Here is a 144,179-nt window from a genome sequence, read left to right as displayed (position 1 = left end):
AGCAACATGAAGAAGTCTCACATGAGGGGGGAGAGAGCCGTGGAAGGGAGTGATGAAGTGGAAAGTAGGGCAAAGCTCCAGTACTCTACCTTCAAGCTGAACTCCTCAGGAGCGACGTCCCTCGTAAAGCGCGGCCGACGAGACACGCGGACGGGATCCACAGCTCGGTCGACTCGCACGCAAACACACACCTGCTCCGGCTGCGTCCCAGCCCCTGTGCTGTCCGGTGCCCCTGCTGAGTCCTGGCTGGCTGTGAGTGGTTGTCCTAACCCCCACACAGCCCTGTGCAGACAGCTCTATGTTATAGATGCACTGACAAGTGAAAGGAGAGAGGCGTGGTTTACCATGAGATAAATAAAGGAGGGAGGGAAGAAGCAGGAGAGAGGCTCCCTCGATCTACAATTCAATTTCAACTAACTCCCCCTTTTGCCGCGTCCCTCTTTTTCTCCTATCCCTATCCCCCTCTCTCTCTCTTGCTCTCTCTAGCGTCATTTTCTCTTTCCCCAATTCTCATTTTTACACGGTGGAACTTCTCTTACATCGCTCTCCAAACATGATCTTTCTCTCTGTTTCAACCGCTCTTCTTTCTCTACGTTCTCCACCCCTACCGTTCCACTCATCCCTTTATTCCCCCTTTCTCCTTGTCACTTTTCCCCTCTTTTTCTCCCCATGTCTTTCTCTCTCATTCATGGAGCTGTGGTGTGTGTCATCTGGCCATCTGTGGGAGACTCCGAGGCTCACCTATTCACAGCCTCATAAAGGCTGGACTGGGGAAAGGAACTTGATAAAGGAAGGGGAGGGAACCAGGGATCAATCTTAACGCTTGAGGGAGGGAAGGGAGAGGCAGAGCTTGGCATGCACACTGTATTTATCAGGCTGGCACCACTGGGGCTCACTGGCTGGCATTGGCATGCCAGTTTACAGTCCTACAGAAACGGCTGCCTGGTATGTGCATTATTGCATGTGTGTGTCTATTTGTGTGTATGTGTGTGTGAGAGAGAGAGAGAGAGAGAGAGAGAGAGAGAGAGAGAGAGAGAACAACTAACAAAGATAAAAACACATCAACAATGATGCAAGATACAAACCTTTTCACTGATACAAAGATGTTCCTCCTTTTCCAAGCTAAAATAATTTCATAATTATACTTAATCATTATAATCCTAACTCAGGGGATTGGGGACAGGTGACATTTCCCCATAGACACACAACCTTATATATCTCCATAACATAGCTCTGCATGTATTTTGTGCCGGCAGATTGGCAGCAGGTATTTCTAATGTCCCAGTGTCACTTCCCATCTCCTGTGAGGGGAGAGGGGAAGGAGGTGTGGGTGGGTGGAGGGGTAGATAGGTAGAGGGGAGGAAGGAGAGTGGAGACATCCATCACTGTCCCCAGATCTGCGTCGTGATTGATGCATCTGTTTATCCTTCTCTGCAGGTTGTTTAGATGCAGTCGCGGCACAGGAGATTAGGAATGGAACCCCCATCCCTGGCCCCTTCCCCCCACCTCATCTCACCCAATCAATTATCCTTGTATCTGGTTTTACATTTATATATTTCTCGTGGGAATTGAAGTTCCTTACTGTGTTTTCAGTTTGAAGGACTGCAATGCATCATCTAATGCATCTGTCTGGCTAACACAAAAAATGCCTGTTTCTGCTCCACAGATAAAATAATGCTGTCTTGAAAACATCAAATCATATGTGTTTTTCTTCTCCAAATCTAACATAACAGCGTTATGATCACCGCAGTACCTACATCTTACCTTATCTCTTGTTACATCTTATCTTACCTCAGTAATATGAGTATATTTAAGACCATTTCTGACTTGACACCATGCCAGTCAGTGAAGTCAGTGAGCAGGATTGGAACATGACCCCTGAGACCAGCATGTTTTTCCTGAGCGGAGCCGACATGCCAACACATGAGCCTATGACTCCACTTTGGGAGATGGTTTATTCATACTTTCCTCACACACTTCAGCTGTGGCATCGCACTGACGTCTGACTCCATAATACATGCTACATGACTTCCTGCTAACAGTTGGGTGTACTGGTCTTTGTCATCGTTGAGATTCTTTAAGCCTCTGTCAGTTTTGTGACTTTACAAGAAATAAACAAATAAATGCACACAGCATCAAATTGGAAAATTAGAAAATAAATCAAGTCTTATCAACAGCTAACAAATGAGAACAATGGTCCAGAGAGAGCCGAGGCAGCAGAAACTGGTTTATTCTTTCATTTTGTGCTTGACCGGGCATCAAGCAGAGAGCCATGTAAGCCCTTTGGGTGATGTTGTTGGGCTAGCCAGTAAATAAGAATGAATGATCTTTACTGTGATATTCAGGAAAGACGTCAATGACCTGTCCTGCTGGGGCTTTGAACTAGGCTGAGAGCCACAGTTACAAATGAATTTGTTCTTTCTGCACAGTGTGCGCCTGGCTGATAAACATGCCCCTGCCAGCTTGGTGAGGAAGGAGGACTGAACCCCCCCCCCCCCCCCTCTCTCTCTCTCTCTCTCTCTGTGTCTCTAATTGCAAGCCCTTCTTCCTCTGATCCCTCTATTTATTTGGTTTGAGTCTGAGAGCCCAGCCCTCCCAGTCCTCCCAGCCCTCCGTTCCCCACCCTCACTCCACCCTCACTCCATCCTCACTCCACCCTCACTCCACCCTCACTCCACCCTCACTCCACCCTCACTCCACCCTCACTCCATCTTCACCTTACCCTCACTCCACCCTCACTCCACCCTCACTCCACCCTCACTCCATCTTCACTCCACCCTCACTCCACCCTCACTCCACCCTCACTCCACCCTCACTCCATCTTCACTCCACCCTCACTCCACCCTCACTCCACCCTCACTCCACCCACGGTCTCTCTCTTGCAGACAGGTCTCTGGTTGGATGTGGTTCTATCCATCAGTGACTGTGGCGTAGAGGCTCCCTTTGATCACCATGACTACCTCAGGGAGAGGAGAGAGTGAGTGAGCCATTACAAAGACATTTAGACGTGGTAGTGGGGAGGTGTCAGGGATGTGTGTGTGTGTGGTGGGGGGGGGGGGGGTACCGTGCATGTGTAAACTCAAGGACAGAGCACAGAGTATGATCCTGTATGTGCGCTACTCCTTGTCAAATGTTAGGAACTCTCTGTGGATTTCAGGAAGGACTTCAGGAAAGGAGAGGACTTCAGGAAAACTAAAACCCATAAAACTACTGTCCACACCATGTATTAATGACTTATTGGTTGTCCAAAGAGGACATCAAAATTCAAGGCAGTGATTTTCATAAACCTTGGTGAGTCATTACATGCCCACTGATGAGGCATGCGCATCATCTTGTCAAGTCTAATGTATTCTTCTCTTATTTATTTGTTCCTCACATCAGGAGACCCTATTATGACCATCAATAGTTAATAAGGCCTTTATGAACAACCATTTGTTTCCAGCAATTGGCTTAGTGCCTTGAGGTATTGCTATTATTCATTCATGAGCATCCAAACTCTCTGTAAATGATGTTAGATGTGCCTGAGGAACGACAGGGGTGGACTGACAACAACACAGACAGAGAACCGAGAGGAACCAGGTTCTCACCCCCGGCCATCCTGCCCCCGTATCTGGGCTCACTTACCAGCAGAGGGCGTTTGACTCTGGACCGTCTGGGCCTGGGACAGACCATGACTTTAGCACTTCAGCAGTGTTTATTGGGTTAGGGTTATGGATGAGAGAGAGGGACAGATAGAACGTGATTAGGACGTTTGTACAAAGTGCTGAAAAATGTGGAAATGCCAACACTTTCTTCTACAATTCCTCCTCTTCCCAGTACAGGTTGTTGGTAAAGCTACAGTAGTTAGCATATAACGATGCAAATCTGTAACTAGGTTCATCCACAGACTCTGGCTCCTGTCAGGCCACCAACGCCAGGCAGCGCAGCAGTGGGAGCAGCGTACTGTGGGACCCCCAGATCAAAGTGGGCCCCCCTGCAGAGTCCTGATCTGCACAGTACAGCAGTCCTCTATGGAGGGAGTCATGCTCAGATCTCTGGCTAATTAACTAAACCCCCTTTGACGCCATTTGATTTGCATATATAATAACTTTGTAATGTCTGGTACATATTCTAAGCAAGCAGTGCCTGCAGGTTTGTCTAACAAGGACCCCCATTGTTTTCAGCACTAGTACACGTGTAATCACTCTTTACCAGTGGGTGCACTGCACATATGTTGAATCTGAATGTAAAAATGCTCTGGTAAAGTTAGCCCTGTCATCTGCACAAACTGACCCAGACAGAAATACACATATCACATGCACGCACACACTCACACACACACAGACCGGACCAGTTCATCCTGGCAGATTTATAGTACCTTCCACTATACTAAGATCGTCTTAGTCCATCTTATGGACAGAGTAAGGAAAACTTCAGAATGTCAACTATGTGAAAAAGACGGCCTGAATTATGTATCGCAAGGCCTTTTAAAGGCTATGTATATTTGCAGACAGTCATGTTTGCTGTCCTCAATAATTAATGAGTTGTTTGTACCAAAAGCGGACCTCTATTTTTCTGCCGCTGTAGGCAAACCAAAATGGTAGCACGCAAGTAGGAGTAGGTGGGGCGTTAGGTAGGAGTAGGTGGGGCGTTAGGTAGGAGTAGGTGGGGCGTTAGGTAGGAGTAGGTGGGGCGTTAGGTAGGAGTAGGTGGGGCGTTAGGTAGGACTAGGTGGGGCGTTAGGTAGGAGTAGGTGGGGCGTTAGGTAGGAGTAGGTGGGGCGTTAGGTAGGAGTAGGTGGGGCGTTAGGTAGGACTAGGTGGGGCGTTAGGTAGGAGTAGGTGGGGCGTTAGGTAGGAGTAGGTGGGGCGTTAGGTAGGAGTAGGTGGGGCATTAGGTAGGACTAGGTGGGGCGTTAGATAGGAGTAGGTGGGGCGTTAGGTAGGACTAGGTGGGGCGTTAGGTAGGAGTATGTGGGGCGTTAGGTAGGCTCTTGAGACAACCAAGGATAGGGGCTGACATCAGAATGTGCCACACATCTACAAGCCTCATGCTGAGGTGAGTGTGTGAGTGTGTTTGGTTGTGCGTGTGTGTGTGTGTGTGTGTGTGTGTGTGTGTGTGTGTGTGAGCGTGAACATGTCAGTGTTTGGAGGAATGCTGGTGGGGCACTTATAGTGATCTCCAAAGTGTTCTTACAGTAGCCTGACTCACACCTACGTAAACAAGAAAGTTATCCACTCAGACATATGATATACACAGAACATTAATGTCAAACATAATGAAAGGCAAGTTAACAGAACCCAAACTAAAGAAGAGAGAGACAGGTACAGAAGATACAACATTTGATTTTCCTTTCCCCTGAGGACGTAAATGATGGATTGTCTAAAAACATCTTCGGTGCCTCATATTAAAAAGCCTAAATGTGCCTGTGAAGCCAAAGCAGAGGAGGCCCGCCCTGCTGAGTAGGCTGTTAGGATAACTGCTTTTCACTGGACTGGAGGATGACACCTCTCGCTTTGATTAGCTGTTTCCGCTCAAACAGCAGAAATACCTCATCTCTGCATGCCTTCCCACTGCTACAGCTGACTAATCTTCATATCTGGCCCGTCACCAAATAGATGGGATTCTGTCAAATCGCATTTTGTTTCATGGCTAGTTGTATAAGCATGTTAGATGATAACATGGTCCCTCCAATTTGATTGTGGAATTAACTTCTCAAAATGCAACAAACTATTTTTGTTCCACATCTATCCTAACTGGAAATGACGTGCTAGACACTGTGAGAGAGGAGGTAATTGTTTTTGAGATGATATTCCCTAGTGTCGCTTACCAGTAGCAATTTTTTATGAAGACATGCAATAAGAATAAATCCATTTTACCAGGAAGATAACAAAAGATACCAGACTCCCCCCAAAAATCATGCAACACGGAGACATTTTAGTTGGGTCTCAAAAGACAAAACATCAAGATGAAACATTGTCCTGGCTGAGAGGACATTACTGTTTAGAAGATAGCTTTGAGCATTGAGGGCTTTCTCACATGAGTCTGTCTGCCCACCCTTACATGGTGGACCTACAGAGCCCTCTGCCCATCATCGCTAAGGACAATGTCAGCTGCGGCTCTACCTGGAGATGCAGAGCAAACCTTTCCTGTGGAGGAGGACAGGATAAGAGGGCAGAAGAGGGTAATTGAGGGGATGCCAAAGAAAGAGGGGAGAGGGGAATGGAGGAGGAGGAAGAGAGTGACGAGGAGGCTGCTTTGGGTGAACATCCATTAACCAAGCATTCAGCGTGAGCTGTGGCATTTACTGAAACATCCAAATGCCATCGCAATCAATCGGTGTTCTGAATGCCAACCATATCCACACACACACACACACACACATACACAGACCCATACAAACACTTTTAATTAAATGCGATGGCGAATATATAAACCAGCACTCCACCAAGCTTCAAATTAAAGCTCTTGACTGTGACTGTGATGACAGACTATGCATTGTCTGTAGTATTTTAAAAAGGGCCTACTTTTTCCAACCAGGCAGGTACATTTTGCATCACAGAACATTGTTCTGGAATAATTTACAGAAGAAGTGCGCAGGCCTGTCATTTCCTTTCCATTTCATCCTGGTTTTGATACTCTCTTATTCTGTGTTTCATTTACCCACAAAGGGTATCTTTTATGTCTCTGAGTACATTATGTTGGATAGCTTAATCTCTAAGGGATAGCAAAAAAAACAATTGCCTACGACAACTAAAAGAAACACTTCCAACTGCAATGAACCACACTGAATGAAAGGGGAGATTGAGAGAAGAGGAGCAGGGGAGGAGCAGGGGGGGAGCAGGGGAGGAGCAGGGGAGGAGCAGGGGAGGAGCAGGGGGGGAGCAGGGGAGGAGCAGGGGAGGAGCAGGGGAGGAGCAGGGGGGGAGCAGGGGAGGAGCAGGGGAGGAGCAGGGGAGGAGCAGGGGGGGAGCAGGGGAGGAGCAGGGGAGGAGCAGGGGAGGAGCAGGGGGGGAGCAGGGGAGGAGCAGGGGAGGAGCAGAGGAGGAGCAGGGGAGGAGCAGGGGAGTCCTTGTGTCTGTGTGAGCAGCAGCAGAGGCAGAGTGCTGCTGAGGGAGACACAGACAGGTGATGCTGAGCGAGACACAGACAGGTGCTGCTGAGGGAGACACAGACAGGTGCTGCTGAGGGAGACACAGACAGGTGCTGCTGAGGGAGACACAGACAGGTGATGCTGAGCGAGACACAGACATGTGCTGCTGAAGGAGACACAGACAGGTGCTGCTGAGGGAGACACAGACAGGTGCTGCTGAGGGAGACACAGACAGGTGCTGCTGATGGAGACACAGACAGGTGCTGCTGAGCGAGACACAGACATGTGCTGCTGAGGGAGACACAGACATGTGCTGCTGAGGGAGACACAGACAGGTGCTGCTGAGGGAGACACAGACATGTGCTGCTGAGGGAGACACAGACAGGTGCTGCTGAGGGAGACACAGACAGGTGCTGCTGGATGACTTGAACATCCATGTCTGTCCTGGGCAAGTCAAGATAAGCTGTGGAAGTCAAGTGTGTGTGTGTGTGCGCGTGTGTGTGTGTGTATGTGTGTGTGTGTGTGTGTGTGTGTGTGCGTGTGTGTGAGTGTGTGTGTGTGAGTGAAAGGGGGTTGCACATACATTTCCAAACATCGACCTTTCTGTTTCTGTGTTGTTTTGGTCATTTTTGTTGGCTGTTGAATTAGCAGTACATATTGCATACACAAGAGGGCGTCAGTACATCAGGTTTAAAGAGATGCAAACCTGAAGCCCAGCCCAGCCAACAAGCTCAGCTGGGCTGACACGTTGCTGGTACACACAAACATCATCCGTGATGGACTGACACTGCTCCACTTCAAGGATCTGATGTGCCCACACACCCCAGCAAGTGTGGACCTAACAGCATGAGGTGACTTGGAGTGCCATAAAAAGTGCAAAATAAATACACCAAACACAAGCGACCTCCAACCCTGAGGGGCCTGTAAAAGTGAACACTCTCCCAAAATGACATTTACCTAATCAAGGATCCGTGCAGGAGAGGAGTACTGTAATAACCTGCGGATCACTTGACTCAGAGAAAATATGAAGGCCCTTTGTTTGTTTTTCATTATTTCTCGATGGCCCAGAGCTTCTAGAAGGAGACGTTCCCATGACCTTCCAGAGGAACAGTAACCTCCCGCTGCTACCAGCACTGCACAGGGTGCTGTGTCACTGAAATTATTTTTAACCTTATTGGTTTGTTTTCCTTGTGTGTGTTTGTGTGTGCGTGGACAGAGACACGGAGAGACCAAGAGATAGACAGAAAGGTTGTTATGCACGTGATAAAACAGCCCTATAAACAACACTAAAGGCATACTGAGGAGGGTTATTAACCTGACACAGCAGAGTTTTTAACAACAGGGGTTAAACTGTTGTAAAGTATTTTACACACTGAATGTGACAGACTGGTTGGACAGATGGATTGGTATGCTGGTAGGTTGTAACACTGACTTCTGTCGTTCTGTCATCTAGTTAGTATACTTGCTAAGATCCTAACATCACGCTGCCTTTGTCAGCTTGATCTGTTATCGTTCCTTCAATAATCCTCTTACTGATGCAGGCCCTGTCCCAGGACAACTGCTGCAGCGTCCTTGTGTCAAATCTATCTCCAAGGTTGAAATGTATTTTCTAGAATGTGCCGCTTGCTGATATGAGCTGATATCACTGTACTCAGAAAGGGAATTCACTGGAAAGCTTGGCAGAAAAAAAGAAATAACCACACGAACCATGACATTCCTATTTGTTTGCATCTTGCTCCCTCAGGTGGGTCCACCCAGTGTAACTGCTGGGGCTCTCCCAGGCCTCTGTTGACGGTGGTGCTGCCTCACTGGCTCACACGTGTCCCACAGTATTCTGCCAGCTGCCTGCCAACCAGTCTGCCAACCAACCCAGTCTGCCAACCAACCCAGTCTGCCAACCAACCCAGTCTGCCAACCAACCAGTCTGCCAGCAGTTCAGTCATTGTCCAGTGCAAAGTTACCATTTCAGGCACACAAAAAAAACATAAAACATGCACACACACACCCCCCACACATGAACACACTGATATATTTAGTATGATGACCAATAGTAGGCAGCAGGTGAAAGCACTGCACCAGTCTTTTGTTGTCAGTGTCAGGTGGGGTCAGCTTGGCACTTTTACAGGCAGTCAGCAAGAACTGTTTATCCACCTCTTACCACAGCAGAGAGAAAAAGGATCTTGTTGACCTTTGAGGCGTGTGATACTCGACCCAAAATGCCTCCTCGCAGGTGAGAGCGATGGTGGCTGTTTGCACCTGTAATCTGACAAACTGAGGTCACCTCTAGCCCCACTCACCTGGGAGTGCTTTACTCTCTCCTGTATCTGGTATCTCTCCCCCCTCTCAGTATCTCCCTCTTCCCCTCCTCCTCCTCCTCCCTCCCTCTGTGGTACAGAAAACAAGGGTGGGAACCGGAGTGGATACAGGTGGTGAATGGGTGTGAGAGCCTCACCAGTGAGAATGCGAGAGATTGATTTCATAGTGAGAGAGCCATTCAGACACGCTTGGAACACTTTGTCTATTTGTCATAATGGCTTCCAGAGCAGGCAAACATAACCAGTGTTGTCCAGATGTGACTCTTTCTTTCGTTCTTTTAATGAATATTACCTTGTGGTTCCCAAGTAGCCACAGTAATTTGTTCCATTCGAGTGCTGCAGGGGAGGAGGACAGACAAGCAGGCGGTACAGGTTTGGGTCTCGCTGGAGTATCGTGTAGCTGGCTTTTACGACCTGTTTAACACCAGAAACCTGAACACAGCCATTTATCCCTGAGTGCGACACAGTGAGAATGTGATAGGGTGAGCGAAGCCGTAAAATACTCATGTTCATTACTGGGGAGGAAATCGGGGAACATGGAAAAAGGAGTACCCTGTTTGTCTGCAGTAAATCACCCCGACACTCGTGACGCCTGCCTCTCTGGATCCTCCGACAAAGGTTGTTTCTTCTAGAATTTTCCACCGTTGGGATAGGGGACACTATTGTGACTGTGTCCCCGTGCCAGGGGAAACCCTGCAGGCTGTTTACGACAGACAAGTCAAGTTTCAACTAGACATTTCATTCCATGATCATGTCAGACCTGCAAGAGGCATTTCACTTCCCATTTCACAGAAAGACAGTACATACCTAGCATACAACTGAACACACAGCTAATCCAAACACACAGAGTGAGAGGTACTGGGAGAGAACACCTTGTTGGCACATGTGGCTTGTGTTTAAACATTAGACAATAGGGGTCTTCCAGACCTCCATACAATACTTATACGTTTCCAGTATTATGTGATGTATATGTTGGAGGCCTCATAAAATAAACCCCTGTCAGCTTTTGAATGCTGGCCGTGTGTTAGGGAGAGTTTGAGAGAGTGGAGTGGGAGATTTCTCAGCCGAGATGAAGGAGAGATTGGATGCAGTGGGAGTGGGTAGGATTGTCAGGATTAACTGCCTAACAGGACAGAGCTCTTAATCTTTACACAACTTTCAGGGGAACCACTAGCATTTGTCATAACAGCACAGAAACAGGACACTGAATTTACAGGTCCCACTACCTAAACAAGAGCAGCAGAATGTGTGTATGTGTAAGTGTGTAAGTGTGTGAGGGAGAGAGGGAGAGAGGGAGAGAGAGAGAGACAGAGGTAGAAAAGTGTACACATAATCATCATGTGCATCATGCTAGTGTGTTTATTATGTTTGTCAAAGTGAATATGTTTATATGACCGTTCCTTGGCTTACGGACTCAAGCCACAATTCCTTGAAAGATCACTGATCGGTCCCATGTGAACACTTATGCTCCAGCATTCAGAGGGAAAGAAATAACAATCCCCTTTGTGATGCCTTCCACATGCTCTCACACACAATCATTTTTCTAGTTATTTTGTCCTTCAGCAAATTTACTCAAAGATCGGGGATTTAGGTAGAAGGAAGGAGGGAGAGAATGAGAGAGCGAAGGAGAAAGAGAAAGAGAGAGAGAGAGAGAGAGAGAGAGAGAGAAAGAGAGAGAGAGAGAGAGAGAGAGAGAGAGAGAGAGAGAGAGAGAGAGAGAGAGAGAGAGAGAGAAAGAGAAAGAAAGAAAGAGAGAAATAGAGAAAGAGAGAGAGAGAAAGAGAGAAAGGAAGAGTAGAATGGGTTTTAAATTTCAATAGAGCCCCAGCAGCTATCCAAACAGTGGACAGAGGGGGGACAGTGGCAGAGGCAAGGCAGTCAGGCAGGCCAGGGAGGGAGGGAGGGAGGGAGGGAGGGAGGGAGGGAGGGAGGGAGGGAGGGAGGGAGGGAAGGGAGGGAGGGAGGGAGGGAAGGGAGGGAGGGAAGGAAGGAAGGAAGGAAGGAAGGAAGGAAGGAAGGGAGGGAGGGAGGGAGGGAGGGAGGGAGGGAGGGAGGGAGGGAGGGAGGGAGGGAGGGAGGGAGGGAGGGAGGGAGGGAGGGAGGGAGGGAGGGAGGGAGGGAGGGAGGGAGGGAGGGAGGGAGGGAGGGAGGAGGCTGCAGTAGAGCCAGTCAGTCTAGACTCCAGATGTGCAGGGAGCTGTGTGGCCGTGCAGGCTCCTGCTAGCTGGCTGCTCTGGGAGTATCCCCAACACATGTCCCCACGCCGCCTGTAAATCACACAGGCCAGGCCTCAGGCAGCGCCGCGGCCACAAACCCCCTCCACCCAGACCCCCAAAACGCACAGGCCAGGCCTCAGGCCAGCGACAGACGGACGCCGCTGAGCCCGCTGCGACGCTCAGCACCAATAATCTGACCTCCCCCTACTTATATGAGATGAACAAGAACAGGGTTCCAAATAACGTTACCACCCTTTTCCATGCACCCCGCCTCTACGTTGTGTGTGTGTGTGTGTGTTTGTGTGCATGTGTGTTTATTGACATGTCGTTAGAGGATGTAAATATGTTAAGGATGTTGAGGCTGTCTTTATTTAGATTACCACAGTAGCATGCAGGGATTGTGGCACCAGAGTTGTCCTGAAAGAGCTCATCACTTCCACACTGGTCTCTGCTCTGCTCCAAACTCAACTTCAGAGAGTGGATTCAAACAATTATAGAATCTTGGTGAATGTGTGTAATCTATTCCCATAATGAGATGTTTGATTTAGAGTTGTTCTCCATATATAGTAAGCAATGCAGGCCACAGTCATGCACTTAAAACCAGATGTTCTCATTGTACATCTGATCAGAATGTGCTTTTTTTCCCTCTTCTTTTTCTTTTTTACAATCCATTTTCTGAAATGTCTTCTGCTTCATTGGAATAGGATAGTGAAGAGTGACAGGATATATAGGGGGGAGAGAGAAGGAAAGACATGCAGGAATATTGACCATGCTGGAAGTCAACCGCCTACGTGCTCCACTCACTTGACCGGTGAGCCACCAAGGAATGTTTTCTAGCAACTTTGCGTGGAGTGGCTCATCAGACAGAAGTGGTCAGGACAACTGTGGACGTGCAATGACACTTTCCCCAAAGAGAACATGTGCGTTTCCAGTGGATCATCTGCTTCTGGGCAAGGCTGTAAAGTCAATGCATACTCAGCTGTTAAAACAGGTAGCGTGTAGACACGTAAGCTGTGTTTGACTGGATCAGGGTGTGGATGCCCTCTAAACAAACAGGTGAGCGGAGAGGAAGTGGTGCTGCAGTAGAGCGCTGTACACCGGTGAGGGCCGCGGCCCCACGAGAAACGCCGACAGCCTATGCCTGTCCATTGTCTGTGCCTGTGTGTGAACAGGTGAGCAATCCAGGGCCGTTGCTGCGACCAACAGTCACAAACACACACACACACAGAACTTATCAAACAAGCCTCCACACACTTACATACACACATATACAGTAGTTAGCATATGGAATTTGACAAACACACCTTCAGACACGCAAACACACACGTACACACGCACACACACACACACACATACAATTCCAGTAGCAATGCACACACTGCCTCCTCCTGTGTGTGTCTTGTGTCTGTTTAAACACCTTGATTTTGTTTTTCTTTGTCCCAGTGACTCAGAGGGAGTTCAGCGGTCCACAGGCCACCGTGGGTAGCTCCAGGAGTTCTGCTAAGCATGTGAGGTTAACTAGGTTTGCACCCTGGTCTCTGTGGGAGTGAGCTCTGGTAAAGCACACATTCTAGGCAGTGGAACACAGGGTAAGAGTCAAGAGAGAGTGGTGCAGTACCACCTACACAACACTTGGGGGCCACACACACCACTTGACTGTGTGTTTGTTGTGTAAATTTGTGCGTGTGTGTGTGTGTGTGTGTGTGCGTGTGTGAAAGAGAGCGAGAGAGAGAGACCATGAGTGTGTGTTAGGGTTAGAGTGCATGCATGAGTGAGTGTGAGGGGGGACACTGGAGACAAGGCAGGTACTGAAGGCCAGTTAATTAGGGATTGGCTCCAAACAGGCTAACAGGGCCGTCATCATGTGAAACTGCTGGAGGGAGAGCGTTTCCCTGACACCACAGATAGAGCTGTTCAAAGAGCTTATCTTTGTCTGGCCTTGCCTTATCTGATCTGACCCCCACTCATGTGCCTCCTGTTACTCTTGGTTTCATTTGTGAGTGTTGTGTTTATGTGTGTGTGGGGGGGGGGGGTAGGACATAAACTCTCTGAATGCTTAACTTGGATGAGAACAGGATGAAGTAATCATTGGCTGATATAAGAATTAAATAAATACTATGCATATCAAATCACACCAGGTAATGTTATTAAGAATGAAATGTACAGTTTTCCATGTGTTTTGATTACACAAGCCATGTGGCAATGACAGTATTCTGGTTTTTGCTCTGTGTTCTTAAAAGTGAATATTGTTTTTCACAGGTGTTCATTTCCATGAATATAATGCATTCCTATGTGTATTTTTAATCAGATTCACAGTTAAATAATTATTCCTTCCTTTTCTCATCTGTGGTTTGCTGTAGGCTAGGGTTAACAATTTAGAAACAATTTAACTACAATACTGCAATAATTGTTGTTGCCAACTGTCTCCCCCTGGGGTGACCTTCCCTTTCTCTCACACAGACACGCACACACACAAACGCGAGCACACACACACACACATTCAATGTTGACACAGCTTCAGCAGGGACACCCCCTCCACACCCTGACACCCCCCTCACACCCTCTCTCCATTCCTCTCTCTCCTCTTACAGACACACACACACACACACACACACACTCACGTACACACACACATGCTCACACAAACACACACGTACATGCACACACACACAGTCCTGTTTGGAGCAGATCAGAAGCCCGGCTCGGAGGCCCCACACCTGGGCATGTTTGCGGAGGAAGAGGGCCCTGGGCGGGCGGCGCTCCATGCGCCTGTCGACTGGCTCCACCATGTCTGGCCAGCTGTGCTCCTGGCCTGGCCTCGCGCTGTGGGGGCTGTGCAGCTGGGAAAGGCATGTTTCCCAAAAGAGGAGGAAAAAAAGGAGGGGAGGGAGGACAGGGAGACACAGAAAGAGAAAAAGAGAGAGAAAAAAGACTGGGTTATTTCAAGCTCATTACACATTCATCCCCTTTCTCTCTTAGACCATCTCCTTTTTATGGCAAAACTGGAAAACAGGTTTTCGGGCAAAAATATCATAGAACTTAAATCTTTAAATGAAAATAAAATGCAAAACATGTACGAGGATAATGATTTAGTAAATATACACTTTTTATCACTTTATTTGTATGTTTTTTTATAAAAATAAAATAAAAATAGCCCAACGAGATTTATTCGAAATAAAATGAGAAACATTGTTATGGTCATAAAATGTGAGGTTGCACTGTGATCAGCAGGCTGGCATTGTGACAAACACTAATTGCAAAATGCAGGGTATTTAGGTTTGTGTTAGTCGCAAAACTGACTCTGCTTTCCAGAAAATGTGCTTCTGACAATAACTTCTGCAGTCTGTGTGTACTGTCTGTGCTTGTAGCCTGTTGCCATCTGCAGGTCCTTAGGGAAACCGTGCCCAGCAGTAGTACAGGAAGTTCTGTACGTGTGTGAGACCTGTTTGTTCTCCTGTCAGTCAGCCGTCTTCGGAGGTGCCAAGCAGAGCCAGGAGCCAGGAGGACCAGGGCCAGAGCCAGGGGAGATCCCGTCCAGACATGCCCAAGATGGAGGCTTTGTGTTGGGCATGAGTTTAATTTCAGCCCCTTCAGTCCAGGGCTGGGTTTTAAAAACACACAACCCACTCAGTAATTAAGATGGATTGAGATTGTAATATCTGTTTGTATTTGTGGAACAACAGGGAAAATGCAACTGGTTGCCAAAAGCGTATTACTTTCAAGAACATTTAGAGTGCTTCATCTTTAACCCACTATGAACATAGCTCATCTGCATATATCTAGGCGGAAGTAACAGAAGCAGTCATAAATACACAGATTATGTATGTTCAGACAGAACATCTGTAGTTATCCATCCTGACTGTTTATTGCCTTTGAAGAAGTTCACCTCAAACATCAAACATACAACCTTAATTCATGCAAACAGGTGACCCACACTCAACCCATTTGCCCATAACAGACCCTGTTGAGCACGCTGACACCATGACGCACTTAAACGGAACCCCACAGACAGAGGTGAGAAGCCCATGTGGCAGCCATGTCCCCTGGTTCAAAGGATGCCTCACAGTTTGGCCTCTCAGAGGGGAGACATACCGGCTACTGGGCCAGATCTTCCTCGAGCTGGCTTGCCTCTGTCTCTCTGAGCCCTGGACCCCTCTCCCCTGGCCTGACCCTGGGCTACCATCATGCTGTCACCACTGACCAGATGGACACACAGAACAGATAGAGCATAAGGTTAGCATATGCTGGTTTGGCTGGAGGTGTAGTTAGCTAGCTCAGGGAGATGGACAGTTGGCTTGGGTGAGGCATGGAGGAGTCTGTGTTCCAGGAGTGTGACAGCAGCCAAGAGAAACCTCTCCAGTGAAGGGCATTTGCTACATTCCACTTGAGCTCATGTACACATTTCCACATCCCCATCCACAGCGGCACGTGTAGAGCTGGAGTAGTGTGTACTGAGCTGAGGGCTTGACGTGGCGCAACACGCATCACCAATCAGATGTGCACTGAAGACCCATCTTCATACATCTCTCTTCTGTCATTCTCACACTCTCAAGTTGTGTCTGAACCCCCTCCCCCCTTCACTCTCCCCCCAGCCCACCCTCCTCTCTGGGCCTGTGTAACCTCAGCCAGCAGAGTCATCCTCCCTGCCTATCAGAGAGAGTTGTGGTGGGGCTTCATGTACAGACCAGCGCCTGCCACGGCTAGGGCCCACAGACACCACACCCTCTGCATTCCTCCACACAGCCTGGGCCCTGGGCACAACTGGAGCTGAGAGGGTACACACTGGATCTGCTGGGTATTAGGCCAGAGCACAGGCTGATGAGATGCTACAAGTAGTCCCTTATGTCTATGTGGGATCTGTACTTTTTTGTTGTTATGTTACTTCTGTTCTGTGCGTGTGTCCAGGGAACCGGTCAGCTCTACAATAAGATGATACATCTCAAGGGGATTTGATTTGATTCGCTCCATTTCAAAACAAATCTGCAGCCCTGCAGAGTAAATGGAAAAACAGTAAGGAGGAAAAGAAGACACAAGGGAGGGAGAAAAAAAACAAAATCCATGACAAAAGCAGAAAGCGGGTATTATCTCCCCGGCTGTCTGTGCAACAGGAAGTCTCTCCCAGAGAGGCGACTCTGCAGGGCCTGATCACAGAAGCAGGGCAGGAAGTCACACAAAAAGACAGGAAGTGAGTGCCAGCTCCAGGAAGTGAGTTTTTTGCAGCTTCGGCTCCACGAAGTCTGGACCCTAAAGAGAGGGAGGGAGGACGGAGAAGGGAGGGAGCCCGTCTGAACATCAGAGAGAGATACTGTGTGTGTGTGAGAGAGAGAGCGCGATTGAGAGAGAGCAAGAGAGAAAGAGAGCAAGAGAGAGACAGAAAGAGAGAGAGACAGAAAGAGAGATCAGGGCGTAGTGATGGCAGTGACAGCTGTCTCCACAGAACCAGCTGTGTGTCATTTACTGAGCTCTTATAAAAACGAGACTGGCACCAGGGAGTGATGTTCCTGATGCTTTGGCGCCAGTCTCTCCGCTTCAAATGGCATAGTGTGCCACCACCAACATCCTCTCAACCTACACATCACACACATTTAGTAAACACATTTCTGTAGGCTAAAATTAAGTCTTCTCTGCACACTAGTTGCTTATTACAATATTCTTTGTTTCCAGCTTTCCACTCTTATTTTTGAAAAGCATGGTCAAGTATTCCACAACGCTTAAAGTCTTAAGCACTCTGACGTTTTAGAGACTGCAGTCTCTCATCTCTCTCTGCCTCATACACACCTGTGTTCACACATTTACTGACTAAACCTGCCATTTTGCATGTCAATAGACTGTCTGCAAAGATGTGGAGGTGCTAACTTCCTCTGTGGTGCACCTGGACTCAGAGCTGATCTGCATAGAGAGGGGGGGCCTGAGGGACAGAGGGAGAGGGGGAAACAGGAGAGGTGTTAATGGGATAAACACTGCTAATTGTGGGGTACTTAAGCAACAATTGTTATCATGGGGCAACAGGAACAACAGATGATGCCTCGTTTGGGGTTTCCTGACCTGTGTCAAAGTTCAGACATCATGGAGAGGTTTCACTGCAGCCGTTTCAGTCTTATCCGCACAAAACAATCTTCCTTCTCTTACTCATCTTTTTCCATTTAGTGATGACTTCCTCCTACTTATTTGACTTATCAGTGCAGTGCACTTGAACACTTGCAATTATTTAGAAACACAATCTAAAACGTCAAACGGTCCTCGTTTCAGCTTCAGAGCTGATACATAGCTCCAAGGACATCCAGAAAACATCTTTATCATGTGCTTTATCACTCACCCTGTCTGAAGGCTCACCTGTTTAAAAACCTAATGATAACCAAGGAAACAGCTGTCTCTTTATTTGATATCAGAACTGACAACATAATCTTTTAGGACTCATCAAGGTCAGTCTGTAGTTCATCCCCCAAAAATGTTCAGCTTGTAACTGAATGTCAGATGTAAGATTGGCTTTCTGGAGCCAGTGTGGGACGTACAGTCATAACATTTGGGTTGGAGCAGTCAAATAGACATAATTTAGTGCAGCTTTAAAAACAAAAGCTGATAATGTTTGAACACATCATATTCTCAGTGAGAGTACCTTTGGCTTGCTTTCAGCCAATAGACAGTGGAAATATTTGACAATTTCTTTAGCTGTAATGACTTAACCGATATGTTTTTGGCCTATGTGTTGTTTCAGTCTCATTCTACGTTAACTCTGTGATCACCTTGCCATACCATTCCAGAGAGCTTTCACTGGCTACACAAAGAGAGAAGGGCATTAGTCCACAAAAAAAAGCCCAGCTTTGGCTGCCTAAAGAAAGCAGAGGTTTAGCTCTTTCACTTCCACTGCATTGTTATGCTAAGGCCGGCTTGGGAATAGAAGAAGCAGCATTAGCATCTGAAGAAGAGCCAACATCTGAGGGAAACATGTCTTTAGGCCCCACAGAAAAGAAGCCACGCTGTCTTTCCCTCTCATTCTCTCATTCTTTCACTCACTCACTCGTTCCTCACTCAACTCTCATCCCACTCCATTCGAGGCCTCTTCTCTTTCTCTCACTCTTTTTGGACATTTTGGCAGGATGGCTTTTGGAGGATTTAAAGCTTCTGACAAGAGTGCAAATCCAGCAAAACATTTTTGTTATGGTATACTAAATGGTATATTTTATACCATGCCATGATGAAAACATACACACACACCAAACACTGTCAGGGAGTCAGGTGGCTGAGCGGTGAGGGAATCGGGCTAGTAATCTGAAGGTTGCCAGTTCGATTCCCGGTAATGCCAACTGACGTTGTGTCCTTGGGCAAGGCACTTCACCCTGCTTGCCTCGGGGGAATGTCCCTGTACTTACTGTAAGTCACTCTGGATAAGAGCGTCTGCTAAATGACTAAATGTAAATGTAGTATTTCTTAAAATTGTTATGGGACAGAGTGGTTGAATGAGTGTAATATGTACGTGTTGAAAATATCACACTTCAACTTCCAAGTGTTTTCAAGCTGTAAACAGCACCTGCAGTGACTGACCTATAGCTTGGTCGTTAGCCTGGTCTAACTGGTATTTAGCCTGCTCTACCTAGTCTGTAACCTGGTCTTTACCCTGGTCTAACTGGTATTTATTTATTTAGCCTGACTGCCCTGTAGCCTGGTCTAACTAAAGGTTTTTAGTCTGGTATAACTGGCTGACAGCCACCAGGGCTGACTAGGTTTCCTCCTCCAGGGTGGGAGTCAGGGGGCAGCTGTGTAATGACTCACAGCCGACACACACGTCATGTTGGGAGGCAGCTGAAAGGCTCTCCCCTGGGTCAGTAAGGGACTGGTCCAGAATGCCCCCGTGGACACACACACTGACGTGTGCACATACGCCAGAGACTAACAGAGACTCTCCGTGACTTTCTGTCAAGTGCGCATGTGGAAAACCAAACTGCTGAGTCACAGCAGTATCCACAGCACGTGTCCACAGCATCACCAAAGTGATTACTTCTTTCACTTTGTTATTTACACATGTGGGCTTGGATGGGCAAGCGAATGACAACACATACCTATGGCTGACAGGTTTGTGTGGTAATACCTCAAGACTCCATCGGCTGACTAACACCTCACACAGATTGGGTCCTTTCGGGGAAGAGGTGTATGAGTAACTCCTGCACCTGCTTCCCAGTCAGGCTGCTGTAACCGAGCCAGCGGGGGAAGAACAGTGAGGATGAGGGGAGGGAAGGAGCGGAGAGTAAAAAAAAAGAAGGAATTTCCAAGGACAGTAAAGATGTTGTGAAACAGTATTGCGCATGTGGCTCACACAGCTGCAGAGGGAGTGAATCGCTTCATGTGCAAGAGCATGAGTCACTAGGAGAGTACTTCAGAACCAGGATTACACTTAAATCCCCCCCCCACCCCCTCTCTCTTTCTCTTCCTCTCTCTCTCACTCTATCTCTCCTTATGTTTTCCATGCCTCTTCTCCTCACAGGTGCAAGCATTGAGGTAAGCCAACACACACACACACACACTGTCCATTACAATGAACAATGCGGGATAGATCCCAGTCCTGCTCTCTTCATCACCATGAGATCATTTGGTAGATATAACCCACTGCTCACACATTTCCTGGCCCTCCGCTCGCAAGAGGCCCTAGCAACAGCATTCACTTGTCATGCTGTTATTGGTGAGGTCTTCTCTCTTGTGTCTCATAGCACTGCCAAAAAAAAGTATTTGATGATTCACAGAGGGAAGAAATGTGTGTCTACAGTGTGGGTAGGTTTATTGTAAACACATTGTTTGAGTAATTTCATTAACAAAACCTATGATGTTATGAATTGGACGCATATCCATGTGTAACGAGTGACAATCATGTTTTGCTTACAAGCTCCACTGGTCCTGTTGTGTAATTTAAAAAACAATCTGTCCCAGCAAGATTATGGATAATAATAAAAGCCTTCTCTGAATTCCTATTGATTAGGGACGCCCGCTCATCTAAGAGAGGGGTTGAAACGTCTTTATTTGTCATATATTAAACACTTAATAAATGCTAATACTCAGAGAATTAGGATGAGACCTAATTCCATGGTTCAACCCACCAATGGGGCTCAATAGCCTGAGGTGCCCTCCAGGCAGCAGCATCACAGGTCCCAAGGCTGGTCCACTGGTACTCTGTGTGGTCCAGCCCCCCCAGGAGAGGGACAGGGGGAGCCACTGGGCTTGGGCCCCTCTCTGTGTCCCTCTCCTCCTTGTCCCCCTTTGATATCACAAGTGCTGGAATGGAGGGGTAGCGCAGGGAGGGGTGCACAAGGGAAGGGGGGGGGGGGTGGTGACAAGGTCTCCCTAGTTGCCAAGCGAACGCCATATGGGCAACTCACTGGTGTTACTGGGGGCCCAGGGCAGTTCCCAGAATTCACATGATAATGAAGCCAAGGGCCATTCAGAGCGCTGGCCTAAAGCTGGGCCTAAGAGCTTTTGATAGCCCCCAGCAGCCTGTAGTCCTGCCCACCCCGGGCCCAGCCAGCTTTCCTGCCAGGCCCAAACCACCTGTTTGATTTTCCCAGGGCCCAGCGATATAGAGGAGGAGAGAGGAGGGGAGGGGGCAGGAGAGGGGAGGACGAGAGGCGCTGCGAAGGAATGTCTCCCTCTCATTCTGTCACTGAGTGTGTACTTCCCATTCACTTCCTCTTTATAATCCCTCTGCCCTCCCCTCACGTGCACACAGTCGCACAGTTACACACACAAGCATGCACGCAAACACACAGGCGTGTGGAACCCAGACGCACACACACACTCACTCGTACACCCCTGCTGACCCACACACACCCTCAACTTCTCTTTTGTTAACTCCCTGAAACAATCCCAGGGAGAAGAATGAAGTGTAAAAGTAGGGCACCTTCTGCCGCGTTTAAGTCTCACACAGGCAGATTCCTGTAAGTGGGCCCTGTGTGAGAAGCAGGGCGGTGTCTTAGCTGAGCGTGCCTCCCTCTGCACATGACGTGGGAACGACAGGAGCATCGTCCCATGCTGAAGGAGACAAACAGGGACAGGGACTGGGGTGGTGGTGGTGGGAGGGGGGTCTATGTTTATATAAAGGGAACATTCCTTAGGGACAACACACTGCCAAAACACATGTACAGACAGGACCGATGGGTGTGAGTAAAGAAAAAATGGGCTGGCTTTCCTGGATCTGGAGTCAAAATAGGATTAGTATCATGAATCAGTATCATAGATCATCGAAATACTATTATCAATACTGGGATTTAATACTATTTTCACAATTCAAAAGGAAACTTTAAACCCCTTTTCAAACACTCACCACAGGTTGAGCGACTAACATGTACAGTACGAAAGATATCAGAGGTAGAATTCCACGATGGAACATTTTCTCTGTTGTGTAATCATGTGGCCTGATGGGAGCATACTTCCTGGGAGCACAGGTGTGCGACTGACGGTGCGTACTTAGTAGATACATCTAGTTCCCGGTATGGAGGCGGGGCGGCAGGGAGAAGGGAGGCGCTCCTTCAGTCTCACTTGAAATGATAATTAGCTGGGGGCTAAACACCTGGGCTCCCCTCCCTGGGCAAGACAGGGGGAGGGAGGGGCCCTGCTTAGCCTGCGGAGGCTGCCCGCATTGCACCACCTGACACACCTCACAATGTCTCTGGTTACTGTACTTCCCTCACTGGGGGTGTTCCTTTTAACACTTTATTCAGGTCAGGTGGAGGAGGAAGTCATCATTGACAACAAAACAATAACAATGTAGGCCTATTGATGGGAGGGAGAATACACACACACACCTGTTGCACCTGTGCCGCTTTCATGCTGAGAGGGAGCATGAATGGATTTAAGGATTCCCACACCCCTGAAAACCCCTCCACTATACAGTTTGTTCCAATCCGCTTTGATGAAGAAGCGGGGAAACTTGAGAAGCCAAGGGTGCATGCTCATCATCGCCCAATCAGAAGCTATTGCATCAAGGTGGAGCATGTTTCAAGAGCCTCAGGAGAGTGAAACTCCCAAGGCCCAAATAACCTGATTATACCCACGCCACAATCAAAACAAAAGTGGCGGGACCAATCTGTTCACTGTCAATGGTGGCTCTCATTTGTCAAGCCCATCCAAGAGGTTGGTTCTCAGGCGACTTGCACAATGCCCAGTGACAAACAGGAGGGCTCTCCTTTTAGCCCAGCCTGCCACCGGGAAGCCCATCTGAAGTATTAATCTTAGGGTGGAACAGCAGAGGAGAGGGCTCAGCCTGGCCCAACCATTGTCCCCAGGACTGGGGCCTGTGAATGGGGCTTTGTCAGCTCCCCAGCTGCCACTGTCCAGGCTCCATCTTTAGGCTTTGGCTCCCATGTCCCCTGGCCGTGCTGACTGAACGCCTCTATGCAGCTGTGGGGATGTGTGTGTGTGTGGGGCAGGGAGAGAGGTCAGGTGACTGACCATTCGTCTCACACACACTCACTTACATACAAACAAGAGAATGCACACAGGCTCCACCACAAATCAAATACCCTATCTGTGAACAGCTGGGATTTCACATTGATAAAATGCATTTTATTAATCAAAAATGTTTGCATGAACTTGTAAAAAATGCAACGGAATGCTAAGCAAAAATGTCCTTTAAAAATGTCATTTAACTATACAGAAGAAACTGCCTTTATGATTTAAATTCCATGAAGGGATGTTTCAGTTTCATGTGATGCCAATGATGTCAGGGGAAACCAATAACCCACTCTCAGTCCTCTGGCCAAGCCCAGAGTGGTGGTAAGATGTGTGGAGTCGGAAGCTGCAGAGAGGCAGATGAGCATGGTGGAGCTGATGGTTTTCCAGCAGCACTTTGTTTGCCCTCTATCTCCCTCCCTGCTGGTGGTGACAGCTGGCTAGCAGCACTGGGCCCTGGCCCCTATACATGTCCTCCCGCTGCCCAGCTGTGAACAGCTGGTCCCCCCCTAACGGACACTGCTGGACCTGGGCCCTGCTTGCTGGGAGCGGCTCTTACAGACAACACACACTCTTTCACTGATAGGGGCCTATTGGAGGCTCTGTTAATGAGTGGGCCTCATTAAGGTACAGTTTCGAAAGAGGAGGACCTATTGTTCATCCTGTGTCAGAGGCTATATGGATAACGCTATGGAGCTGTATGGCACAATGGACAAACCCATGAGATTTATCAGCCCAAATCTTTCACTTTTAGCATGACATAAGCTTATCAGTTGAATCTTGTGTACAACATCAACTTGAAGAGATATTGGCCATGGAGGGTAAGAAAGGTAAGAGAAGGGTGGGGGCTGGAAGTGGGGTTCCCAGGACGGAAAGGACTCCAACGTTATTAGATTTGCAACAACCCGTAACACTGTCTTCCATTGTGTTTCCCTCCACCCCTGCCCTCCCCCAAACCCTGACCGTAGAACACCCCAAAGCCCCACCCTCCCTCACCCCCTGGCTAAAGCTCTCTCTCCAGGCAATTGCCATTGGAGTGGAAAGTATTCCAGAGCACAATGCCCATGCTCTCAATGGGTGCTTTAGCATGCCACCAGTGCGCTGTCACCAGCAGATGGGGAGCTAATTAGAAGCCATTAAAGGGCTTTGATAGTGTGTGTGGGAACCAGGCGGAGGGAGATGGCCGAGAGGGGGTCGGGGGTGGGGGGGGGGGTGGTAGTTGGGGTTTGGTGAATGCACACACAAGCTGCTGCTGCTACAGTGGAGAGCCTGAACTGGCCTCCCTGTGAGTGTCCTTTCCCTGGGAGAGGGCAGCCATCTTCCAGGGCCAAGGACACAGACTGGACACCTGTTAGGCTTCAAGGATCTCTTTAGAGAACCGGCACTTTCTCACTATTAGACTCATATGCCCCCCCCCCCCCCCCCCCCCCCCCGCAACCAGATCCTGTTTCTCTGGGTACTGCAGTCGAGGGGAGAAAGAGCCATACGTGTGTTGGGCTCCAGCAGGACTGAGCAGCTGATGACACATTTCTGATCATGAGCGCCCTGTCATCCCACAGGATGTGACTCCCCATGCCCTCGCTCATTAGACACCACCATCTCCCCAGGGAGACTGCGGGCTGGGCCAGGCCAGACAGGGGAGTTAAGTGGGGGGATAAGGGGCAGTAATAACAGAGCCATTTGGGATGCAGCAATGACACACTGAGCCTAACCTCTTTTGTCTCAATTGAACCTTTTTTGTTGTTCCTTTCGCAACCAGTGATGTCCTAATCGCTTTAGTCCATGTCAGATCAATTATAGTTCTTTATAGCATCTTGCCACATAGAGGCTAAATGTTTTTTGCCTGACACCACATCCCAATGCCATATGGGAATGACTGGCTGTTCACACACCTGCACACAGGTGTGATCTTTATCGTACAAACAGGAAGAGCCAGACTGCCAGCCAGAACTGGAAACTAATCCCACAGCTGCGGGGAGATGCACACTGAGAAAGGTGTGTGTGTGTTTGTGTGTGTGTTCGTGTATGAGAATCTTACCAAGTAAGATTTCTTATGTGCATCTTTCCCTGATATTTGACTGTATATTTCCCTTCTCTTGTTATGATAACAATTGTGGTGCTTTCATGTTGCAGGAAGTAAAATGTGAACTACCTATTGTGACAGAGTGATAGTAACAGCAGCAAAAGTGTTTAAACAGTACTGGAATGTTTCCTCTGAACAAAGTCCTGCACCAACTTTTCCTTTAACTGCTTCCTGTGCTATGCTTTAGCGGATCTATTTTCTCTGGTGATAAAGAGGGCGTATTAGCAATAGACTTCCCCTTTGAGAAAAAATGTTTTTTTCAAGAAGAAAAAAGATAAACAGGGACAAAAGATACTGTTGAATGCTTTCAAGACAAAAAACTAGTTTTAAGGTGTCTTCCTGCTGACAAATAGCAAACAATGCATTTTACCTGTTTGAGTGATGCATTATAGACTACAACAACATTGCCAATTAATTAAGCATCCTATTGTCATAGCAACACAGGTGAGACACATAGGGTGTTCTACCTTATATGATTTAGCTATTTATTTTTAATAATTGAAATATATCTACAGTTAGCAGTATAGCATGACAATATATAATGAATATTTGCTGAATTTAGGATGTTGAGCTTGTTGGGGTTGGGGGTGGGGGGTCTGCCATTCTGTCAGTTAAAATCAGGAGCTAATATGTTTCACTTTTCTTTTCCCTCCACTGCTTCTTCCTTCTCTTTCCCCTCTCTCCCCTCTCTCCCCTTGCCTTGATGTGCTGTAAACAGGCTAAAAAGGGCCCAGCTGTGTAGAGTTATTGTTGGTGTCAGTAGGAAGTGCTGATAGCTTTTGCAGCTGAACAAAAGCTGGATGAGGGGAGTGGAGGGGCGCTCCAGACACTGTGGCTCCAGCCTAGATTCTCTCCCACAATCCCTGCACCGCACTCCTATTGTTCTGCCCACCCGGCCCTCCCTCTGCCCTGTCAGCTGCAACCCAGGACAGAGGGTAAAAAAGAAAAAAGAAAGTCCAAAGTTTTTACGGGCTAGTGCAACAACTAGAAAGAGTTCTTAGTAGTAAACTTTGTTACTAGCTGCAGTTGTTATTATTGGTATGTTAAGGGCTCTCACATGGAATTACATTAATGCATGTAGAAAGACATTTAACTCAGATTAACACAAATTCATTAAGGAGGTATTTGAGGTATTTAAATAGGCTTAAATAAAATACTTTTTTATGATAAATTCACAAGACAAAACATTTTTTATGAATAAATGCATTGAAACAACTTTTTTTATTATTTATTTTTTTACTTAAAAATACTTTTATTCAAGATTTGAAGACATTGCATTTTGACTGTCTCATTAGATGGGACACATTGAATAAACATAGTTTCATGTGGAGGAATGCTGCAAGTTATAATCCTGCATTTGTGTTCAATGTAGTAGCCTACATGTTTTCAATTCTCTCTTGCCCCTCTCTCTTTCTTTTTGTTAAAGATACGAGAGTTAGCTGGTGACAATAGCCGTTTGCAGGTGCGCGGGGCGGTAATCTCATCAGAGTGATTTAAGGTGATAAATGAATGATGATCTCCGAAGCCAGTTTGTTCTCAGGGTTTGCGCGCTATGCAGGTGAATGGGGGAGAGCGAGCCTGTTGTTTAAGGTCTCCATGGAGACCGCCCGCGCGGCGCCAGGCTGACAGGCGTCAAAGCTCGGATGAATGGGTGACGTCACGACGCTGGCGCCTGCCAGTCTGCTTCGGCTTGTTTGGACAATCTGGGGGAAGATTCAGAACAGAGCAATGCAATTTCAATGTGCACACAAGGCTGAGCACACACGGAGAACATGTGAAGGAATCCGTGAAGTTGCTCACAGGGGCTTCCTTTACGAAAGGAAAAAGAGAGTCTGTACTTAAAAGTGTAATATAAGAGTTTAAAGAAAACTTTTGATTTGGCCTTTCTGAAACAGACATTTAGGCTAGAATATATGACATGTCTGACATTAATCTGAAAATAAAATCTTGAGTAGAAAAATTAAAATTTTCCCGCTTCAAATTCTAATGTTAAACTATTTCTTCTGACTTATTTTGATATGCGAAACTTGCTTATCGTGATTTTCCTTTAATGAACTGATGTTCTTATTAACTTGAATAAGAAACACTATGAATGGAAGTTACCCAGCCCCGTAATTATCTATTCTAATTGCATTCCTTAGTTTTTTTTTATCCATTGTCATTTACATCTGTGGTGCCATTTATAATGGTATGCGGCAAATCTAGGGCGCTATGGTTATTATCATTAACCATTCATTCTATTCATGTCCTCTCATCCCACACACATTCACACAGCTCATACCCATACATACACCAGCCCCTGACTGTCCCCGGGCACTCTACACCTGCAGAGTCCCCAAGCCATGGACAGCTGGATTCCCACATATCACCCGTAAAAGACACACATTTGTTTCCATTTGTAACGCCATCCCCCAAACAGATTGTAAATCCTGATAACCAGCTTGGCGTTCCTATTGGTTAAGAGAACAGTTGTGAACCAGCCTTCTAGTGCAAATGCAACCATGTCATTGGCTTCTTTCGGCAAACAGGAAATTTTCAGAAACGCCCCCAAGTCCCGAGTCTTGTATAAAGCTAAGGTGGTAGAGTCACGTTGCTGTTGAGGAACTGTCAACATTCCGCTGCAAGCAACTTAAAAAAATCAGCGAAGACAACTAAGAGACAACCTTAAGTCTATATTTTACGCACAACAATCTTTTTCGTTGGAAACTACATCTTCAGCATCAAAATGAAAGTGGTCGGATCTACCTGCGCATTGAAGAGCAAGGTTGGCGGCGAGGACATGGTGCGATGCCTGTCTGACCAGAGCCTAGCCATCTCTAAGTGCAAGATCCCGCTGCTGGACGAACAGATGACAGTCTTCCTGCAAGATATGAATAGCTGCTACAGCAAACTGAAAGAGCTTGTACCCACATTGCCCACGAACAAAAAGGCAAGCAAGGTGGAGATTCTCCAGCACGTCATAGACTACATCTGGGATCTGCAGGTTGAGTTGGACGAGCCTGAGAAGAGTCGCCAGCATTCGGGGAACAGCATGCCACGCACGCCGCTGACCACTCTGAATGCAGAACTTGCCAGCATTTCTGAGGTAGATGGCTTATACCTGTTATGTATTCACAGTATACTTATCAACAGTGTCCTGCTCATGTTGTTACCACCACTGTATGAACTCTTATTAGTCAGTAGATGTGAGTTGGTTGTAGGCTATACGTGTGTAAAGTCGTGTAACTTGTTTGTGCTCAACGTGTTTTCTCTTGACTACTACAGAGGGTAAACTGATCTAACAATGTTTCCCTTTCCTTTGCAGAGTGGATGTTCGGATGACAGAATAATGTGCCGTTAAACCAAGGGAACATCTCCCCCATCATTCCATAGCGAGCACCAACTTCAGGTTACCTGATGGGCCATTCGACCACGTCAAAACCTTGAACTGAGTAGGGAAGTTGCAGACTCCCATACTAGAAAATGCATTCAATGGACATGCTCTGGTGAAGAGGAACTGTCATTCCAGGCCTTCGATTTACCAGAGGTGGCTTGGAGACGAGTGTTGTCCAAAATAGACTGGGTTAGCCGGGGACCATGGCAGATAGGCTACCAGTGCAACCAGCTTTGCTTGTTGCTTGTAGAGTTTCTTAAGAAAGTTAACATTTCTGTCAAGTTTTTGTATTCTGTAAAACATGTAGAAATTTCGAAATTTTGTTAAAGAAAAAAATACATTTCTCAGATTCCTGAGCGACAAACTGTATTGTATATTACAATGCCACATTATGTGAAAGATATTGTTTTCTTACAATGTACTTTATTGGTGTTTTTATTAAAACAAGACAATTATTTTGAACAAAGTATTGTGTTATGTATGGGGGGGGGGGGTACGCAGCCTTTTACTATTTTAGTAGGCCTAGACTTAATTAATTAAGCTACAGTCTGAATGATGACCTGCAGTCTACTACACATCAAAGTAATTTTCACCATACACAAACAGTTTAAAACCCTTAATTAGTGACAGGACAGTCGCTGGCATATTTAACCAGTAGGATAGTCAACGATGTTAACATTAGGCTACGTTTCATGGGGTAGGCTCTCGAAACTGTTCAGACCCGTGTTTGAAGATTGATAGTGATTCAGAGAACAAAATTGAGACGTTTTATAATCATTTCAGACAAACACGTAGCCTACAATTATTTAAATCGTCCCAATTAATGTAGCCTATTTCCTAAGGCTGAACTTTCTTATAAAAGTGTCAGTTAATCGTGTTGTTTCAGTCACTTTCTAAACAAATCCTCTACGACTTTTGTCTTTGGCAGACCATGGGTTAAATCAGTTTGGAAGGCAATTCGTTATAAGATTTATTCTGTCTCCCTGGTGCAATGTTTTTCCCATTTCCCTGCGGTGCGATGCGCACAGCTGCAGCCCCGGCGTTCTGAGGCACGGCCAGTGTGTGATTGTGTTTGTGTGATAGCTTTGTGCCAAGGGCAGGGGAGGGCGGCGGGGCCCAGACTGAGCGGCGCCTCGGCACACCTGGGGAAGTTCAGGTTAAATAGCTCCACATTCCTCAACACACAGCTGATTGAAACATTAACAAACAGTAATCCACGAGCCAGGCCGCAGATGGGCCGGGAGGGCTGCCAAGAAAGAGTCTTACTCTCTGTTATAGAATTGCCACACAGTACAGTAGATATAAACTTATGCCTACTATTTTATTTACTTTTTTACACGCGGTTATAAACTGACCCAACCGAAGAATGAATTACTTGTGCGATATATATGATGCCATGTTTTACTATTTTGTGTATGAAAATACATTCTAAACTTTTTCAGTTATGTTGCGTTTAATGATTAGGCCTAAGCTACAATTAAGCCCTATTATTTTCTGTAAACTAACAATTTCAGAGAATAGCAACATTTTCCAATGTATCTTTCAAAATTGTGGACAGAGTGGGTATTTTGATAGGAACAAATTTGACTTTTAGGCCGTTGCCCAGGCATACCATTCCACAAGTAACTTGTTTTATTTGGAATTGTTCCCCCAAAATTCCCCAAAACAATACCATAGCGCTTCTGGAACGATATGTCTGTCTGTGTGAAGGTGGCCCAACTTTGTGCCCTTCAGTCTGTCTGATTAGTGCATGCATGAGGTCATTATGAGGAAAGCAGTTTTTGACAAGGATTTGCAGGAATCTCATTACAATCAGAGGAAAGAAAAAACTCCTGTATCCAATTGATCAACACTATCCAATTGATCAACACTATTGTCATAAAACACTTATGTTACTCTTTAATAACGTCAAAGATGGCTCGATCTAATATGGCCACACAGCCGAAAGCTGCAGCGAAGTGCGCCACCTTCTGTTGACAGTATCTCATGACACAATAAACCTAAGAGTCACTGCAGAAATTGATTTGATTGATTTTTCATACAGAAAAGGGAAACAAATGTGGAAATTGGCAAAATAATTAAATAAATCTTGTGTGATAGAATCAAAACAGTTGAAGGCATAAGTGTTTAAATAGAAATTTGTATTTACAACGATATAGACATCAAGAAAGCGTATGTAATATACATCCTGTAAAATGAAAGAACACTTCTTTCCACAACTCAAAAAAGAACAAATAGTGGGGGAAGAAACTGAATAACTAGCTGAAACGTTTTGATGTAAAAATAATAATAAAATAAAACACATTACATTTCAAAATAAAAACAAACTGGACACAAATCAATCTTTTCTTAAAAAATGCAAGAGATATATTGATATGTCTAAACAGATTTTCGTTCCATAGTTATTCTTCTACAACAGCTGAACGTTCAACCATATTGATATTTAAGCTTGCAGTTAGATTTCCCTGTCATGTTGTCAAAGTGTAAAACTGGTGTGCCCAATCCAAAATTCATGACCAAAATTTATCAGCATACATTAAACAGACAAAAACGTACACCTACTGTACATCCTTGAAAACTATACAGCAAATAACTAGAAAAATATCTTTGGACTGCGCATGTTAGGGTCGATTTCTCTGAGTCAAGAATAACAGTCAAAGAAAAAAAAAAAAGAAAAGACAAAAGCTTTCGCAAAAGCTATTGAGGGAAGCGACTCCCCTGTCGATAACTTAATCATTCTGTTTGCTATGTGCTAGTAACACCCACAAATGCCTACACACCCAATCTCCTCTCTCTCACACACACACAACGGTCCTAAATGAGTTAGTTTCAATCATCACCACCATCAACATTTTTGATAATTAGAAAGCATATACCTTCAGATACTCATTAGAAAGTGCCTATTTAAAGAGAAATGCATTGTTATATCCACCCCTTCCCAAAAAGCATATATATGCAGAGTTACCACAAACACAAAAAGGGGAGACCCACACACCTGCAACATTTGTTTAAGAAGTTCAAAGAAACTCCAAAACAATCAAAACAGTATTGACCTATGAGACAGTTAGAATATGACCTAGTTGTATAGTCTGTGCAAAAAGAAGTTATCTATAAAAAGCATTTACAATACAGTTGAAGCATATTTACAATTCCAATTCACATATGAGTCACAAGAAATCTGTGACTGTGATCTAATACTGCAGTACCATTGGCTTGTTATGGGGTTATAATGCTCAGGTTCAGTATGAAGCAAAGAGGCAAGATGTATTGCTTAAATCTGCATAATATAGAAACAACCTGTGCTAAGGGTTTCCAATGATTTCTGTTAAAATGAGGCGCATTCAAAGGATAAAATAAATGCATCAAAATGCATCAATAAAAGGCATCAAATCTCTAATAAGGCTGTAAAGAATAGAAATATTGCAACAATCCTTTTACATAGAAGCCATCTGGTAAAGTGCAGCTATACTTAGTTGTACCATAATTCCACCTCTCAGCAGTAATGCTGTAACTGCACATATATGTCCAGGGCTCTCTCTCTCTCTCTCTCTCTCTCTCTCTCTCTCTGACACTCACACACACACAGGCAGGGAAAACAGGGCCTCTCCATGTGATCTATCAGACCAGAGGTAAACATGATGCATGAAGGGGGGATTCAGGGGTTATTCCCAAGCCTTATCACTGTGGTGGCATGTTTTGAGTGTATGTCCTCTACACAGGTCGAAGGTGAATGGAGCAGGTCCTGGGCTGTGTGCTCTCCCCGGGCCTGGCTGTCTCCTGGCTGCAGCTCTCACGTCTGGAGATACCCAGTCTCTGCTGCCTCCTTGGTGAGAGCTTTCACTGCTGGCACACTTCCTCAGCAATACTTCTGCAAAACACAGAACGTGGGGTTGAAATGAATGAAACAATAGCTGTCTATGGGATGATGAAAAGATATCTAGAATATTTGGCAGCTTCATAACAATCATTAGCTATTCAGAGTGCTCAAAATGATTAATTTTTCAATAGTTTATCTGATTGGTAGGTTACCTGATCAGTTCCCATAGGCATTCGGCCCATTCCCATGGAGTTCATGCCCATTTGCCCCTGCATCTGGCCCATTTGTCCTCCAGCCCCACTAACTGGTCCTGGAGTGCCCATAGAACCATTCATCATCATGGATCCAAACTGGCCCTGGTTTCCCTGCTGGGAGAACTGCTGCTGGGGGTATGAACTGAGACACAGAGGGAACATTATTTTCAACAATTGCCAAGCCAACGACATTCACATGGTCAAGTCACTGAGTTAGTGTATACAGTAGTGCTTGGTGCTAATCAAACATACTTGTTTCTCGGCACACCGCCCTGTGCCCAGCCCTTCATGTCAGCAGACTGGTACATATTGGCACCCTGGGGATTCCCCTGCATGCCTTGTATCATAGGATTCTGAGGCCCTCCCATTCTGCCTGGCATCATGGTGTTGGGCTGGCTGTTGCCTGTGCTCATAAAAGAGGGCTCCCCCTGCTGGTTCATTCCTATAACCACAGACATGGAGATGAGAAAGCATGAATTAGCATCTAACACAAAACCAAACTTCTGAGGTAATTATCAAATACACCATTAGCCTCGTTAATGATGCTGGAAGGGGAGCTCAGCTCACCATAGTTGGCTCCATAGTTGAAAGTCTGCTGCCCTGGCTGGTTTATGGGGGGTCCTGCCATGGGGCTATCCATGCCTGTTGGGGCTGTCACATTGGGAGGAGGACTGAAGCCCGCTGCTGCCCCCTGCTGCTGCTGCTGCTGCTGCTGTTGTTGCATGAGCATCATTATCCTCTGCCTCCTCATGTGCATCTCCCGGTTGCGCTGAGCCATCATCTGGGCATTCAGGAAGCCCGGCTGGGGTGAAACACACCAAAATGTTAAAGTACATGCCAAGAGTTCGCTAATAAAATGCTACGCTGTGATACCTGCCACTGGACCACACACTGATATCATAATGCACATGGGAAGGGTGTATTAGGTTCCTACCTGGCCAGCCATGCCAGGCTGCATGCCAGGCTGCATGCCAGGCTGCATGCCAGGCTGCATGCCAGGCTGCATGCCAGGCTGCATGCCAGGCTGCATGCCAGGCTGCATGCCAGGCTGCATGCCAGGCTGCATGCCAGGCTGCATGCCAGGCTGCATGCCAGGCCTCATGGCAGGGTTAACTCCGGGGTTGTTTTCCATCTTGATTGGCATGCCTTGACGGGTTTGGTTCATAAACTGCAAGGGAGAAGGAACCATGTCATCTACAATGTATCCTCTAGTGCAAATCCATCAGATTAAATGCTTGTGGAACATCTATACAGTGCATGCTCCCCTCCTGCTGTGTGCATATGCGAGTATTTGTGTGTGTGTGTGTACCTGCTGTCCCTGCAGCCTCTGCTGTAGCTGCTGTCTGAGAGGCTTGGTGGCACTTATCATGCGAGGCCTCATCATGTTGGATCGAGGGTGACCCATGCCCCCCATGCCTGGGAAGCCAGGCTGGCCCATCTGGTTCATCATGGGGTTAAAGCCTGCAGGGGACTGGCCCTGCATGGGGTTTCCGCCATAGGCAGGCTGCATGCCCATGGAGGGGGGTCCGGGGTAGCCCTGGCTGTACATGGCCTTCTGCTCCATCCCTATGGAGGAGTCTGGCCCAGGGAAGGATTCTGACGGGGGCCGCTGGCGCTGCTCCGGGCCTGGGGAGGTCTGGGGAGGGAACAGGACGTTCAGCAGGAGACCCAGCATGTTCGCTATCAATTTGACGTTCCAGTGTTTTTATAGTAGTTGCTTTTTAGTATGTCACCTGGCCCACGAGGTCTGGGATGCCCAGGGCACGGTCAATCTCCTCCAGGGCGATGACATCAGCGTTGTTGAGCAGACAGTCGAGCTGGTCCAGCAGCGCCCGCTCGTCACTCTGCCCCTCGCTGGTGGAGGGGGGCACTAGCAGCTCATCCAGGGGGTTCCCAACATGGCCCCTGGCACACAACAGCACAGACGGGTTAGGGAGCTCCCCGTGTCAGACGGTGAGGGGATCTTTCTACACGTGAACATGAACAGTGTTTGTCTACCTGCTGGTGTTGCTCTGTGGTCTGTCCATGCCCCCTGAACTGTCAGGCCAGGAAGGTGAATGGGGCGGGGGCCCCTGCCCACCAAAGGGACTCATACCCATGTTTACCTCATTGGAACCTACAGGGCAATTATCATACATGATCAGTATTTACACCAAACTCAGCAAAGATACACAGTCGGTGCTGAAGACTTGAAAACACACAAAACGCGAGTGACCCCGCGATGACCCTAAAAGAAACACACCAACACAAACTCTACGTACCCATTTCCATGAGCTGCTGCTGCAGAATAGATCGGGGGTTGGCAGGAACACTGTTGGACCTGTTCATCATGGGCCCTCCAACCATACCGGGGCGGCCCATGGCGAGGTGCCCTTGGGGCCCCAAAGGACTGGCACCGGACCTGGACATCCCCCAGTCCCCTGGCCCTGCCATGGGGGAGCGCTGTGGCATCCCCATGCCTCTGCCCATGCCTCCTGAGGGGACACACAGAAGGTAGGAGAGGTGTCAGTGCCGTTCCCTGGCTACCATCAAGACTAGACCGAGACAAACCGGTCAAAACACTCAACACCCTCCATTTAGGCAGTGTGTCATTGGAAGTAAGTTAATAACAAGTTACTTGTGGCGCCGCCCCGTGGCGGACACAGACCCACGCCTCCAGGGAAACCGTTGGTCATGCCAGGTCGGATGGGGCTCTCCATGTTCTCCAGTTTGACCAGAGTGGGACAGGGAACGTTCCTCCTCCCTGCCAGGCCGGTTCCGGCCCCGCCCACAGGCTTAGCATCCACAGAGAGAGCTCTCTGATAGGCTCCCCTCTGGCCTGGGCCCATGGGACCTCTCTCCCCATCTGGAACACACCAGACAGGGATTAACAGCAGGCAAGCATAAACAGGAACTAGGGTGTGCAGTTTGCTGGCTGTTAATCTGTGTACCATGCAGACTGTCTGGGATGTTCCCCTGCTTGGTGCCCACTTCCTTTCCTGCTCTGGCGTCTGGCTCGGGATAGAACCCTGAACTGGGGTTCCTAGGGCGCCCCAGGATGGTCTCCAGGGTTTCCAACTGAAAGAAGGAAGGAGAGTTAGTTAGCAGATCTACATAGTACACTTTATACAATAAGTATTTTTTTTTTTTATATATATCCCTACCTCATCAGGTGGCTCGGTTTTGACCTTCCCCTCCAGGAAGTGGGGGTCGGAGGAGGTGATGCCTGAGCCTGCTCCTTGGAGGCCCCTCCCCTCCAGCTCCTCCAGCTTTGGCTTGACCTCAGAGCCATCTTTCGAGTCGTCTTTGTTGAGAAGGTAGTGGAGGAGGGCGTGGGTTTTCTCCTTCTTAGGGCTGTGCTGCTCCTGCTTCACATCAGCCCCCCTGGACCCTGCCGTCCCAGCCTCCAGCCCTCCAGCCTCCTGGCCCAGGGGAGCCTTCCCCGTGGCTTCTGCCGTGATGCGGGCCACCTCATCTGGGGTGTTGCCGTTCTGCAGCAGCTTGTGAAGGATCTTGTGTTTCTCCTGCAAGGACTGGTTGGCGAAGTTTCCCGCCGCCCCTGTGGAAGACACCGCCCCCAGGCCCTGGGGACAAACCCCAGTGGTGGAAGAGGAGACGCCTGTGGAGGAGGGGCTGGTGACACAGGCCATCCCATCCTTCCCCTCAGCCCCCATGGGGAGGGAGCCTGAGCCAGGGGTGGGGTTAGGCTGCACCAGCTCATCTGTCGGGGAGGTGAGGAGCTGCAGGAGCTTCTTGTGGCTCTTGGCGTCAGGGACGCGCCGGCTCGGCTCGCCCCCGGTCTGAGCCCCCTCTCTGCTGGCCTGGCTGTCGGGCTTGTCTGGCCCCTCTGCGGTCGGGGTGTGCGGGTGCTGTTGAGACAGCTGCTCCCCAGCACTGCCCAGGGAGCTGCCTGGGCTCTTAGAGTCTGAGTGGGCTAAGGGCCCTGGCTTACAAGGCCCACCCTGGGACTGGACCTGGCCCTGGTTCTGCTGAGTGGAGTTTATGCTAGGGGAGCTGTCAGGCTTGTGTAGTGGAGGCGAGGTGAGAGCTGAGGGGAGCGCGGAGGGCAGGGAGGTGCCCACCCCCTCACTAATGGCCTGCAGAGCGTTGAGGGAGCTACTGGAGAAGGTGGTGCCCCCCCCTGAGCCCCCCGACCCAGAACCACCTGGGTGACTGGAACTCATGGGAGAATGCATGCCTGAAAAACACATGTGCAAGCACAGTTGAACAACACAACATTATTATATTCTAAAAAGGGGTAAGTTTTTGTAAACAAGACAATCTAAGTTATCAACAAGTAAGTTATTCACTTATTTGAAAGCAACTACTTTAATTTTGGTTTAAATTTAACAGGATCAAGTCTTCTGCCATTCTAGAATGACAGTGTGCGTGATATGAGGACGTTTTAAAAGAGCCTACCTCCAGGTGAGAAGGGGCCGGCTCCTGTTTTGGGGCTCCCTCTGACCCTGGGAGAGCCCATGATGTGCTGGGGGGCATTCATCCCTGGGCTGCCCTGGGTGGGACTGTTCATCCCCAGTCCATAGCCCCCTCCGTGGAACTGACTTTGATGCTGCTGGTGCTGCATGCCATGGTGGCTCATCTGATTCATTGGACTCATGGAGTTCATCTGAGAGTTCATTGGATGCATCGAGTTCATTTGATTCATGGAATTCATCTGACTCATGTTATTCATCTGATTCATGTTATTCATCTGATGCATTGGATTCATCTGGTGCATTGAGTTCATTTGATTCATCTGGTGCATTGGGCTCATCTGATTCATCCTGTTGCCTCCTCCATAAGGGGGAGCCCCTCTCTGTCCCATGTGGCCCTGTTCACCCATGGCATAGCCCCTGTTCATGCCCATAGGCATGCCTCCAGAGGGGCCCATGTTGGACTGGGCATTTGGGTTGCTGACCCCCATGCCCTGGGGCCTCATGCCCACCCCCTGGTTGTTGCGAAATCCATTTGGCTCCCTAAAACCAGACAGAACATATTCTCTGACGCCATTCTATAAACGTAATCACAGCGTGCAACTTCAAAAGCATGTCATTGGTCCTCTTGGTGTGGCTGAGTGGTGGACCTGTGTGGGCTCACCTCTGTAGCAGGTGAGTGGAGAGGAAGGTGGGCGGCTCGCTGGAGTTGGGGTTGCGGCAGAGGTCGCTCTTGGTCTGAGCCGTGACCGGGGTGCCGTCAGACAGAGAGAAGCGGTAAAGCGGCGTCTCTGCATGACCGTGAAGGAAGGCTGGAGAAGACAGAGACGAAGAAGTCTGTTCAGATTCACACATATATCAAACCAACTACAAATATATATACACATCTTTTTTTCATTTGAATGTTCCCAGTATAGGTCTACACAGGAGAGATGGAGCCATTTTAGACAAGCTAATATTGTAGAAGAGAGCCAGAGAGGACACCCGTGTCTAAAAAGCATCGTACCCTCCTGGTAGTGGCGCTTGTAGGACCAGGGCTGGCCCTCGCTGCGGTGGAGGAACATCTGCATGCAGCGCCTGACCAGGTCCTCCCACCCGGGCCGCATGGTGGTGTGGAGGGAACCCTGCTGCTCAATCTCTATCAGCTTCCCTAGGAGCAGGACGACACACGGGGACGTCAGGAAACGCTCGCTCAGTCTAGCTCCAGCTCCAGACTGTGTCCCTGTGGGGCGCTGCTGGCGGCAGGGCGCAGTTACCTGAGATTTCATGGCGAGTACTGAACCTCTCTGTCCTCTCCACAGCCGTGATTCTCCGAGCCACGCAGATCATGCACGACTGCAGGTCTGAGAACGCACAGCAGTCTAGTCAGTGCTCCTCGGCAAGAAAACATATCCCGAAAATATATCCGAAATCATTTTAAGAAACCGAATGTCGAGAGTTGGCCTCTCCGTACCTTCTCCCTCCTCCATCATGGCCCGGGGCTGAGTGAGGGCGAAACACTGCATGGTCTCGTAGCGCTGGCCCCCGGGCCCCTCCTCTGACGGCCCATGGCTCGGCCCGTGACCGTACTTCACCAGCATGCGGCAGTTGAAGGTGTGGCTCTTCTGCCGCGGGGCCTCGCCACCCCACGACCCCCCATTGGGAACTGGACCAGAGGCGGGGGAGAGAAGCCTTTCATTAGCTACTTCTAGAATAGGTGGAAATGAATGAGCGTGTGTGTAATTAGGTGTGTGTCTCACCGTTGGTCTTGGGCAGGTTTTTGTGCAGCTCCTCCCTGTCTTGCTCGTGGAGGATGTTGTAGACGTTGGTGTTGATGAGCTCCTCCTGTTTGTACTGCAGGTACTGGGTCACGTTGTCAGACACAAACACGATGCTGCCCTCCCAGTTCACCACAAACAGAAACCCATCCAGGGCCTGGAAGCAGACAGGAAACAAAAGAATGACAGGTTAACTCAAGCTTATTACCTACACCATCTTGAAACTGACCTTTACCACCACACATTAAAAGCCCATAAAAAAATGTGGCCTACATGTAACCCACTGAAGACTACATGTCCCAACATAAGGAAGTCAGCCTAATTCTATTGCCCTTTGACCCCGTCTTGTCCCCGGGCTAACCTGTAGTAGCAGCGGCCCCAGATGGTCCTTGTCGATGACCCCCGGGCCCGTAGAGGACACGTCTGCCTTCTGGACATCATCATCACTGCAAGAGCTCTTTCCTAAACAGCAAAGACCCAGAAACTTCTAGCAGTACACAACAGACAATCTGAAAATCACATTCAGTCATGCGTTTCTCGAAAAAACTAAACAAAAAACTTTCATTCAATAAAATAACAAAAAAGCTAAATAAAACATTCGTTTAACACAATGATGTATCACTTCAAGGTAATCAGCGGTAATTTAGCTGCTTTTAATGTCTTGTGTACCCCTCTACGATGTCCTTGAGTGCAGAGAAAAGGCGCCTTAAATAAAATGTATTATTATTATTATTAATAACAATCAAATGCACAGGAGATCACTGAATATGCACTTAAAGTGTGACACCATTATTGTTGCACTGTACTATGTATCATTGTAGTTGAGACGTTACTTACTGTGCCTGGTAAATACAGACTATTCCTTGACTCTGCCTACTGAAATCCTGTCACAACTAGCATTGCTGATCCTGGAATTTCTGCTGTCCTTTCTATGTGCACTGTTTATAGGTCACTTTGGATACAAGCCACCACTACATGAATAAAAGGCAACGGTACTTAGAATCACCACCAGGTGGAAGCATGGCATTCATTTACAATACTAAAATCCTACTCCATTTTGAATGAGGTTTGAATCACATTTAATATCGGGCAGGAAGAGAATTCAATTCAACTTCTTCCAACTGAAAAGAGCAGTGACTGTCAGACGGCTCCCTGTGTCGTATGAGAACAAAGGGACGCTGGTGAGACACCAAGGGAGTGAAGGAGGAGGAGAAAGGAAGAAGAGGGAGAATATAGGTGCTTAAGAGCCTCCTCATTCACTTCCTGTAGCTATGGCAACGTGGCTGCACAGCCCTTGGAGCAGAAGCACCAGCCAGCTGTGGCCCTTTGGGCGGATTCCAGATACCTCTGTACTCTCCATCTCCCATTACCTCCAGATAGCCTCTGAGATAAGTGCATACATGTCAGTAGCAATACAACAGGAGCAGCATGCATCCGCACTAGAAGGCCAGGTAGAATCCCTACCATCTTTTTAATCTACACATCCATTTGAGATAGTGTCATGGAGAGGTAACGCAAGTATAGGGTACCAGGTAGCGATTTTCAGGATGGATCCCTGATGCCAGGATGTCTCCCAGCGGTCCATCCCTCTAAAGTGTCATTGCTCTTCCTTGGAGCAGATGAGACTGGCCAGCCGTATACAGCCTTGAGCTGGAACGCCCCTCGCCTACACCCCCTCCTCCCTGGCGCAGCTACAGCTCAATTACTGCCTTTCCTCCACCCTCGTCTATGCAAACAGCCAGGCCAGGGGCAGGCGGGCGGCGCAGCCTGGCCGTGACCTGGACACGGAAGCACTGCCTGACTGCACGCGTCTAGTCAGCAAATAGAACGAGAAACCCTCAACACACACACACGATTACGTTTCCCCATGTGATCCGAAGGCAGCGACCCTCCAGTGAGAAAACCGAGACAAGTCAGTGGAAGGTGATCATGCAGGGGGATCATACGTACCCTGCTCCTTGATTTGTCTGATCTGCCGCACCGTCTCCTTGAGGATGGCACACTTGTCTGGCTTCACGTTGAAGCTGTCGATGCTGCCGAGGTTGGCAGAGATCAGCTCCGCCAGCTCCTCGATGTACTTGCTCTCCTGCTCCCTCCGGCGCTTGTCGCACCTGCAAGGGACACAGTCAGACACGTCACCATGGCAACCCCTGTTTGCGCCCCCCCTTTTATTTTAAATGAGCCGTTCGTTGCCAAGTCCAGATCCTGGCATCGCTCAAGAGAGAGGACACGACTCGGGAACAGACAGAGGGACAGGGACGGTCAGTGCAGACAGACGGTCTCCATAGAGCTCCCACACAAACATGACGACTCACCCCAGGCCTGGCGTGTCACAGGTGGAAACTTTGCGTTTCCGCTCGGCGCCCAGTGACTCCAGCGTGTTCTCCCCTGCTCCACTCATCCTCAGCGCATATCAGCACCTAGGGTGACACACACACACACACTGTTTAGACAAGCAACGTCAGGTTCCAGGAAGAGGGAATGGACCACTATCCAGTTTCAGCACACATTGAAAGTGGATACATCACAAAAATCCATCTGACATCTTTAGAGATACCTTAAATTTTGGATTACTACTGAATATACTGAATACTTACTGTAAGTCGCTCTGGATAAGAGTGTCTGCTAAATGACTAAATGAATTGTCACCATAGCCGGGGTTAGCTAACAAGGCAGTTGTACCATGACTGAAAAGACCTCGACATCTGATCAACAACTGACCGTTATTGCTGGACAACATTCCTGGTGACTCCCTGATTAGTTTAAATTCTACAGTCGATGACATCCGAATCTTAAACTGGTTTATTGGTCCACACATTCTTTGGTCAGATACAGTGCAAGCCCAGGATAAACATACAAAACGTGCTACAGTAACACAAGTGACAAGTTAACAACAAAATAATGAAGGGAGGATAAGTGTATGTGTAGGCTATAGTATATAGATACGTGTACCCTTTCCAGGAATATTCTATTGCTGAATGTCATAACCAAGCGTTCACGACTTCTGACCTTAGTTAGATAAGACACCCTCATTTTAATACAACCCCAAAACTCAAGCTTCAGACGGAGCCTTGGTAGGGGCCCGTGGTTACGGACTTCTCCCTCGGCTCCAATAGGAGGGAGATCTCATCTGTTCCAGAGTGAGGAGAGACTGATGATGATGTAGTGATTTAGAGCCTCGGGGGGAATGGGTCACTCTGCGTTCAGCTGGCTGCTAAAGCTGCCTGCCTGCCTGCCTGCTCCTGCTACTACTCTGACAACAAAGCACACACACACACACGCATAGCGCACTCTCCGAACGCTAACATGCTCAGGCATGTAGCTACTGGCACAGAGAAGGTGTGAATCTTGTTGAACCGGTTATCCAAAGGCTGACTCTGTACCATGCATGTCTATACCAGGCCCATGGCTTTTAGGAATACTAAGTAAGAGCATTTCTGGGAGCATCTTATTTTCCTTTGTACAGGCTCCATTGTCACAAACACTCCTTTGTCATCCTGTTCATCAAAGATGAACACCACGGGGGCCCAGGCCGAACCATACGATGCCTCGTTATGTACAGATGTACAATTGTGGAGTTCGGCATGGTCTCTGACAATGCATGTTTTTTTGTTTGTTTGTTTTTTTACACAAAAGCCACTGTACTACTGTGAGACAAAAATGCTTTGATTCATCCCATTCTTCTATTATCTAATTCACTCACTCATCTAACTTCTCAATGGTCTTCTCAATAATATCTGCTCCGGTATCCCACACATCTGCTCCACACACACCTCCTCCCCTCCAGCCCCTTCTTGCTGCGGTGCAGAGACCGTGCCCTTGGTTTCCTGTTCTGGCTTTGTCCCATGTGTGACCCCTTTAGGTCTCAGGCCACAGGAAACCACTGCAGGCAGCTTCGAAGGTCACTGCTCTTTCCCTTCCCATCCCAGGTTATTGTTCCAGTCATAAAGACTATTCTACTGTACTATTTGGAAAAAAAAGAAGAAATGCTTTGACGCATATTGCCCCCCAAACTACATTTAGAAAAGGTTTAGGAAGACACAGACTCAGGGAAATACACTCTCTTTAAAAAACTCTGAAGTGTGCGCACACAAACACTCCAGTTAGGCCCGGATGAGCTCATCGTTCCAGAGTGGAAAAGTGCAGAGCGGATGGGAGTACTTATTTTCGTCTCCTAACTGCAGGCATGGACGTGCAGACGACCAGAACACAAACTCTCCGACTCGCTCATGGCCATTAATCTCCACTGCAAGCTCTCTGTCAGTCTCATTTTCAACACTCCTCCCTCTCCCTCGCTTTTAACTTCTTTCTTTCCCTCTGTCTGCTTTGCTCGCTTATTCTCCCTTCTTCCCATCTCTTTTCACCCTGTGTCTCTTCCCCCATCTCTCCCTCTTTACGTCTCTCCCTCCCTCTTCCTCTGCCTGCTCACTCACATTAGCAGCAGGAGAGGGTGACATCAAACCTCATTCAGCTTCACATCCCACAACAGACAAACACAGGGGTGATGAGTGCAGTTGAGAGCCAGAGACAGTAAGGACTGAGGTAGAACAAGGTACCAGCCTGATGAACTGTCAACTCTACATTTTATTTGAGGAAAATGAAAGAGCAAGATTAAGGTTTGTGAGTAGGCTATAACAGGTAAAGGTTTCCTTTTGGGATTTGCATTGCTCACAAATAGGCTGCAAATCACTGCTAGGACTTAGTCATAAATATGTCTGCCTTGGAATCGAACGCAGATATTTCCCGTGTTCCATTTAATTATGTCTTCATCAAACTTGACTTCTACCAAGAGTTGACAAACATTTTAGTAAGTCAGCCAAGAGCACCTAAAACTGGAAGATAAACCAAAAAACACTCAACTTCCCTTTGAGATGTGCTTTGAACAGCAGCCCACCTTAGATGAGTCATGACAGGCCTGGCATTAAGCAAATGTTCCAGAACCAGCCACCTCTGACAATGTGAAACTTGCCCAGAGATGGAAAAGGTCTGTTGTTGTACACTGTCAGGTAAACAGCTACATTTGAAGCTTTTGCAGAATACTGTTCCAGAAGCAAGTCCCTCCACAATGAGCTGACAGACAATTACAAAGACAATGGGTTGGTTAATGACTGAGTGCCAACACATCTGGAAATCCACCAGTTCACACACTTGGCCACACTACCAACCGTAGTCTAGCCTTACATTATAGATAGGCTAGACTACATAAAACTGTCTACTGACCTGTTCAAACAGCTTTTAATCTAAATTCATCGGAAATATATTTTTAAAGAAAATAAGCAGGATGGCACACGAGATGGCATCCTGTTTGTGTCCGCTCACGCTGTCCCCTTTTGCGTCACTACTTCCTCTTCCTGGAAATGTGGCCACCCATCCACCATATTTGCATATTCTGTTCCTGCCCCTATCCCACCTCATTTTGATCAGCTAAACACTCATGTTGCTAATAGCCACCAGATTTCCTACATGTCCTCATATAACACACTCACTATTCATAGGTTGATCTCCTGTTTTCACACACACACACGATTGCTGATATGTAGATGTACACTGATGAATCAAAACATTAAGACCACCTGCCTCAGATGCTGTTGGACCCACTGCCAAAACGGCACCGACCCGCTGAGGCAGAGACTCTAAAAGACCCCTGAAGGAGCCCTGTGCCATATTTAACCTAAAACGTCACAGAGCCTTCAAGTCCTGTAAGGTGCGAGGCTGTGTCGCAGTGGATCAGCCTTGTTGGCCCAGCACATCCCATAGATGCTCAATCACATTAAGATCTTGGGAATTTGGTGGCCGAGGCAACGCCTTGAAAACTCCATCCTGTTCATGGAACCCTTCCTGAATAACGTGCAGTGTGGCAGGGTGCATGATCCTGCTGAAAGAGGTCACTGCCATCAGGGAACACCACTGCCATGAAAGGGTGTATCTGACCTGCAACTAGGTTTAGGTAGGTGCCACATGTCAAAGTGACATCCACATGAAAGGCAGGACCCAGGGTTTCCCAGAAGGACACGGCATAGAGCGCCACACTCCCTCCACCGACTTCTCGTCTTCCCACAGTGCATCCTGGTTCCACCACTACCCCAGGTAAACCCCCCCCAAAGTACACAGCCATCCACGTGATGTTAAAAAAACTCATGGGACCATGCGTCCTCCTTCCACTGCTCCCATGTCCAGTTCTGACAGGGGTCGCCCGCGGCTACGCAGGGGTCGCCCGCGGCTACGCAGCCCATCACGCAGCAGAGAGTGATGAACTGTGTGTTGGGACACATTCCTTCCGTAACCATCATGAACATTTTCTGTAACTTTATTCACTTCACAGTAATAATTTTTGGGCTCATCAGTGTGTATAGGTGTGTGCCTGTAGGTTATCACACACACACACACACACAATGGCAGCACTGAGCTAAAGCTGAAGGTGAATAATGAAAAGAGAGACAGCAAAAGAGAGATAGAGACAGACAGAGAGAAAGACTACGGTAGATTGTGTCCTTCCTCTAGTCAACCATTACAACAAGTCTTTTTCATTCCACTTTTCAACAAATCCAACTGTGGGCAAATTTGCTAAATATACTTGTGGGTGAAATAGAAATGACACACTAAAGTGAGATCCTGACAGAGAAAATAAATGAGCACAAATACATGAAACAACAACAGCAATAATAATATGGAGGGGGTGCAAAAGAGGATAGAAGGAACAGAAGAGGAAGAAAGGTGTAGAGGAGGAGGAACGGGAGCTGTGGAGTTGTAAAGTCAGTGAGTCAGGACCAGAATAGCGAGGACATTCCAGTAGAGCCTGAAATAAAGCCAGTAATCTGAGCTCTGGGAAAGCAGGCCAAATAACAAACATGTCCCGCCCAAAACAAAGATCACAGACACATTCTCTCACAAAACGAAACCCTCAGACACACAGGCCACACTACTGGCTATACCTTTACAACCCAAGGCTTCCCCCGCTTACGGGAAAGGAGAGGTAAGAGATGGAACAACTAAAACTGTCTTAAAACAGTCACTGAAAGCAAGTGGCCTGTAAGGCCTATTCATTGCTTTTTACCAATCCATAAGGTAGCCATACACCTCACTCACATAGTATATATCTAATTTCAGTATACAGAAATTAGACAAGACACAAAGAAGCTCTAGATCTACTGGAGTTCAAACATCAAGTGCAAAAGGAAACAAGATGCCAAAATGACTTCCTGTTTTCTTCACAGAAGAGCCACACCTCCCACAGAGCACACTTGAAGCCATTTGAAAGTTTCGGGACAATAGCAGCTCAGACAAGTTAGCCGTCAACACCCTTTAGGACTGGTGTCATATTCTATGCTAGGTTGAAGCCAGGTTTAGCTGGGCTAACAATGTCGAGCCACAATTGAAAAGATGAGGTGCAATTCCACTAAAAAGAGAGTGAGATAGAAAACATATTGATGAGACAGAGACAGCCAAAGGACAACAGTCTGAAGTGCAGGACAGAAGACATATGCTAAGCATGTGTGTACATGTGCAGACTTCTAAAAAGCTGAGCAGTAAAAGTCTAAGAAAGCCTCTATTATCCATCCTGAAACACACTGGCAGCTTCAAATTCCAGCGAAGCCCTGACTTAAGAAAAGCATTTGGAGAGAGAAAAATAAAGATTTTTTTCCCTGCTGTCTGCAGTCCAAGGAATGACTGTCCTGACTGGGCTCCAGAGTGTAGTGTAGAACGGTGACTGCACTCCTATAGCAATCCTGCTGTAGGACCCTTACATGCTGCCTAAATATACTCATTGAGATAACAAACACGGTATTGTTATGAACTACTTCTAGTTTTGACACTGACATTTCTCTCAAGTTGCTGTGTCCTCCTCTGGCATCGTCTATTTCTCGCCCCAAAAAATGCAGAGTGGAGGAGAACCATAGAAAATAAATGGATGTGAAGACAAAGAGATGACAGATTCTACTGGGTGTGTGTGCGTGTGGGTGTGTGTGTGTGTGCGTGTGGGCAGAACAGGGAGAAAAGAAGAGTTCTGCAGGAGTAACTGCTATCCATCATTAGCACAGACAAAGAACAGAGACACGAAAGACAGGACCCACGCAGGCACACACTGAACGCATGCACACACACACATACACACCACTGTTGCCCCCATAACAACATGATCTGAAGGACAGTGCTGGCAGGATATGATTAGTTACACAAAACCACACACAAACACAAACAACATCTTGCAGACGAGAGAAGACCAAGGCAGGAGATGTTGCAAAGTGAGAGCCTGTGATCACACGCTGATAATATTATGTAAATTGGCTCATTAATCAATGACCACACAGCCTTTTATTCAGATGCCTCCATTCTGCCCCTTCAGAAAACACTAAACATATCACAAACAAGAAAGATATAAAGGTAATGGCATCTCAAGTTGATTCTCAACTTGAGAATATAGATTTTTTTACTGATCAATTCAAACCTATTACACAAACAATCCTCAATTCCATCCATCTAAGAGCTGTGCTCCTCAGCTGAAAAGCCAACATTCATTTTCAAACCACAGTGCATTTTTACTGATTTCCCTCCCTCTCTCCCTCTCTCCCTCTCTCCCTCTCTCCCTCTCTCCCTCTCTCCCTCTCTCCCTCTCCTGTTCCCTCCTCCTGGATCGCTGGCGTAAACACAGGAAGAGAGCGGGCTCTGTTCCACGCCAGAGCTGGGCGTTCCTACAGAGCTCCTGCGGGGTCAAAAGTTTACTGTGGTTTTAATTTCACCTTTCCTCAGCCAATCACAGCACCACACTGCAGCAGCTGAACTATGACCCCAGCAAAGAATTCCAGTCAAGAGAGTCTGACGCCAGTTTCAATGCTGCTCCCCCAACGGCCTTCCTTTTTACAATAACTCCTTTTCATTGTTTTTTTTTCCAGCAAGCTAATTTCTTGTGTTAAGAAACGCAAGAATACTGCATTACTAGTGCAAAACTTTAAAATAATCTTTAAATTAAATAACCCATCACCACTGCTCCTCACAAAAGTAGGCTTGATTATCAGATGTTTTCTTTAGAGCCTAATTTTTATTTGACTGCCTCGTAAAAGTGTGATTCAGAATTAGGGCAATCTAATGGGGTTTGAAAAATCAGCTTTAACAGAATGGAAAAGATGGATTTAGAAGTTCAAGTGAGCAATTACTCAGAGCTAAAAATAGAGCTCATGAAAAAAGCTCAATAACACCAACATTCCGACTTCAGGAGGAATGTTCTCTTCCTCTCTCGCTGATGCACCCTGAAACTGCCTGCGTCTATCACGCCACATGCCACCCTGATTCTGGGTAACACTATTAAAAGCGTGTTTAAATGACTTATGAGGACAGGCTGGATCCAGGGTCACAAAGCCCCATTTTGAAAAGGAGAGATGCGTGGAAGGAGGGGCTACCCTGCTGGGAGCAGCATACCCGTGCATCCTCTCATAGCCGGGGCTTGCTCCCCACACACACACCTCGATTATAATCCACACACACCACTCCGTTAATCCAAATGTTGAGTTGTTTTTGCCTCTCTGGCGCTCCAGACTGCTTAATGTGCAGGGTGATTAACCTTGTACAGCTAATCAGGACCCTCAGAACCAAGCAACAAGAGCCACATCAGGGGACCGCAGGCCAGCACCAGTTTTATGCAGTGTTACACTCACTGCAGATGCACTTACTACCAGTATGTAGGAGTATCTGCAACTTGGAGGATTACGAAGTGCATTAGTACATAGCTGAAAAGTCACTTCCCAGCACTGAATGATCTGGAACATGATTACAAGCTATTTATAATACAGTCCAATAGGCCTTTAATTGCATAAAAATGCCTGTCATTTGAACTGTCTGGACATCAGTGTATTCCTTCATATGGTTTGATGAAGAGAGCAAGTGTTAATGCTCTACTAACTTATTGATGATATTAAGACATTCAACTGCATTACTTTCTAAAATAATAGCTGAGCCATTTAGAACCTCACTTGCGAACTTAAGAGAAAACAATTTGGAATGTCAAGATGCCTGTAGCCTTTTGCCAAATGTCCTGAATTGCTCTACTGTGAACGACAGTATGAGGAGTACTGTTGTTCAACTCACAGACGAACGTGGCAAGTGAGAAGTGGTGCAGTGCTGTCACAGTGCTGAGTATTTGGTAGTTCTGCATGCCAGTTTACAGCATTTCTTGACTATGCTAATATGAGACTCAGGAGTCATGAATTTCCCACCCCACACACACATAACCAAAAACATGTTTATGGCCAGCCACACTCTGAATAAGATATTACAGAAAAATTAAGATCACATTAAATTAGGCAGACTGTAGTAAATCAGGGTCTGCTCGCTAGTTGAGTCAGAACAGACCTGGCCTCTTAAGACTGAAATACTGTGTCACTCAAGACTAAACTATCCTCTGAGATGTGGAGGGGTGGAGGCAGGGCAATCACAGGGCAGGAAGGGGGTGGGCAAGAAGAAGGGAGGAGGGCAGGACAGAATGAAAGCAAGGTGGCTCTGTAACAGTTGAGAAGTTCATCCACAACTGGCATGCTTGCTCTCTTCTCCCCCCCCCCCCCCCTTCATGTTCACTCCCTGACTGACAGAGAAAGCATCTGGCAACGTTTAACTCACGAACCAAACATTTTTTTCCCCCCCTTTTTCCTTTTTTTCCCTGCCTAACTTTATAAAAGGAGGCCCTAAACAAAACACAAACAAGATCTTGCTAACATTTTACAATGGTAACAAATCCAAGTGAAGGAGTTGCCCTCCCGTTGGCTTGTTCAGGTGAACCCCTTTTATGAGCATTCTTCAGCCAAGGGAGAGAAAGTGAAAGAGGAGGTGAGGGTGGGGGAACTGGCCCCTTGCTCTAATAAACCATTCCTTCCTTCATCCAACTAGCAGTGTGCACAGAGAGCTAACTGTTCCAAAGTCTTGCTAGTTATAAATTGGAATTGGGTGCAATGATTACTTCAGGCTGCCCGTTTGGCTCAAGAGTGTATGGTTCACATATGGCTGAACTACTCCTGCTATTGAGTATTACCTTAGAGTTGAATAAAAGGGGAATGAGAGAATTGTATTTGTAAATACAATTATATCCTGTCTGCTTACTACATGAACTGAGGAGAGGTAAACAAACCAGTTTCTTTGAACCCCACTTCTTACTTGTCTGCTTTTACTCTCTCTTTCTAAAAGAATGTAATCTTGAATATTTTATCAGTGGCAACATACCCCTCCCGTCAAGTTCAGAACCTGTTGGACTTCTGTCTCCTCAGGTTTATGACACGTGCACCCTAACGGCACAAAGTTTACTATGATCACATGACTGACCTTGAGCTTCACACGCAGGATTGTGTTGTCATAGAGACATGGACCATGCTTTACACATTTAGAAGAAAAAAAATACTATTACGACATATTTCTGGGAGACAAAGTTCTAGATCCATTATCCATTTGAAAAAAGGTGCCTGCTAGCTTTATCTAAGTCCAGCCCCCTGTCCACCTCATGTCCGACCAAAAGGTGCATGGTTTGGCACAGAATCATATTTCAGTTAGAAAAACAATCAACCTTTCCTTTCAGCTCAGCTCCCCCTTAGCCAAGACTTCTTTTCATAAACCTGCCACTAATATACCTTTCTCTTATCTCATGACCATCGAAAGAAAGACGTAACAAAACCAATGTTTTTGCATTACGCTTTCCCTTTATCTCATATACACACAGCACTGATGACATGCTTAAAGAATGCCATCTATTCAAACATCAATAGAGCAAAAATGCAGCTTGACAAAGACAGTGGTTCAAAAGGTGATCAGGCATCCATGTATCCCTATTACAGATTGTCCTCGTTTACAAAAACGGTATAAAAGTAGGCTAAACTTTTAAGTGGTGAGACATGGGAAAACCATATTTTTGGATTTCACATGATTTAGGAAAAACATGAAATCAAACAAATAGCTTTACAGGTCTGGTGGCTAATAACACTGACACAAAAACATAGACAAAAGTGATAAGTTAATAAGTTAAAGAACACAGCGACACATGGAGAAAGCCAAGCATCCAAGTCACTTCTTTACCCCATCTGCAGTCAAAGAATCCCCCAAAGATTGATTCATTGTTAACACAGCCTGACACCCAGTGTGAGAGAGAAAGGAGAAGAACAGATAAAGGAATAGAGAAAGGGGGATGGGAGATGGGGCTCTGTTTGCCAAGAATCTGCGCATCTGCACTTACACCCTCAAACACCTACAGATACAACAAACAGAGACCAAGACAGCAATGGAGGGTATTTGATAAGCCTCTAATGAACAGTTCAGCTGCCTTAAATGTCACAGCTCAACAACCCATTAACCACACTAAACATACTACTTTAATTGATTATGGCTGAAATCCCAGATATTATTAGGATTTCTCAGGTGACTACATGTTTATTTATTTTTTCACATGAAACTTTGAAAAACAACCAAGTTAGACAACTGCGTTGTGTCTAAGTGTGACTCGTGTTCTGCCCACAAACTCCTAGGTTCATATATGACAGCAATGTATTGACCCATGCCGCACACCTACCAGTAAACATTTAAATTCAAATGGCATGACTCACCTCACATGTTGTCTACACAGACAAGTTCCCAACGAACGTTCCATTGCTATCTCAATGAAAGCACGGCATGCAAACAAGGTTTATCTAGGGGTGATCTCGGTGACATAAGATCATGGCTCATAATGTGAACAACACCTTCCTTCCCAACACGCAGTGAGAGGTAGAACCACACGCCATATTCTACCCATTCGCATGAACAACTGGCGTGTAATATTTTTTAACTCGCAACTCTTAAAATAGTTCCGTCTTGGTCGATCTCGCTTAATTGTTGTAGGCTGCTGCATGGTGGTGGGTCATTGTATCCACCGTACATTTAGCCACTTAACCTACCACGGGTGAGCCATAAATAATAGCAAATGTGTAGATTCTGTCTATGGCACGCGTACCAAGTCGCTGTCTAGCTCAAGCCAACCAGTGCAAGTGTATGTTACCAATGTTTCATTTGCAATTGTATCACATCAACACAAGTGTAAAAAGATATTAAGCACAACGGGCTAAACATCGTGATACAATGGTGGATGCTGTATTTTTTGGAGACTGCTGTCTGCATTAAACTCACTAAAATAAAAAGTTCACGCACGTTCGCAAACTAACACAAAAAACTAGAGACGTAGTCTCTCGAGACAGAACTGTTTCCGAGTAGCCACATTTACCCTATGTCAAACTTTACAGCAATAGAGCTGATGTCCACTACCTGGACTGTACATCAGGAACCGAAGTGCCATACACTCTAGCACCATGGACATACTTTGAAATACACTCCAAAATAAACGAAGAGGCACGCGCGGAACCACAAGGTGGGTTAGCTGTATTACAGTGGTTTTAAGTAACGCTTACAACACCAGTCCAAGGAAATGCCACGTATAATTTCCATCGTGCTATACATAAGAGGTTTCGGCAAATAATAATTGTATAAGTTTTAGGTAACTCACCCGTTTCCATGCATTCATTTAGTATGCTACACCAGTTTCTTTTTGCCCCCATTAACTCTCCGCCATCTTCAGCACTGTATTTGTTTAAATGGGACTCTGGGAAACACTCCTAAAAGCGCAAGAGGCCAATGTGTAATAAACCGAATCGCCCTCTGGGTAATGTAGTCGTGTTGCTCCTCCATCCCATAGCAGTTGGTTGTGGCGCTGTACACATAGACTACAGAACTACTACGGTGTACTACGGGCACAAGATTACCAAAAACTGTGAAATGTACAGCGTTCAAGACTATATATAGTCCTTTTGCGTATGACACCGTCAGTAAGGGGACATATTAATAATAAATGGTTAATATAAAACTTGCTGGAGTACGACTACTATAGTACATAACATTAAGGAGTACTGTATTACATTAGGTTTATAACATTTCTGACAGATACAATAAGTAGGTAACGTTTAATTTAATGTAGATATACTCACCTTGTTTTTGCACACGCTACCTTTACTATGACTGATATTATCTTTGATATGGCCAACATTACTGGACTCGTTTCATGTGCATTTCATAGCCATAAGGGAATTGTCCATACAGATACAATTGCTCAATGTAGATAACATGGTAGACTGATGAATTATTTTGAGCAGGATTATTTGAACACATGATTCCCAGTCATGCATACATTTTCTCAAACCTCACCATTACAACCAGACAACACCGAGGGGAGTCGTCTGTCATGTGGGGGATACTAAACATGTAGGTAAACCTTTACACACCAGCCAGATATAGCTGGGGAACAGTGTAAAATGATGTCTAACAGTATTTAGTTGATAGCCAGTAGACATGGGGAACCACAACTGCTCTCAGTAGAAGAGCCACTGAAGATGGTGTAGAACCTGTCTCCATGGTGATCTCTCAGGCACACCAGTGTAGAATTTAAACTGTTGGGGAGGGAGTCAGGGCTTAAATGGAGGAAAGGCAGAGAAAGGGAAGAGGGGGAGGGGGAGAGAGAATAGATTAGAATACAAGTTGCTGTGTACTTGGTCAATAGCTGCTTGCTTTTCCCCTCCAAAACAACAAATATTTAGGTAAAACCCAGACAAATGGGGTGTAATGGTACCTCAAAAAGTTTACAAGGACAGCTTATTTGAAGAATAGAGAGTTGTTGTTGAGTAAACTCTGAAGTTCATTGCCTCTGCCTCTTTGGCTACATCATCTGAAAATGTACAGCCTCCTTATTAGCAAATCATCTGTAAATATGTGTTTTCTTATAGCAATGATCTACAGCTACATTACTTACAATTAAAAGTAAGTGACTTAAGACACAACATGTCTTAACTATTAAATGTAGATCATTAAAATTTTATTTTGTTCTGTAGCTTGCACAAACTATTTCGAAGCAGGAGGCAAGCAAATATGACTGTGTTCCGCAGAGGTCACAACAGCCAACACCAGTGTTCTTATGCATTCACATGATTTGCTATGTTGTGTTCTTGAGTGTGTGAGGACGAGCCTCAGTTACATTCCATAGAGACCTAAGGGGGCCCATGGCCCTCTGTTTGCTCTCCATCCCCCACCACAGACCGCAAACTGACCTCCCCCTATGTCAGTGTGAGTGTGAGATGCTTCCCACTATCCCAACCCCCTTCCCACTTTGCCTCTTCAGTTTGAAAGAACAGGAGATAACAGTTTGAAAGGACAGGAGATAGCCCCATAATCATTAAAGTATTCAGATTGATTTACCTGAAAACAACCATTCCCCTGCCTCTTTACTCATTTACTTGTGACCCATCCCCCACTTAATTGCTTTTAGATTCAATTTTCAATAAATACTGACAAGGAGAGAAAAACGACTTAGTTACAATTTCAGTTTAAAAGAGACAGTGAGACCCTTAGGTTTTCATTCAGTTCCACCCGGTCCTGCCAACACTGATTGAGAAGGGTGCTTAGACAACGACTAGGATTATGCATTGTTTAATCTTTTATATGGAGCAAAGGTATTGGCAATAACCCTCAACAGTTGGTGCAAAACTACAGACCTAGTCTAATACGAATACAAATGCAGTCCAGTCCAGTCAGTTCACTAATACAATTCTACTTCTTATATAGTAAAGATACAAGGGACAGCACACATAGCCTACATAGGCTACACATACAAGCAATATCCTGACGTGGCTTGGATGAGGCTTTATGGTGGCAAGTCAAAAGCCATATTAATTTGCTTTTTTATTAGGCACTGATATAAAAAATTACTAAATGTGAATTATATTTTCTTGATTTTTTTAACACAATTAAAAAGAAGATCAGGTTACACATGTTGTAACTTGTATTCACAAGGTGGTGGATTATGTATGAGCAGGTTTACACAATGATATTTTATCTTTCAATAGCAACCACATTTAGGTTTCGGTAATGAAATATGGCTGACGCTCAATACATTTCCACTGCTCATCCTTTCATTTTAATACCATTTATCCATGTAGTAGCCTCTGGCAGCAGGATTTGGCAAACGCGGAATCTCTAGATGCCATCTAGTGGAATAATGACGGCGGCCACACACACAAGGCATCTCTCTGTTTTTAGCTCTGTCGGTTGGCCAGTTAATACATACAATTGTACATGGTCAATGGTCGCAAATTGCACAATTGCGCTTGTTTTTACGATAACCTGGTAGTGGCCTCAAAGTTAATTTCGTTCTCGTTATTACTTGGCTAAATGTTTTGGTCCAAAAACTAAGCTGAACCCTACGACCCCTGCTAGCCGACTTACAGTAAGCTATAGTTTATAGGTTTAAAAAATCAGAATACGCAGAACGCCTTGCATTGTTCCTTTATTATTTGCGCTGCACAGGTTAAATATTATATTTTTGATAACGAGCCTCATTATCACACGAGGTCGCTGTTGTATTGTACTATAAAACCAGTCGTGTCAACAAAGCTTATTTTCCATTGACACTAGCCTATAGCTTGTTTTAAATTTACCAGTGGGAGGCAGCAACGCGTTCATGACATCGGGCCTGCCAGAATAACTGTGAGTGAAGTAGCCTAAACAGAAAAAGCATTCCATATCTCGGGGTAGGGGGGTTCATGGCCTCTGTTGAATCAAATGGTTTTACTACCCATTAAACTTATTTTCATCTCACATGAAAACATTTCAAATGATGTTCCCTGTTTAGCCTCGTATGTGTCATATTTATTCCAGAGTGAGTTTATTTCATAGGCTAGTCTCAGCTGAGATCATGATCTTTGTTAACAAAAAAGACAATTGCTGTCTCGACAAACATCAAGCAGTCAGCTCAATTTTTGTGGGGTCGTAGAATACTTGCCATTATATGTTCCTTAACAAGTCTCGTTTCTAACAAACCTCAGTCTTCTGCAAAGTCTTTCTACTTGTATTTTGTGTCCCCGTTTTTTAAAAACACTTCGGCTGAGACCTCAGGCTGGGATTTGTAAAAGAAAGGCCTTCTCTCATATAATAGACCGGTCAAAAGACATTCAGTTATTAACATATTTGTGTCAGATAAAACTGAATCACATATACCTGTAGAGCAATGTGTTTTTGCCTTTGCAGATCAGTTTGAGGAATAGTTTGGGCCTAGCTTCTCTCCCTCTATGTCCACAGCACTTCTGCCTGCTTGTGCGGAACAAAAGATTAGTAGCCAGGAAATGTCCCAGCCAATCAAATGCAGCCTTACATCCCTCCACCGAGAGCAGGCCACTCACTGCGTGGCTTCTATCAGGGCAGCCGATCTTCCAGCCTGGAGAGCCGTGGCTGTGCTCTGAGCAGGGTGAGGGCTGACTGTCCTCCATGTTTTAACAAGCATTGACATAACACACTGAGTTTGTTAGCCATGCATCCACAGAGGTAAGCCTGATTTTCATTATTTCACTTCCTCTTTGATACCGGCTACTGTGTGTGATCTTTGCCTCAATAATACAGGTTTGTCTAGCAGACAGAGGGGGTAGAGAGAGCCTCCTTGTCCCTTCAGCTGAACAGTGAAGCCTGGCAGGAAAGCAGTATACAGCACAGCCCAGTCCAGCTGCTGCCTCTGCACTGACTTGAGGGCTCTGGTCACATATTGGTGGTTCAGACAAGCTACAGTAACTGCCAGATGACATCACTGCTAAATGGCAGCTTAATATATAGGTTATACTTGTATTGCACAGCTATATTTGGAAGTGTGGGGAAGACTGTATGTGACTGTCACAGGCCTGTGTTTTGGCTGGCAAGGAAGGGAGAAGCCTGAAACTGCTGGACAGAAAATGTGAAAGGGGATTTCCAAGTCAAATGAACATATGTTAAAATGACAGCAATATATAATTTAGGCCTGAGAATAGCATTACAGCAGGACTCTCATGGCAGTGCTGTAAAGTAGTACATTTGCCTGACATAGAAATCTGCTGATGGCTTACTGGACTATAAAGTGTATATACTATAGTTCTTCAGCATGAAGGTTTTTAGAGTTTGCATCCCTGTTTATTAAGCAGGTTTTTTTCTGGGCTTAAACAACCATTTTTATGAACATTTTGAACTGCTCTTGATTTGGGACCAGTCCCTGGTAGGAAAACATGTCTTATGGTGTTCTCTGCTGTGGATGGCAGCCATTTCAGGGAGCTTCCCCATTCTGCATATCAACTCCAGACACTGGGTGTTTGTGAGGCCGGACAGGGAGAGCAAGGACTACTGCTCAGAGACCACTAGACAGACCAAAATCATCTGCACAGAAATATCCAGGTTTTCCATCTTAACACTTGGTAAAGTTAGAGCAGAACATGCTACTTGTAATATTCATGTAGGCCTAGTAGACTACAACAAGGCTATTTCCCTACTGGCCTTTGTGACGTCTGTCTGTGAGAAATCACCTAATGCACCCAATACAGATTTGTAATTGTTGCAATAATCAGTGCATGGCTTCATTTGTATGCCTCATGTTAGTTTAGAATTAGTTACATTAACATATTTATATTGTTTGGAGTAGACAAAAGTTTTAACATCGATTCTGGCCCAGAGCTTTGTATCCACTGCTGTTTTAGTGAATGACGTTTAGTAATGCCCATAATCCTTTCATTCCACTCTGGTGTTAGGACTGTTGATGGTGCAGCTCAATCTGCTCTGCTATGCTAAGACATCCAGGATGTACACAGAGAAGCAACACTGTATCAAATCCATTTTAGCTGGGCTGTGTATTGAAATAATTCACCATACTGTACTGTTTGGCTTAAACAAATAATTACCTTTTAGATAATCACATTTGTTTTCCTTTTGGTTACAAAATATTTATTTTCATGGCAATAATAGTTGTAGGATTAATCATAGTATCTCACTGAAATGAGAATATTCTAAGTAGCCGAAGATAGATTTACGTGACAATATGTAATCACACCAGCAGAAACAGCTTTAGTGAGGGAAACCTATCTGCTGCGTGGTCTGGAAACCACGTCCATTTTGATTGGGAGGCCTGTGACATTTTCAGCCCTGCCTTTGTGCTCTGTGTTAAGGCCTCGACTTCCTGCATTCCTGTGAGCGGTTCTACTGGTAAGCTGTGTGCTCTCCAGAGCAGTGCGACTGGAGCCGTGTGCTCTGTGTTTTGTGTGAGCAGCAGGCAGGGAGAGAACGTCTTCAAAATGGATGCTACACACTGCCTGAGAGCCGTGGAGAGAAGGGGAGGGAATCTAATCCACTCCCTCTCAGCCTGTGTAAATGCATCCTCCATGTTTGAGAAAAGGCACACAGTTAGTGTGGTCTATATGGGCACGGAGGGAGTCGGGGACTCTTTCCAGGGGTTTTAGTGATAGTGAGGTTAAATCCTCTCTGCATTGCAGCACTGTGTCTGAGGAGAGAGGGGAGAAGAGAGCCTGTGTGGCACACAAAGCCCAGCACCCAATCAGGCACCTCCGTTTGGTGCTCAAACCAATCGGCAGCACACAGCTGAGGTTAAAGATTGACAATCGCAGAGCGAGCAGCAGGGAGAGCAGGCCCTTCTGGAAAATTCTGCACCCATCTTTGTCCTCATCCCCCACCGGCCTAATTTAAAAACAGAAAGAGAGAAATTAAAAAAGACTGAAGAATCTTACTGTCTGTGCATAAAGAAAAGGTATGCTGTCAATTTCCTACGTAAAGGCATGGTTGTTATGTCAAAGAGGTGTGGACTAGGACTATATCAATGTGTGCATGAAGTGAATGTATGTTTTCAGTCTGAAAAGGTCTTGATCTTGAAGGTCTTGAAGGCATTGGTTTTTGTGTGATTCTCTGGTCCTCTCTGTCTCTCCCTCTGTTCTGGCCTGGGGAGGGAAGGATCTTGGTGAGGAACACAATCTGTACTGGCTTGACGTGAGGTGGAGGCCAGTAAAGCCATTACCCTGTTCTCCAACCCTCCAAATGTTCTCTTCGTAAAGCTGTCATTTTCTACCTTTGTGATAGAGGGATAGATGGGTGTGTGTGTGTACGGGGGGGGGGGGGGGGGGGGGGTTGGACAGACACTAGCAAAAGGCTGAATATTATGTTTGTAAAGTGAGCTGCTATCTTTGCATAGTGGTCTTGCATTCTAATTTTCAGGAGCTAAAATAAAACGCTGCTGGAAAAGAAACCGTCTGCTGTGTGAGACTGTTGCATCTGCTGTGGCGTCAGAGAAAATGGCTTTCAGTATTGACATAAGACTGGCTGAAAATCAAGCCTTCTTGGTCCATCTAGGGCTGATATGGGGTAAACCTAGGCTTGGATGTCAACATAAAAAGAGCTTTTTGGTTGTCCACAAGATAGACACTGCTTATCTATGTGTCTGTTTTTTTTTTAAGGCTGAGTGAATGGAGGAAGTTACATATGTAGAAAATTATGACAAAATATTATATTACAGCCAATGGTTCTCTGTTGCCCCCTGGGTTCAACCTTAACTTGTCTTTAAAACCTCTCAGTAGGGCAGGATTCATGGTTGACCAGGAAGCAACATCAACCTCTGCTCGGCTATAGTGTCATTTTGCAAAGATTATATTATTGCAGGATTATAGTCCTTACAAAGTCTATGTTGTGGGTGTGGTTAGGCCTACAATACATACAGAACTTCGACAACCCTATATATTCAGGTTAGGCCTACATTATGTAACTACATAGCAATACCTATCGTAAAACATTGTAGGTACAGCAACCCCTATATATTTAAAAGTTAAAAGTGTTATCACAAAAGTGTTAGAGGGCGCAATATGGGGGAGGTGTAAGTGGACGTTGTAAAGGGGCAGTTGAAGGTTGTGGTACCAAAACAAGTGAATGTTTACAATGTTAACATCCACTTACCCTGGGAAGCCCAACCTTATCCATACCAAGTTTGAACTGTGTAATAACTTGTTCCTCAAAACCATAATAAAGTGTACCTACATAGTATTGTCTATGTAACTACAATGTTGTTACCATAGGTATAATTTTTGCTGGGCTAACATGTTAGGTAATGCTACCTAATTTAACTTATTTTAGCTAGGTGTCATGCTGTAGATTGGATCATTTATCCCAAGTAGAATTGCTTACCACATGATCTAAGGGATTTACAGGATGGTGTTTTGGAGACACAATTGCAAGAGTTTAGTGACCTTTGCCCCCATAATTCTTAATGCTCAGACACTTTGGAACTCTTTAACATTAGCACAAAGCTTTTCCAGACATTGCTAAAGAGGAACAATCCACACTCTTGCTACAATAAGAGAGGGGCTCTCTCGTCCTGTATCCTGTTGATTTATGATAAATCTGTCCACAATTCAACAGCGAGAGTTTGTGTCCTGTCAGTATTGGTTTAGACACTTTGCACCGTCACTAGAGAATAATCCTATTGTAGGAAGGCTGAAAGTCTGACAGTTGTCAGTCTTTACAGAGAGCCAGCATTGTCTCTCATCTGAAAATCAAACCAAAGAAGGTGCCGTACATTTGTCCAACACGTCTGACCTACATTCAATCTTTTAGTCTGAGTTTCATTTCATATATCTTCATATCAATAGTGGAGCTGGTGTCAGCTGTTTCTAAAGACAAAGTCAGGCTGACTGAACCCTAGAAATCCACAGTAGCCTTGTAGCTGATCAAAGAATGTTACATAAGGCATCCATAGCGGAGGTGCTGTCATGGTTGTTAGCAGCGCTTTGACAGTGCCTATTTTTCTCTGCGTCAGTGTGGCTGAGGAGGAGGTGAAGACTGAGTCGGATGCTGTAGAGGGGATGGAGATCTCAACAAGATCCAAAGGTGAGACACTGCTATGTTCTTGTTTTGTACAACAGTATACGATGTATGTAATAAACCCTATATGGTGACGGTGAAAGGGGTTCAGATGTGTTTCCTGTTGAGCATGGGTGTAGAGAACTGATGGAGCTGAGCAGCAGGACCCACAATGGAGGTTATTGTGCTTTGTCTGTTTCCAACGGCTTTCCCACTATGGTTCCACTCTCTTCTAACTCTTTCAAACGTATGAAAATCTGCTATTCTGTTCATCAGGATATACATATGATGTATTAAATAATACATCTACCACCCTGAGCATACCCTTGTGCAGTATGTGACCTTTGCCCTGGCTGCAGTTTCAGACCCTGGGTCAGCAGAGCGGCCAGCCCAGAAACGTAAAGTCTCCAACAGCCCCCCTCACTCATCCAACGGCCACTCCCCAGCTGAGACCTCTCCCAGCCCCGTGAAAAAGAAAAGAAAACCTGGAGCAGTCAGCAGCAGCAAAGACCAGGTGCAGCTCCCACCTTTTCCCCCAGCTCCCCTCCATACCTAGGCTGCTGGACAGCTAGAGGCTCTGTTATCATGGACTTTTGTATGGTGTAATATGACAGTCTAATTTGACCTTGTGGCTGTCAAGTGATAACATGAATGATGATACTAGTGAAGTGATTCCTTATAAGTGTATTGTTAGTCTATTTGAGTTCCAGTGTGAACTGAATGTTTGCACCCAGCAGTGAAAGCTTAAGCCCAGACTTAACCCACTGACCACACAAAATCATAGTGTGTGTACACAAAATGTCAGACTGCTGATATAATCACCAAGTGATCAAGAAGGCAATTTGAAAGATTATTTGGACCTGGTGATATCTGAAGTTATGATTTCCTTTCACTGCATAATGTATGCAGGACAATACCAACTAATGGTCCTCTTCACTTGCCAACATTTAGCACAGTATCTTTATTGCCTAATGTTGATTTGTATACATGCTGTGTTGCTCATGTAATTTCATGGCTGATTTTGACTCCCCTAATCTTGTGTTTCTTTTGCCTGCATTTCAGTCAGAGCTAAGACATGGCCCCTTTTACTATGTGAAGCAGCCAGCACTCACCACAGACCCTGTTGATGTTGTACCGCAGGACGGCAGGAATGATTTCTACTGCTGGCTGTGCCACCGCGAGGGCCAGGTGCTCTGCTGTGAGCTCTGCCCCAGGGTGTACCACGCCAAGTGCCTCAAATTGCCAGCTGAGCCAGAAGGCGACTGGTTCTGCCCAGAGTGTGAGGTACTCGTTTGTATGTATGTGCAGTGAACCGGAAACCACAAGAGCTAGCCTGTTTTCTCAAAGAGTTGGGAGTGTGGAGTAAATATCCTGAAAAAAAGAAATTCAAGAGGTTATGAGGAGCATTGTACGAATTGGACTGGACGGTTAAAGTTGACAGCCTGTTATTCTCCTCTTTCAGAAAATAACAGTTGCAGAGTGCATAGAGACTCAGAGTAAAGCCATGATGATGCTCACTATAGAACAACTGTCTTACCTGCTGAAGTTTGCCCTCCAGAAGATGAAACAGCCAGGTGTAAGTGCACTGATCCTTCCCCTATTGTCTGACTGATCAGTTCTGCCCTTTTGACTTCAATCTTCTGCAGGCCTTGATTGGTCATTTTCCCATCCAAGCTGTGTCCCACCCTTTTATCTTCTCAAATTATTTAATTGATTGGTTTAGAAATACACCAGCGCAAATGAATGGCCTTCATAGACATTATGTTCTCATGCTTTTGCCACTATACTACTCAAGTTCATAGCTGCACCCTACCAAAATAACAGCTTCACATCATTCAGACTGTGAAGTATATTTTGGTTTATGATGCAAGCTAAACATAGGAACTGGGAATTCTAAACCACCACAGGTATGTTTTTAAGGCTTTAAGTCTTCCAGCACAGAAAATGAGGACAGAAACCATTCTGAGGGTGCAGACTGTGGTGAGGATGCAGTTCCCCATCTTATACTCTTTTTCAGGACCAACCCCGTTCGTCATCTCACTCCCCCCATGCAGCCGCCACGCAGAGAAAGGCTTTTAATTGGGTAATCAATCCAACACACTAACAAAAAGAACCCACCATTTTTTACCCCCTTTGTTTTTTTTTTCCTCCTCTTGTATGGAGTGGGTCCTGCTTGACTGTTAGAGATTTTAGTTGGTGTTGTCTGTCCTGGGTTGCTAATATGTGTTGTGTGTTGTGGTGGTTGTGCAATGAGTTACAACGGTGTTGAGAATATGAAGGTTGATGTTTTGGGTGTGTATCTCTTTTGTCTACTCTTTTATCCAGACGGAGCCCTTTCAGAAACCTGTGTCTCTCGAACAACATCCAGACTATGCAGAGTACATATTCCACCCAATGGACCTGTGCACATTAGAGAGGGTAAAATTGTCTCTTGTGACAGTAAAGGTTTAAGATATTGTTACAAAACACAAATTGTTCTTCTCTAACTTCCTCTCTTGCTTGCTCCAGAACATAAAGAAGAAAATGTACGGTTGCACAGAGGCCTTTTTGGCAGATGTAAAATGGATTTTACATAACTGTATAATATATAATGGAGGTTAGTGTCCTTGTTTTAAAGATTTTTCTGTTGTTGCTATTGTTGATTGAAGATGTGTCCAAGTCACACATTTTCATGACCTTGTTTTAGGCAATCACAAGCTTACAGCCACGGCTAAAGTCATAGTGAAAATCTGCGAACATGAGGTAAGTGATTTTGTCTTTAAAGGAAGGTTCCTAAGACTGTATAAGAATTGACAGTCATGTCTTTTTCAACTTTTCTTCCAGATGAATGAAATCGAGGTGTGTCCTGAGTGCTATCTCTCAGCTTGTCAGAAGAGAGAAAACTGGTTCTGTGAGCCATGTGTAAGCTCAGTTACTTACATCTATAATACGTTCAAATGTTATGGTGACTTCTTTTCCTATGCATATATTGTCACAAATCAGTCTTTATGTTGTCTGTTTTTAGAGTAATCCACATCCACTGGTATGGGCCAAGCTGAAGGGATTTCCTTTCTGGCCAGCCAAAGCTCTGCGGGACAAAGATGGCCAAGTGGATGCTCGCTTCTTTGGGCAACATGACAGGCAAGACATTTTTGTACTCAAGTCACCTGTAAAAGACTGTATTTTATGCTGTAATTACTTTGCAGCATTGCCTCTGTTTTGTTTGTTAATATGATGGTCTTTATCATAACCCTGCAGGGCATGGGTCCCGTTAAACAACTGCTATCTCATGTCCAAAGAAATCCCCTTCTCTGTCAAGAAGACCAAGAGTATTTTCAACAGTGCGATGCAAGAGATGGAAGTCTACGTGGAGAACATGAGGAGGAAGTTTGGAGTCTTCAACTATGCCCTCTTCAGGACGCCTTATACCCCCGACAACCAGTACCAGATGCTCCTAGACACGGGCAACCCGTCATCTGGCTCCATCCGACCAGAGAAGCAGGAGAAGATTAAGTTCAGCTTTGACATGACCGCATCCCCCAAGATGCCCTTGGCCAGGAATATGATGTCAGTAGCGGGGATGGGAGGAAGTTCTGGGCGGAGGATATCTCTGACGGACATGCCCCGTTCCCCTATGAGCACCAACTCCTCTGCTCACACAGGCTCTGATGGGGAGCAGGAGACACCAGAGAAAGGTCAGGCTAAAGCAGCCAGCAGCCACTTCAGTGCGGGGGAGGAGTCCATGGACTGTACAGGTACACCAAACAGCAACCTAACAGACTGATCAACAACCCTCCTAGTAAACCTATGGTGCGTGTCCACTGGCACAAAGTGAATTGAGCGACGCTTTCCCAGTCATTTTCATTGGAGCGAACGGCTTGCGTGGTGCATTGTGGGATTGACGGGCAAACAAATCAAGCGAACTGGGCAGAATTTTGGGGGGGTCTTTATTCAAATGAGGATCGAATTCGCCGGCCAGCGGCCAATCTGAATGTTTTTATAAAGTACAGTAGCAACCTTTCGTCATGGTAAACCGTCTAGCTTCAGCACACACTTAGTCATAATAACCAGACGAGCCATGTAGAGAGATAACAAGCTCTGTAGTGGGTGGGTGGAGGGCTGCATGCAGTAACCTCCCTAAAATGAGATTTTGCAGGTTGGGATGTCTGGCACTAGCTCTACTAATATTACAATAAAGGACTAAATACATAAACCTAAACCTTGTCTGACAGAAGTCTGCACAACTGGCCATGACAACGGTATGAATTACAACTGTAACATCTGCGAGAACTATAACTATTCACAACACTTGTCAGTGATGGACAGCCAACTGCATTTGAACCTTAAGACACGTCAACCGATGATGGCTCTGCTGCACTAGCACTGATTCACTTTTAGTGGACATGCACCAGAGCTTACAGTAGTGTAAATTGAATACATGCAGTTTGACCTTCGACTACACATTCATAGATTGAATTATTAAACAAGAGCCTGGCTTAAAGAATGCAATTCTTCCTTCAGCATCCCCTGCTTCAACTCGGCATGCTGCCACAGGCAGTGCTATGGACAGCCCTAAATCCTTACATTCTCAGGGCCCTTCCCTGCCAATCACCCCAAAACAGGAAAAGACTGTTACCACAGGAAGTATACTCAACCTCAACCTTGGTGAGTGTCTCCAGTTTCTACACATGCCACCACAGCACAGTTCTCAACAACGCTCATGCACAAAGTTCATCTTGAAAATACATTTATATATGTAAATGAAAGTATATATAAATCAAGGATGACATGGCAGTTAGTTGTGGGATTGCTGTCTCTTGTGATGTGTCAGATCGTAGTAAAGCAGAGATGGACTTGAAGGAGCTTAGTGAGACTGTGCAGCAGCAGCAGCAACAGGGGGCGCCACCTATCCTCACCTCACCGAAGAGACAAATCAGAAGTCGGTTTCAGCTCAACTTGGACAAAACCATAGAAAGCTGCAAGGCCCAGTTAGGTGAGTCATAATGAGATATAGTCATACATTATGATACCGTTAAATCTTTTTTTCTTTTTTTATCAAGGATGGAGATTTATTTTTCAAGTGCACAATTTGTGACTTCATTTTACTACCGAATTGTACATTTCAGGTTTTGTTTGACTCATCCCATTCCTGACCTACTGCATCACCCCTTGCTGTTTACAGGTATAGATGAGATATCTGAAGATGTGTACAAGGGAGTTGAACACAGTGATTCCGAGGACTCTGACAAATCTGAGTTTAGCGACAGTGAGTATGCTAGTGATGAGGAGCAGAAGCTTAAAGAGAGCCAGGACCCCATGGTTGCTGAGAAGTGTGAAAAGAAGCGAGCACTCAAGGACCAACAATCTCCCAGCCAAGAAAAGGAGTGCAAGCCTGAAGGCCCAGCAGCAGTAACGTCCACCATGGGGGATACAGTAGCACCAGCTATTGTCACAGAACCCTCATCTAAAGAAAAACAGAGCATAGACTTAGATAAAGATCCAGTAGAGAAATCCAAAGCTGCTCCACCCATTCTTGTCCCCAGAGAAAAGCTCCAAGTGAAAGAAGAAGTCAGGCAGCCCACACCTGTGGAGGACTCAGACTCTGAGAGGGAGCTGGTGATCGATCTGGGGGAGGACCAGGGAGGCAAGGAGAGGAAGAGAAACAGGAAAGACACTACTGCTGCTAAAGACCCTCCAGCCATTAAAACCGAGGGTGAGTCTCTGCTGGACACTCTCTGCTGGACACAGTATTTTGGTTAAGTGGATGTTGCAAAGGGTCAGTAAAAGGTTGTGTTATACCAAAACTAGTATTGTACCTAACCGAAATGCTTAAATAAAATAAGGTGTAACTACATAGCAGTTTTTATGTAACTACAATGTTGATACTGTAAGTATTACTGTGTAGCTATATTGTAATTAATACACATGTACTGTATTGCCAGAGGTTAATCATTTGTATATTTTTTGTAGGTAAAATTGCCACCCCTTTAAGTGCCCTTACCTCGTCCCAAAACAATGCAGGCCCCTCTGCATCATCCAGTGTCAAAGAGTCTTCTCAGTCCTCTATGGCCATACCCCTCAACATGGTCTCCTTCACAACTACTGCTCCCACTACCATCAGCCCGGCCACCCTTCTCAACACAACCCTAACTACAACTCCAGCCCCCTCTAACTCCACCACCACAGCAGTGAAGAAACAGCGCCCCCTGCTGCCTAGGGAGACAGTCCCCGTGGTCCAAAGGGCTGTGGTATGGAGCCCAACCACCAAGTTCCAGACCTCCTCACAGAAATGGCACATGCAGAAAGTGCAGCGGCAGCAGCAGAACCAGACGCCAGCTACTACACCAGTGCAGACACCAGTGCTGGGGCAAGTGCCGGCAAGCCAACTGCAAGCACAAACCTTGCCCCCAACCCAAGCCTCTGGAACAACACCATCATTATCAGTGTCAGTCCAGCAGCCATCACAAAGCATGCGTTATCAGACCCGACAGGCTGTGAAAGGTACGGTAAACTTTGATTCAAACAATATTTTTCTACATGCATTTTCATGTTGGCAAGTATGAAATCAGCATTGCAAATGAATACATAAAACCATGTAATCAAAATGTGTGTAGCTGTCCAGCAGAAGGACAATCCACTCAGTACATCCACCTCGGCAGTTACCCTGGTTACAAGTAGCCCAGCCTCTGTGGCTATAATGGCAGTCCCAGGGTCAGGTACACCTGCCTCCTCTTCCTCTTCCCCTGTGACTGGAGACTTCCAGATCCCCACTACCTCTGCAGATGTAGCATCAGACATTGCCAAGTATACTAACAAAGTGAGTATAGTTTTTAGGGCCAGAAAGCAAACAGTGTCAATGTTTAGATATACAGGCTTCGGAACCTTCACTTAATTGCATAATGTTATCCAGATAATGGATGCAATTAAAGGGACAGTGACTGAGATCTACAATGACCTGTCCAAAAGCACTTCAGGGAACACAATAGCAGAGGTATGTATCTGACTGATAACCAACTGTAAATATCATCAACCTCATAGTGACTTCTGCCTTTGAACTGGTGTTCCTTTCTCTTTCTCACAGATTAGACGGCTGAGAATTGAAATTGAAAAACTACAGTGGTTACATCAGCAGGAATTGTCTGAAATGAAGCACAATTTAGGTAACAATATGTTTATGTACAGATGTTCTGCTCAAATCTATTCATTTAGTTGACAATGGGTTGTTACTGTATTTATGTGCAGAGTTGACAATGGCAGAAATGAGGCAGAGTCTTGAGCAGGAGGGGGAGCGTTTGGTGGCAGAGGTGAAAAAGCAGATGGAGGTAGAGAAACAGCAGGCTGTGGATGAGACCAAGAAGAAGCAGTGGTGTGCCAACTGCAGGAAAGAGGCCATCTTCTACTGCTGCTGGAACACCAGCTACTGTGACTATCCCTGTCAGCAAGCCCATTGGCCTGAACACATGAAGTCATGCACTCAGTCAGGTAACATTACACCACTGCTTGGCACAATGACCTGAGTCACCTCATGTCAACCTTGAAATATATTGACTAGGAATTCAACCTGGCCTAGTGTCAGCATTTTTATGAATGTCTTTGTCCTCTTCCAATTTCTCAGCAACAGCCCCGCAACAGGAGCCTGAGTCTGAGTCCACAGCCGACACTTCAAACAAAGGAGGACAGTCAAGCAGTGGGCAGACCTCTCCCAAAGAAAAGCAGGCAAGTGCACCTACAGATAGAGACTCTGACATGGAAAAGAGCAAGGACAATGTCACTGTTAGTCTTTCCTAACCCCCAATTCTCTACCCCAACACTGAGAAGCTGCACTTGAATTGTATTATAGAACTATCGACACCTTCTTCACTACATGGATCAGTTCCTGTAGCATTACTCCTAAACTGCTGCTCTGAAGGAATTCAAAATGTTTTTTTTATTCTTTGTTTTTCTTTAAGTTTCTCACAGATAAAGTGAACCTCTTCTCCTTTAATTACTGTCATTGTTTCCCCCATTACCTGTATGATCTGGCTCTCTAAGCAAACTACAGATAAAAAAACAAGATATGTATCTGTCTCATCTGGTAACATTTAAAAATAATTTAAGTTTGACAAAGTATATAGAGATGGCCTTACATGGCAAAAAATCAGGGGGGGGGGGCATCAATAGCTGATCTGTATATAAAAGTTTATCTTGTGCTGTTTGTCCTTTTATGATGAACACATAACTGTTTTTGGTACTATGTAACATAGTTACAGTTTGATATAAAGACTGATGAATAAGAAACCTAATTGTGATGGACCAGAGAAGATGGCTTCAGATGAATGTTGCCTCAAATGTCTGTGAAATGCCTTTATAATTTTGTAAGTTAATTTATTTATGATTCTACTGATGTGTTCAATTCTATTTAAGAATGTTGTCCTCAATCTCTCCCGAATCACAATTCAATAAGGTTTCCAGTGCCTGTATGACTGGGTATCAACCCTTGATGTCCTTACCATTCATTTTACATTAGTGGCATTGTAAAATGAATTTATAATTTAGCAACAGCAACAAAAAAGATAATATATATATATATATATAGCCTATATTTGTGTGTTCTGTATTTTTTATTTTGGATGGGCGGTAAATAAGGAATACAAAGCACAAAAATAGAATAATGGTGCTAAAAAAAATCAAAGTGGGTCTTTGTAGGCTTCCTTATTATGTTCCTGCCATATATAATTATTAGTCCGGACAGAACCAGTTAAAAACTACAAAACTCTATCCAAGTTAATAAATAATATACATACAAAAAAACATACTATTGTACACTGGAATGATTGCTTTTCCCTGTTCTGTATAGAAAGTTGAACGCATATTTCTTGTTGACCAGCATTTAAGTCTGTTTAGCCTATATTCTGAACAAAAATAAAACGTTTTGGTCTTGTAACCAACAAACCGTTTCTTCGTTACCCTGCCGAATTGTCGAAAACGCATTGCTTTTCCCTTCCTCGCCTGCATGGGCGCTATAGGCACATCAGCGCATTACAACTCTCGCGTAACTAGGGGACGCGAACGGGTCAGCCATTTGTTCTTGAAGCTCGCGCAAAAGGTTAGCCCAACAACGAAAACGCAAGGCCATGAAAATGGAGGATTGACCGACTGTCAAGAACGCAAATTACCGTCGAATTTTTTATCAGGTGGGCGAGTTTATAATTTCCAGAATAAATGTTCTCAATAATAATTGATATTTTGCATTAAAGTTAAATGTTATCTACAATAGATTGGTTGCTAGCTGCAAGACACGAATCGGTAGCTAGGCTGCAGACAGCAGTTAGCTACAGTACAGAAATGGCAGTCGCGAAGCGTGGCACAGCGTAGCAATTTAACAACCGTACTATTACCCGTTTTTCTGGAAGCTTGTGTTAGTCCTTCTAAATGAAATGAGATGCAAATGTAGTTAGCCTACGAAGTGTAAATAACTGACCATTTTATTAAGAATCACTCGTAAGGTATTGACAAGGCTTGAAACCAGATGTCTTTTTTTGAACAAGTCGACGTCAGGCATAGTGCTAGAGCTAGCTAGCTTGGAGAAGAATCAAACGACGTTTTAAGAGCTAACGACTTAAACTTGAAACGTAAGGAAGGCCAGCCACACATTTAGTGTTACTGTACAGTACTGGACACTTGACATGATTGACCTAGTACTAGCTACTTGGTTAGCGTTCAAACCAAGTTTGTGAGTATACGTGATCGATCACCTTGTACAGCCAATCTTCATTGCACGTGTAAAATAGTGGTTACAGCATCATATAACTATGATAATTCGAGTAGTTTGGCAGCATGATCGTTTTTGTTTTCAGGTAACTTCAAGTACTGTAGAAGCTAGTTAAGCAAGAAAGCAGCAGCCATTCAACCCTACATTATTGCAGGCTAGCAAAACGCTTCTTGTGGTGCATTTGCCATGTCTTCAACCCCATAGCACTAATTATAACACGTCTTGTAAACGGATCGACGATGAACACATGAGAAGATGGCTTGCAGTATCATGCAGCTAACCATCCCGTGACCATTTTCAGTATTACTTGCTAGCTAGCTAGCTAATGATCTACTTGTATGTATCGCGTTTGTGGGACACATTACTACAACTACTCTACTACTTCAATGTACTGTTAAGGCCGCATACAGTCCACCGTGTGGTGCAGATCATGAATCGGATAGCCAGCTTACTGGCTAACGAAGTGGGCCGACAACTTTGCGTACATGGCTACGCTACACAATGTGTTAATACTCAATAACACATACTGTGATGCTAACTAATTAAAGCTAGCATGTCCTCGAAGTCAACACTGTTATGCAGGCCTAGCTAAGTGCAAACAAGCCTTCCTTAAACAAACGTCACGGTCAGTCAGTTGAGCTAGTTTGGCTGACGCTAGTTTAGATTGTCCTAGCACAACGAGTTACAGTAGTTACGTTTGTCACAAACTCACTTAACGGACATAGGCCATATGCCTACTGAACTAGATATTCTGAAACGCAATCCTCCACATGCATGGCTTTTTGCATTTCTATGTTTACTGTATCACTTGAGCATTGACAAAACGGTGGCATGCAATTCCAGTACTGTAGCTTGTAACTTTTAGGTAATTAAAATGGTTGTTGTGCTCCAAGTCAATGTGTATACGCATGGCTTATTAAGGGATTTACGAAATAAAACAGACACTACTGGTTCACACTGATGCGTATTTGTATTGACTGTGACTATCGTTTTTATGCAATCCTATGTGTGTGTTTGACTCCGTACATTTTCAAAATGGCCGCTGGCGGATTTGACCATAGACGGTTTACAGATTTTACTCCGCGGAAAGACGCAAAATAAAAGCTCAAGTTAAGTTTGCAGCCCAGGCGTAACCTTTTCTCGGACACACGCAAAAGGGGCTTATTTATTTATGTGCTCGTATAACTCGGAGCCGTTTTTTCCCCTTGATTGTGAACAGCACAGATCACACCGAATCAGATTATAACTATTCTAATTTATGCTACACTCAAATATGGTTTTAAGCAAGATACTGTTCTGAAAGCGTAGGTGAAGAAATGGCCAATGAGCTGCGTTTGACGTAATTGTTATTCTTTTGCGCGGGGGGTCAGGAGGACCGCGACCAGTTCACACTGTAATCTTATATTGGCCACACATGTGAATAGCCCAAAACAAATCTGAGCCATTAATCTAAATTGAGCATTAAGGCTTGAAGTGTGAACGTAGCAGTATATACAAACTAATAATCAAATAAACCATTAAGTAAAAGACTTTACTTAACCCGTTAAGGAGTAGCGTCACACATGTGATTCTGAACATTCCAACCGACTATTTTCCGATAGACAAACTATATGACAAACGCTATAGTATAGCTTCAAAATTTACAATTAGGAGGCTAACAAGTAACACTAGCAGGTAGTAGCATTGCTACGATTATTATGCTAGGTAACGGAAGATGACTAAAACTAGCTAGCTTCCGTTTTGGAAAAATAACTCACTCCTTAAGGTTATCCATAGGACTATACTGGAAGTGCTATTGAGTAAACGTACGTAGTCATGTCTTAAGATGACACATTTTGCTAATGATTTGCACATTCATAGCACTAAGAGCTTTGTACCCTTGCTTGTTAGAAGTAAAACCTGCACTCAGCCCTTGCTCTGACCTGATGCATTGTCTAATTTGTAGGTCTGGTATCCTAGTATCTAGAGGAGATCAAGCCATTTCTCATCTAAGCAATCCACCATTAGAGCTGCAGGTACAAATGTCATGTTTATTTTAAGTAAAAATTTTGGTAATTGCATGTTCTGTATCAATTTCCCACGGTCAGTATTATTGCAAATATTTGACATGGATTCAGGAGTTTGATGTTTACTTGAGCTGGGCTGGAGTCTGAAGTGCTCAAAAACAAATGTTAATTGTGTAACATGGAATGACTTCTTAAACTGGCAACATTTAATGGGCAATGGTATAAGGAAGGGAGCACTAACTACCACAGATATGGTGTAGCATTTAAAATTGGATTTTTTTGCACTCCGAGTAACTTTCACGTAATTCGGAGAACCCATTTGTAATGGCGTACTTCATGTCTGTTAAAACCGCAAGAGTAACTCCTAGCTTGTCTCGTGTGCTCTTCTCTTAACTGTAGATATTCTGTTTCAAAGTAGTGAGTGACTCCATCTATGGAGGAGAGTGTGAGCCCTGAGCTCTCTCTAGCTCCCGAGCCAGAGCAGAGTCAGGATCCTTTGGATAACAGCTCTCAAGGTACCTCAGACAAGTTTCTTTTCACTAATCAGAGGTGCTGCTTCGACTCACGTTTTGCAGACAAAACTGCACCACTGGATCCTTTGCTACCCAAAGTTCATTTGGTTGTGCTTAAAGTAGCAGCAAAATGATCAATGCAAATGAGAATCACTTTGTTCTACTTGCATGCAGGATTACAGTGTAGCCCTGATCGTAAGCCTAGTGTCTAGAAGAAGGGGTTTAAATGTTTTTTTTTTGTGTTTATTTGTGTTGCGTATGATATCATGACTTGCGTAACATTTGTGTAACATTTGTATAACTGCTATCTCCATTAAGCCATTCCATTTCTGTTAACATGGTGTTGATTTTATCAACAGCAACCACAGAGGAGCATAAAATACAGATAAAAGGAGAGCAGGAGAGCGATCATGTTCCTGAGGTACAGCTAGAGGAAACAGAGAAATCTGTCAAGGCCTCAAGTGAGTTTAGGAAGACCTGGGGTTTCAGACGGACCACCATCGCCAAGCGAGACATGCCGGCAGAGGCGGCCTCTGAGAGCCAGGAGGGCCGAGGGCCTGTACGCCGTAGTGGGAGGCAGGCCAAACGCACGGACAAGCTAGAGGAGTTCCTGCTCACCACTAAGAGAGCTGGGAGGAGGAGTGGGCCTGCCAGCCTCGAGGGTGGGGACCCCCCATCACAAACTCCCACCGATGCAGAGACTGCGTCGGAGGCCAGCTTTGACGGCAGCGCTGACGTGAAGTCCGTGGACGACAAGTGCGAGTCCCCTGAAGTGAGGACGAGGAGCGGAAGCAGGAAGAAGGTCACTGGGAAGGCAAAAGGGGGTCGAGGGAAGAAGGGGGGAGGCGGCTTGGTCAAAGATGACGCAAGCTCAGAGAATGACAATGAAGAGGGTGGCGGTGGAGATACCCCAAAGAAGCCTCCGTCCAAGAATCCGGGTCAGCTAAAAGACCAAGATGAGAATCAGGAGCTGGAACCTGAGAAGCCTAGTCCCACAGAGGGAGATGAAGACGTAGAGGATCAAGCGGAGGCTCCGAAAAATCAGGAATTGGGCCAGAAAGAGATTGAAGTGGAGGTTGAGAATAAAGAGAAAACGGACGAAGAGGAGAACACGAAGCCCACAGTGACTAGCGGAAAGCGTACATCAAGCAGATCTCCTGTGATGGCAGCCAGTCAAAGTTCGACTTCAATCAAGAGAGAAGCGAAAGCCAAACCTGGTCCAAAGTCCTTAAAGGTCCAGGAGGAAGATGACTCTGAAGAGGAAGATGAGGATACCACCACCACCTCCTCCTCGTCATCTTCCAGTGACTCGGATGAAGAAGGAGGATATGACCCTAATGCACTTTACTGCATCTGTCGACAGAAACACAACAAACGGTAGGCACTTTCATTTATTGTTCACAATTTGATGTCATTAAGTTGCGTAAAATCATGGCTCCTCAGCTTTTGGGAATGGCTTTGATGTTGGCTCATGATTCACTGATCGAAATAACATCTATGACCTGCCTGTTGATTTGAAATGGAAGGATTAGCCAACTGGTCAAATTCAATGAAAACAACTTGTTACTTATTGTCCATCCTCAGGGGTATACAATTGTCTTTAGACAAAGGCTCAACAAGTCACCGATGGGTCAGCTGATAAGCCTGAATACACACATGCACCTTTTTGACTTGTGGTTTTATAACCACTGACTTGATTACACATTACATTTATGTACCAATGCACATGTCAGTGACTTGGCTTTGAAACCTCCAGCGCCTTCTATTGCAGTTTGCGGGTCTGTCTTGTCTGCCCCTCCACTGTGTTACTGAGTGTCCTTTTCTGTGCCCAGGTTCATGATCTGCTGCGACCGCTGTGAAGAGTGGTTCCACGGTGACTGCGTGGGTATCACAGAGGCTCGCGGGCGTCTGATGGAGCGCAATGGGGAGGACTACGTCTGCCCCAACTGCAGTGCCAAGAAGAGCCACGGTGCCAAGGCTGCTGTCCCCGCCACAGAGAACGGGAAACTCAAGGCCTCTGCGGGAGCTGGGACCTGTAAAGAAGAGCCCAGCTCATCGTTGAGCCCTGCTGTGGCTGCCTCATCCGCCAGCGTGGCTGGGACGGAAGAGAAAGCTGGGGACGACATGGGGATCAAAGGGAGGATAGAGAAAGCCACAAATCCGAGTGGGAAGAAGAAGATCAAGATCTTTCAGCCGGTACGTGTTGTGTTTTTGCACCCCAGTAGGGTTTTATGCACACAGTTTCATTACCATCTGAAGGTATTGTCAGTGGTATAAGAATTGCTAAATTATTTTTGCGACAATTCAAATCCTACACAAGTTTTAGAGAAATTACTAGCGACCTCTGACCCAGAATGTCAAACGTATAGTCTTCATCTGTACTTTCAATTATCTTATCTTTTGCGAGTAGGCCGCACTGCAGCCCACTGTGAAGGCAGCTCCAGAGACGCCTAGTCCGACAGGGGTGAAGGCCGAGGAAGGTTCTTCTCTGCCCAAATGCATTGGACCTGGCTGTGAGAAGAACGCCCAGCCAGACTCTGTCTATTGTGGCAATGACTGCATCCTGAGGCACGCAGCTGCAGCCATGAAGTCCATCACAGATGTGAAGGAGCCAAAGCAGAAAGAAAAGGACAAACCTAAAGCCCAGAAGGAGAAGCCTTGCAAGTCAACGCCTAAGGTACTATAGGGATCTTGCAGATCAGTCTAACTTCAGTAAAGATCAGTAAAATATGTACGCCATCTACATTAAGGTCACTAAACTGAACCCCCCCCTTCAGAAATGTGTCAAAGTGGAATCTGTTCTCAATTCATCTCAATTGATATTGATTGTGTTGTAGCATGATTTTGTGTTGTCATGTTGTGCCTCTGCAAGAAGGACAGTTAAAGTCATATTGACGGTCCAGCATCTCAGCGACCCATCTTCAACAGGAACAGCAGGAGTGCAGAGGGGAGATACTTTGCCTATAGTGCAAAGGACCAAGGAAATCTAAGGCACAACCGTGCTTAAAATATAAATTCTCTCATCCTATTGAAGCTTGTCCTTCCAGTGTGTGACATCCTTATAGGATTAATAGTTAAAATAACAATGATGGCAAGCCAGCAGTTGACATGGTCCATGTATAGCAAAGATGAATTAGGAGTCTATGGCACGATAGGTGTTGACTGTTGGTGAACATATTTTGTCTGAACTACTGAAATGTGTTTGCATGTTGGAATTTGTGTTTGGCTAAAGTGAATTCCCATTTTTTATGAAGGGTTTAGAATTTGTCAGTAGTGCATAGTAGTAGACTAATTGATTATGGTTTATAGAGGAGACCACATCATGCAAGAGAAGTGACTTTGGGACATGAATGATCTTAACTTGAAAATTAACTTTTGATATTTTACTTGACATTAAGTTGAACCTTAGCAACTTAAACTGACTTATCTCGTTTGATCCTTCAACATGGATAACTTTTATCCATAGCTCTTATACCTTAACATGCTAAAATGATATGTATCCATTAACACATTGACTGATTAGGGTTGTTTTCGTGAATGTTTCTTAATTTGTTGTCATTTAAATTAACAATCATTTCTGTGTTAACATTCTTTGAACTGCAAAATGCATGTCATAAAAAATACACGTTATCTTGCCAATACAATAATGAATGAGACATTGACAAATATCCCCTTTGACTGTGTAAGATAAGTCACAACTGAAAAGTTTATTGGGTGGTCAATATAAACCAAAATGAAAGGAAAAGTATCTAAATATGACAAAGTATTACCCCCCCCCCCCCCCCCCCCCTTAACATAAGCCTAATTATATCTGCATGTTAAGCTTAATATGATGTTTGTCAAAGCAATGTATCATTAATTAATCATGACCCCTAATGTTAATATCAAAACGCTTCTCAAATGGATCTAATTGAATGTATGTGTGCTTTGTCTGCCCAGAAGAGTGCTGCCACAGGAAGGAAGGCCAGCAAGAAGACAACTGAAGAGGAGTCTGAAAGTAAGGATGAAGACTCTGATGAAGATGAGCTCGCAGAGGAGCATCCACCACCACCCGCCACATCATCCTGGTCCAGCGACCATAATTACAATGCAGTAACGCCAGAAAAGACTACACCCATATCAACAGTTTTAAACAAAGCGTGTATGTATCTCTTTGAAGGTCTTGATAATCCAAGCTTAACCATGATTTCTTTTCGCACTATAGGGCATTGTCAAGCAAGCTAGTTGACCAATATATGCATTGGGCTTTGTGTAAGAAACCACATTGTTTTTATGTCATGAATGTGGCCTTGTCAGGCCAACACATGCCGTAGATAAATCATCTGTGAGAAGGGCTCTTATGACAAAGACGTGGGTTGGAAAATGTGCATTCAGGCTGTCAGGTCAGCAGAAGTTTGAACTTGATGCAGTAATTATCAGAAGTTGTATTTAGGCAACTGAGTGGGTAAGTATGGTATGATCATAGCTATATAAAGGTAAGTACAATACAAATCAGTTGATATACCTTCGATTGAAATATTGGGCTGTTAATGGATGCAGGATCAGAAGGAAGAGGTCATTAATGGCTGAAAGATGCATCCTTGCTAGTTTGCTTTGGCCATGCCATGTGAGTGTATCATGTCACTGAGAGGATTCAGTGCCTGTGCCCATGCGGGGGGGTTGTGTGTGTGTGTGTCCACATCCTGATCTCTCAAACTCAGCCGTTGGTCTGAAGACCGTGCCATCTCTCACCAGCAGGTAGGTCTCTGTGACTTTTTATCCCTGGATTTATATGAGCCTATGAAGCAATATAGCTCGCATTGTGCTGACAAATTCAGGTGTAAGCCTGTTCAGCATAAAATGCAAAGCATTAACTGCTAGCTTTGTGAAAAACAAGCTGGAGTTTGGATCATCCTTATTCATATTGAATGTCATGAATCCCACATCCTGGGAAATTACCTCTTACGATAAAATAAAAGGTGATATGACTGATTGTTGGATGCCTTGATTGATTATGTGAGGGGTGTTCACACGTGACAACTTGGGTTATCCTGGTCAGTGAATATCAGGATGCATATGCTACTTCTCTACACGGTCCAAAAGGATGCAAGACCCTGAAGCCCACAGACGGTGACCATCTGGGACAGGGAGTCCACACTTTAGGAAATTGAGACCAGCTGAAGCAGCTACAAGGAAGTGTAGGAAGACGTCGGGAGAAGATTGAAAGACTGGAGTTGAAGACCGTAAAATACACACAATTTCAGAGCAAGAAAGATTGACAGTAGTGACACATAATAGATCCAGTTGTACTTGGCAGGAGAAATTGCTTGTGTTTTTGAACAAAGAGGAAAATGTGTTTCCTGTTATTATTCAGGACAACAAAGATTTAAGGCAATAGTAATTGTGATGTCTTTGTTTTGAGCTACACGAATATTCATGCTATATCTTCAGTAAGCCTGTCCAACACATCAGTGGATTCAACCATAGTGTGGGTAAGGGCAGGTTGAGTTCTGTCGAGGTGTGCAGAGATGATCCAGGTGCCGGCTGAGTGATATAACTTTTCTTTTGTATTCCACTTGTTTAAAGGTGCATCTTGGTTGCCTTTATTAAGGTGTATGTAAGTTGTACACCTACAGAGTTATGGTCATGTCAGTGATCCAACAGCTGTGATGTATTGGTTGTAGTTGACTTGCATGGGAAGTCCTCATGCAATGTCTTGATAAACATATCTGTTTAGATGGGTGTTACTGCAGATTCAATTAATTCCGTTGAAATTAAGTGAAACCATTTGTGGTGAGATGCAATGCAGTTTTATTATCTGCAGTATAGAGAAAAGTTTGATATGGTCCATACGTGTCAGTTTAAGAGTTTGAAAAGCTTTTAAATTGTACATCTATTCTGCATTTGCCTCAAGGTGCACTTCACAAAGTAATGTGTTGCACTCATTAACTTGCTTTAAGATAAATCTGTGAAGCCTTAAAATGATTTGGTGGTTTAGTGTTGTAGGAAACAATGGAATATTTGGTCCATCCTCAAGCCATTATAGAGAATGAGTTGCCCCTCCCTTTATCCTCCAAGTACAGTCAATGAAATGGACAACCTGCAGGGATTGAGAGAAAGCCTGTTGCATTTCATAATCTGTGGCACAAAACGGTTTAAATGTTGAAGAGGACAGAGTGGAGCTCCAGTGGTGGGCTCATGGCTCCTATTCACATGGTTGATTCACATCTCCAAAATAAATGGAATGTTTACTTGTCCCTTTTTTGATGTTGCTCTGATCCATTGTGCATATGATTAGCTCACGAAACATATAGATTCATGTAAAAATATCAAAACATGTATTTCTTAATCCAACAAGGTGTCCAGTGCTCCTTCCTCTTTGATCCTGTGTGTGAAGTGAATCTGGTCTAACTTTCCCATTAGGTGTGCTTGTATGCCTCATACTTTAAGTTGAAGATATGCATTTGTCACGTGTTCACTTCACTTGTCATGAGGTGCTTTTGAAGGTCCACCGCTTGTGGTTTTTATTTGTATTTGTATTTTGTTTACCCAGGCTCCAAAGAGAACCAGGAGAGTGATGAGGGACAGGAGAGTGATGAGGAACAGAACAAAAAGGATCCTGCTCCTCTGGAGAAGAAACCTAGTGAATCCACCACGCCACCCAAAGGAACCAAAAAGTCCCCTCGTCCTAAAGAATCCAAGATGGCCACCAAGGGCAAGAGGGCTTCATCTCCAATCAGCAGTACCAAGTCATCCAAGAAACGATTGACTCCCCCTAGTAAAACGGTCAAGTCCAAGAAACCAGGCTCTTCAACTGGCCCTGCTCCGTCTACCTCATCCCCCGGTCCTGTTCACATCACAGGAGCTTTGAGAGTCACAAAGTCCACCTTCACCATCCCTAAGAAGCAACCACAGCAGAAGGACACCCCGGCCTCCAACCACTCCTCTTCTTCCAGAGCCCAGACATCGGTCTCCTCGGCCCCCTCCAGTCAGACCCAGTCGTCCTCCCCCAGGCCTCCCCAGCCTGCTGCTTCAGCCCCCACCATGCCCTCCATGCCCTCTCTGCCTCCACCTAACAACCAGATGAGACAGAACATCCGCCGCTCACTAACGGACATCCTCTATAAGAGGTGAGCTGATGATGATGAAGGGAACAACGTGCTAATGCTAGACATAATGCCAGTCACTTCAACTAAAAATGAACTCTGCCATGATTTCATTGTTAATTGTTGTTTCCTTTCAGGGTGAGTGACAGTGATGATTTGAATATGTCTGAGAGCGAGGTGGGGAAACTGGCTGTTACCATTGAGAAGGAGATGTTCAACCTGTGCCTTAACACTGACAGCAAGTACAAGAACAAGTATAGGTCCCTCATGTTCAATCTGAAAGACCCCAAAAACAAGGTCAGTCCACAAGGTTTTTGCCAACTGTGTAAATATGTAAATATATTTTATCTGTTGAGTAAATGCTGTCAATGCATCTACTTACCACAGGCTGTTGTTGTGACTTTTGATTTTGCATGTTTGCTGGCCGGTGAGCTTTTTTCAGAGTGCTGTGTCATTAGGAAAGCAAATTACTCTGGCATGGAGGCAGACTTTACAACACATGCATGATTTTACATGCTGTAATGCACGAAACCATACTATCAGTATTTTTGTACGTAGAAGCTCTTTGTAGAGAGCACTTTTTTTTTTTAACTTGCTGCTAGCTCAGGAGAACTTAATATTGGTTGCAGTAAAATTGCTGTGTTAAATTGTAATACTTGAAAATGTATTCTGTAAATTAACCCGTTTTAATAGGACAAATGAACAATAATGAATACATGCCATGTATCCCCATAGGGTCTGTTCTACAGGGTGGTCTGGGGGGAGGTCAGTCCCTTTAGACTGGTGAGACTGAGTGCTGAGGAGCTTCTTTCCAAGGAGATCTCAGAGTGGCGAAAGCCTGACAACTCCGAGGTAACTATGTCCCTGCTCTGCATGAAGGCATTCAGTCATTTGTGAGTGTCTTTGTTAAAGCAAACAAATATGGATCATTGACTTCTATTCCATTCCTGTTCAACATAATCGACACTTTCCTCAGTGCAATTTTGTATTGGGGTCTCCTGTAGAGTTCTCTAACATGGACATTGTTTGTGTCCATACAGACTCCGAACGCCCGGCCCCAGGCAGGGCATGCCAGAGCAGGCCACAGGAGTGAGACAGGTCATCCTTACGTGGACACGGAGGATGCCCCTCCCATGTCTGATGGAGATGTATGTATCCCTGCCACCTCCCCGTCTCCTCGCATGGCTTCTGCTGCAGTAAGTGGTGGCTCTTCTTTCTCTCACTTTCTTTTTCCCTCTCTGCACTTTTTACTGGAGCTTGAACTTCTGCAAGATCAGAGTTACAACAACAATGTGCAATTTCCAGATTAACACTCTTGCCAAACGTTCCTATTCTCTACATTTTGCTACTGAAGCCTACTGCAATGCTCTAATCACATGATTTCCACATCATTTATAATTAGTCAGAAACCAGATCAGGTTTCTTGTTGTTGTAAACAGTGAGATTGTGATGAATGGACTCTGGGATCATTGGGAGTCCTATGAAGGGCAGTCATGTAACTGGTTCATCTGTTCTCAGGAACAGGAGGAGTCTAGTTCCGTTCCCTCAGGCTCTGCTCAGGGCTCCAGTGCTGCCACCAGTGGCAGTGTAATGCCAGATATCTTCAGCAGCATGCTGAAAGATACGACAGCTGAACACAGAGCCCACCTATTTGACCTCAACTGTAAGATCTGCACAGGTAATGTAAAGATGTTTGTGTGTGTGTGTGTGTGTGTGTGTGTGAATCGCATACATTTCAAATCTTTGTGTACCTGAAACCCTTTAGTTTAGTTTTATGCGATGTAAAATTGCCTTCATTGTACTCAACGCTTGTGTTCATGACCTCCTTGTACCGTCCAGGCCAGAAAGCTGAGGATGAGCCAGCAGCAAAGAAAGCCAAGCTTTCCAAGAAGCCAGAGGTTAGGCCCAGACAGGAACTACGTTCCTCCAGGTCCTCCTCAGGTGAAGTCACTCCAACCCTCTACCCCAGCGCTGAGCCCCCTGTGCCTGAGCCCCCGCCCCCTCAGGAGGACATGCATAGCCTGGCTCCTCCCCCGCAAACACCTCTCAGCACCACGCCCACCATTTCCTCTGTCAGCATCACCCGCAGAGACCCCCGCATGGCCAGGCACAGCTCTGGTGTGACCGTTACCCACACTGCACAGGACTTCTCCATGGCGGCGCCCATCTCAGAAGAGCTACCTGTTGCTGCGGTGCCTCTGGCTGTAGAGGTGGTCCTAAAAGGGCCTCTGCCCATGCCCCCAGCTCCCCCACCCTCAATCACCAAAGCTGTTCTGCAGAAAGCCACTGCCTCAGGGGACACCAGGATATATGGTTCAGCTGAAACAAGGTGTTCTATCTCAAACTTAATTAATATAGTATGGTCAAATTGATTAGCCGTCCTAGATTTTATAAGATGTTATTTTCATGAACTAAAAGGTGTTTTTAACAGGTTTTTAATTATTGTTATCCCTGTCACTGTAAGATGCAAAGACATTCCTTCTATTAAATGTTCAAGTGACCTTTAGGTGAAGAATATTGTTTTGTTCCATTCAGTGCATCGGAGGCTCCTCCAGAGGGGGAGACTGCTCTCTTCCTGTCTGGCCAGGAGATGATATGGAAAGGATTTATCAACATGCATACTGTTGCTAAGTTTGTCACCAAGGCTTACCTGGTCTCTGGATCTTTCGAGTACCTGAAGGAGGTTGGTTATTCACATTGTTGTCAAAAATTGAATTTTTGTAATGAACCCTGAGAACAAAATCTCTAGGACAGTTTATGATTGGTCTCAAACCCATGTAAGAACTTCAAATGTTTTTAGTTATGCAGAACACATTGGTATTCCGACGCTTACTGAATTGAGACTTTTGATTAGTAACATCACTCAAACCTCTGTAGGATCTGCCAGACACCATCCACATCGGGGGCCGGATATCCCCCACCACAGTGTGGGACTACGTTGGGAAACTCAAGACGTCTCTGTCCAAAGTATGTTCGACCCATTTCTGTCATTCTTAAATCCTTGCTCCCCTCTCCTAATGCACCAAAGTCACCTCTTTCCTCCTGCTCTTTCCCTTTCTCTTTCCCAGGAGTTGTGCCTGATTCGTTTCCATCCCGCTACAGAGGAAGAGAAGGTGGCCTATGTCTCTCTGTTCTCTTATTTTAGCAGTAGGAAACGCTTTGGAGTGGTCGCCAACAACAACCGCCGCATCAAAGACCTCTACCTCATCCCCCTGAGCTCCAAGGACCCGCTCCCCTCCAAACTTTTACCCTTCGATGGGCCAGGTAAGAATTTGTAGGGAGACTTTTAGGATGACTCACGGCCACACTTGCACAGTGAATTCTGGTTTAATCTGTCACTAAAAAAATATTTAAAGTAAGCAAGTGATTTTCCAAGATGGTAAGTATGCCCAGGGGGTTTGTGGGATATGGTTGAAACAACTTTTTATATGTGAAATGAGAGCTTGTTTCAGGAATGTGATCTGTAGTGTGCACTGTAGGGGGCGCCCACATACCTTAATGATCTTACTTGTAATACCCCTCTGTATTCATATTGTGCCCACTGTATGTTCTCTGTGTTCTGATCTTGTATCACATGTCCGTTTTTAAATAAAGGATGTTGTGCATCGCAGGTTGGTGCAGCCTTAGTTGCTAGTCTCAGCTTATTGTTTTTATGCTCAACTTTGTAACCAGTGTGGTGGACTTGAATGTTGCATGAGTAGGGGGCATTATTTACCACGCTAAATAAGTTTCACATTGCACCGGAGGCGCTTTACTAGTAGAGCAGTCTACATGACCTGAAGGTACAGGATCAGCCCCCAACCTGTCCCTTATTTGTCAAGTGCTGTTTGCTTGGAGGGAAGTGGTAAGTCATCATCGGCGAGGCCAGTCCTGAAAGCCATGGAGATGAAGATGGAACTAACCATGTTGCAGCATTACAATCACTTCTTATCAGTGTTATTTACCTTTTACACATCAGCAATTAAACAATACTTAATAAGAAAAACAGACACTATTACAAAACCAAAAAAAAGAACATTGTAAAACTGGAGATCCCAAATATCTGTTTGAGCTTGATTGTTGTTTTTTTACAGGTTCTTGTTTGTATAGTGACCAGTGCATACTCAGATCACATATTTCTTTATAGAACACTCTTAACTTAACCTGCAAAGCGTTTGATCATTTTTGTTCAGTGAAACTGATATTACAGTGAATTGCTACTGTGAATACCTTCAGTGAAAGCTATTGTCATTTAAATTATTTGATGTTCACTCTTTGAAATAAGCTCTCATTTAACTAAACAAAAAAATATTACGGTTGAAATGCAGACTAGTTGCACAATTCATACAAATATGAATTCTATCCACATGCCTCTCTGTGTTTTCCTGTCTTGTAGGACTGGAGCCAGCCCGCCCCAACCTCCTCCTTGGCCTTGTGATTTGCCAGAAGGACAGGAAGCGCCCTGGAGCTTCCTTGGAGGGTGAAGAGAAACGTTCGAAGATACAAACCAGAGGTCAGGATGATGGCGGCCTTCCAAAAGTAACCACTTCTGTCAAAGCAGAGGCCAAAGCAGAGAAAGGTGCACGCTTCAGCCAGGAGATTCCCTTCAGTACAACCCCTCCAAGATCACCACCTGCTCTGAGTTCCTCGGAGACTTTCTCCACTTCTCAAGCCACCTCATCAGTTTTGTCTTTCCTCTCCTCTGTCAAAGCTCCTGCTGTAGCCACCCCTACAGGCAAAGACTCCCCATCCTCCTCTAGTTCTGCAGCCTCCTCTGCTACTGCCACCCCACTGCAGACCATTCTCAAGACTCTCTTTGGAAAGAAAAAGCAGGACTCTGAGGCCTCCCTCTCTCCTGATCAGGGGGGAGAAGGCTCAGTTGCCCCTGCCGCACTCCTAGATCCTATTGTTCAGCAGTTTGGACAGATTTCCAAAGAGAAGCATGGAGAGGAGGACGAGGATGACCGGCCGTATGACCCAGAAGAGGAGTATGACCCCAGCATGGGCTACACAGCATCTAAGAGAACTGTTGACACAGCCAAAGTGGTCAGCAAGAACTCTGAGGGTCCGTTTACTGAGGTGGATGATGTTGCATATGACCCAGAAGATGACACTATATTTGAGGAAGTTAAGACTGAGGCGCCTGGTCAAGCTAAGGCTACACCTGAAATTGAAACCACAGGTGGGACGAATCAGCAGAAAATGTTGGACAATCTCAATAAACAGATTGAAGAACAGAAAAGACAGCTTGAGGAGCAGGAAGAATCAATTCGCCAACAAAGATCGACCGCAGGGGCAGCTGGCACCTCCGTCTCTGATTCCTTAATGGCACAGCCCTCCTTACTGGCCAACAGCCAGCTTTTGCAGCTGGGTAAAAAGGTTGAAGAGTTGGTGAAATCGTCAGTCACCCCTTTGATGAACCAGAAAAGGGACCCCCGACAGAGCCGGGATCCTCGACAGGCAGCAGCCAGCAGGAGACAAACGGCAGACTCTGGAGAGAAGGAAGAAATGCCAACTCACGTCCCAGAGTCCACCTCACCGCCACCGCCGCCGCCGCCACCGCCTGCTGTCCAACAGTCAGAAACACCTCTGTCACAAGAGGAAGTGATGACAGAGGAGCTCCCCTTCTTGGAGTCAGACGAAACCGAGGTTTCCATTCCCTTATTAGGAGAGCAGATGGAACCTGACATGGAAGTCAACTACATGGAAGATCGAAAACTGAAAACCGAGGAGATTGAGCCGACCAAGGTGGAGAACGAGATGGACAAGTACAGTATTTGGCCGAATGCTGCCAGCATCCTAAAAGTAGGCGAGATCTCTAATTATGAGCAGAACAGTCAAGAATCAAACTCTATTTCCTACTATGAGGCATCTACTAATGACACCTCTACCACTGCATCCAAAATTCCTGTACTCAGTCAAAACATGACCCATGTTAGTAGTGCTCTGGGTGACAGTCATTCTTCCCACATGTCACATGTACCAACATCAAGCTTTCACAGTGACTATCGAGGTGCCCCCGACACTCTGTCGCCAAACAGTTTCCCTCCTCAGCATGGACCCCCGCACTTGCAGGGACCACCCCGTATGCTTGGGCCTCCACCCATGTCTGTTCCTCCACCCATGCAGGGACTCCATCCAATGTGCGGCCCACCACCTATGCAGGGTCTTCCACCACCCTTACAGGTTCCTCAAATTCATGGTCCTCCACCCATGCAAGGTGAAGGAAGCCAGTCTCAGTATGGCCCACCTCCAGGAGGTTATCCTCCCTATCCAAACCAGTGGGGTGGGTCTCAGCAGCCCCCACATCCTGGGCCTCATCCTCAGAACATAATTCCACCAAGAGGACTCCCACATCCATTCCCTCCAGTGGGGCCGAGACCTCGCTCTCAGATATTTGATCCCCCTATGGGCTCCATGCCCCCCCAACACATTGGACAACAAGGCCCCCCTCCTGGCCTACCCCCACCCAATTATGATGGACAAAATGCTTTACCCCCACCAAGATTTAATGGACCACCTCCAAGATTTAATTACCCTGGACCTGGAGGCCCCCCTCCCCCCTTCACAGGGCCACCCCTTGGCCACTTTGACAGTAGAGTGCCACCTCCTTCTCACTTCTCTGGACCCAGGGGTGTTCCACCCTCTCAATTTGGAGATCAGGTGTCCCAAGCTCCCATGATGGATCCACCCCGAGGCGCTATGGATCAGTACAACAAAGATGGTGTAGGATCTTATACACAGGGCATGGACCACCACCAGGGACCATACAAAGATAACCAGGCCCCTCCGCCAGGCCCACCTTACAGGGGACCTCCACCCAACCAGTATGAGGGAAGAAGAGGTCCACCGCCCCTTGCAGAAATCAGTGGACAGCGCTTCCAGCAGCATGGACAGTATAGAGCACCCTCTCCACCACCCCCAACTCACAGAGGGTCTTACGATGACCCGCGGGGTGGTCCTCCTCAGGACATCAGGGGGCCACCCCCCCAGCATTTTACTGGGCCCCAGCGGTACCGCCTTGACAGTCATCCAGATGACTTGAGACCAGGACGTCATAGTGGGCCTCTACTCCCAACACCTTCAGAGGGTCCGATACCTCTACCAAGTCGCATGGGAGGTCACAGTCCAGATCCCCACAGGGATGAACACTGGCGCAGACACTCGCCTAGCCTGAGGAGGAGGAGCGCCTCAACCAGAGAGGTCTCAGAGCCTCGCAGTGGCGAAAGGTCCAGCCGCTTTGAGGGTGCCCATCGAGAGCGGGAGCCTATCACTGCATCCTCGCGACTGTCTGAAGAAAGACAGAGGGATGTGTCAGAGGACCGCAGAAGGGACAGAGAGCCTGGCCCACATGGAGGCAGGCCGTGGGACAGAAGCCAGGGCAAGCGCTGGAGCCGGGAGCGAGAGTGGGATAAAAGCAAGGATAGAGATCGGGAAAGAGAGCGCAGCAAAGGTAGAGATGGAGACAGACACAGAGAACCAGACGGAGACCGTCACCGGGAGTCAGAGCCTGAAAAGAGGCGTGACAGAGAAAGAGACCGAGACCGTGAAAGGGACAGGGGGAGGGAGAGGGAACCTGAGAGGCGAGACCACGACCGAGACAGAGCGAGGATCAGAGACCGTGAGAGAGACAAAGAAAGAGACCGGGAACGAGACAAAGACAAAGACGTCAGGGACCGAGACCGGGAACGAGACAAAGACCCCAGGGAGCGGAGAAGGGAGCGCTCCAGGAGCAGAGACCGAGAGCGTGGGAAAGACCGAGACCGAGCTAGGGACAGGGACCGGGACAGGGACCGGGATAAAGAACGGGACCGCCGGGATAGGAGCAGAAGCAAAGAAAAGAGAGAAGATAAAAAAGATGTTAAACACGACACCACAAAAGCAAGTGAGAAATCTGTGGAAATGGAGAATGACAAAAACTAATCTGAGTTTTTCCCCCTGGACTGTAAATTAAAGGTATTCGATGTCCACTTCATTAAAAACTGTAAATTAAACCTTTTTTCTACAAGATATTATTGTATAACTTGAGACCCTTCAACTGTAGTTGAAAGGTCTAAGTTTTGTATCTTTTTTTCCACTAATCTTTTATGAATTCTCCATTTTGAAGAAACTGTTCAGATGTAATTTAAGTTTAGGATGTGATACTGTTAATATTACATATACTGTTCTCACGTTACAACTCTTTTATAAGAATAGCATCAAAGTAACCGTTGACCGTCTAACCATCACAAATGTAAATATGAATGTATTTGTGTATATACTGCTATGTTTTAATGACTTTTCTAAGTGTAGAAATTATAAGCCATAGGGTTTGGATTATGTGAGTATATAAGAAATGGAGTAATCTAGTCTGTCATCAGACAATACAGTGTATGTGCGTGTTCAGCAGTTAACTACAAAAAAGTTGTATAGTCAGAATAAATCATTGGCTGTTGTCATTGAAGTCTGTCCTAATTTTGTTGAAATCTTGCTTATTAATAAACCTTCATGAAAATACCATGAACATTTTATTGTCACCTGAAGGCAGTTTATTTTTGTATACATATCTATTGATTTACAAAACTGAGAGGTTGTGCAATCAAGGGAACTGTGCAAGACATTTGAAATAGTCAAGTTACTACACATTACAATGGCAGAAAATCAGTTGCCTATAACATTACTACTTTTAAAGCAATACAAACTATTCAGATGAAGAACTATTCAATGTAAATCATGTTGTTGTAGTATCTTGACTAGGCTGCAGAGACAGACCTTGAAGAACATGTTTTCTTCAGTGGGAGATCTTGACAGTCATGTAGCTGAGTCTCAGCAGATCCTTTAGTGCAGCTCATCTCTCTCATCAGGCTGACTAGAAGCTGTGTTCAATTGCATTCCAGTATTGCTACTCTCTATATTTGTATCTTGGACGCTTGGGTTACTTTGGCTCGTCTGTACATGCTTCAGCATGTGACTCATCTGGCTTTTCACCATCAGTCTTCTGGCCACTGTTGATGGTAGATGAGGCACTTGAATTCACATTGGACTCTGATGGATCTATTGAGTGGTACCCAGGTGAATGCTCCTGTCCACTACTATTTTCATATGTACTCGCTTGTTCTGCATCCAAATTGGTTGACAAGTCTGTATCTTTACCAGCAGTGTTTTGGCTATTGTTGTCGGTAGATGAGGCACTTAAATTCACATTGGTACCTGGTGGGTCTGTGTTGTTAGGTGAATGTCCACGGTCTCCCTTAACTTGATCTTCATTCTTCTCTTCATCAGTTAAATAGTCCCCTGCTGATTGTCTGCTTGGGTGACTTGTTTGATAAACTGTACTTGCTTGCTTGAAGTTTACATTAGCTTGATCTTCATTATTGCCTTCGTCATCAGATGAATAGTCCAATGCTGGCTGTCTGCTTGGGTGACTTGTTTGATAAACTGTACTTGCTTGGGTCACATGGTCTGTCTTGTCATCATCTGAATAGTCAGCTTCTGGTTGTCTACTTTCTTCAGTCTTTTGATTACACATGGCAACAGATCTGTTTTCCTTTCCCTTACTCCATTCCATCTGGATCTTTTTGGGGCACCAAACAAACTCACTTTCATCAAAGTGTTCATAAGCATACTGAATTAATTCCCTACGCTTGAGCTTATCGAGGACCGTGAACAGGAAGTAGTTTAGCACACTCTCCTTGACATCAGGAAGATTATGATGGACCAGCGTCTCCTCCAGGAAGAAGTGGACGAGAGGAGCCTGGTAGTGGCGGTACCCCAGAGTACCCAGACACTTAAGGATTCTGGTAATGCGCAGGTTGTTGTGTGTGTTTCTGTCAGGACAATAACACAGGAAGCATCCATTATCTATTATCTTTGTAGACATTGAATTCATTGTCATAAGCGACTTAAGCATTGTTACCTGTTAAGGTTATTGAATCTCTCTTGCCACTGGAATGATTTCTTGACCTCCCCAGTTGTCTCATTTGATAGTTCTAAACCATAGAAATCCAACATAAGCTTGTACGATTGAAGTAGATTTTTCTTTGCCATCTGATTTTTCTGAAAAGCCTGACAGGGGAACACATTATAAGTAACATTGGCAAATCCTGAAGTTCTCTTTCAAACATTTGTTACTTTACTTATAAACAGAAACATTCTCAAAATCACCTGAATTTCCTTCTTGGTAAGTTCAATGGCTTGCCAATTCATCCCTGGTTCTTGAAGTGGAAACAACCTAAATCAAGAAAATAATGTTATTTTTATTAATATGCTTTATTATTAGCAGAGGATTCAAAATAATGTTTGATTCCTTTTTTGTTTCATGGTTTTGCATGCAAATTTGAACATAAAAAAAGCTTACCATTGAATGAAGGAGTGAAGTCTTTCCAGTCGTTGGTAATCTCCAAACCAGTATTTATGAACCTCCTCTATGGTAAATTCTGAAAAAGTAAAAAGTTCACAGGCTTATCAAATGGTAACTGAAATTTGGATTCAACGATATCAATAGTTTATTAAAGCGTACCATCTGGGAGGGAACACCTCTTTCCCAGGTAGAAATCTAAATTTGGAGTCGCATTCCCCTGGTAAAAAAAATAAAATAAAAATCAGTTAGGCTATCAATGATGTCAAGAGTCAATACAATTCTGATCCTGCCTTTACGAAATATTATGTCATTGACTTCTTAATAACCAATAGTAGCCAATAGTGACCAATCAAATGCAAGAAAAGAGGATTTGCCTACTTGTTGATGATTCCCTGTGTTCTGTTCCTGATGAAATGCAAAAATAATACACCAGTGTCATGAATGGAAGTTGTAGGCTTAATGAGTAAAATATAATCTGGAGGCAGAACCCTATCCCTGGTAAATTGTCAGACAGCTAGCATTAAACAGACTAGGCTTGGAATACATTATCTTGGTGATTTTTACTTACTGGATAATCATGTCTGTAGTTTTGCATATCTCTAGATGCCACTCTGAAACGGTTAAACCTAAATGACTGAAGCACACAACATGGGTTAGGCTACAGGCCTGGCATACCATAAAGACCAAAGAACCATATAGCCTAGATATTTTTTTAATTTTTATTTGGCCTATTGGCTATAGAAAACCAGAGCATAGATACGTACTCGGTGATGCCTTATTTGACGACTGGTCTCTTTGGTTCTGCTTGAGTTGGTCTCCCAAGTTGAGTCATACTCACAGTAGAACTCGTCAGTTTCTTCAATTTGGTAATTGTCATTTTTTGTTGAAGAACATGCGACGTCGAGCTGATCGTTTGTTCGTTTGCAATCATGGTCAGTTTCCTCTGATACGAGCCCAGCGATGGCATTAAACAAACGTCTCGGGACAAATTGTAAATACATCCAAATTATAGGAAATGTATGACGGTAAATCCATTGCAACATTTTAAAAATGGTTTTTAGAGACATTTTTCGATAAAGTGTCCTAAGCATGAATGTAAAGACTACGCCGGTAATAGTTTTGAGTTCTTCTGGCGGTTTCTCACAGGGGCGTTAAAAAGGTACAGCGGTTTCACTTTCGCTTTCCTGAAAACGAGCGTTTACAAGAATAGCTGATTTACGAGTAACATGTCATGCATGTTATGGCCAAGCTGCTCCAAGCACTGATGTTTCCAAGGCTCTGTCTATGTTCTATGCTTTCCTGGTCATCCCTGTGACTGGTCATGTTTCAATGCCTTGGGGAGAGGTTGAACACGTACATTGAATACTACAGTATTTTACAATCGCTATGACAATTGTTTCAATACTTTTAACAAGTTTCCTAAACTCTTGACACAGTTAGCACAACATCCGTCTGTGCTAACTGAACACATTTCAACAATGGCCATACAATGAACACATTTCTTGTTGCTTTGACACAAAATGCATAGTGTAAATCCTTGAACTTATTTTATACACAAGCTCAACCAAGACCAAAACAATCGATTTTTACTGCTCAATTGACCAATTCTTTCACACTGTATGCCAGAACAGATAACATAATGTTCAAAACCTAACTTATTGGCTAAAGTAAAAGTGTACAGCTGTTCATATTGTGAATTGAAACACAGATATATCCTCTGTATTTTATTCTATTGCTACTGAGAAACAGCTGGTTGAAGTTATGCAAATACTATAAATCACAGCTGATTCCCAACTAGGAAACACTCAGGTGTTGAGGTTCTTTACATCGCATGACCATATGGTATATACAGTAAAGAGGACCTCTTTGGACTGTTCTTGTGTGGAAAAACAACAATATAGAGCAACACAAAAAAAGTAAGCATAATGCCTGCACGAGGGAGAGGAAGACAAGTACCAGGACAAGGGAGAGGAGTGGGGCAAGGGCAAGGGAGAGGATTTAGAGTGTGTGGTGGCGCTCAGAGAAGGGCCAGAGCTAGGGTAACTGATGAAACACTGTAAATGGCAGCTATATTGCATATTTTTTGCAGTAATGTCCTGTTGTAAATGAAGCCTTTACTGCAGCAATTATGTTTCTGTCTTCTTTTTTTCAATACAGTAACTGTACATTCTATAAAGCTACTCTGAGATGGGTCATACATTTTTTGTTCTGAATTTCTGCAGAAAAATAAACAAAATGTATGCATTTACTAAACCCAACAAAACAAAGATGTAGAGAGGCTTCAAAAGAAACTACATTGCAAACACAATCTATAATCCATATACTGTGAGACCTGACTTATATATATAAGAATGCAGTTTCTGTAATTCCATCTGATGTTAGTGTTTTTTATGACATTGTGCTATGATTGACTAAATGTTCCTATGGAAAGAGAACTTGTGTTAGTGTAAAAAACTGTAATAAACTGAATACTGTACATTCTCTGCAGGGTCAAGCAGTAAGCTACTTGGTCCTGGTGGGTCTCCTGTCCTGCATGAACACCCTTTGTGTTGGAGCATCTGCCTTCTCTCACTTTGATGGGTGCACATTCTTCCATGCCTAGTACTACTGTTTCATCCCCCACACTGCCATCGTTTTTTGGGACTTTCTGGACCTGCAGAAGATGAACGCTTGCCAGAGCAGGGGTTACTGTGTTACCTTCAGCTTCATGTACATCCTGGTAGGGTTGACACTGATTGGTTCCTTCCTCAATCAGGTGGTGCTGCGCTTTCTAACCGTGTTCTCTGAAGAGACCGTTAGGACGTCTGAGGTACAGTAGAAGCAGAGGAGCCAGGGTCAAGGCCTCCATGGGTACAGTAACCGTTTTATTCTGTCAATGGAGTTGCACCAACCTTCTGCCCTCCCCAGCGAAGGAGCGCAGTGACTTCCATCTGCAGGTTCCTAGCTAAGCCCCTTGTTGCCAGACTCACTGCTTTGTATTCATGCATAGCTACTGTGCTGGGGTCCGGGGCTCAGACTATTCCATTTAGAAATGTTCCTTCTTTTCTTACAGTAGAGGGCATCGTTGCTCTAAGAATCAAGCAATGATGACACACCTTGCTTGCATGCTAGAAAGAGAAAACACACAGGCAAAAACAGGTGAAAAGGGTCAATTCAGCCAAAATTAAAAGGCATTTGTTCCATTGCTTTGTGTACTTTTTAGAACACCAATTGTAAAATTGAGTTGCAGACCTCACCATTAGCAACAAACTGTTTTAGGTTTCCTTTTTGTGTAAGGTAATATAGTGGCTATATAACTTATACTTGGACAAATTTACCCCTACATACTGGAACGTGTTCTTCATCTGTTGTGCCGTGGTCAGGTTAATTGTTTCAAAATAAAAAATATTATTTGGTCACCCACTTCAGTGGTCTTCTTTTGTCTACCAAGTCATTTGAGTTGAGATGACTGGTGCTTTTTTCTTGCTAATATTAAATCAAACAGTTGATTCAGGCAGGCCTAAGAGTTTGAATGACACGTCTCTGATTTCTTTTCTTCCATATGATGACCATCTTATGACACTGCTGTGTTTCTCATGTCAAACCCAACAGTGATCTCCTGAAGCAGATGCAAAGCGTAGAATCAAGACTAGACATTTTAAACTTTTGCATTCTCTACAAGACAGATAATTTAATATTCATAATGAAATATATCTCGGAAGCCAGTTAAACCCTTTTAGTAACATTAACTGTAAGATAGGAGCTGACACTTCTAAATGGTTCATCTAATGTATGAAAATATTCTTGAATCAAAGCTAATCATTGCATCATGTCAGACCCAAAGTGCTGGAAATAGAAAATAAACATATTTTTGTCAAATACATATACCTATAGTTTAACACAAATTTCGGAGGATATTTTTGAACAAAAACAATGAGCTGTGGTAAATGATGCAAAAAAACAATTCCGATGCACCAGTGTGTGGCATACAATAAGTGCAGTATTTGTTGTGGATGACAGCTATTACCTAACTCATTTCAATAATTACTCAATTGATATTGCAAATGCTCCATGGCTATCATCTCAAAGAGATCAAATGCCTTACCGGTGAACAAGGGTAATGATGGTATAAAATTAGGTTGTCATGCAGAATTAGCAGCTTTACAGTACTAAAAGACCAACATTTTGATTAATGTTCATGTTAATGATATTTGAATGCTTCATTTATGGTCAATGCCTCCCTTCACACTGTGTTCAATGAGGCATTCAAGAGTGTTTTGTGTTCTTCTGTGACGCTAACAGGTGTGTGTTATTATGTGTGTGCTTATGTGTGTGTTCGCATGTGTGCAGGTATGAACAAAAGCAAGATAAAGAGATTATATTATTCATTCAACAGAAAGTGCAATTGCAGACTGAACCCAACGGGTGGAGACAGTGAACTTCTAAAAACCCTGTTGCATTGAAACGGTGCTAGCTAATTTCACCTGGCTATTCTATTAATCAATACATGAATGATACCTTAACAGAAACCCCAGCTGTGTTTTCAAGAAGACATTTCATGTAATCTTTCCAGTGGTCCTCTTAACAAGATCCAATGCTGTGAATAATGCCTATGCCACTTTTCTCATCTGGACACTAGTCACAACACTGGACACTAACAAACATTAACATAGTTACATTTTAAATTTAATCTAGGCTTTAGAGGATTATTCAATGTAATATTTGCATTTATTATGTATTGTTTGTAAGACTGGGAGTCAAGAAAACAGTCAAGACAAGACAATGTAGCTGTACTTGTTACAAATGGTGGGTAAACTACCTCTTTAAAAGTGTTTAATTGAGGGGGATGTTAATAGAAGTTCATGGGGTAATTACTTATTAGTTTTCATTCCTGGGTAATTTGGAGCCTTCTTTCTAGGAGCACAGAGTGCACGTTTTTTTCTATGTAGATGTCTTCTTCAATCAGTCACAGGTTCCTGTAATGAATGCATGTCAAAAGGACTCTGCTTGGATAATTGTAGTGAATTAAATAATGTCCTCAATGATATCTCCAATTATTCCTTAATCAAGGAACATTATTCGAAAAATATTTATTAAAAAAAATAGGAAATATAATTAAACTGACTAAAGCTTAATAACAATAAAGCAAACAAAAGTTTTTCCCTCCAAAAGTAACTGCTAGTAAATACCTTATCTAAGGAAATTACATAGCATGTGTTACAAGAGTGTCCATTGTTACCGTCAAAGGAGAAAGTACAAAGGAAAGCATCTGTTTTTAAAATCTCAGTTTGAACATGTTATTCGTAAACATATTAAAATTGATTTCTGTCTACAACATGATTAGACAACAAATACACAACCACTTTGCATGTAAATGTACATACAGTGGTTTATTAGATATTCTTATTTAAGCTAAGGAGTAAAACTGTAGACAGTGCAATGACTGCTGATGAGCATGGATAAAAACAAGGCTTCCAGGCAAATCATTTTCAGCACACCAGCCTCTCCTGTGAGAGAGAGGAAACGAAAGGAGAGGAGGTGGAATTAGAGGGCTCGATGTTTATCCCTCAACTCCTCAGGTGCACTGCTCCGCAATTAGCCAGCCTCTCTGTACACGCAGTGGCCTCACATCACGTCTCACAGCAGTGAGAGGCCAGGAAATGGAGGGAGGAGAAAGAGGTGAAGTTATGCTCAGAAACAAACTTTGATCTTTAGCCTTGGATGTGTAATTGTGGCCATGATGGAGGACAGCAGCCCATAAAGATTGATGCTGTGCTATCTTTACAGAGATAAAGGGCCTCTTAAGGATACTCGGACTGGGCCAGTACAGTGCCATCATGGAGGTGGTGTGTGCTTGATTTACACATTAAGTCAAGATATGCTCTCTAAGAGGATGTTACAGAGGACAATACCCCATTGTTTTAGGGAATGGATAAAGTCTAGGACTTGTAACTGCTTTTAAGACACCCTTTAAAAGAGTGTCAGTGGTTGCTGTGAGGTGATAGTATAATTTCAACTCTTATTTTATTCAACACTGGTAAAGACACACTCATCTTCTGCCTTGTAAGCTCCATGTTTTATCATCAAATGTAGATCAAGGGACCGCACAAATGATGTTCTCTAAATAACTGTTTCCAAAGTTGCTGCGTTGGCAGAATTTGAATGAGGGAGATAAGGACAGCTTAGAGATACAATTAATGAAAGCACAGGCCCTTAGTCCATAGGATAACAAATGCATTTCTCTCTTTTTTATTTTTAGAAAAAGAAAGCAGAGGGATGAGCAAGAGGCCCACATAAAGAATGACTGCTGTTGGAGATATGAAAGGAGAATTATTCATAGTTTTAGTTCATAGGAAAGTATGAAAAGATTGACACCAGAATGATTTGTCGCCTCTGTTAATCTTCCTAAACGAGGGAGTAGTCAGATCTTTGCTGGGGACTCTGCACTAAATTATTCAGCATACTGCAGTTCTGTTCTATTCCATTTATCTTTCTCTCTCTGTCAACTGTCAGGATCCCAAGTTGCTGCTGTTCTGTTCGATAGCAGAGCAAGCTTTCCACAGGGTCGTGCTCATTAGCAATAACACTTTGGGAAAAAGAGGGCGCAACAACAAAGAGAAAAAAAGAACACTTTTGATGTCACATCGTCATTTGCAGTCATTTAAGACACATTTCCCAAGGTAGCAGAGAAGTAATACGCATTTGATTCTTGTTTCTTTACTCATTCTCAGTGGAGAAGCTTCAGCATCTCACCAACACTCGCTTATAGTATAACATTTATTATACTATCATAACTGGGGCCAATTTTTTTATTTTTATGCATTTGATCAAATCTGCACAATAATCCTGAAACAGTGTGAATCAACACCACAACAACTGAAGCAGAAAACTTAGCAAAACACAAAATGTTTGTCATTGACAATACTTTTGGCCATGATTGTATGTAAATCACAGATTTTACACATGCTCTGTACCACTCTTTGTCGTAAGGTTTCAGACCCTCTCTACAAATCTTGTATGTGTAAATGTGCCATCCCTAGAAAAAGCCTGGTTGTGGAACCCTTGGAGATGTGATTAAATAAAAACTCATTACCCTGGAGTTGTCCTTGTGTGGTGACTGTGGTTGTGCTAACCTCTCTTGCACGCTTAGTGCAGCTCTCTGTACATCAAAATAACAAAATTACATACCAGAGATAATCCAAACACATCTAAAAACACTGTATATATTACATATATACTTGTGTACTCCTTTGTGCCACATACAATCAGTAAGCTCTGCAGCAGTACTGTTTATTAATGCATTTTTCAAAATACAAAAACACATTTGATTTTTCATGTTGTCTGAACTTTGAGAGAATGTTTCAGATATGGATCAGAGTGGTATTGGATGAAAACTATGGCACTGTAAGATTCATTAGAAACATCTCTCCATGTAACCCCATAGTGACTTGCAGACTTGGGGACTTCACAGCTCCCTACTGGCAGAGGAGCGGATGATGAATGATACCATGCTGAACTAGTTTAAGAGGAGCATCACACAATCGCTCATTTCAAAAGGCTGTGCTTGCCTGGGGAATGGCATGGAAAGTAATATCCATCAACATCCAGTCAAGCGATAGCGCTATCAGCAAACACAATTTAGACCTCAGGAACATTATTGTTTTTCTTACACTTCTTCATTCTTTCAGCTCAACGATGAACTGAGTGGCGTGTGTGTGATGAATATGATACTGCTGCCACAACATTATTAACTTGCTCATCATATGTAGAATTGCATTTGGGTTCATAAATGCTCTGTATAAAAGGCAAACATTTATTTGACTTATTATTGCATTGTACTCCATGTTGTGTGTTTTGGGTATGGTGTTTTAACTGATACACCAACAGGAACCACAATCTTTAAATTGTCTATGTGCATGAATCTCAAGGCTATAGCACAAAAACACACATACACATACTTGAACCCAAGTAAGTAATTTATCCTCATTTCATTTAGGATTGTCACTGAAAGTTAAGGGCCTCAATTGTTCTTTTTTCAGTCTCTTGGGCCATTACTTCATATTATTTAATTGAAAAATAAAAATAACAGACAGACATAGTGGTCAATTGAATGTACTGTATGTGAGTTTACCCAGTCATGTACAGTACTGAATGAAGAATGGTAATTCAAAAGTTAATAAAAAAATCTTAACAATGAACGTCTCACTAATTCACAAGGTAAGGAAGTGGTTTGGTATTTACTATTAATTAGGATGAGGGATAGAGTGGAATAAAGATTAATATAAATATGGGGGTGAGAGAAAAAATATAAATGTGAATCTGTTTTCCTCTCAAACACAAAAAACTACTGAGACTGCTGAGACTACTGGAAAACACAAGATGTTGTTTTGAGCTCTGCAGAATATCCTAAGGATTTGGAAACTGCCTCATACATGTGACAAAATAAAAATGTATGCTCACATTCTTTCATCTCACACAGTTGAGTACTGCCCACCAGGGAGCCTGGGTTCTGTTGTCCTCCAGCAAACATAGTGGAATCCTTCTTTCATGCTCTAACTCCAGCAATCTGCTGACCTTTTCACCACAAAGCCTCCCCAACTGGTCTACAGAGCTGCCCCTAGGCAGTAATCTTCCAGAATCAGATCCCATTTGACCAATTACAGAGCGGGCAAGACAAAGGAAAGGGCTTTCTTTTTTTTTTACACACATAGGCCTCCTTCATAAGAACAATGGTCTGAACTAACTTTGGGTAAAACATCAAATAACGTGATTGATGGGTACACATATGCTAACAGGTAAGCCTTTTTGCATCCTGTATGAGTACCACAAATACATTGGACTGATGATCTGGTTAGGTGCAAACAAATGTTCCCTTTTCCAGATGGACAAAAAAAAGCCAGTGTTTGTAAGTAAAATGGCATTATCTGCAGTGTCATGGTACAATTGTGAGATATAAACTATCGTGTGATAGCCCTCTGACGAGAGATAAGAGGCAGAATTCCCTCCTGAATGAACACCTCAGTCTGAGCTTGGGTAGCAGCCTGGAGCATTGTCTGAGACAGATAAACTTTCACATTAAAGTTTGCACAGGCTTAGATCTGTCTCACTCTGACAGAGATGCTCATTAGCACAAGTCTGTGAGGTATGTAGTAGGCTTGGAAGAGAGTAAACAGCAGTGCATAAATCACTTAATCATATGCTCTGCTTCTCCACCCTCAAGTCCTGCTCTCTTAAATAAATTAGCAATTTTCAAGGGTCAGTATGAATCAAGTGCTTTTTAACACTTGTTATTTGCAGTTTATTGCATTGGCATCATTGTCAGTGTCAGACATGGATCCTGTGAGATGACCCACATGTTTCTGGATACCACTTTCTCTACTCGAACTGGTTGCGCTTAATTGGGTATGTTTGAATATGAAGTAAGACATCAACAGTATGGTCTCTTCTTACACACATACAAAAGCCTACACATGTACCCATGCATGCACAAACACAGGCGTAGACAACCACGCACTGAGGCTCTAATAGTCACACTCCATCTCCAAGGTCTTTTAGAAGGACTACAAACATTGCTGCAATCCTATTGTATTGACTCAAAAACATGAGTTCAGTGCATATTTGACCCATAGTATTGCTGAAAGGACACATTTCAGCTTGTTAAATCAATATCTTGAACATTTTCTGTTGGACTTAATTGACTGATTTTACCCTGAACAGGCAATTCTGTGGAGTTTGAACAGGGCCTGTTTCACACTGCTGTTTGCAGGTCCCAATGAGTCCCAATGTATTGATCACTCTGCTACACTGGGACTCAAATCTGTGGCTACCGTGTCAGCACTACTACAGAGGGGGAGACAGACTGGTGGGGAACAAGAATCAAAGGAGCATGGTTCTCACAAACATCCGCAATCAGATTGAGAGTAATCAGTTGATTCCAGATTCAAAAAGACTGTATGTACGAGAAAGAATGTATGTGTAAAGATATAGTTTTCCAAACTGAGCTCACAATTTAATGATTTATATTAAAGTACAGATTATCCTACATTTCAAATATGTCTCACGGTAGGTACCCTTTGCTGAAAGTACTGTAAGATAATAAGATCTTTGGAAATAAAAACTGTAATGTTTATGTATGATTTCAATTATTTGCACCATGTTTGCAGTGATCTATGACAAATATATGATAAATTTGTGAATGTGAACAATCCACAGGTGGACAACTTTGATAACAGGATGTTGATGATGAATGTAATGAAGGTCCTCTTTATGATACCCGCTGAAATGTCAACTGTAAAATGATTTCAAACAGAGTAATGATTCATCTGTAGATGGCTGACGTATTTCAACTATGAAATATGTCTTAGATTATTATCTATGGCCTGATATTGATTTGCATAGTTGTCAATAGAGCATGCTTATAGACAGAATGTTTTTTTCTTCATGAATACCATTTTAATTATCTCAAGACATATTCTCAAATACAGAGTGCAATCTCTCTTAATATAAGATTCATGATGAGTATTTCTTAAAATAACAACACAGTCATGTAAGAGGATTTACTTAAATGGTCAAAATAAGCAATGAGACAAGCTTGAGAGTGCGGTTTTCTACTTTAAGTTAATAGTCTTTTTCACTCGCACCCTAAATCGCCTTTATTTTGGAAGTAGAGCGTGCTTATACTTACAAATATGTAAGAGGATTTCCAAGTTTAATGTTACTAACATCTTAAAACCCCCACTCCTGTGCGCAACTTATGAATACGCTCATTAGATAGAGAAACATTACGATTGTCTATTCACTGGGGAATCCTTTTATGAATCATTAAGATACAATTGGGATTTCAAACCAAATTACACACTAGTGAAGAGTGGCACTCTCTGTCTTATATTATGTAATTGATGCCCTCAAAGATATGGTTCAGAAGTGCAAGTGGTTCTTATCTTAGTCCTTATGGACAGGAATTCTTAGGAATTTTAACAGCGTCTCTACATAATTTGCAAAGGAAACCATGAATATTTCAAGCCAGACAATCAGTGTTCCTATCCTACTTGTTGACATCCAATTTGAGCAAAGTCTGGTGGACACAGACATTGATCCTCTCTTATTGCCTGTTCTTTTCTTTTTGTAAAAAAATTACAATCTGGGAACATTATTCAGTTTGTATTGATCCAATATTATTGAAAGGGCTGAATACAAGCATGGAAAGATATTAATTGATCATGTGTCAAAAGGTCATCTTGAGTCATAAATTACCTTTCAAGCATGTACACTATGATACTGGATAATCTTCTTACAGAATTACCATTTGTTAACAACAGAAAATACTATTTATTTTCGCAAACTGTTTGGTTTGGCACATTTAAGGATATGAATAAATATGTAATCCATGCAATTTGTTTCTCATACAAACCCTAGTCTCTATTGTTTACCTCAGCTAAATCTTTAAATCTAACCCTATCCCATAACCCTAACCCTAAAAGTGTTTACAGTGGTCTCCCAACAAACATCACAGCTGTCAGTCACTATTTCAAACGAACACGTCAATCCCTGCAGCACATAATAATGGTAAAATCAACTCCCTACCTCCATCAGAGACACTGACTGTCTCCCCACCTTCAAGAAAAGGCTCAAGACACACTTATTCCAGGAGTACAACGGTACTTAGGTATGATTTGCTGGACCTGATGTTGGTTTCTTCCAGGATCACAAATGACTCTTATTGAGAAACTTGTTGCTCTTGTTGGTTAGTTGTAACTGATTTAAAATTCTTGTACTCGCTGCGAAATATATTTTTTGTTGCTTGTTTTTTCTACAGGTACACTCTTTGAGGTTCATGTTGTTTAATTGTAACTTGTTTAACTACATGCTGTTGTGGTTCTGGCCTTTGGCACTTATTTGGTTTTTCACAATGTATGCTTCATGTTTCGGCTACCCGCAATTTTTGGGGCTATCTCGTTGTTATGATCAGTGACCTATGCACTTTTGTAAAGCTCTCTCTTGGAAGTCGCTTTGGATAAAAGCGTCTGCTAAATGAATAAATGTAAATAAAATAACTGTCAGGAGAGATGGCTAAAGGATGTAGCCTTGATTCAACTCCACCAAGTCTCATTTAGTTCTAAATGGCTGGAAATGAGCTCCTGGAAATATGCATATCCTGCCACTTATTTGACAGGATGGCAGAGCATTGGCGTTTCCATACCTATGAAATGCTTAGGAAAGTCATTTGATGGGAAAAATAGTAGGGGTTGCATTTCAACCCAACAGTCATTCTGTAAGGAAAAAAACCCTTGTCTTTAATGACGGTTGAGTTGCCTAATGTATGTAAACTTCACACTTCAAAGAAAGATTTAACATTAGTGCAGTAAAGATATCATAATGATTCTAAAGGCATCCTTCATGTTTACCTTCACAAGTGTCTCAGTGAGTGTATGATCAGTCACCTGTTAGCATTTACCAAGCTGTAAATGGATTACTTACCATAGCCTTCGAGCCTTCATGCCGATCATTGGTTCCGTTTCCCTACCCCGCCCGTCCCTTGTTATATCCTCCTTCCTCCAATGTCGCCAGAGAAGTGCTCATACTGTATCCATTACATGGCCCCACTTCCATGATAAATCTGTCTGTCAGCCGAACATCATAATCAAATTGTTCCAGAGGTCATTTAACATCGCAGAGGAGGGACTTCACTTTAGCCCTTAGAAGATCCGGCTCAAATACAATTTATGTGTCAGAGATGAATTGTGGAACGAAACATTACGGAAAAATTGAACTCTCTAGCTGACTGAAATAGCCTTGTTATGGCCAACTGGGTCTCTCTATCTGCAAACTTCCATCGTTGGTATTTAGTTGCATTTCACACCCTTACTTTTCCTACCAATCGTTTGCACCAAGAATGGACAACATAGCATCAGTAATCCTTACAGTTTAGACATGCGTGCACAATACGTAGGCCCAACTTGTTTTTCCATGGAGTCAACCAGGGTTAACAAAACTTGACAGGCTGACTTGGAAAAAATCTGAAGAGTTGAAAAGCTTGTCTATGTTCTTAACTTGAAAATAATGTCTCTTATAGTAGTTTATTATTGTTGCATGGTTTTTGCAGGAACATTTTCAATTAATCACATTAAAACCTTTGCTATGCTAGTTTCTGAAGTCAAATAAACATTTACAAATGAATAATTGATTTTATCTGTATATTATATTTTACCAACTTGGTGGAAAAAAATGAATGTTTGTGATTCTTCAAAGAGAGGCTGGCATACCTAATGCATAAGTAATGCGGTTCACTTTCAAGTGTAAAGTCTCACTTTTGCCTCAGGTATATTAGTCCCCTGTGTTTGTATCTCCACCGCCATTTTACATAAACACATTACAACAGGGAGCGTGAAGTGGAAACACCAAGCACTCCAAGATATCTTCTGATGGTTTGACAACACAGTATTTATAGGCCAAGACAAGACGAAGAGGCTGATTTGCATGTTGGTATTTCATGTTGAGAGTCAATTAAAACTGGATTTCATTGTTTGCTTGTAAGAATAATTTAGCTGTACGTGGCAAATGTCCTGCTGTTCTCCAGGCAGAGGTGTTCAAGTAGTGTTTGGATACAATGCACTGCATTGTCAATGTAAGATTAACCAAAATTGCGTACTCCCTGTGGGCTGAGTAGGTGAACAGGTATGGGGCCTTGATGATGAAAATGTAATTCTGTTGAGGAGATTAGATTTAGCCCGCTCAACCCTGCGGCAAAGCTTAGCTCACGACATGGCACATCTGTTTGGACATTAATTGGCTCTAGTGGTTGGTAAAAGTCTATTTCTTTGAGCTGTCAAGGGGAAAAAAGAGAATAATGATACATTGAGCGTGGCTTTTTCCTTAATCGATCTCAACCAGAGGGCCAGACTGAGCAGGAATAGGAAACAATGAAAGGACCAATAAAAAGTTCATGGATAGATTTGTAAGACAGCAAGCTCTGTTAGACATGAGGGGGACATTAGGGAGAGGAGTGGGCCATCTGCTGCCCTGTTCACAAGTCTATGGCACAGCTGAATGGGGCAGCAGCCATGGCTCCTACTAGCTACCATCCATCCGGCTTTTACTCCAATTTGTTATGAGCCAAACTTCACTGTACGAGCTCAGTTAGTTCTTATTGAGGAGCAGGGAAACAAAGCTATCAGCTACCCAGGAGCACCAGCCTCAGGAGATGGACAAATGCTCTTTGTATTATCAATTAGAATTTTCTTGTTTACATAATGGAAATGTATATATACAGTAAAAACGTTCATGCTTTATGGAATGGCCATTGATATGGCCTTTAGTATATGTGAAACGTGTTGGGGATGAAAGATTACATGAAAGAATTGCTAGATTGCTAAACTGAAAGAATACATTTCAATAGAAAGATAAAAGGTGTCGTTATAAATAGAAAATATCTCTTAATAACTATATAATTGAACGTTGTTGTCAACAGCCGATGTACCTATGTGATTACAATGCTGTTACTACAGATTTTACATAGTTACATAGTAACTGATGTCCCCTTGTGCACTGTGACATTTGTTGAGCTATAAAACCAATACCACAAGTTGGTAAGTTTATTTAAATGAGTAAAAATGTCCATGATAATACTCTTGGGACATGTTGAAGAGTATATTTCGAAGTGATTGAGAGTGAGGACACAGAAGCTGTTTATTTAGCCATGGTAGAGAACTAACAGGAGACTGTAAAACCCCGTAAAAACCATGTCTGCTATCTGTAAGACTGCAAAACAGCTTTCTCAAGGGAAAAAACAGGAGAGACTTTAATGTCAGTCAACATGTATTAATTATGCTGCATACAAAAAACACTGTCAGCTTCTAGTGCAAAATTCTAGTGCAAAAAGTTTGTTTCAATGACATTCATTGTCATTGGCTTTTAATCAATACACTAAGGGTCTGAATCTGCTTACAGTAATCTGAATCTGCTTTGGACAACAATCCCATTAGTGGTATTCAGTATTTAGTTTTAAAAAGAAGACATTTTCCTAAAATGCACAGGCATGTTAGTTTACAGTAGTGCACTTCAAGACAGAAATGCAGGTAGTTATCAGATCATTTGAAAGCAGCGCAGAGGTGGTGAGCTGTGTAAAAATGGAGAGGTTATGACCCAAGACTAGTTTTCCACCCACAGGTCTAATGATGCCCAGTCTGCTGGTGTCTCCTCCTTATTATATCTGGCTATAATGAGGAGCTGCCCATTAGGCTATTCAGCTCCGATGAATCTTATTAGTAACACTGGCTGCCTAAACCTGGTAAACACCGATAGTGGTGTGTGTGTGGGCGTGTGTGTGTGCTCGTGTGTGCGTGGTGTCTTTGTGTGTCCATGGTTTTGAGTATCTAAATCTCTGGCAGACCAGATCATTCATTATGCCCTATGGTCCATTCTTTCGCTCATTTTGCCAGTAAAATCTGAGAAGTGAAACACGCTTATGAAAGTATGTTTGAAACACACAATGGTGATTACAGTAAAAAGTAATTGAGGCCAATTGTAATTTCTGAAATTATTATATTCTAACAGCATAAGCCTTCTATTTGTATTATGGAATAATGCCCATACTGTAAATTGTTTTGTGATGGATTGAGGAATTAATAGAAAAACGAAATTAATGCAGTTAAAAGCCTAATGGTTCAAATATCTATCATTTTGAGTAATTCAGAATGTAATTACTGTTACTGGGTAATGTATATATAACGAATGTGTGTGCTTTAGCAATAGTGAATACATCTTTGCTTTAAACTAATCAATACAACTTTTAAATAATGTGTTGTATTGCATAATCCTATATCATAGTCATATAAATCATGTGTTGTATTGCATATATTTTTTATGAATCAGCTTTCAGATCTTTTGTTTATTGTCACCAGGAACTGGTGTATGCATAATATACCCCAGGTACCGAACTTGGAAAACAGTTAAGTAAGACCCCACCCACCCCCTCCTTCACCACAGACACTCACTTCTCTACTGTAACTACAGCTAGGATCATTAGAGACTTATTAGTTACCGTATTTTACGGAAAATAAGCCGCGGCTTGTACTCCGATTTTACAGTTTTCTTGTGCTTGGGCGGCTTATATTTTGAAGCGGCTTATAGTCCGGTTTTAGAACAAAAAAATGGCTTCTCTCAAGATCTCTACTCACCATGCAGCTTACAAACACAAAGTGCTCATCCTGGGGGGTGAGGCTCGTACATGATGCGGCTTATTTACCGTAAAATACGGTATGTGCAGCAAAAGACTCGAAACACAACTACAAAAACAAAGACATACACATTTCTAAATGTAGTGCATGGAGTGCATCTTGTGTTCTACTTAATACTTACTGATGTAAAGACCTGTCCCTTAACATTATTTTCTCATTAAGGCACACTTAGTCCTCAGGGGGCCTTGGGGATGATAAGGCAAATTAATAAGCAACGGTCAACTTATTGCATCAATTTAAGCAGAATGAGAATAGCCTTCATGTGTACCTTTCTGTGACCACACACTCAACTGAGAATGCCTGTCCTGTTAGTACAGAAAGCTACAGTCTCTACAAGTTACAGTACATTCTCACACATTATCTTGTCAACAGTGATTAGCATCTCAACCTCTGTAAAAAATGGCTTATTAATTCAGTGTGCTGACAAGTTTTTCCCAAACAAGGTGCTGCTCAATAAGCACTCTCATTGTTTCCTTAGGGCTGTAAAATATTTCATTTCCTTATGTAAACTGCACACAATTCAACAAGTGGCTGGTGAGCTGTGACTCATGCAGTGCAGGTGAATTTACAAAAATGGCAGGTAATGTTGGAGGACACATGATGGGACCAGTTAAAGCTCAGAGTGGTCTGCAACACCGGTATGCAATTCCAGTTTGGCAGCTCTTCGGGTGCACACAATATTTTATTGCATTTTGACTAGGTAGCAATTCAGAGCGATTCAGATTTGAATCACGTTACTGAATATAAGTCCATTTTATTTTATATTTTTGCTGTTATGATATGCAGTTGAGGTTTTTTTAAATACCATAATGCTGAAAATATATTGAAAATATAGAAAAGAATCTGGACAGGAAACCGAAGAACTTTCTTTTCTCAATGCACAACAATGGCTGTCTCCCGAGATCAGGGGTCTTGTGGTTTGCAAGCACAATGTAAATCATTCCCTACTGACCGGTAGTTTCTCCCTGGCACTGAAAACTATTATGAAACCTCTTCAAAAGAAAAGTATAATGTATCCTACAGTGCTAAACAATTTCAGGCCAATTGAGAACTTGGTACAGTACGAAAGTTCTAAATTCTTGAGAATTTAGTATTCAAACACCGAAATGTTATCTGTTCAGCAGAGACTATTTTGTCTGCATAGGTGATCACTCCTTGGCTAAATCTATAGCATAATATGTGAGGTTCCTCAAGGTTTCATTCTGGTACCAGTGTTGTTCAGTCTTTTGCTGCCACTGGGAAATATCATTTTCACAGCAATGCCATTGACACACAACTGGACATATATTTATCTCCCAATGATATAAGCTTATTTTGAAACAATAGTTCAATTAATTGATCATGTCAGCTTTGATGCTACAGATGAAGTGGCAGCACATGAGCTAACTAAAACCAGAAGGAGAGCACACATCTCACTTGTCCCAAAGCCCCTTCATTTGTTGCCTGTCACTTTTTTTAGCTTAGTCTTTTTTTGCTTAGCTTTCTCTCAACCCTTCCAATTGTATTTATTTTAAATTGTATTTATTCATGTATATTTTATTTATATTTATGTTGTATTGTTGTATTTCCATTGTATTGTTAGGCAACTCTAACCCTAACCCTAACCCTAACCCTATTTCGTAGACATGGGGAAGGACAGCCATCACCACGTCCAAACTTACGTTCTAAAGTGGGGATGGAAGAACAGATAAGTTATGGAGAGAAAAAGATAGATTGAAAGAGAGAATTACAGAACGACAGACAAAAAAGGGCGAGACAGCGAAAGAGAGCGAGAAGGGGGGATAAGAGGAGAGAATCGTTGAGGTGGAATGAAGTGGAAAGGAGCTACCTGCCTTAGGCCAGTGCATCCTGATGTCTCTTCTTAAAACAGGGAAATGCAAGTGGTGATGGAGGGAGGATGTCAGTCATAAGGTCTGGCCCTGCAATCTCCTTATCACCAGCAGCAGCTCTTGACTGGAGGGATAGGGTTAGTGTTACTGAAGGGACACACTGATGAAAGCTGTGGATGCAGCTTCAGGGCCCATACACTTCTACCAAGCATGCCCAGTGTTTAAATCATGTTTAACAGGACTCGATTATTCCCTTCAGTTAAACTTTGGCTGAACCTAGGGTCTGAGCTGGATCAATCATTCATGACTTCATGTCCCGCCTTGTTTAAATTGGTCTGTGGAAGGGTAAGTTCTACATGAAATCCTATCCTTGTATTTCAGAATGAGTGTATCCGTGTCATTTTACTTCAGATCAAGCCTGTTGCAACACTGTTACTTCTGTATAATGTAATATGCTTAGCATGGCTGTTCAAAATACACAGTCAGTAGAGGGAGCCAAAGAGACAAGACCACCCACTTGAATGTGATGCGTCACAACGATACAGTGGCAGTGCCTATAAAAAGTGCATAAGATGTTTTTCTCCAGAGCTTATATTTCATCAAGATATATTATGAAGTATCAAGTGATTCAATGAGTTGATGAGCAAATTGCAGAATCCCAGTACTCCATTTATTAGAATATAAAGGAATACATTTTGGTTAATCTGATTTCCACATTTCACTGGATCACACATTTCTTTGATGCTTTCATGGGACTAATTCGTCTAATTAATTAAGCTAATACATGTAGCAAGCGGAATGCGTAAGCAGCATCATTATGGACATTTTCAGATACGAACATGTTTATGTGGGTCATGTTGAAACATTCAGGTAACCATAAACATAAATGTCCTTTTCATAATAGAGGTGAAGTATTTCTTTCACAGTTTTGACTCATAATGACTTAACGTGGGATCTCTGCTATGTTGGACCTATGCTCGCTAGACATGCTAGAATGCTGCCTACTTTTTATAAACTCCACTAAAACTCAGAAATCAGTTTGTGCTTTTACAATATGTTTGTCACTAACTAAGAGGACCACAGGTTGCAATAAAATATCCAGATCCAGTTTGATAGCAGCTGTATCCTAGTTTATCTACAGTATGCTGTATGTAAGTATAGATGGTGTTACAAAGTGTGGACGTCTGAGCGTGTGGGTGGGTGTTTATGACAGATTCTCAACAGTATATGCACAATGTGCTCTGAGTGTCTGGTCTACTGAGAATGCATTTGGAACCTTCACAGGAATCCGTTTTCCAATTGACTTGGATACAGTTTTTTATTCACTCAAAATAAGATTATGGATACAATTGAATGTGCCCAAAAATGTTTATTTCTGGCTTGATAGACATGACCTGCATATGAACCATGAGATGAGGATATGTTTAAAACTTGGTCTTTGATGGCCTTGGCCAAAACATCGGATAAGGCCTTTTATACCTGCCTTGGACATGGGCAAAACCAAATGTCATGACATAAATAATGACCTTCAGGTCATTTATTCACCGATCAGCCATCACATTATGACCACCTGGTTACTATTGTGTTGGTCCACCTTTTGTCGCAAAAACAGCCCTGACCCATCGAGGTACAGAGTCCTCTAGACCTTAGAAAATGGACTGTGGTATCTGACACAAAGACGTTAGCAGCAGATCCTTTAAGTCCTGTAAGTTGCGAGGTGGAGCCTCCATGGATCGCACTTGTTTGTCCAGCACATCCCACAGATGCTCGATTGGACTGAGATCTGGGGAATTTGGAGGCCAAGTCAATACCCTGAACTTCTTGTTGAGTTCCTCAAACCATTCTTGAATAATATTTGCTTTGTGGCAGGATGCTTTATCCTGCTGAAAGATGCCACTGCCATCAGGGAATACCGTGTCCATGAAAGGGTGTACATGGTCTGCAACAATAACCAGGTAGGTGATACGTGTCAAAGTAACATCCACATGAATGGCAAGACCCAAGGTTTTCCAGCAGAACATTGGCCAAAGCATCACTCTGTCTCCACCGGCTTGCCTTTTTCCATAGTGCGTCCTGGTGCCATGTGCTCCCCAGGTAAGCGACGCACATCCACCTGCCCATCAACATTTACATTTAGTCATTTAGCAGACGCTCTTATCCAGAGCGACTTACAGTAAGTACAGGGACATTCTCCCCAAGGTGAAGTGCCTTGCCCAAGGACACAACGTCATTTGGTTGGCATAGCCGGGAATCGAACTAGCAACCTTCTGATTACTAGCCCGATTCCCTAACCACTCAGCCATCTGACTCCCACGTGATGTAAAAGGAAACGTGATTCATCAGACGAGGCCACCCTCTTCTATTGCTCCGTGGTCCAGTTCGGATGCTCACATGCCCATTGTAGGCACTTTCAGCAGTGGACAGGGGTCAGCATGGGCACCCTGACTAGTCTGCAGCTACGCAGCTCCATACGCAACAAACTGCAATGCACTGTGTGTTTTGACACCTTTCTACCAGAACCAGCATGAACTTCATTTGAGCGACAGTAGCTCTTCTTTTGGATCAGATCCACACGGGCCAGTCTTTGCTCCCCACGTGCATCAGTGAACCATGACCCTGTCGCCGGTTCACCGCTTTTCCTTCCTTGGACCACTGCAGACCGGGAGCAGCCCAAGTGCTGCAGTTCTGGAGATGCCCTGAGTCAGCCGAGCCATCACAATGTGGCCCTGTTGGTCGCTGCTTCTAACACATCAACTTTGAGTACAAAATGTCCACTTTCATGCCTAATATATACAGTATATCCCACCCACTGACGGTGCTATTATAACGAGATAATCACATGGGTAAATGAGATCTATTTATCAAAGACAACAGTTCAAATGAATCCCAAGTGTAAGGTTCACTTTCATGTTTCTTTCTTCCTACCATGCTTGATCCAGGCCTGTTTAAACGGTATAAGAGACAATGAATAGTAACTCCATCTGAAAGCCTACTGCCAAATTTACACTAATGACCAGGAGGCAGGCTGAGACTGATGCAGGTGCCCCTGGCAAATCTGATGGTAAACAACATACCCACCTAGATGGTTTCAAATGACTCTCTGAAAACAACACACCTAATACCTTTTCAACTAGGAATAACACTTAATGGAGGATCCACTCAATATAGGGATTATTAGTATTTTATTTTTTTATTTTTTTGGACACAAAAAACGGTCCATAGCACAATACAAAACACAGCAAAAGACTGATGAGCATACCAAAAAGCCAAGATTCTCACTAGATATTTGGGAACCCCTCTGTTGTGCAATTTGTAGAATAGCTTCTCATGATTTAAATGATCAAATGCTTTAGAGGCATCAATAATACACATAACAATTGTGGAATTATGCGTGTTATACAAATCTAGGACCTCCTTTAAGGCAAAAATACGATGATCCTGTGTAGAGATACATGGGTACTTTTTTTATGCTTTACTGTCAGACAAACCACTGTGTAGTAATTTTATTGAAACATTCTGTCAGATATTTGGGTATATTGGATTTAAACATAAATCAGTTCCATGACTGATAACTATGAAGAAAAGTACCTCAATTACTTCAAAATGATTATATCTTACGAATCTTGTATGAATGTGGTTTATTCAAATTTGCGATTTACACAAAAAGGTCACCCTGTACGTACTTAGGTCCATCACTCAGGGCTGCGTCTTTTCCCCTCTGCTCTTCTCCCTGTACACCAACAGCTGCACCTCCAGTCATCCGTCTGTCAAACTTCTGAAGTTTGCGGACGACACCACCCTCATTGGGCTCATCTCTGACGGGGATGAGTCTGACTATAGGTGGGAAGCTGACAACCTGGTGACCTGGTGTAGCCAGAACAACTTAGAGCTCAATGCTCTTAAGACAGTGGAGATGGTTGTGGACTTCAGGAAGAATACAGCCCCACTCACCCCCATCACCCTGTGCGACTCCCCAGTCAACACTGTGGAGTCCTTCCGCTTCCTGGGCACCATCCTCTCCCAGGACCTCAAGTGGGAACTGAACATTAGCTCCCTCACCAAAAAAGCACAACAGAGGATGTACTTCCTACGGCAGCTGAAGAAATTCAACCTGCCAAAGACAATGATGGTGCACTTTTACGCAGCCATCATTGAGTCCATCCTCACCTCTTCCATCACCATCTGGTACGCTGCTGCCACTGCCAAGGACAAGAGCAGACTGCAGCGTATCATCCGCACTGCTGAGAAGGTGATCGGCTGCAATCTGCCTACCCTCGAGGACCTGCACACCTCGAGGACCCTGAGGCGTGCGAGGAAGATTGTGGCCGACCCCTCCCACCCTGGTCACTCCCTGTTCCAGCCACTCCCCTTTGGCAGAAGGCCATCAGGACCAAAACCTCACGCCATAAGAACAGTTTCTTTCCATCTGCTACTGGCCTCTTCAACAAGGCCAAGGACTCCCATTGACATTCATTCCCTTATTTAACTATTATAAGTCCATCTAATGGCAATTCAGTATGCATAAGCCACTTTATCTCAGTATCCGATTGCACTATGTTGACCATTCACGCTGCTCATTCTATTCTTATTTTATATAGATTTTATTTTATATTTAAATTGTTGTATTCTTAAATTGTTTAGTTCTTATAAATAGTTAAACTTGTACTTTTACTTAATTTAAGATCTGTATATGTTTAGTGTTTTGCACCTCCCTGCCACAGTAAATTCCGTGTTTGTATAACATACATGGCGAATAAACCGAATTCTGATTCTGATTCTTAGGACAGTTATCCTTTTCCCAGTATATCTTTCCCATTACTTCTCTCATGAAACCATCCATTAATAACTACAAAACCTAAAACCCTCATGGACAGTGGCAAAAAGAAAGTATCCAAACTACACAAAAAACATAAGGAATATGGATACACTTCTACTGTATGTAAACCCACTTTTGAAGTCACTTTGAGGTATTCACTTGGCTCAAGGGGCCATTTTAAGGAACCAGTATTGAGTTTCAGGATGCTCCACCTTATCTAAAGCCAACCCAGAAAAGACTGACCACCAGAAAACATTTATCCTCCCCTCCAACCAACTCTCCGATACATCTTGTTCTTCCCTCCTCCTGCAGCTCAGAGGATAAATTGGGAATTGTTACGGAATGAGATTTCAAATTTTTGATTCAAAGTGAACATGAGCAAACTTGAGTTCCTCGTCATTTTCTGTATTGGAACTCCAACAGCATTCTATCATTACCAAACTCAGTAACTAACCTAGACTCTGAAGGTGACCACATTCAGATTACTGTCTTTCATTCCGTTCAGTGGCACCACGGTGTACAGCACAGCTGTGGCAGCATCGCTAGAGAAGTGTGTGGAGTATGTTGTTTGGCTGCCAGCGAGTGCATGTGTGATTACCCAGACCTGCTGCGAGCGGCCCGGTGCACCCAAGGGGTGGCAGGGGACAGATGGCAGGGAGGGACCAAAGTGGGAGATGCCAACCAGCATTAGTTACACCCATTACTCACATCGCCTGTCCTGGCTGACAACAAGTGACTATGCCTCAGACGTCTTCATCGAGGGGGTTCACATTAAGCATGTGATGCTAGCAGTTTAGTAGGAAGTTCCATTCAAAATCCTCAACCTAACAACCAGCATTGGACAGCATGCCAAAGGTGAGAGAGAGATAGCAAGACAACATGCAGAGGAGGAGTTCAACCTGTGACTTCTGGCTCCGCAGTCAAATTTACATTTACATTTACATTTACATTTAGTCATTTAGCAGACGCTCTTATCCAGAGCGACTTACAGTAAGTACAGGGACATTCCCCCGAGGCAAGTAGGGTGAAGTGCCTTGCCCAAGGACACAACGTCAGTTGGCATGACCGGGAATCGAACTGGCAACCTTCGGATTACTAGTCCGACTCCCTCACCGCTCAGCCACCTGACTCCCCTGTCAAATGCTCTACACTGAGCTATACTCATCCATCATCATCATCATCATCATCATCATCATCATCATCATCATCATCATCATCATCATCATCATCATCATCATCATCATCGTTATCATCCTTTCATTCTTATCATCATCATGATAACCATAATCATCATTTACTGTACAGGTGTGAAGAAGAGATTAAGGGATTTCCCATGGAGCAACATTATGATTACGCCATACATGTAGAACAAAACAGCAACCAAATTAGATTAGTCTGGGAATCATACAACACACATAACAACAACAACACATACTGTATTACCTACCCTTTTCTAAACAGGGCCTTCTGTCACATACTTCCAAGATGTGCTCTCATCAAAGCCCAAGCCCTCTCTTTTTGATCATGAACACTGTACCAGAGGGGCTAGCTGGGCCAGCCTGCGTCCTGTTCCCATTTTTAGACACCGGCTAATGAAGTCACAAACAGGCTGACCCTGTGGGATGCAGCCAGCCACTCCGCGGGAGAGGGAGGGAGCCTTGAAGCCTAATTGGCAACACCCCTGTTTCCAGTGTAATTGTACTTATCTAGCCAGTCACCTTCGAGGGTCATTAAGAGCTGCTGGATTAATTGAGCAGAGCGTAGCGGTGCGGAGGAGAGGAGCGAGGGAGAGGAATATCTGGCCCATTACTCTGATAGCAAACTTTCTCAGGTTCTGACAAGTCCGCTCATGTGGGGCGCTTTCCATCAGGCTGTTTAATCGCTCCTTGACTTTGACTAAACCGTGGGTACAATTGTTTCTTTTCCTATAATTCTTTGGTGATTATCATCTGTCCTGATCCCCTGTCTTTGAAAGTATTTCTTGATGAAGATGCTTTTGGAATACCCCTACAGAGAGCCTAAAGCATTAGAGATATCTACCGTATGATGACTTGATTCCATTTCTTTTTGTTTATCTGACTGAACAAAACACATAGGAGTTGATGTAGAGGTGTGCGTGGGATTAATAAACCACCTCCGAAGGGTTTTTAGTTTCTGCATCTCTGGAACAACAGTAATGAGGCAACCTGGGGGATATTCTTTCGACTAGCTAGGTTCATGAACAACACCTACACAAGAGGGAGTCAGGTGGCTGAGCGGTTAGGGAATCGGGCTAGTAATCAGAAGGTTGCCAGTTCGATTCCTGTGCCAAATGACGGCTGTGCCAAATGACGTTGTGTCCTTGGGCAAGGCACTTCACCCTACTTGCCTCGGGGAGAATGTCCCTGTACTTACTGTAAGTCGCTCTGGATAAGAGCGTCTGCTAAATGACTAAATGTAAATGTAAGACAGAGCCTCATAGAGGTTCTTGAGGACAGCAGAGGAAGAACTAAATTCATACTCAAGGTTACTTGTCATAACATATGCTGTCCATACTGTTTAAAGGCAGCATTTCTATGGTGCTTTATGGGTTATTTTTGAGTGACCGGTCAACTCAATCAAAGTCATAGTGAGGCTACATTCAGGCTTCAGGGTTAATAAGTTGAAGTCAGACCGGGCTTTCTAACACAATGTCAAGGGTTTAGTAGTAATGTATCAACTCTTCATTTCTGAAGGCTCAGCATCTAGAGCACACTTTCAACCTGCAGATTCATGGGGATCCTGCTGCACAGCTAGCTACTGCGCTGCTCCACAGTTTCATGGAAAGTTCTGTGAAGAGCCTTGGCAGAAGTAGTCAGATCTGGCAGATGCATGGATGTATGTGAGCCATGTATTATAAACAAAACTGACAGTTCATAAAATTGCAATGAATTGGACATATTGAGGGGTTGAACCTTCTTTAATGTGTTGGACCGTTAATCGGTTTGAGCTCTTCCCCTCTCTCTTCATCTGCACACACTGGGAGGAAGCTCTTCTGTTTGAGTAAGAGATGGATGTTGATGGGCCTGACCTTTCATTTGCGTGGTACGCCGTGCAAAGTACACCAGCAGAGAGAACACACTGTGGCTGATTCTGGTTGACAGGCTATGCCTGTACTTGTGTGTGGACGTAAAGCATGTTTGTGTGATCTCTTACAAAAGCCTCTTTTTTTGTTGCTCAATGGGAAATAGATGGAGGACAGACGGAAAGGGCATTTGTGTATTCTGTCTCTTTCAAAGCCAGAAAGCCCCAGAAGAGTAGAGATTTGAACAACTGTATAGAAAGAGAGAGAAAGACAGAAAACAAGGCAGAGGAAGAGAGTGATAGAGACAGAAAGAGAGAGAGAGAGGACAAGAAAAAAGAGAAGAGGAGAGCTATAGCCAAATGTCAACATGATAAATCCAACCTTTACAAGCCGTCTCTGCAGTAAGCAAGCTCATGTCCCAGAATTAATAATCAGATCTATCAAATTGTTTTGGAATAATTAATGCCAGGAGTCTTCTATAAATCCCCACACTGGGGTCTACAAATTGGGCCTTTAAAAACACATTATAGCTAATATATACCACAGCTCTCTCCCTTGAGGCGTCTTGAGGCAGAAAAAGATGTTTTTTATTGGTGGCCAGGATGCCCCTTGTTAAACAAGCGCGCCCTGCTGGTGTCAGGCCCACATGAAAAAAAGATCAATCTGTGGTACCAGTGTCTGGATGCTGATTGATGCAGAGAGAGAAGGGGAGGGGACTGTCATTGTTTCTAATGGTTTTACCTTGGAGACAGAGTCCAGTATCCCACTGAGCCACAGTCAAACTGCCTGAATTGATGCAGAAGGAAACCTCCGGAGGACGGACGGACATCTACGCCTCCAATCCAGCCCAGAGCCACAGCATGAGCTCTGGAGTAGTCAAGAAAGCTGGGAATTCACTAACCGTCTGCGTCTGAAGTAACCCTCCACATACTCTATGATTGGACACGCAGGGGTCATGGCTCAGTATAGAGAAACCATTGAGACATTGTTGTCCCTCTTTAAAAATGAACATGTTTAGTCAAATAAGACTGAGATTTTCAGGTTTCAGGGCTTGCAATTACCTCTTTAAATCCAACAAATCTTTGATCCTGGGGATGATTTTTCCAAATGAGCAGGGTTGGTGGGAAGTTTCTGCATGTATGCTTGGACATGTTTCTGAGAGCAGAATCCACACACCCAATGACTGCTCACATGGGAGGGTAAAGATGGATGGGCTTAATGGAGATAAAAGTAATCTTATTACAAGGCCATTAATGAAACATTGTTCATTGAGTGGAGTAATAAAGTTACTGTCAGTATTTGTAGCTATGACTGATGCCATGCTCAGCTACCATAGTTAATTGTGCTGTATGTATTGTATAGGGAAAATTTGCAATCATAGCTTACATGACACAGCGAATGTGTGACAGTGAGAAAGGTTACCTTGGAGATGAGAATGGATAAGAAACACATTCAAGATTCAAAACTTTCTTTTTCTTTCTTAAACTAACAAACTCCTTAAAAGAGATAAAAAGAAGATGTATTTAAAGAAGATATTAACTATATAACTCAAATGTGTTGGCTATGGAGGACATTTCAAACTAACTGAGCTGAATTTGAATGGAGAGTAATTTTATGGTTGACAAAGCAATTTGTGGCCTGGCTCAATATAGTCAAAAGGTGACTATGCCTGAGGGACATAGAGAGGGGACCAAGTTCTCTGACCATGTAAAGGTAGAGTGGGTTTGAAAATGCCATCTGGACATCAACAAAGAATGAAAGAATATTACTCTTTTCATACAGCTTTACAGCGGCCTTACAGCGTTTCAGTGTTGACATATGTTGACATTAATTGCTCTGTAACATTACAATACATACATGTGCTCTGCATAGATAAATAAAGATTACAACCACTCTAGTGCAATAACTTCACCACTAAAACCAAAAGGAATTTAATTACATAGCTTAAGGTTTTAGAGGTAGACGTTTTTATGCTAGCTGAAGAATGAAGTAGGGGAGGTCTCCAAATGTAAGTAAGAAGTGAGAGGCTTGGTCCTGGTTGGTCAACCATGCAACTACAACCAGTTAACCTTTACTTTTACCACATTTGGACATCAATGTGAATCAATGATCCAGAATTGTTAAAATAACTACTGTCCCAACCACCACCATAACATACAATGTCACTGGATTCCATTTCCTCCTTAATAATCCATTGTGTTGTGATCACACAAGATGCTGGAGATCTGTTGTAACTTGTGGGTAGATGACCACAGATAAAGCAAATCTATACACATTTCAGGAAGTGATGTCACCAGAGATTAGTATTAAAAATGACTTTATCTCACAAAGGCCACTGCCAGTGTTTAAAAAATGACTTTCTCTGGGGCTCTTTGTCCCTGCTCTCTTGTCATAACATTCCTTATCTTCAGCAATAATTAAACCCACAAGAGAACACTTTATGATGGACACATAAAATTAAAGATGCTATCAGATTCACTGTAATAAAGAAATACCATGGGGAATTACAATCGTAGGACCCTCTTTCTGAAAGTCTCCACTGAGTTAAAAGAACACAAGCCATTTGACTTGTTTCTGCCAGTAACATTTATGTCTGTAACCCCAATCACACAATGAGCAACAAGGTGTTTATTATACTTACATTAGAAGTTCAGCTTTCAACATAGCACTTAACATCACCTGTATTAATTCCTACTGTATTTAATATTTATACAATAATAATTTTTCTTGGTACATACCTCGCCATGCTTTTACGCGCACGTTGCGGAAAAAATACGCCTGAAATGGGCGCAAAAGCATTAGTACATGAGGCCCTCAGTACCTCTGTAAGACCTAAGGAAAAAGGTATGTTTCTTGTACATCATGACACTTTATGAAAACGTTATAGGACTTGGGACTCACTTTCAGTTATTATTTTGTGATATAATACAAAATGTTCACTAAGTTTAGGGCCGGAGTGAACAGCTTGTAGAATTAATTTCGTAAGGTATAAACGATTGTAAAGGATGCTGGTGTCAGAGTAAAGGAGATTCCACTGGTCCGGTCTTTGGAAGGTCTTGAGTTTGACAGCATGTTTCTGTGACATCTGAAACTGTCTATATTGTAACACAAAGACATCATCCATGTTTAACAAAAAAAGTGTGCTTAGAATGAGATATACATTTTCTGATCCATTTCTTGTTTAACAAAAACTCATGTGAGACCTGATGTGGATCAATCTCTCTGGGAGCCTTCCCAGCTGGTGTCTTATTCTGTCCCAAGTGTTTAAGTCATTTGCTCTGTCAGCCATCTAAGGTCCTCACATTTCCCCAACATTAACTGAAAGATTAAAAACTAATTTCAGCTATAATTCCACAGTTAAGCACCTTTACCTCTCCCATGTTAGATCTTCCTAATCCTCCTTCTGACGTATGCCTCCTCTTTCCCAAAACCATTCCTCCTGCTGCACAAAAGGCTTTAATTAAGTAAAGAAGTATTAGGTCAACGAATAAGATATCCTAATTGAAGTCTTGTCATCTGTTTTATAGATCACCATTATCTTAGGTTAAGGTCTTACTAATGTCGTTTTTAAGTGCTTCTACATTTGCAATATTCTGAGTAGAGTAGCAGTATGATATTGATCATATTTTGATGTGAAAATTTGACATGGACATAAGCATGGTCAGGTCAGGTTGAATCTATGTTAACCACAAAATAGCTATTTTTATTATCTTAACTTCGGTCCTGTAAAGTTATGGTTAATATGTTGTACTTCTGTGCTTAGTGACTCTTGACTCTTTTTTAAAACCAGTCTGCAACTTTCATTATTTATTTTGTGAACATTGCGCAGAGTTGCAATCAGAGTTGCTTTACTCTCCAACTGAAAGGAGAGACCATGGTCTCTGAAAACTGCTGCTACTGGCTGCAAGCACAAAGCCCCAGAAGGCCAAGCTATCAATATCTTCGACTTTCTTCACCATTTGATATGTTGTTTATAGTAGGACTCGAACATAGTTAAATCTTGCCCTCGTATCTCTGCACTCCCAGAGAAACGTAAGACTCTTCAGACTGTGTGAAGTGTATCGTATGTGACAGTGACCTTGAAAATGCTCCGGATCTTGTTTCTCACACCTCAGGCAAAGGCTGGGGTGGGAGAAAGGATGGAAGGGTATAAGGAGATACTGTAGTAAATGTTGAAATATTTATTTTATACATAGAGTATATCTGTATACATATGTATCTGACAAACATATACGTATAATTGCCTTATAAAAATAGACAAGAGGCAAAGCTAATCAGAGATAAGGAGGATAAATGAAATTCCTTCTCATCCTGTCTGTTACAATGCAGGGTTATTAGTGATTAAAAACACCTCTCTCTCTTCTCTTTGATTGACTGTCAGCTAATTTCACCTTGCCGCTATCTGTGTAATACCATTACAAACACACTGCCGAAAGCCCTTGTGATGTGCAAAATATACGATTAGTTAGTTATGTAGTGTAGCTGGAGATGTGTGCTCTTACAGTTGTGTCCTGCAAAGGCAATTGTTCTTATTTATTTATTTTTTGCCATTGGCTATATACTATGGAAGCCCAGAAGGCCAAGCAGATATGTATTTTTTGGAGAGAGAAAGCAAATGAGATAATGAACTCCTAACCCCAACCCTTAATGTAATTCTAACACTAAACCACCTACAACCACCTAAAACCACTAAAAAATACAACTTGAAGTTGTGATGACCATGAAAATGTCCTCACAAGTTAAAATATGTGTTGGCGATGAAACACCCCCTCTATGCAATTCTCTAAACCCTCTCTGCTTCAGATCCCTTTACTCCAAGATGTGGGCTTATGTGTTCCAGGCAATTAAATGTATGTCGGTATAATAACCATGAAATCAGACTTCCGATGCTTTGACGTCCAGTAGAGTACCTAAATGGGCCACGCCCTCTACAACTCATTTGATTGAGAAATTTCCTTTCCCAGTGTTTTGAATTCCCTTGCTATTACGAAAAATGATTGGCAGTGACTGTATGTTTGCTTTTGGTCAATTGAATGGTACAGCCCCCTCTTCTCCTGGGGTTTCATCTAACCAAGAGTCATTTTGATGATGAACATACTCATCCTACTTACGTCTATTAATATCCATAGATAAACATACGAAGCATTGAAATGTGTTGCTGCTTGCTATGATAATGAATTAACATTATGTTCGGTACATTAATGGAGACATTTAAATATACGTACACCTAACTTCTGCTCTCTTGCACCTCCATGCAGTCTGCAGTTTGACTCTTAATGTAAGCCAACAACATAAAAAGGATCTTTGTTTGTTCAATATTTTTGAAATACAGTGTGCCAATGTTATGGTCTGATTTTGGCAGTAAATGACAGCAGAGTGGGTTATAAATATGCGGGAAGATGAACTGTGTGTGTGGTGGGGAGATAAGGACAGATTTTACACCTTTGACTGCCAGTCTGCCACTCGTCCCTAAGCCATGCCCTAAATGACATGGAAATTGACTTTTGCAGTCTACTAATAAACCAGACACAGCTTTGAGAGTGAGGGTGAGGGTAGGAGAGAGAAATGCAAGTCTATTTCTCTTCACGTCAGACCAAGTTTATGCATTGTGGATAGATAGTTCCCTCATGTTTATGTAGCAGTACATTAGTTTCCATAGAGGGAGATCAGAAAGCGCTATATCTGTTCCCTCTCCAGGGCATTTCTGGGGAAAGACCAGAAGGTACTCTGGCTCTCTGATGTTTGTGACTCAGTCACACCACCAACAAGAGCTTTTATAGCCAAAATATTTCCAACATTCTGCAAGTTCAATTCACCATTTGGGTGTTGTTGTTTTGATGGTGTTTTATACTACAGTGTGGGAAAATACAGGAATATGCAGTCTAATTCTTCAGCCTGCCTGCCATGTGGCAGTCCTCCGAACAAAAAATTGACTCATCTGGGGTGTGTGTAGGGGTGGATCAGTGTTTAATATGAGAACAATGTCTGTTGTTGCAGTGACCGACTGGCTCCTGTAATAGACCATTGGAGCCCTCGTGAAGCACAGGGCCTGCATGTTAAACCATAGCAGCTGAGATCAGCCTGTTTAAATGAAATATTGAGTATGCTTATAACCTTACCCGTGAGAGGCTGATGTCAGTTCAGGTTCAATGTGGTCATAAGCTAGCACAGTTCCATCTCTGCCTCTGACATCATATATTGGGTAATTGGCATACTGGGAGTCATTTGTGGTATAAATATTGAGGTGAGGGTGGACGGTCAACAAACCTGGAATTAGCCTTGAGCCTGAAGTAGATGTTGCTTTATTTTAAAAAGTGAACAGAGGTTATATTATGGAGCCATAACAAGGAGCCATGACACATCAGAGGGGAGGCACACACACTCCATATGAAGAACTTGCACTATTCCAAACATTGTGTCTCCATCTTTGTCTTCACGATACTGTACTATAAAGGTGATAGGCCTATTTTCATTTGATGAATTTCTAACACAGAAGTGGAATGACACCAGAAGTCCTAACAACCTCTAACAAACACTTCTTATTAAATGAGTCATTTGTCACTGAGTGTCAGAAATGTCACTCTCTCCATTGCAAGCTTTAATCCATCACCAAAAATGCTGAGCTAGCATTTTCAACTCTGCACATAAACAAAACACTTGCCAACAGAGGTGTGGAAAAATATCCCTCATCCCTGATAATGATATGGCCATTTAGAAAGAGTGGAAGCAGACATGCAGCTCTAGCCATGAGTGAATGAATGTTTTTTAAGCGCTGTTGAACTCCGGAGAGCCATTCACTGGCAGGGCAAGCTGTCTGCTGAGAAGACTAATGTCTGTGCATAATACTGGGAAACATTAGCCGGGTGGGTTCCAAGGTATAACCTACTCTTTATTTAATGTACTCCTCACAGATGGATTGATACTGGTGGGGTGCAGAGCGGCACAATTAATATTTTGATTATAACTCTGGGAAAATAATAACCAGTGATCCATCCCTCCTGTCGAGTCTTGGCTCTACAGTTGCCTTTCTGAGGGCACCTAAATGACATATGTAATAAATGACTAAGTCTACTGATGTGCCCATTTAGGAATAAGAGGGATGTTTTATAAAAAGCTTGAAAAATATCAACTAGGACTTTGTTTGCAATGCTTCAACACAATGTTAGAAGACTGTGTTTGCTGTCAGGGACAGTACTCATCTATTTGCAGTTTCACCATGTATTACAAATCAGTATGATTAGAAAAAAACATCCATCTACCATAGAGATTACATGACCCCAACATGTGAGGTGCTTGGTAACAATATTAAACGGCTGGAGAAGGAGAAGGTAAGCAGTGCTATCTATGACTGCTACAGTATTTCATTTATTTGTTTGCAGTAGAATATTGTGTCCACCTAAAAGTCTCTCTTAGATGGCTAACAATGTCCTCAACTCACTGGTCATTGGACGTTAGTGTTCCTTGTCCCGGTGAAAAGGTGTCAGATAGCAGCTGTCAGTGCAGCCTGTAATTGGTGCACATAGCACCATTGGGCTTGCCTGTTAGGTCTGTTAGATACTGTCCATCTCAAAAGAGTTAGAGATCCTTTGTCTATATTTGACCTACAGCACAGTTCCCTATGTAGGGACTTTACCGAGATTTAATGCCTTGTCACAAATACACCTGTGACTTCCTGGTAATACCCAGAAGAGACACGTTCCTTCATGCAGTGCTTGATCATTAATGCAAAAAAAGCATTTGCAGATAAAGATAAAGTGTGTGTGTGAGAGTATGTGTGTGCGTGTGTGTGAGAGAGAAAGAGAGAGTCAGGCTTGTCAGATTCACCTATAACAGTTTGGTTTTAAATGAGTTACAGTAAAACTCTCTTAAATATCAATGCATGTATTCTCTGCCTCCCAATTCATAATGGAACGGAAAACTATAAACTCAGTCACACTCCCCAACTCAGTTACCAGAGCAGCTCCTGAGGTGAAGCCCCCATCCATTTCCTTCTATCAGTTCACTCAGACAGACTCCCATGTTCACAACAACACTAGTGGCAGAGAGAGGGTTCCTCCTTTATTCAGAAGAATTGTGGTAAATTAATGTTCACCTGCCATTCATAAACAAATACATTTGGTGTCTCCCTTAGAAGTTACCACAGTAACTGCTCATAGTGAAGAATAAGATCACCCTTGGCAACTAGACACTGACACAAGGCATTCAAACTATTCCTCAGACAGAGAGAATGATGGATGACTTGCTATAGTCTATTCAATATAGAACATTGAGATTGTGTTGCTGTGACTTACAGAAGACCTTCCTAAACTGTATGTAACGTACCTCAGTCTGGTCATTCTGGAAATCAAAGGGCTTTCGTTTTCTATCTTACTTGAGAACGCTTTCCATTATTTATCTGCTGATTGTCTGGAGCTCTGCAAAGATGTTGGGAGTATCCAGACTCTTTAGCCCTAAAGGAGATTAATTATTCTCTTCCCCCAATCAAATGAGGAACTAAATTGTTTCTCAGAGTTCAGTCAGATAAAGACACACTGAAAATGACTCATAACACAATTTTCCCTCAAACTATAATAAAACATCCGCATACAACTTCAAAAGGGATACAAATTGATGAAGTGGTCCAAAGTTTGCCAGAGTATGCATGATGTTATTTTATTTGCTTAAAACATAAGTCATGAATCTAATCTAGCTGTCAGAAACTCAATCAATGCATCTTAGAAAGGCAGAATAATACTCAAGGTCTTAAAGTCACAAAAAATTTATAAATTACTTCTGAGAATAGGAAATACAGTCAATTCTTTTTATGAATTATTCATATTACATCATTGATTCTTATTAAGAGAATACACAGTAGACTTAATTCTTGAACTTAGAACCATGCTAAATCAGATTATTAACTGTAATGTTAATGTTGCTGAGAACTCAAAGCATCTTAAGCTGTAGCAATCCAAGGTGATCAAATCTTTGTGGATTCTGGAGGGCAAAGAGATTGATCTGCCAGGCTGGATCTCTGAAGGATGGACGTTTTGACGCAAGGCACCAAGGGAACAGAGAACACTCAAATGACTGTTCGGAGTTGACAAGAGACTCGGCCACCGGTCTGCAGCCCACCAAGCACAACGTGGAGCATGCCGAACCTTTGGTCGTCTCAGTACCACATACAGCGTCACCAGCTCCTGCTACAGAAGAGGGAGGGCCAGCCCGCGGGCCTCTCAGCACCATAGAACGGCTTGCACACAACCCTAATCAAACACAGCCCATACCTTGTCTATCCCCATCAAGCCCTAACCAGCTGCATCATGGAGCCCCTTTAGATAACATGTGACTGATGACTGGAAGCCTGAGACTTTGAGGACACAGAGTTAGCTCTTGTAAGTGCCTTTGTTTACTTTGGTTCTTCCTTTCTTAATAAACAACCCTCAGGGTCACTGTGAGTCCCGGATTCACCCATTTTATTGTTCTGCCATATCGCTGTTGTGGAAGATGAATGGGTAAAACCCACTTCTTGGAAGAATGTCCAGAATATGTGTGCTTCTACAAATATGCTTGGGGAACATGGGCAGACTCAGCATGATGGTCTGGTGTGTCAGAACAGCCCTGTGTCGCATCTCATCGGCTGTTCCCAGCAGGGATTACAGGGTGTCGGACTCAATGGGTGACGGTTGGCTGTTGCTAAGCACCTGTAAAGGAGGTCAAAATGTGACCTTATTAAGGACAGTCCACACACACAAACCACTTTCATCATGGAGAATAACCAAGGCTAGATGTGGTCCTAGCCTGAGGGGGAGACAGCGTGTGTTAATTATCTGGATCAACACTGTGAGGCCTCTTCTGACCCTATGCCCTGGTATACAGGCAGCCTTGCTCTGCACCAACCTGCCTGCCAGCATGGTCTTTAAGGAAATCCCAGATTGGAGGTTCTCTCCCTTCCAAGCAGTATATGAACCAGGCTCTCAGTCTTACATGCTGCTGAGGGATGGATGATTCAGAGGCGCCAGAATGCCAGGCAGCCATGATAAAAATGTTCTCGCAGCTGCATTCTCGGAATGGTGCAGAGTGGACTCACTGAACACACTGTACAGCCAGTGTCTCCAGCAGGGGTTCTAATCAGCTTCCTGCACTCAACTTCTACCCATCTTCATCCTCTCACTTCCATCAAAAACAGTACTCTTCATTCACCGTACACAGATTTTTTTTGTCGTTTTTTTAAGGAAACTCTACCCTTTTTACACCATGTTCTCGAAATGTTCCGTCTTGTATCTTTTGCAAAGGCTAAAGGCTTTCTCACTCCATCTTTGCTGTGATAATTTGTCCTCTCATCTGTGCTTCTCGTGATCAATTATAAAATGTAAATAGGTTAAGTTGTCAACAATATTGCTCCATATCCTAATAAATATTGTTGAAGCTTCAGTGCTTTGTGACAAATAGAAGAAAATATTAAAAAAGGAGCTCCTCATGAGAGCTAAGCATTGATTTTCAAAGGCAAGGGATGCATATCAGCTTTTTAAAATCAGTTGACCAGGCCTGGCCTGGCCCTTCTCTTACCTTTCATCTCAAGAGCCAGCCCCAGGAAAGAAATGGTAGAAGGCTACTCAATATTCAAATGCTTGAAGGCAGATAAGTTCATGCTTTTATTCAGACTTGATATGAATATGGATAATCCTGCTCTTAGCAACCCTACAGCACAATAGTGTGGAGCAACAAAATGGACAATCATCGTGTTGGGGAGATGAAGGGGCCTTGTCATTAGCCTAGCCCTTTGTTTCCATTATTCCATCCAGATCATTTGTTTATACAAATACAAACTGAGCAGTAGGCTGTCATTAGTTTAGGGTTTGTATGCCCACATGGCAAAGCCCCCCGCTTCATTAAAACGTAGAAGTTGGTCCATTCATTCTGGGTCGGTACTTTTAAATCACCTCTTAACCAGAGACACCTTGTGTTGAACTCACAGCCTTGTGTCTATAGGAACATAATTATGTTATCTGGACCATTTTTTAACTCTGAGACACTGCATTATTCAAGAGGGGAAGAATGGTGTGATGTAACAGCTACAGACAGTTTTTATAATGATGTTAAAGAAAACTCCTGCCATGTTCGGGCTCCGGAAAATACACTCTGCCCTTTTCAAAGTCATCGAGAATTCTTAAACTGAGCATTCATTTCTGCAGAGTTATGATGACAAAAATTCAGTTTGACCTCTTGATGTTAATAGGGCCTCATGACCTACTCGCAGAATGATTTTGAAAGGAATGCATAATCCAGAGTGTTTATATCAATATGTATGGTATGGATTTTTCTTTTTGAAATCTTTGGAAGGCCAGACAATTATAGAGTTGATAGCATGGAGAACCAATTGCTGACAGCACTTTAAATGTAATTCTGAGGCTACATGTCGGCATCGATATCCTGAAATTCAGGCTACTCAAGACGCTGATCAATAGCCTGGCCTGGACCTATTCACTGGCTTCTACTCTCCTCCTCCTCACAGAGAGATACATTACCCCACTGGGAAGGTGGAGAGAATCTCACTCTCTCTCTGTCTCCCTCTTTCTCTGGAAAATGTTCATGTCCACAAAGCTTTCTCTGACAGTGAATCACTCCACTTGCTGTCCTCCGGCTGAGCTGTACAGTATTTACACTGACAGGGGAGGCAGCTCTGGCACCTAATGGCACAGCTGGATTCATGTTCATTGCCTGTCTCCATCCTCTGTGGCAGACTGTGAACCATTCCCTCTCCAACACTGATAATCAATGGACTGAGCTGTGTGCGCTCCTGTGTTATGCAATGTATGAGAACGTGCAGACAGTTGATTCCAGCAATTCCGAGAGTTCAAATAACCGGATACGGAAGCACAGAGCAAGTGAGCTGAAATGGAAGGGAATCAACCTTGTTGTTGAGAAGCAGTGGACTTGTCATTACTCATCTGAGCTCAGAAAACAAAGTGGATTCCGATATATTCCTCTGAATGCGCACTCTGTTAATCGGCCCCAACCATAATGAATGGACGCACTCAGCAAAAAATATTACCAAACAGATGTTTACTCAACCTAAGTCAATAATCGCAGAAACCTTCAATTATGGCGCACCCTATAGGGAACGAAGATGGAGCGATAATCCAGGCCAATTGACAGCAGATTGAATTGATTACCTTATTATAGGGAGTCTGGGTTATTATCGCCATAACTCACTGCCCATTACCAATTCTCTGTTTCCGCAGACAGAGAGGGTAAACACCATCAAGACCTAGTTACATGACAACCACTGATTCATCAGGTCAATTAGATTATGTCTGCTGTAAAGGAAAAGGCATTCAGAGATGTGAGTGGGTATACATTTCACAATATGAAAATGATTTCCACATTCACCTTGGGGTGGTCCACGCTGCAGCGTGGGAATCTGATTGCACCTCATCAATCAAGGCTTAACTAGCAGTGATTACACTGCATCCTACCCTAGTTGGTATGGATGGACCACCTTCACGCAACTGTGGATGTGTGGATGGATAGCATGAGTTTCATGGCTCTTATTGACCAATTGCCACACAAAGCTTTATATTAAAAGCCTCCCATTTATGTACTTTTAGTGTCCAGGTTCATTCTAAGTGTTTGTGATACCTGCATGACAATAAAGTACGGTAGCACAGTAGAATGCATTGAAGCAGTACTGTAACAGAGCGGAGAGTTTTGGACATATTGAGGGTGTTCTTTCTTCAACAAGTCTTTGTTTCTGCTCGGTCCGCTGAATCACATGAATTGAAATGTTCACCTCAGCGCTCTGCTTGCATCATGGGGCTCACATCTCAACTCTTTTCCTGTCAAGTGTTTGTGGACGCATCCCTCCGACAGCTCTCTTGCCTCGCTCAGCAATACCAGCCCTCTTCCCCCAGTCACACTGCAGAGGTCAGGGATCGTATGTGAGAGGATGTGTGAGTGTGTGTGGCGGGGCGGGGGGGGGGGGGGGGCGGGGGGGGGGGGGGGGGCTGTCTTCCATCTGAGCTTGTGGTGCTGTCAGGGTTGTGGTGTTACAGAACTCTGACAGGGTGTCCCCTGTCTCACCTTCCTGTGAAGCAGCCATGACCTCAGCCCCCACTCATAGATCCAGCATGTGACACATGTGGGAGTTGTGTGGTTCGACGATGTACCCCATGCATGTGTATGTGTGTTTCAATTGCAAACATATTTGATCTTCCTCTTGCGTGTGCTGCAAACATCCGGTATTAATATTAATGCGTGTGTGCGTTATTCAGCTAAAAGTGATTTAAGAGCTTGGATGCCAAGTTTCCTCACCTTCCCAACTAGGCTGCCACTCCGGTTAAGTTCAGGCATACTGAACACGCTGTCAGCATATTCATCTAGACAGAGGGAGAGGCTGGGCCGCTTGATGTTTTCCTGACATGCAACTTAGGTCAGCTTTCAGCCTTCATCCACTGTTGCATTGTATGTTAATGGGACAAAAGAAATCATGTTTTTCGATGTGTGTAAAACGTTGGACTGCATGGCTGTGTTTTAAACCCTGTGTGATGGCTCATGACCAGCCTGTGCTTTTAGCCTGTCACGGAGATGTACACACAATTCTAACCCCCCCCCCCCCCCCCCGCTCCCATCACCATGACACACACAAACACGTTCACACACAAACCCTCCTCCCCTCTCAACTCCATCCCTCACCTTCATTCCCACCCCCTGCCTGTCCCAGCTCCTGCTGCTGGTTGACAGGCAGCAGACCCGTCCTGACAGGCGGCTAGGCGGTGTCACGGGCTCACCACAGAGCAACTCCTGTCTCTGCTCATTTCCTCCAGACTGCTCCCTGACCTGAACCCCTGCCTCCACCGTCCAACTCCATCGCTGCTGCTACCCCAATATATGTCAGACATCCTACCTGCATTTTTTTTTATTGAAGTACACATTTCTCTGTGTGTAGGGTGGTGGCAGTGCTGGGTGTGGAGAAATGCAGCAGACAAAAAAGATTACGTTTTCAGCACCAAACGATGTGGATTGATCAAATTGTTGACTTTTGTTTTCTGTCTTTGAATAGCGTTCTGAGCGAAACCAATTATGTATTTTCAGCATCGACACAGATGTAGGGGTAGACAGTAGACAGAAGGTGATGTTTCAGATTGTGTTTATAGTAGGACTAGGGCTACTATCCTATCCTATTGCAGCATGACTGCTGTGGCAGGTGCCAGTCTGTATGGTGCATGTCCTGTATAGGAAATGGTTTGTATTATCTAAGAGGGCAAGCCTACGACACTCCTATTGTGCTCTGCCTCAGCGCACTTCCATTCAATGCCTCCCGTTCACAGGGAAACATTACTCTGCCTTCCTTTGTTTCTGCTTTGGAATGAGACACCTCCCTCAGCCTTCTTGTAATTGCTTTGCATGTAAATGGAGATTGGTTGGGAGATCTACGATTGCTGTGAGAATATAAGAGGTTGGAAAACTGCCATCCTTTTAACACATGCACCCACATTCACACATATCCCCCAAATGTGAGCACACACACTCTCACACACACACACACACACACACACACACACACACACACACACACACACACACACACACACACATACACACACACACACGCACACACTAACACATGCATGTCATGGCACATGCACTCTAGTCAATATTGAATAGACAGTTGTCATGGATGTGTTTCTAATGAGGACTGGGATGACAGAGGATATCCAGACATTATGATGCATTGCACAAGAGAAGCAGGCTAAAGGCTTTGTCTCTCGGGACATAACCCTCAACTCCTTTGAGTCCAACCGAGACAGTTAAATGACCCTTAATCAGACTTAATTTGATGTTTGATCTCTCACACCCCTTCAGGGGAATGGCCATGAATATGTGATGCTTTCCATTGAGAACATGTGATTACAGTGAAGGTACCTTGATGCTGTATGAATATGTGATGTTGGGATGGCTGTTCACACAGGATATAGAACTAGGATGGCTGTTCACACAGGATATAGAACTAGGATGGCTGTTCACACAGGATATAGAACTAGGATGGCTGTTCACACAGGATATAGAACTAGGATGGCTGTTCACACAGGATATAGAACTAGGATGGCTGTTCACACAGGATATAGAACTAGGATGGCTGTTCACACAGGATATAGAACTAGGATGGCTGTTCACACAGGAAATAGAACTAGGATGGCTGTTCACACAGGAAATAGAACTAGGATGGCTGTTCACACAGCAAATAGAACACATATTGTCTCTCAGCTCAACTGTCTGTTGTTGAGAAGAAAAATACTGAGTTGTTCAAGGACGAATAATGTATGAATGTTTCGTAAACGTTGAACTACAGCTGTTACATCCAAGCCGAATCATCTTCGTAAAGGATATGTTATTGTCCCCCTATTATCTCCACTAATGCACTGCTATCACCAAAGCACCATTTGTCGAGTTGGATTTCTCTGCCATTTTTAATTGCTCCTCTGCATCAGAGCTCCTGGGAGGGATCATGCCCCCACTAATGGAACCAGTCATCAGCGCCAAGGAAGGCAATTAGTTGCGTTAGCCAATCCCCTCGTCTCTGAGGTGACCGTGGTACAAGGGTGGTAGTCAGAGGCAGACAGGATATGAGTTGATCTCAATTACCCATGCCAAGGAGGGCACGCCCCCTTGGCTTTAAGATGACTCCCAAACATCATTGGCAGAGAAGGTGGTCTTTCAAAAACAAGGTAAATTGTTTTGACTAAGTGGTGCATTAAATACATCAGTGTGAATCTTTTAATGTTTTTTCTGTGTATATAATGTGTTTACACAGGCACTCACACACAAACATCTGTGTGCACACACGCCCACACACACACACACACACACGTGCAGAGACACGCAAATAGGACCCCTCGGAAAATACAAAGTGGTGCTTTCATCTGCTCTAGCATATTGTACTTAAAAGTTATCTCTGTTAGACTGTTGGCAAAACATTTGTGGTCTTTAAAGTATTTTCAACTTGACCTCATTAATATAAAAAATAAATAAAATAAACAAAGGAAATGCACTGCCCTATTTCTTTTTCCTTGGCCTGCTAATGTAATCTATTTCCCCCCTTCCTTTCTTCCTAGCTGGGAGGATATTTAACCTTGGACAGCCACAGGGAGCAGATGGTGCGGCCTTATGTGTGTCCAGCACAGTCCAGAGCTAATGAAGTGATGTCTCCATAAACAGCAGACAGCGGGTCAGGCCAGAGCAGCCTTGAAAGGGACAAGCTCTGGCTGCAGCGGGCAGCCCTCAGGAGGGACAGGTAATGAATGCTCCCCTCTCACTGTTCTCATGCTGCTCCAACTGCACAGCTAAACACAGAACAGAACAGCACAGCTTTCAAACATGCCTCACACCGGCACTCCATCTTTTACATGGAGCACCTTGTGCATACTTGAAAGCAGAGATGCACACTGCTTACGTACGCTCACACACACACAAATATCAACATCGACTGGACATGACAGTTACCATATGGTGAGCTGGCAATCTCTGCATCCTATTTCCTCTTTGGTTGGAGACTGCAGTTGGGTGACTGTTAGTATATTCTACACAACTCTGTGGCTAACTAATAACGCAAGGACATGGGATATTGAACATATCCCATCCACACGATTTCCTGTGCAATTCACAGCGACACCGAGAGAATCTTCAGTGTTGATCCTACTTGAACGTTCAGCCGGAGTCCATCTGCCCCGTGAATGGCTCCGAGCTTATATTTAAATCTGTTTTTCATAAAACACTTGTCACAGAATTAGAGCAATGATACCATTACAGCTCTTCACATGGACCCTCCAGCATGTGTAGTAAACCCTCCTGTCTCATCTGCCTGCCACCAGAGAGAACCTGTTTTTTACTGCTACATTAACCAGCATCATATTTGGAAACAGGAGGGATTCTACCAGTAAACCCCAGAGAGGACTAAGTGTGAGAGAAGTTTTCTTTGCACATTTGATGTGCAAATACTTCTATACTGAATCTGATATGCTTTGAATTTGATCATCCAAATCCCAAACAATATTCTGTCCATTTGTCTTGAAGCTACTACAAAATGAGCACCTTCCATCAAACGCTAAACCGATAACAGTGAAATGATTCCGTCCTATTTAAGGGATATTGTTTACTCTCCGTCATTTACTCTATATGATTTGCATCTTCTCAGATAAATGACTCACATCAATATCTATTTCTTTCTCCATTGTAGTCCATCTTTTTGCATAGAAACATACTGTATTTTCATGTTTTATTCTCCCACCATTGTGGGGAGTATTTCAGGGTATACCCTCTATGCCATTAAATGTGCAATGGGAAAAAGAAAGTGTCCCAGACAGTTATTCATAGCGTTAAGATCTTAATGACAGAGGTGTATGTTTTCCCAGGATTGTTACACAGCAACTGTGCTTCCTGTTTGTGTTTTGGATGTTGAGACTTGATGCTGTGCAATTTTTCCCTCATACACACAAGGACCGCAGTGTAATTACTGTAGACAATTAACTGCCTTGTCACACCCTCAAACTGGTAACTGTTCACTTTCTAATTAAAATCACCAGCTACAGTCTCTTTCTGTTTTCTGCAAACTTTTATTTGTCTGTAGTTGAATCATTCATTATTTTCTCCTTAACATTTTCATTAATTCAACCTCTATATTATGTTCCACAACCTCACCTACCCAATATCTCATTTGACACAATCTCTCTCTCTGCCTGCTGCCCTTTATTTCTCTGTTTCTCCCACCTTCTCTCTCTCTCTTTCTATCCTTCCTTCCTTCCCTTTCCACTTTGCTGTGCCAGCACTTTAGTCATGAAATAGCTGAAGGGCCCCCCCAGATGAGAGTCAATATTTCATATCTATACCTGGAAGGAGACACAGAGGGCAGTGCTAATTCAAATAGGCCAAGATGTATGACACCCAGCCACAGATAGAGTTTTAACAGTCTAGCCAATAAGACTTGCTGCCTGAGAACAAGGAGATGATGGCTGCTCTCGGGACATGAAGCCATCAATTTCCAGATACACGTTGAACACTGCATTAAGGAAGGCAAAAGTGGCCCTTTGGATAACAATATAAATATAATCCACAAATATGTAACAATCAAATGAAGTATACATTAACATGAATCATATTCTCTAATATCTAATATAAGTATGTCCATCACACTGCTTTCACTCAAAGTTTGTTGCTTGTGAAAAGCATTGATTTTTCTCTCTGAAGGTTTCAGGTGTGAGAACACCGGTTAGATTTCAGAAGTCTGTTGTAATGAAAGATGATGGCTCAGGATTCAAAGGGTGTTTCTAGTCTGGCTGCCAAGTCTGCATGCGGCCTGGACTCACGACCTGTGATTTAGAGGAGGTACATTAGGGACTGAGATCATTGTTCATTCTTCTTATTGAATTCAATAGCCAGGAGAATAGCTCTGTATTCAGTTCATTTGTTACTGTTTCTTGCTAAATGAGACTACATTTGTTTTCATGACCCAATAAACGATGCTGTCAAAATAAAGGATTAGTAAAAAGACCTAGCCTAAACAATGGACAGCCTATGTATTCAGGGATACTGGGATGTGTCCATGATAGATTTTTAGAAAGGGTGAGGCCCCCTTTACTCCTCAATTTTCAAAGCAGTATTTGGGTGGCAGGACCATTATTCTGTACATGCTATATGCTTTATTCCCTCTCTAAAATTTGAACATAAAAAATCAATACAGGCCACATTGCTACACTGCTGACAAGCTCCAGGAGATGTTAGTCCGCTGCTGACATATTTGATGAAATAATGAAGAATGCAGTGCTACACCTGGAGCTTCCTGAACTAGTACTGCAGGGTGACCAGTCCTGAGCCGCTGGTGTGGGTCTGCCTGTGTGTGCTGTTTGATCTCAGTAGAACCTGCTCCTGGCTCCTCTGCCAGCTCTCTCCACTTGGGCATGGTGGCGTTTCATTCCGGTTGCCTGCGTTTGTTTGTTTAATGCCACGCTTGGCTTTCACACAGACATAATTAAATCAAGCTTAATCCACTATTTATGCATTCTGCCTCTGAATTATTCACATGACAGTTTTGTGCGTTATTGCATTTTTTGTAAGATAGAACTTGTGCCGTTGCTGTTATTGAACAGAACCCCCCTCAAGACTGCATCTTTTATTAATTAACCCTCCCCATATCCAAGTATACTATGCAGTCATGTAAATGCTGTGTTTGCATTTTCATTTTAAAAAGTAAGCTGTATTATTCCTGAATCAGTTTCCCATTCAGAATAGCATGTGCAACGCCTCAAGTCCAAAGAGTGCTTTCAAATGAATACTTTGTTAGACTCAACAACTAACACACGTACGGTAGTTACAGACCGTGGTCACACTTGGCTGAGGCTGCATTCAAAAGCCCATTCAAAAGGCAAAAATAAACTTGAAAATAAATGTTTATTCATGACTCAAAAAATGTGAAGTTGGACATGTACTGTGTGTTCTCTCTCATATCTCCACACCTCTATAAAACAAATGTCAAGTTGCGTGAAGAATATTACCTCAGAGAGTGTAAATTGTATGTTTAATAAGTTGAGGCAGTGGCAGTGCTTGCCTTTTCCTTCATGCGCCAAAGGAACCCCACCAAGTGGAAACAGACAGAAAGGTTAATTAAGCGGAGTAGATTCTAATGTTATGGTTCAAATGAAAATCTAACGACTGCCAACATCATTCATCACTGTCAGTCCCTCATAGGGCTATCAGGCAATTATTGTATATTGAAATTGCAGTCAAAAGGCAGGGGAGAGTGAAGCTCTTTCTCCCCTGAATGGAGAGCATCCTGCTAACTTGCATTGTTACTTATGGCTGATAGCCATGGTTATCCATACTTAAAAGTTGACCTACTACCAAATCATTTCTTCTTGCTGTTTGAGATTTCAAAGATTGCTCTGGGCACAGTGTAAAGTATAGTGTAAAAGCATTGTGTTGCTATACTGTATGGTGTATTATTAAGCATAGTAGAACACTGGACATTATCACTTACAATATATTACCTATACTTACCATATCACTTAATCAGCACCAGATTAGACAATAAAATATAGGGTGAAATTATTTCATTATAATTGTTAATATTTCTTCTCAAGCATGAACATATTTTTTGAGAATGTCTGTCTGTCAGAATGATAAATCCCCTACTACTGAATCAATATTTATTGAATGATGTTTATAGTGGTTATCTGTTTGGTTTTATATATTGCTGACATCTGAGTAAGCTACATAGGGGAGGTTAGCACCTTAAGCTGTCATATAGACAATCAATACAGAAAACCACTTTTCAAAACTACATAAAGAGCTAATACATTTTTGTACCATATGCTGTAGCCACAGACAAAATAGATAAGTGGGAGCCTATGTACTGTAATGGTAAATATTTCGTTTGAGTAACGTGAACATTTTAAAGACTACCTGCATTGGAGTTTTTGAGTTTACTTCTACCTTTGAACAAGCCTCAGGCATTTGAATGAATGCTGCTTTATCATATATTGTGCAATCTCAGAACATTTTTACTCTAAGGTATGGTGCTCATAACTTATTTCCCGTTTTAAAAAGTGAACTGGGACCCATTTGGTGAGATTTGTTTAATAATTCAACATGGCCTTAAACCAATTCACTTCAAGTGTCCAGATGGTATTTTTATTAGGCAAATGCTCAATGTTCGAGTGGAATAATTTACTTGCGTTCCGAAACAGAAAGAGTACCTCGCAGCAACAGAATCTATTGAGCAGTGATTCAGTCTGGCTGTGCTTTGGATTGTAATTCAGCAAAACAGTAATTTCATGAATATCATTGTATTTGTTCTGCAGAGGAAGACTGGTATTTCTGTTTTGTTCTGTTCAATAGGCCTGTGCTCTGGAACATTCCTTTTGCGAGTGGAACAGCAGCAGACAGGGAAGTCCCTGATGTGTACATAAGCTACACAAGATGGTTCCTTAACCATCTTTCCAAAGTCACTTTACAACCTTTTTGACCTATGAGATAAAAACAACATTTTGCATCATTATCTGTTATAACCAGACATGTGTTCCTGCTTTCATTTTGTTGTTGTTATTGCTGTATGTATATCTGCAAACACCTTTCAGATCAGTCGTTGATGGAAGTTGATGGAACTCTCTCCTTCCCAGGTCCTGCTAATTGTACACAGTCTATCTCCATAAAGGATGTGGAACCCAGTAAGGAACTGTATAAAGCTAGAATGTGGCATTACAGATCAGTGTTATTCTTCAGGTACTGATTATCTTTCATCAGAATGGGCATCCTGCCAGGCCTGAAGGAGAGTAGGTAGATTGAAGCACACTGCTGCCCCTGCGTACAGTTTTATTCTCACGTTGGAATAGAATAACATGGACCAAAACATGTGGCTTTTATAAAGCTGGGCATTGATCAAGACTTCCTGTTGTGGAATGTGAACAGTGATTCAAGACCACCATATCTGGCTAAATATAATGAACATAGCTATCAGAAGATTAAATGAATGCCATAGGCCCTATGATTAATTGCTAGAGAACATGCTGTAAGGTGTTCATTGGACAATATGTTTAGTGTATGAATAAACACATGGAATGGCTAAGATAGAAGCTATGTAACAGAAAGCTGTGCTGTAAAATGATGGATGCTCTTGTACTGTCATTTCCTATTTGATGGTATTAAATTATTATTGCCAGTGAGACATTGCTTAATAGTAATAAAGGTTTTTGGGCAAATGTAAAATGTTGAGTCCTAATTAGAACTACTATACCTATATTACATCTACAAAAGTTCAATACTGTTTAATCCATTAATCCAAAACTGCAGCAGTAATTACATTTTTTTGTCGTCTACGTCAGATCAATGGGACAAACGTAACCGAGGTAAGAAATAGACTCGTGAAGAAAACAATGCTAAACAGCTTCTAAAATGGAAATAGAACTCCAACGTCTTCTGTCAGACATGTTTTCCTTCCATGTTTTTGAAGCATGATCTTAACCTAAATTGATAGAGAGCTACACGAGCTTCAGGGAGAGAGCTATAGTGACTATATACGCATTCTCCTCCGTGCAGTAGGAGGAGTTGTAATGACGCTGACATCCCATAAGCACCGGCTTCTTAGTACAGGGTACAGCACCTCCAGTTCAGCGGCACTTCTGCGCTAGACAAGTGGGGACGGTGTAGATTCGCTGCGCTTAATCTGCTTGTAGAAAAAGAGTGCTCCTGGAATAACTATTTGGCGTGGAAGGCGAGTTGGTTCAGTCTCCGTTCCTTATCCTGACGGGTTGCAAAGATGAATGTTGGCTGCGTTGTTATATTGGCTTTCGCCCTACTTATGGGCACATCTTTGGTAAGATTGGTCATTCATTTTCTTAATTGAAAACTGTTAGTAGGCTACTCAAGTGTGGTCGTTACATGGGCTTTGCTGTGCTGTGTATGGTGCTGAAATGTGGCGGTGATGACTTTACCCTGCAGTGGCAATGCGCTATAGGCAACATGAGAGCATTGTAACATTTTACAGCAAATTAAACAAAGATTGATCTATCATTACATTTTATGAAGACGTATGACGATTTTTATTGTAGCCTGTGAACAAGGAAATTAAGTCAACAATAAACGTTTTGAACGGTATTATAATGAATGATGTGCAGCTGTCCTATGCGTTCTAAAATTGCAGAGGATTTCGTCAAAGGTTTCAAGACATTCTTTCAGTTGGTCACTACGAACTTAATGAACGTTTAGATGTTACTTCTTCAGATTATTGTAAATTTCACCTGAAGCACCTATCCACGCTTCAGACACTGGATTCTACCTAAACCATAAACTTCTTGTTTATTTCGAGGTTAGCATTTGTTTTCCAGCAAATAATAGCTTACCCGATAGCAAAATCGTATGCAGACTAAGAGAAACGGTGAGATAAAAGATTAATTCTTACATTTTTCACGCAACAAAAGTTGGTTGTGATGGTGATCCCTTTTTTCCCCAAATTATGATCACTTTCATCACTCCCATCATCAACGTTATCATCATCATCCATGTAGAAAAGTATAAGTGCATCTATGCAAACAACACTCCACTACAATAAACTAGTAGCCAGTGGAGCAACTATCTCTGTGTGATGCACTCTAAAATACTATAACCCATTTGCACCAGTTTTTATCGAAAGCAAATCGTCTACTCCCGTCACCAGTCCCCGTCGCAGGACTCCCAGGTTCAATAACAGTCTGGAAGCCTGCAAGATCATCCTGTTGCCCTGTGGCCGCAAGTCAATTTGCCAATGCTTAACAGCCCTGCTTGTATTTCCTCAGGGGATGAAGGCAGGCCAGCCGCCCAAACCCCTTTGCAGACCAGGCTTCTCTGAGAGCTTCTACACAGTGATTGTCTCAAGGGATGTACTGCGAGGCCACAGCATTCTCAAAGGTAAGCACAGAGGCTGTGGATCTCATCTATTGACCAGGCTTCTCTACTTCCATAGACGCAAGCCAACCAGAGCGTGTGTGTGGAGGGGCTGACATATATTAAATCAGAAATTGTGACAGAACAAAAACAGAAGTATAAGATTAGAGCATATGAGGTGATGTGTGATGTAATGGGTTCCATCCATGATAACTCGGATAACCTGGGATACCATGTAATGCTTCCATCAAAATAACATGAAAGAGGTCCATCAAATGAATTGCATTTTCAATCATAGCTCCCCTATTGAACGGCTTATGCAGAATTCTTTTTCTTCTTCAAAAAAAATGGTTCTTTAAGCAGGAGGCTCGCCAAAGCAGAGTCATTTAAATGGCCTGTGTATCTCCTGCTCTGTGTGTTTGCGACCAGGAGCCGAAAGCTTTTATTTTATTCCCAATATCTTCCTTAATACGTTTTTCCTTTTTATTCTCTATATTTTTCTGAGAATTCAATTCTCTTTTCATTCGCTCCATTTCTTTTCAGTGCAGCCAGCATTTCTATTGTGTGGCTGCTCTTCAGCGTTGTCAAATGAGCTGTTTTCCAACACATTGTAGCTCCTCACCATAGTCTGGAAATCTAATAGGGATTTGTGAAAAAACACGCACTGCTTTTAAAAAAAACTTCTTGATACATCAAAGCACACACTGGATATCACATGTCAATGTTCAAATTCTTATAATTGAAAATGTAGAAAAGAAAATGTGACAAAGGTTGTGAACACAGGTTATACTCTCTAACAGTAAATGGTTAGTGGTCCCAAAACTCAGTCTGTCTTTGCTGTTGTGATATTATTTTCTGGGGGAATGATTCTATCATTGTGCTTTTCAAAAAAGATTTAGGCTGAAAGAGAAACAAGTGTATTATTCTGGTGGTTATTTTGTTACTTAGGAGGCGGACAAGGATGCACATGCAGTCAATAGGGAGCTACTTTGCCCGAAGGCATGGGGTTGAAGGTTTCTGCCTGTCTGGAAATTGGCTATGGTGTCCTCAGTGACCCAAGCCAAAAACAACGTTGACAGATTGTGATGCATCTGGGCAGATAGGCCATCTACAGAGCCTTGGTGTTTGTGTATGTGTTTGTGTCGGTGTGTTTGATGTATATATGTGTGACACGTGTGCATGTGTGTGTCTGTGTGTGTGTGTGGGCGGGGGAAGGTGTGTGTGTTTGTTTGGTGTACCTGTGCTGCTGTGTGTATGAGCGCTTGTGCAAGGTGAGGCTCCCATCTCTTCAAGCTACAGTAGTATTTCTTCTCACCACTCTATACTTTTGATTCGGTCAACATTGTCCAGCAACCAATGCTGTGATATTTATGTTACATTGGCTCCTCCTATGCTTGTCTGTGTGCTTTTTCTGAAAATCAATCTGTGTGCTGCGCTGTCCACCCTACTGGCCACTCTGAGGGACATCAGCATCAGCAGCTTAAGTCGTCATGCTATGATTAATGTGCAGTGGCTGGCCTGACAGAGGGCTTGTTTTCAAGGGAGAAAAGGGAGAAACACTTTCATACTAACAACACAGAGTGCATAACCCAGAACCGTCATTGTCAAGGAAACAAATGAAGACTGGAGAGAGGAGGGAGAATTGTTGCAAACGTGCTAGATATTTGTTTGACCACTGAGGCCCAAGTCACACAGCAAAGCTGTCTAAGAGCACTACTGAGCACTGCTGCTGTAGCAGGTGCAGTGTGGCAGTGGCTTATGCGGATAGCAATCAGTGGACTTAAAGCGTTTGCCTTTTATGGTCCTAAGGTTATGACGGGCAGGATAATGAGATGGAAGTCAGATTTGGCTGCATACACTTCTGTGTTACGGGTTATGCGTAGGTGTTGGAACTTACCTCTGCTTAAATGGATTTTATCTTATTATTCCTGAACTCACTTCCTGTTTAGAACATAATGGCCTCAGACCTGATTTGTCTACTTACATTTTCAGATACGTATCTGAAAGCATCAGAAGGTCATCCTTACGCTTTATTGGATTGATTATTCAATTCTGTAGGTCATATCTATTGCCTTATAGGTTAAACAGGCTATTACGCTGCTAGTTTATGGTCGCAATAAAAGGCCTTTGTTTAGCTAATGTTTAGCAAATCCCTGGGCCGCCCGAAGTTTAACAGGATGAATTAGTTCATGCTTCTATGGAGATGATTCTCTCTGTGTTAGCAGGTAGTTGGAGCAAAATCTAAGGCAGGCTGGCAAGCAGGCGGCCTGAGACATAGCCCCCATTCCGTGCAGATCCCTGCTGCGGCCAGATAGGCCATGAAAAGGGATATTCCGGTGATTGCACATCGCTGTGTAAACCATCACCTCGGTCTAAGAGCTGGAACAGACACCCAGGAACGTGGGCGGGAGAAGGGGGTAGAGCACAAAGAGATTGAACTGTAGTTCCTTCAGGATAGCTGCTCTAAAAGTAGCTGTCAGCTGGTATTCAAAAAGACATTGGTGAAGAGTTTTACCCTGTGCCCCACACATGTTAGAGCTAGAGAGGTGAGCTAGAGATGGGTAGCAACATACATTTTTATGTGACAGGGTTTGGTTAGTGCTTACGGCTCCATGCAATGTCATGTTAAAGTTAAGGGTAACTTCTATATGGAATACAAAAGTGAGTGTTGATTGCCTTAGATTCTTGGACATAACAGGACCCAAAGAAAGGAATAGAAGTCTTCTGCATGATGGGTGACAAGAAAGAGGCCATGACAACTTGGTTTTAGGGTGACAGCACCACAAGTGAAGTGTCAGTTCTGTGGACAAGCGTACTTTTTATTGAAGCCAGTGCTTTGTGAACTTCAACATGCACTTCTCAATCCTTTCAAACAGAATACTCTTGTTTTGATATCCAAACTTTGTGTTTTCTTGTGTTTCTTTGAAGGAGCTGACCTCTTAGTGTCCATACCCTGTGGAAACACAGGATTGGCTCTTTTTCGAAAACAATTATATATATATATATAATTAAATAAATAATATATATTTTATTTCAATACACCCCCAAGGCTTGTATTTCATATAGTTGCCCCTCTACTGCTTACGGTTGTCAAAGAGCACGGTCTCCTTTTGGTTTGTTCCTTGTAGAGATGACCATACAGTGAATTACACTCAAATGCTGTTATCTGATTTGGTATAAGTCCGGTAAGATTCATCAGTCATCGAGCACCTGACTTAGCAGTTCAGACCCAACTGACCCCAATCATATTGGAAAATATCCAACAGAAAGTCCTATCTTGTTTAAACAGCCTTGCTGGTGTGTGCTTTACTGTACAGAATCTCAGATTCCTCCTCTCACTCCAAGTCAGCGGCTCTCTTATAAGTATGTCCAAACCCTGGGAAAAGGGGATTACGATTCTAGGCGTTTGATAAGCAGGATGCCATTTTCCCTTCGACTCACTCTGTTTCTCTTGTCCTCCGGAGAGCCTTTCATCTCTCCACCCAAGACCGGCTGTCTGTGGGGAGCTGATAGAATACAGGTACAGAGGATGAGCCACCTCATTTCTCTTTATCTCCTCTCCATACAAACGTTAGACTCGGCCCTATATGCCTCAAACTCCCTACAACATGACATCCACTGTGAGCCTATTCCATCATCCGAGCCACCCAAGATGCATACACAGTACACACAATGGTTTCTCACTTATTTTCCCTAGAGGTAGAGAAGTTAGGGGGCCATAGCTGTCAGCAAAAACATTGAAGGGCCCATTGAACGTCTACGCTATGTAACACCACCATACCTAACATAATAGCCACAGTGAGGTTCGACTATACCGGGAAATCAGATCACTCACTGTATACCTCTAGATATTCCCATGGCTGTGCTGACTTTTAGAAAGATTTATAAACAAATAGTATTTTTGTATTTAGTTGTACGGTTGTGTAAAAAGCCTCAAAAGCCCCACTCAAAAAAATACAAATGAATGGAAATGTCACACACAACTGTTCATACGTTGTTATTTGTGATGAAGAGAATGTGCTTGATCAAAGTGGTTACTTGCCCATGTTTTTCACAGACATGTTCACATAGATAGTTGTCTAAGAGTATGATTAACTGCCTTGAATTGAACAAAATATTGTGAGTATTCAGTATTCAGATGCCTACAGGTTAGCAATTTATCACAAATGTCAATGCTTGTCTGTATACAGTCACCAGTGCTGACACAATTAGAATTCTTCCTTTAAAGTGTGTGTTGGTTGTTGAAGCTTGTAATCCATGAATGCTATTTGCAATGTTAATGAAAATCTTTTCTTAATTGACCACCCTCTCACAATCAATGTGCGTGAGAATGTTACATCTGGGTGCACTATAACGATCGCAGGTCCTGATTAAGTCCTGAAAGACTAGCTCCAGAAATGAATCATTTTAATGCTTGGAAAACTCTGTTTCACCTTTGTTTCACCTCTTAACAGTGTGTAACCCTGCATCAACCAGTTCATTACTAAGGTTCTACCCTTCCTTAAGCCCCAGGATTTACATGCATCTGAATACAAATTGAGGCTCCATGTGAAAGGGTGGAAGTTACACTGACTTAGACTGTTTATTCCGTGTGTATATTATCTATGCTTTCATGTAATGTTATGGATTATTAAACCAATTACAGTTACATCATATTGTACTTTTTTGGTTATAAAAGGAGCTGAAAGGAGAGACACGCTTTCTCCTTTCAGGCCTTCAATGCCTTCACTTGAAAACACACGGGTGGTAGTTCCACAGTAGTCTCTCAACCCTGACTTCCTGCAGCTCCAGCCAGCAGGTTACTACTGGAGGTTGGACA

General features: G+C 43.7%; 6 protein-coding genes across 14 annotated transcripts in view; 4 read left to right on the top strand and 2 right to left on the bottom strand.

The window, feature by feature from the left end:
- The first annotated feature begins 27,714 nt into the window (after positions 1 to 27,714).
- On the top strand, positions 27,715 to 28,952 carry id1 (inhibitor of DNA binding 1, HLH protein). Its single transcript, XM_067237651.1, has 2 exons — positions 27,715 to 28,204; positions 28,424 to 28,952. The coding sequence occupies exons 1-2, from the start codon at positions 27,845 to 27,847 to the stop codon at positions 28,457 to 28,459; spliced, it is 396 nt and encodes a 131-aa protein (XP_067093752.1). The 5' UTR covers positions 27,715 to 27,844; the 3' UTR covers positions 28,460 to 28,952.
- Positions 28,953 to 30,365: 1,413 nt separating this feature from the next.
- ncoa3 (nuclear receptor coactivator 3) lies at positions 30,366 to 52,311 on the bottom strand. Its single transcript, XM_067235242.1, has 22 exons — positions 52,237 to 52,311; positions 41,048 to 41,152; positions 40,683 to 40,843; positions 39,094 to 39,194; positions 38,715 to 38,889; positions 38,429 to 38,620; positions 38,232 to 38,318; positions 37,982 to 38,125; positions 37,640 to 37,787; positions 36,962 to 37,518; positions 35,707 to 36,740; positions 35,494 to 35,620; positions 35,181 to 35,408; positions 34,825 to 35,037; positions 34,562 to 34,679; positions 34,297 to 34,468; positions 33,873 to 34,199; positions 33,498 to 33,731; positions 33,131 to 33,365; positions 32,816 to 33,005; positions 32,522 to 32,705; positions 30,366 to 32,360 (listed from the first exon to the last, which is right to left on the bottom strand). The coding sequence occupies exons 2-22, from the start codon at positions 41,131 to 41,133 to the stop codon at positions 32,349 to 32,351; spliced, it is 4,725 nt and encodes a 1,574-aa protein (XP_067091343.1). The 5' UTR covers positions 41,134 to 41,152; positions 52,237 to 52,311; the 3' UTR covers positions 30,366 to 32,348.
- Positions 52,312 to 56,019: 3,708 nt separating this feature from the next.
- Positions 56,020 to 69,326, top strand: zmynd8 (zinc finger, MYND-type containing 8). 5 transcript variants are annotated; one of them, XM_067237081.1, is made up of 21 exons: positions 56,020 to 56,096; positions 60,379 to 60,449; positions 60,782 to 60,936; positions 61,485 to 61,706; positions 61,885 to 61,998; positions 62,440 to 62,505; positions 62,748 to 62,840; positions 62,931 to 63,018; positions 63,109 to 63,164; positions 63,246 to 63,323; positions 63,427 to 63,542; positions 63,660 to 64,156; positions 64,923 to 65,066; positions 65,233 to 65,394; positions 65,584 to 66,114; positions 66,423 to 66,902; positions 67,016 to 67,218; positions 67,312 to 67,392; positions 67,483 to 67,561; positions 67,644 to 67,883; positions 68,017 to 69,326. In XM_067237081.1, the coding sequence occupies exons 1-21, from the start codon at positions 56,083 to 56,085 to the stop codon at positions 68,187 to 68,189; spliced, it is 3,663 nt and encodes a 1,220-aa protein (XP_067093182.1). In that variant the 5' UTR covers positions 56,020 to 56,082; the 3' UTR covers positions 68,190 to 69,326. The 5 variants fall into 5 exon arrangements, with proteins under 5 accessions (XP_067093182.1, XP_067093174.1, XP_067093200.1 ...); XM_067237073.1 differs by having other exon boundaries at positions 66,372 to 66,902; XM_067237091.1 differs by lacking the exon at positions 56,020 to 56,096 and adding an exon at positions 58,272 to 58,326 and having other exon boundaries at positions 66,372 to 66,902.
- Positions 69,327 to 69,502: 176 nt separating this feature from the next.
- Positions 69,503 to 88,244, top strand: LOC136964293 (death-inducer obliterator 1-like). 5 transcript variants are annotated; one of them, XM_067258549.1, is made up of 17 exons: positions 69,524 to 69,574; positions 72,098 to 72,167; positions 72,558 to 72,673; positions 73,030 to 74,047; positions 74,503 to 74,866; positions 75,081 to 75,347; positions 76,613 to 76,811; positions 79,203 to 79,779; positions 79,893 to 80,052; positions 80,491 to 80,607; positions 80,796 to 80,951; positions 81,274 to 81,433; positions 81,595 to 82,084; positions 82,291 to 82,438; positions 82,633 to 82,722; positions 82,824 to 83,019; positions 84,131 to 88,244. In XM_067258549.1, the coding sequence occupies exons 3-17, from the start codon at positions 72,592 to 72,594 to the stop codon at positions 87,655 to 87,657; spliced, it is 7,551 nt and encodes a 2,516-aa protein (XP_067114650.1). In that variant the 5' UTR covers positions 69,524 to 69,574; positions 72,098 to 72,167; positions 72,558 to 72,591; the 3' UTR covers positions 87,658 to 88,244. The 5 variants fall into 5 exon arrangements, with proteins under 5 accessions (XP_067114572.1, XP_067114794.1, XP_067114650.1 ...); XM_067258620.1 differs by having other exon boundaries at positions 76,610 to 76,811; positions 80,796 to 80,903; XM_067258393.1 differs by having other exon boundaries at positions 76,610 to 76,811.
- An 8-nt stretch (positions 88,245 to 88,252) lies between these two features.
- Positions 88,253 to 91,210, bottom strand: LOC136964581 (opioid growth factor receptor-like protein 1). Its single transcript, XM_067258767.1, has 8 exons — positions 90,838 to 91,210; positions 90,642 to 90,707; positions 90,452 to 90,478; positions 90,233 to 90,290; positions 90,071 to 90,149; positions 89,878 to 89,944; positions 89,630 to 89,778; positions 88,253 to 89,540 (listed from the first exon to the last, which is right to left on the bottom strand). The coding sequence occupies exons 1-8, from the start codon at positions 91,162 to 91,164 to the stop codon at positions 88,649 to 88,651; spliced, it is 1,665 nt and encodes a 554-aa protein (XP_067114868.1). The 5' UTR covers positions 91,165 to 91,210; the 3' UTR covers positions 88,253 to 88,648.
- A 47,047-nt stretch (positions 91,211 to 138,257) lies between these two features.
- The window catches only part of cdh4 (cadherin 4, type 1, R-cadherin (retinal)), a 116,015-nt gene continuing 110,093 nt past the window's right edge, over positions 138,258 to 144,179 (top strand). The window contains exons 1-2 of the mRNA XM_067233986.1: positions 138,258 to 138,314; positions 139,273 to 139,384. Coding sequence (XP_067090087.1) covers positions 138,258 to 138,314; positions 139,273 to 139,384 — 169 coding nt within the window. The remainder of the gene's footprint in view (positions 138,315 to 139,272; positions 139,385 to 144,179) is intronic.

Source organism: Osmerus mordax, chromosome 1, assembly GCF_038355195.1.
Source record: "Osmerus mordax isolate fOsmMor3 chromosome 1, fOsmMor3.pri, whole genome shotgun sequence".
Taxonomy (NCBI): domain Eukaryota; kingdom Metazoa; phylum Chordata; class Actinopteri; order Osmeriformes; family Osmeridae; genus Osmerus; species Osmerus mordax.
Note: the sequence above shows the minus strand (reverse complement) of the source record. Positions and strands in the feature narration are given on the sequence as shown.

Bases quoted from the DNA above. Each gene is read 5' to 3' on its own strand.
- id1 (XM_067237651.1), top strand. From the start codon at position 27,845: ATGAAAGTGGTCGGATCTACCTGCGCATTGAAGAGCAAGGTTGGCGGC. The intron at 28,205-28,423 runs GTAGATGGCTTA...TTTCCTTTGCAG, and splicing joins AACTTGCCAGCATTTCTGAG to AGTGGATGTTCGGATGACAG.
- ncoa3 (XM_067235242.1), bottom strand. From the start codon at position 41,133: ATGAGTGGAGCAGGGGAGAACACGCTGGAGTCACTGGGCGCCGAGCGG. The intron at 40,844-41,047 runs GTGAGTCGTCAT...TGTCCCTTGCAG, and splicing joins TGTGACACGCCAGGCCTGGG to GTGCGACAAGCGCCGGAGGG. The intron at 34,680-34,824 runs GTACGTAGAGTT...ATTGCCCTGTAG, and splicing joins GCAGCAGCTCATGGAAATGG to GTTCCAATGAGGTAAACATG.
- zmynd8 (XM_067237073.1), top strand. The intron at 60,450-60,781 runs GTGAGACACTGC...CCCTGGCTGCAG, and splicing joins GATCTCAACAAGATCCAAAG to TTTCAGACCCTGGGTCAGCA. The intron at 60,937-61,484 runs GTGCAGCTCCCA...CCTGCATTTCAG, and splicing joins TCAGCAGCAGCAAAGACCAG to TCAGAGCTAAGACATGGCCC.
- LOC136964293 (XM_067258471.1), top strand. From the start codon at position 72,592: ATGGAGGAGAGTGTGAGCCCTGAGCTCTCTCTAGCTCCCGAGCCAGAG. The intron at 80,053-80,490 runs GTCAGTCCACAA...GTATCCCCATAG, and splicing joins TGAAAGACCCCAAAAACAAG to GGTCTGTTCTACAGGGTGGT. The intron at 80,952-81,273 runs GTAAGTGGTGGC...ATCTGTTCTCAG, and splicing joins CTCGCATGGCTTCTGCTGCA to GAACAGGAGGAGTCTAGTTC.
- LOC136964581 (XM_067258767.1), bottom strand. From the start codon at position 91,164: ATGCTTAGGACACTTTATCGAAAAATGTCTCTAAAAACCATTTTTAAA. The intron at 90,291-90,451 runs GTAGGCAAATCC...TTTTTTTACCAG, and splicing joins ACACAGGGAATCATCAACAA to GGGAATGCGACTCCAAATTT. The intron at 89,779-89,877 runs GTGATTTTGAGA...TTCCCCTGTCAG, and splicing joins TTACCAAGAAGGAAATTCAG to GCTTTTCAGAAAAATCAGAT.